The sequence below is a fragment of the Triturus cristatus genome, chromosome 1_2 (assembly GCF_964204655.1).
Source record: "Triturus cristatus chromosome 1_2, aTriCri1.1, whole genome shotgun sequence".
NCBI classification, from domain to species: Eukaryota; Metazoa; Chordata; class Amphibia; order Caudata; family Salamandridae; genus Triturus; species Triturus cristatus.
Genome location: NC_140580.1, coordinates 45,293,533 through 45,437,711, shown reverse-complemented (window position 1 = coordinate 45,437,711; position 144,179 = coordinate 45,293,533).

Below are 144,179 nucleotides of genomic sequence, written 5' to 3'. Positions count from 1 at the left end.
AACCAGACAGGCATATACACATCATAGCAGAGGCGGGCTGAAATGGTTAGGCAAGCAAATACCAACTTTCTAAAAGTGGTATTTGCAAACACAGAATATTAAAATAAACTTTACTAAAAGATGTATTTTATTATTCTGAGTTCAGGCATACTAAACTCGAATTTCTACCATGTTCCCTGGGTCTGTTAGGATCATAGGATGTAACAATTCTAACAGCCCATTCTGGCCTATGGGAACAGGTAGCCTTGCAATAGTGAAAAATGAAAATGGCTGTAATTCACTATTAGGACATGCCACACACATCAGGGCTTGTCCTACCTTATGCTTACAATGCACCCTGCCCTTGGGCCTACCATAGGGGTGACTAATATGAAGTTAAGGGAAGGTTTAGGGACTGGGAAGTGGGTGCACTTGCCCAGTCAGCATGACAGTACCAGACTGCACGCAGGTTCTGCAATGGCAGACCTTAGACACATTTTACTAGGCCGCGTCTGTGGTTGGCACAACCAGTGCTGCAAGCCCACCAGCAGCATTTGTATTTACAAGCCCTGGGCACTCCTGGTGCACTTTACTGGGGTCTGACAGTAAACCAAATAAGCCAATCATGGTTTCCAACCAACATACACATTTTAAATAGGGAGCGCATATGCACTTTAGCACTGATCAGCAGTGGTAAAGTGCCCAGAGTCATAGAACAGCCAACAACAGGTCAGAAAAAATACAGGAGGAAGGTAAAAATTTCAGGGATGACCCTGCAAAAATGGCCAAGTCCAACACGACCCCCTTCCAGCCAAAACGCAGGGTAGCCCAATCACCACCGTGATGGGCTTCCCTGCTTCGGGCGATAGAACAAGGACCTGGCCCGCAACTGCAGGGGCAGACTCCAGTTCTACGCCAATCTGAACCTATTGGAATCCCTCCATCCATACTCTCAGGGCCCACCAAGCCAATCCATGGGGAACCCTTCTCCTCACCCGTGGACACCATCTGGGCAGCACCTAACCGTAACTGGCTCACAGGTGTGTCCCAACAGACAGACAGCAAAATGCTACAGTGGCCACTGACAGTAGCCAGGGATGAGACCCAGGCCGTATGCCTCTCAGGGCTCTCAAACCTCTATGGCGCCAGGGAGCGGCGGGCAGTAGCCCCAGGTGCTTGGCAACCTTTGTCCACTCTCCCTCCTGTCAGGTCAGGTATGACATCCTGGCACTGACTCACCAGCCTCAGGCCTGTACCCGGCAGCTGGACTGAAGACTGGGGTTGCCTCTCCCACACCCGGTCCTCCTCCTTGGGGCTCTGGACCCTCCCACTTGGAGTGGTACCCCCTTCCAGAATTGCCAAGGCACCTGTGGCAGGTGTCCTGCGCAATTCGCCCACCAGTTCAGGGGTTCTATCCTGCAACTGGGCGTCCAGGTCAGGGGGGACACCGTGAACCTGGCCCTCCAATCTAGGGTCTACACCCTTCAGTTGAGCCGGGGTCAGAGGCGAGGACTCCCTCCCTCTGCACCCCCTTCCAGAGTACTGCACACTCCCAACTGGCGTGGTACCCCTAGAAGCAACATGGGTCAGGACACTGATTACGGTTGACCCACCCTCCAGGTCAGACAACACCTGAACCTGGCTTCCCAACCCTGGGAGCAACCCATGTGGTAGAGCGCTCGCCTGGCGCACCAGGACTTCCCAGGGAGCACGCATGCCCCCCCTGAGGGTGACACATAACTCCTATGACGTGTGACAGTCTGCCTGGCGCAGATCTCCCAACCCCTGTCCACCTGACAGAGCGCGAAGATCCCCCAGGACAGAAGTGGTGTAACCATGGTCATTCACTGGGGACGCAGCCCTTCTGGCTGGCCCCTGACCCCCTGGTTCTTCCACTGGGGACTCCTTCCCCCTCTCACCCCTCACTCTGGACTTCTGCACCCTCCCAACTGGAGCGGTACTGCCAGACACCAGAACTGATGGAGGCCTGCTTACAGACACTCCCCGTTCACCAGACACTAGGGGGTCCCGCACAATGGGCCGCCCCTCAGGACAGACTAGGCTCCCCACCTGGTGTTCCCTTAAAGAACCATCCAGGCTCTGAGACTGAGGTTGGGCACTACCGAGACATAACCCATTCTCACTCCTTCCCCTTAAAGACAGGACGTGAGGCCCTACACCCCTCTCACTATTACAGGACCTAGTTGGGCTGCTCTGAGCCACTTCCACCACAATGGGTTTGAAGTTCCCTATACCACTCATCTTGGGATCACTCCCCAATGCCTTTCCAGACCCTTTGGACTCCACCAAAAGGTCTGCCTCCAATGTGAGCTCCCTGCGGTCAGAGAACTCACTCTCCCACAGGTGTTGGCATAGCTCTGGAAAACAGGGACTTACAATATGCTCTCCCATAATTGGATCACACAGCCCCCTAGCAGGGTTAACCAAACTATCCTTCACCTCCCCATCCAGTGCCTCGCACACGTACTCCACACCACTCTCCTGAGATTGGCGAGACAGTATCTGACTGTCTCTGTCACTCAACCCACACTCTTCTGGGCGGTCTTCACACTCACACACCAGGATCTCAACTATGGGGAAATCCCTCCCACCACTAGGACTATGAACCCCTGTGCCAGTTTCCCAATTCACCTCAAGAACACTGCGCACCACTGGAGCTACCTCATATCCTTGAACCTCCTGGTGTAAATTAACCCCCTCCTTCAAGTCAGGCGCCACATCTCTGGGTGTGTGTACTACTCTCTCAGCACTAGAAAATTAAATATTGCTGCCACCATCTGAGCTGGATTCCTCTGCCCACTCAGCAAAGCTCAATCTCTGAGCTACACACATTTCTTGTTGCTGGGCTGAGACACTCATGGTCTCAAGCCTCTCGAGCTCTAAGTCAAGCTTCCTCATAATCAACTCATGCTCCATTTCTATTTTCTTTTCCTCGAGGGCTAACTTTCTAATTTGCCATTCCAATTCTAACTGCCCTTTTAACTTGAGCTTGGTCAGCTCCATTTCGCGCATCCTACACTCTCTTCTATCTGCCAGCTCCTCTGGAGATAGACTTTTACCAGAAACACTGCTACCGGCAGGGGAAGGGGTCCTCCTTCCTCTTGGACCCACTGGCCCATCCAGCTGCTCCTATGCATTATCATTATCAGTGGCATTCCTTGCTTCTACCCAGGCCCTCAGCGCCTTGTAGAACTCTGCCTTGTTTTTACATCCAGTAGTAGAAACATAAAATTTCTTGCAGAAGAATTTCAGCTGCTTGGCAGTGTAGCTATCCAATTTCTTTTCTTCCCATTCAAATTCAGTATTCACAGAGACTATGGATGCTGCTTTCTCCACCATGGTTAAGCTTGGCAGTGCTCAAAAATAGAAAGTCCCAAAAAGAAATCTACCAACAAGTATTGGTTGTGTTAAGGTCTGCACTCACTAAGTAGTGTTCACCAATTACTGTACATGAGTCACAAATGCAAGTCCAGAATCCTCACCGCTGACCACCAATGTTAGAATCCGGGTTCTCTGGTTGGCACAGGTAGGTACTTGTGACAAGCAGGGACCCTTAACTCTAGTCAGGGTAAGGGGTTACACTCCTAAAATAACCCCTGCTCACCCTCTAGGTAGCTTGGCACGAGCAGACAAGGCTTATCTCAGAGCGTTATAGGTTAAGCATTTGTGAACACATACAGTAACCAAGTGACAACACTACAAATGGACACCACACAGGTTTTTATATTAAAAATAAGGATTCTTTATATAGAGTTACCACAAGACCATTAAACGACAAAAATACACAATACTGTTACTTTAGATGGCAGAAATTTTGCTTAGTTCTCTTAAGTTCTTAAATGCGACACATTAAGTCAATGTACCTTAGATGCGACACGCAGGACAACGAAAGTGTTGCAACGATGCTGATGCGATGAAGTTTTTGGTGCAAAGAAATAAAGACGTGAAGATCTTCCAGATGCGTTACGCTTCTCCGATGTTGCGAGAAGACTCGACTCGATGCGTCAGCTGCAGCGGCGTCACCCTTTACGCGATGCGACGACAGCGGCCTTGGCAGCGGCACTCTTCTCTGACGTTTGCGAGACGCTTCCTTTCGATGCGATGTTGCAGCGGCGTCACCCCTTTACGCGATGCGACGACAGCAGCTCCAAAGGTGGCACGCTTCTCCGTGGATGCGAGGCGCTTTTCTTGATGCGGTGCAATGTGACCGCTACGATGGCTGCGATGGCGACACGCTTCTTCCTCGATACGAGACTCTTCTCTTGATGCGGTGCGATGCGTCAGCTACGATGGCTGCGATGGCGACACGCTTCTTCGGCGTTGCGAGACAATTCTTGGATGATGCGAGACGCTTCCGCTCTTTACATGATGCGACGACAGCAGTTCCGACGGTGGGACGCTTCTCCTTCTTGAGTCACGCTTCCAGCTCCTTGCGACACGCAGTCCCTCAGAAGGCCCAACAACAGCAGCAGGCACTTCAAAAGAACTTTGGGGAGCTGGGGGGTGAAGTCCACTGGTCCTGGGACTTCGTTCAGGGGGCAAGCTCAGCACAAGCCCTTGGAGATCTTTTAAAGCACAAGTTGAAATAAAGTCTTTGTAGTCTTTCTCCTCTCCTTTCAGCAGCAAGGCAACCACTGCAGGCCAATCCCCCAGGTCAGGGACAGTACTCCTCCTTACAGCTTTCCCGGTTCCTTCTCCTCAGGCAGAGGTTCTTCTTGTCAAGCAGGATCTAATTTCTTGGGAGCAGGGTCCCAATACTTATACCCCTAATTCCTTTGTTCCTCTGGGGTAGAGGGGCCTTTGCCCAGTCCAAACCAGTTCCTGAGCACTTTGTTGACATGACTCTGACTTTCTATTCAGGGTGCAGGGCAGAGACATCAGCCGCTCCACAGGAGGTGGAGCCAGCATTGTGGTGGCAGAGCACAGCCCTATTCAGAGTCCAGGTGCACTTCTCCCACCCATCTGGATGTCAATCTCTCTATTCACCACCAGGCTACCTAGCCCTGCCCCTCTGGGTTTCCCCAGCCCTGTCACTCACACAAACCAAACAGGCAGATACACATCATAGCAGAGGCGGGCTGAAATGGTTAGGTAAGCAAATACCAACTTTCTAAAAGTGGTATTTGCAAACACAGAATATTAAAATAAACTTTACTAAAAGATGTATTTTATTATTCTGAGTTCAGGCATACTAAACTCGAATTTCTACCATGCTCCCTGGGTCTGTTAGGATCATAGGATGTAACAATTCTAACAGCCCATTCTGGCCTATGGGAACAGGTAGCCTTGCAATAGTGAAAAACGAAAATGGCTGTAATTCACTATTAGGGACTAGGGAGACCAAAGGGAATGAAAAAATAATTTGTAATTAAATACACAATTGGTATATACAGTTTGAAGTAACAATAACAATCATATGTGCACTGATAGTGAAGTGAACAAGTGAACGGCGCAGTGACAGCGGGAGGGAGAGAAGAAGAAAGACACCCAATGTGAAAAGGCTTGCATAAACATAATGGTAAAAAATTTGGTGATGAATCAATAAGTTCTAAACATCTTTGTTTAGATTTATTTGTAATTTATTTTATATAGGACAGACCACTCAGATGATTAAACAGCGCATCTCGCAACATAAAAGTCGCATTAGATGTAACGTCATTACTGCCCCATTGGTGTTGCATTACAAGGAGCACAACCACTCGGAAACCGATATGACCTGGCAGGTCATAGACCGCCCACATTTGTCCATCCGAGGTGGTAATCTCCATACTCTATTGAACAAATGTGAATGCCGCTGGATTGCACGCTGTAATTCAGTGACACATGGATTAAACTCTTTAGATGAATGGAATACAGTTATCACTAGTGGCTAGTATCCTTGGTACACTGTTTTTTCCATAATTGCTGTAATCCAATTTGTCAATTGGCACATCTAGTCAATACGTCTCAATCTGATTGTAGACTGTTTTCCGTCGCTAACCGCAAGTACGTATTGTCTATATGCTGTTTTTGATTGTTCTACTGTTGGCGGTTACATATTCTCACATATTGTTATTGACACACTGTGTTTTCTTTTAAAGTACTTAATTTGTGAGTATGTATGTATTAATTCTGTTCAATTATTGTACATCCAAATTCACAATTATGTGATACGCTCATTGCATTGGTATCCCGGATTATTATAATATCGAACATTTTCGATAAGCTTAATATCATTGTTGCTTTGTAAAATATTTTCCTTATTTTCTAGTATGAATCCTTATTGTTGTCCAAAGATGTTTAGAATTTATTGATTCATCACCAAATTTTTTACCATTATGTTTATGCAAGCCTTTTCACATTGGGTGTCTTTCTTCTTCTCTCCCTCCCGCTGTCCTTGCTCCCCTGGCCTCCGCTGCTTCCACCGCCCGTAGTCTTTCCTCATTGTCGTCCCGCGGGTCACGTGACCCGACTAACCTATTTCCGGGTTCGGCGAATCTCACTCGCCAGACGCTTTGGTCGTCACGACGAAGTGATTTCTCCCGGACTGATTCCGTTTTTTGAAAATTAGGCTTGACACCTTGAGTAAGTCAATTCTATCTCTATGTGTCCATGGACCCGCATCTTGTGCGGTAATTACGGATTCCTTCGTAATTGCATTATTCAATAATACCCTCTACCCCTTCTTTTTTATGCCTTCACAGATTGCTGATTAACACAGTGCCTTAAACTATTACTGTTGATTGCTCCAACTGCCCTTGATTCCCAGACCTCATTTATATCGCTGGTAAGCGTAATTGCCATAATGGCTTTGTCACGTTACTCATTAGTAGCCTTTCATTACCCTCATTAGGTCTCCCTTTCTTCCTTCCAGAAATTATCACACACGTGCCTCCTTCACTGGCGGACCTCCATTGATGGTTTAATACATCTTTCTCTCAGCCCCCCGTTTGGTAAGGTTTTTGTTTAATTGCTTCCATTTAGCATACACCTTTCACTCCCCTTCCCCTCTGGTATTTATTTTTTCCTTCTTCTTTTCTTTTTAATCACATAGGATCTATATTCCTTTGTATTCAGCCATGACGCTGTGATTTAAACAACTTCCTACACAGGTATTATTCGTCCTTATGCTTTATCTCATTCTCTTCTCCTTTACCGTAGTTGGCATTTCTGGGCTCCACAATTTATTCTTTCTTGTCCTCTCTTTACACATAGGTATTTTTAATATTCTGGTAACCATAGTCCTGATGATGACCTCAACGCAAGGAGGTTGAAACGTCGTCGACTTGACAGCAGTAATCGCGGGTTGTTAAAGGGCCATCTGTGATTTAAAAATATTGTTTCGTAAATTGTCTACTGTATATATCTTTGTCTTGACCCTTAATTAATTTTTGAATATTTCTTTGCCGCACTATGTTGTCCTTTTAACACTTATGTCACTGCGCCGTTCACTTGTTCACTTCACTATCAGTGCACATATGATTGTTATGGTTACTTCAAACTGTATATTCCAATTGTGTATTTAATTACAAATTATTTTTTCATTCCCTTTGGTCTCCCTTGTCCCTCCTTGGCTGTTTTGATTAAATCTTGTGCTTAGAGGTCCCTTTACATAATTTCCCTGTTGAGATATTGTTTTTGTTACTACATATACCCGGTCTCAACTGGGCTAACGGGCTTGCTCCTGTTTTTCTTGTTTATGTAATTCACTATTAGGACATGCCACACACATCATGGCTTGTCCTACCTTATGCTTACAATGCACCCTGCCCTTGGGCCTACCATAGGGGTGACTAATATGAAGTTAAGGGAAGGTTTAGGGACTGGGAAGTGGATGCACTTGCCCAGTCAGCATGACAGTACCAGACTGCACGCAGGTTCTGCAATGGCAGACCTTAGACACATTTTACTAGGCCGCGTCTGTGGTTGGCACAACCAGTGCTGCAAGCCCACCAGCAGCATTTGTATTTACAAGCCCTGGGCACTCCTGGTGCACTTTACTGGGGTCTGACAGTAAACCAAATAAGCCAATCATGGAATCCAACCAACATATACATTTTAAATAGGGAGCGCATATGCACTTTAGCACTGATCAGCAGTGGTAAAGTGCCCAGAGTCATAGAACAGCCAACAACAGGTCAGAAAAAATACAAGAGGAAGGTAAAAATTTCAGGAATGACCCTGCAAAAAGGGCCAAGTCCAACAGCGACCTTGATTTCTATACGCACTCTCTCACACTCATCTTTCCGCAGGAAAACCTGATATGGAGGAAAAAGTCCTTTGCAGAACCTCTTCATGCTTTCCTGCAAGATCACATGTTCAGACTCTTCCTTTTCGCTCCATTGAATTAAATCGATTTAATTGATTTAAGGCCTGTGTTTTTAATTATGTTAGGTTTAATACAGAAACCTATCCAAAGCTGCAACCCAGTAGTCTCACACAGGCCCTCGTGTCCACCTAAACACTGAACTACTTCACAAGCAATGATCCATTATTGCCGATTCCCTTACTCTCGGCCCTGCATCTGAGAAAAAAGGAACAAATGTTAGACACTCATAATGACCTTAAGCGACTAAGCCCCCTTCACTTCTTCACACAACCCATATATCTATAAGACCTCCAACTTCCCACACTCATAACGTCCTGCTCCCTAAAACCAAAGGGTGGTCCTTCGCTAGTCTCATTATTCATGAATGAAGGCATGCTGAAATCCAAAAATGTTGTGGCCTAGCGCCTCTAATGCTTTTCCTAGGCACCTAGGAAACTCGATACCCTTTAATTCAACCCGATCTGCATGCTGGAGAAGTACTGGACCAGCCTGATCCCTTGACATGACACCCTAAGCATATCTCACTCTCTTCCCTCACCCAGTTGACTCTTAGCCCTTCTGTTTGATTACCTGATTTGTATTTGTCTAACCCAATGGTGACTGCTCTGCTCTCAGGTCTTTTCTCTAGAGACTGAGTTCTCAGCCTTAGCCATGAACAGGAGGTTTTCCAACAAGTGCCTTCACCCAGACCTCTATCCACACCTAAACTCCTACCATGTGGCCCAAGGAGCTAAATCATACACACCAGGACTGAAGCTGACAACTTCCTTTATATTTCTGAGTCACCCGTCACTGCTCCATCTAGAGTGGAACTCGACTGGTTCCTCCTCTGGGAGGCACATGCTCTGTGCTCTACCTCTTTCCACTCCACCCATAGCTGGCCCTGTACTGCCATCAGTCTTCAAGGAACACCCACATGGGGTTGGCACCAGCCTCTCAAACACTTATTCCCCCTTCTTTCTTTTTGTTCCCAGTGACTAATACAGCCATTGCGCTGTACCCTGAACCACCACTAACTCCCTGCAGTGAAGACGGCCATCTTGTGTTACGGTACTAGAATACTGTGGCCTTCATATGGGCTGACAAAAATATTGTGTCCTAAATATTGCTTACAAAAATATAGCCCCTTTGAAGTGGTTGTATGTTTCACAAAATCCAGCAAAAACATATTGTATTACAGTAGGATAACCAGAATATCGGCTACCAATATATTGTGAAAGTAAACATGCATTGGTAATTATACATCTACTAGTCTTAACTGCACATCTACATACCTCGAAGATATCGTCAAAGTACATAAACATAGTAAATCTATACGGATCTGTATATACCTACCTTACAATATTTTTGTAGCCAATATTCTGACTATGGGGTAACTAATAGCAAATCTGCACCAATGCAGCAAACTTTTTGTACCCGATTTTTAGATCATGATATTTATATCAGACAATATTTTTGTTAGTGGTACAAAAGAGGGTGGTGATGGACAGAGCGTCAGAACCAATCAAACACTCACACCCAGTCAACACATCTGGGTTTGATCCATCACCGTTCTTTAGCCCACTCTGCCACCCCAGTTCAGACATGGCCATATGCAAATCAGTCTGACCCTGTGCCTCATGGGAACAGCCCAGCCCGAACTGCCAAGCCATGCCTTCCCTGGACCGGAAACAAGCTTCCTAGGACCGGTTTCTGGCATTTCAGCCGTCTTCAGCCAGGCTTGCTTGAATCCAGTGGCAAAGTGAGCAAGAGACTCACGTCTGAGCATACCCTGCCAACTTATGGCGAACAAAGCAGTACAAAAGAGTCTGACCTGGGGTGACAGAGTGGGCTAAAGAACGGTGATGGATCAAACCCAGATCTGTTGACTGGGTGTGAGTGTTTGATTGGTTCTGATGCTCCGTCCATCACCCCCCCCTTTTGTACCGCTTTGTTCGACATAAGTTGGCAGGGTATACTCAGACGTGAGTCCCTTGCTCACTTTGCCACTGGACTCAAGCAAGCCTGGCTGAAGACGGCTGAAATGCCAGAAACCGGTCCTAGGAAGCTTGTTTCCGGTCCAGGGAAGGCATGGCTTGGCAGTTCGGGCTGGACTGTTCCCATGAGGCACAGGGTCAGACTGATTTGCATATGGCCATGTCTGAACTGGGGTGGCAGAGTGGGCTAAAGAACGGTGATGGATCAAACCCAGATCTGTTGACTGGGTGTGAGTGTTTGATTGGTTCTGATGCTCCGTCCATCACCACCCCCTTTTGTACCGCTTTGTTCGCCATAAGTTGGCAGGGTATGCTCAGACGTGATTCCCTTGCTCACTTTGCCACTGGATTCAAGCAAGCTTGGCTGAAGACGGCTGAAATGAAAGAAACCGGTCCTAGGAAGCTTGTTTCCGGTCCAGGGAAGGCATGGCTTGGCAGTTCGGGCTGGACTGTTCCCATGAGGCACAGAGTCAGACTGATTTGCATATGGCCATGTCTGAACTGGGGTGGCAGAGTGGGCTAAAGAACGGTGATGGATCAAACCTAGATCTGTTGACTGGGTGTGAGTGTTTGATTGGTTCTGATGCTCCGTCCATCACCACCCCCTTTTGTACCGCTTTGTTCGCCATAAGTTGACAGGGTATGTTCAGACGTGAGTCCCTTGCTCACTTTGCCACTGGATTCAAGCAAGCCTGGCTGAAGACGGCTGAAATGCCAGAAACCGGTCCAAGGAAGCTTGTTTCCGGTATAGGGAAGGCATGGCTTGGCAGTTCGGGCTGGACTGTTCCCATGAGGCACAGGGTCAGACTGATTTGCATATGGCCATGTCTGAACTGGGGTGGCAGAGTGGGCTAAAGAACGGTGATGGATCAAACCCAGATCTGTTGACTGGGTGTGAGTGTTTGATTGGTTCTAATGCTCCATCCATCACCACCCCCTTTTGTACCGCTTTGTTCGCCATAAGTTGGCGGGGTATGCTCAGACGTGAGTCCCTTGCTCAGTTTGCCACTGGATTCAAGCAAGACTGGCTGAAGACGGCTGAAAAGCCAGAAACCGGTCCTTGGAAGCTTGTTTCCGGTCCAGGGAAGGCATGGCTTGGCAGTTCGGGCTGGACTGTTCCCATGAGGCACAGGTTCAGACTGATTTGCATATGGCCATGTCTGAACTGGGGTGGCAGAGTGGGCTAAAGAACGGTGATGGATCAAACCCAGATCTGTTGACTGGGTGTGAGTGTTTGATTGGTTCTGATGCTCCGTCCATCACCACCCCCTTTTGTACCGCTTTGTTCGCCATAAGTTGGCAGGGTATGCTCAGACGTGATTCCCTTGCTCACTTTGCCACTGGATTCAAGCAAGCTTGGCTGAAGACGGCTGAAATGAAAGAAACCGGTCCTAGGAAGCTTGTTTCCGGTCCAGGGAAGGCATGGCTTGGCAGTTCGGGCTGGACTTTTCCCATGAGGCACAGAGTCAGACTGATTTGCATATGGCCATGTCTGAACTGGGGTGGCAGAGTGGGCTAAAGAACGGTGATGGATCAAACCCAGATCTGTTGACTGGGTGTGAGTGTTTGATTGGTTCTGATGCTCCGTCCATCACCACCCCCTTTTGTACCGCTTTGTTCGCCATAAGTTGACAGGGTATGTTCAGACGTGAGTCCCTTGCTCACTTTGCCACTGGATTCAAGCAAGCCTGGCTGAAGACGGCTGAAATGCCAGAAACCGGTCCAAGGAAGCTTGTTTCCGGTCTAGGGAAGGCATGGCTTGGCAGTTCGGGCTGGACTGTTCCCATGAGGCACAGGGTCAGACTGATTTGCATATGGCCATGTCTGAACTGGGGTGGCAGAGTGGGCTAAAGAACGGTGATGGATCAAACCCAGATCTGTTGACTGGGTGTGAGTGTTTGATTGGTTCTAATGCTCCATCCATCACCACCCCCTTTTGTACCGCTTTGTTCGCCATAAGTTGGCGGGGTATGCTCAGACGTGAGTCCCTTGCTCAGTTTGCCACTGGATTCAAGCAAGACTGGCTGAAGACGGCTGAAATGCCAGAAACCGGTCCTGGGAAGTTTGTTTCCGGTCCAGGGAAGGCATGGCTTGGCAGTTCGGGCTGGACTGTTCCCATGAGGCACAGGTTCAGACTGATTTGCATATGGCCATGTCTGAACTGGGGTGGCAGAGTGGGCTAAAGAACGGTGATGGATCAAACCCAGATCTGTTGACTGGGTGTGAGTGTTTGATTGGTTCTGATGCTCCATCTATCACCACCCGCTTTTGTACCGCTTTCTTCGCCATAAGTTGGCAGGGTATGCTCAGACGTGAGTCCCTTGCTCACTTTGCCACTGGATTCAAACAAGCCTGGCTGAAGACGGCTGAAATGCCAGAAACCGGTCCTAGGAAGCTTGTTTCCGGTCTAGGGAAGGCATGGCTTGGCAGTTCGGGCTGGACTGTTCCCATGAGGCACAGGGTCAGACTGATTTGCATATGGCCATGTCTGAACTGGGGTGGCAGAGTGGGCTAAAGAACGGTGATGGATCAAACCCAGATCTGTTGACTGGGTGTGAGTGTTTGATTGGTTCTGATGCTCCATCCATCACCACCCCCTTTTGTACCGCTTTGTTCGCCATAAGTTGGCGGGGTATGCTCAGACGTGATTCCCTTGCTCACTTTGCCACTGGATTCAAGCAAGCTTGGCTGAAGACGGCTGAAATGAAAGAAACCGGTCCTAGGAAGCTTGTTTCCGGTCCAGGGAAGGCATGGCTTGGCAGTTCGGGCTGGACTGTTCCCATGAGGCACAGAGTCAGACTGATTTGCATATGGCCATGTCTGAACTGGGGTGGCAGAGTGGGCTAAAGAACAGTGATGGATCAAACTCAGATCTGTTGACTGGGTGTGAGTGTTTGATTGGTTCTGATGCTCCGTCCATCACCACCCCCTTTTGTACCGCTTTGTTCGCCATAAGTTGACAGGGTATGTTCAGACGTGAGTCCCTTGCTCACTTTGCCACTGGATTCAAGCAAGCCTGGCTGAAGACGGCTGAAATGCCAGAAACCGGTTCAAGGAAGCTTGTTTCCGGTCTAGGGAAGGCATGGCTTGGCAGTTCGGGCTGGACTGTTCCCATGAGGCACAGGGTCAGACTGATTTGCATATGGCCATGTCTGAACTGGGGTGGCAGAGTGGGCTAAAGAACGGTGATGGATCAAACCCAGATCTGTTGACTGGGTGTGAGTGTTTGATTGGTTCTAATGCTCCATCCATCACCACCCCCTTTTGTACCGCTTTGTTCGCCATAAGTTGGCGGGGTATGCTCAGACGTGAGTCCCTTGCTCAGTTTGCCACTGGATTCAAGCAAGACTGGCTGAAGACGGCTGAAATGCCAGAAACCGGTCCTTGGAAGCTTGTTTCCGGTCCAGGGAAGGCATGGCTTGGCAGTTCGGGCTGGACTGTTCCCATGAGGCACAGGTTCAGACTGATTTGCATATGGCCATGTCTGAACTGGGTTGGCAGAGTGGGCTAAAGAACGGTGATGGATCAAACCCAGATCTGTTGACTGGGTGTGAGTGTTTGATTGGTTCTGATGCTCCATCTATCACCACCCCCTTTTGTACCGCTTTCTTCGCCATAAGTTGGCAGGGTATGCTCAGACGTGAGTCCCTTGCTCACTTTGCCACTGGATTCAAACAAGCCTGGCTGAAGACGGCTGAAATGCCAGAAACCGGTTCTAGGAAGCTTGTTTCCGGTATAGGGAAGGCATGGCTTGGCAGTTCGGGCTGGACTGTTCCCATGAGGCACAGGGTCAGACTGATTTGCATATGGCCATGTCTGAACTGGGGTGGCAGAGTGGGCTAAAGAACGGTGATGGATCAAACCCAGATCTGTTGACTGGGTGTGAGTGTTTGATTGGTTCTGATGCTCCGTCCATCACCACCCCCTTTTGTACCGCTTTGTTCGCCATAAGTTGGCTGGGTATGCTCAGACGTGAGTCCCTTGCTCACTTTGCCACTGGATTCAAGTAAGCCTGGCTGAAGACGGCTGAAATGCCAGAAACCGGTCCTAGGAAGCTTGTTTCCGGTCCAGGGAAGGCATGGCTTGGCAGTTCGGGCTGGACTGTTCCCATAAGGCACAGGGTCAGACTGATTTGCATATGGCCATGTCTGAACTGGGGTGGCAGAGTGGGCTAAAGAACGGTGATGGATCAAACCCAGATCTGTTGACTGGGTGTGAGTGTTTGATTGGTTCTGATGCTCCGTCCATCACCACCCCCTTTTGTACCGCTTTCTTCGCCATAAGTTGGCAGGGTATGTTCAGACGTGAGTCCCTTGCTCACTTTGCCACTGGATTCAAGCAAGCCTGGCTGAAGACGGCTGAAATGCCAGAAACCGGTCCTAGGAAGCTTGTTTCCGGTCTAGGGAAGGCATGGCTTGGCAGTTCGGGCTGGACTGTTCCCATGAGGCACAGGGTCAGACTGATTTGCATATGGCCATGTCTGAACTGGGGTGGCAGAGTGGGCTAAAGAACGGTGATGGATCAAACCCAGATCTGTTGACTGGGTGTGAGTGTTTGATTGGTTCTGATGCTCCGTCCATCACCACCCCCTTTTGTACCGCTTTGTTCGCCATAAGTTGGCAGGGTATGCTCAGACGCGAGTCCCTTGCTCACTTTGCCACTGGATTCAAGCAAGCCTGGCTAAAGACGGCTGAAATGCCAGAAACCGGTCCTAGGAAGCTTGTTTCCGGTCCAGGGAAGGCATGGCTTGGCAGTTCCGGCTGAACTGTTCCCATGAGGCACAGGGTCAGACTGATTTGCATATGGCCATGTCTGAACTGGGGTGGCAGAGTGGGCTAAAGAACGGTGATGGATCAAACCCAGATCTGTTGACTGGGTGTGAGTGTTTGATTGGTTCTGATGCTCCGTCCATCACCACCCCCTTTTGTACCGCTTTCTTCGCCATAAGTTGGCAGGGTATGTTCAGACGTGAGTCCCTTGCTCACTTTGCCACTGGATTCAAACAAGCCTGGCTGAAGACGGCTGAAATGCCAGAAACCGGTTCTAGGAAGCTTGTTTCCGGTATAGGGAAGGCATGGCTTGGCAGTTCGGGCTGGACTGTTCCCATGAGGCACAGGGTCAGACTGATTTGCATATGGCCATGTCTGAACTGGGGTGGCAGAGTGGGCTAAAGAACGGTGATGGATCAAACCCAGATCTGTTGACTGGGTGTGAGTGTTTGATTGGTTCTGATGCTCCGTCCATCACCACCCCCTTTTGTACCGCTTTGTTCGCCATAAGTTGGCTGGGTATGCTCAGACGTGAGTCCCTTGCTCACTTTGCCACTGGATTCAAGTAAGCCTGGCTGAAGACGGCTGAAATGCCAGAAACCGGTCCTAGGAAGCTTGTTTCCGGTCCAGGGAAGGCATGGCTTGGCAGTTCGGGCTGGACTGTTCCCATAAGGCACAGGGTCAGACTGATTTGCATATGGCCATGTCTGAACTGGGGTGGCAGAGTGGGCTAAAGAACGGTGATGGATCAAACCCAGATCTGTTGACTGGGTGTGAGTGTTTGATTGGTTCTGATGCTCCGTCCATCACCACCCCCTTTTGTACCGCTTTCTTCGCCATAAGTTGGCAGGGTATGTTCAGACGTGAGTCCCTTGCTCACTTTGCCACTGGATTCAAGCAAGCCTGGCTGAAGACGGCTGAAATGCCAGAAACCGGTCCTAGGAAGCTTGTTTCCGGTCTAGGAAAGGCATGGCTTGGCAGTTCGGGCTGGACTGTTCCCATGAGGCACAGGGTCAGACTGATTTGCATATGGCCATGTCTGAACTGGGGTGGCAGAGTGGGCTAAAGAACGGTGATGGATCAAACCCAGATCTGTTGACTGGGTGTGAGTGTTTGATTGGTTCTGTTGCTCCGTCCATCACCACCCCCTTTTGTACCGCTTTGTTCGCCATAAGTTGGCAGGGTATGCTCAGACGCGAGTCCCTTGCTCACTTTGCCACTGGATTCAAGCAAGCCTGGCTAAAGACGGCTGAAATGCCAGAAACCGGTCCTAGGAAGCTTGTTTCCGGTCCAGGGAAGGCATGGCTTGGCAGTTCCGGCTGAACTGTTCCCATGAGGCACAGGGTCAGACTGATTTGCATATGGCCATGTCTGAACTGGGGTGGCAGAGTGGGCTAAAGAACGGTGATGGATCAAACCCAGATCTGTTGACTGGGTGTGAGTGTTTGATTGGTTCTGATGCTCCGTCCATCACCACCCCCTTTTTTACCGCTTTGTTCGCCATAAGTTGGCTGGGTATGCTCAGACGTGAGTCCCTTGCTCACTTTGCCACTGCATTCAAGTAAGCCTGGCTGAAGACGGCTGAAATGCCAGAAACCGGTCCTAGGAAGCTTGTTTCCGGTCCAGGGAAGGCATGGCTTGGCAGTTCGGGCTGGATTGTTCCCATAAGGCACAGGGTCAGACTGATTTGCATATGGCCATGTTTGAACTGGGGTGGCAGAGTGGGCTAAAGAACGGTGATGGATCAAACCCAGATCTGTTGACTGGGTGTGAGTGTTTGATTGGTTCTGATGCTCCGTCCATCACCACCCCCTTTTGTACCGCTTTGTTCGCCATAAGTTGGCAGGGTATGCTCAGACGTGAGTCCCTTGCTCACTTTGCCACTGGATTCAAGCAAGCCTGACTGAAGACGGCTGAAATGCCAGAAACCGGTCCTAGGAAGCTTGTTTCCGGTCCAGGGAAGGCATGGCTTGGCAGTTCAGGCTGGACTGTTCCCATGAGGCACAGGGTGAGACTGATTTGCATATGGCCATGTCTGAACTGGGGTGGCAGAGTGGGCTAAAGAACGGTGATGGATCAAACCCAGATCTGTTGACTGGGTGTGAGTGTTTGATTGGTTCTGATGCTCCGTCCATCACCACCCCCTTTTGTACCGCTTTGTTCGCCATAAGTTGGCAGGGTATGCTCAGACGTGAGTCCCTTGCTCACTTTGCCACTGGATTCAAGCAAGCCTGGCTGAAGATGGCTGAAATGCCAGAAACCGGTCCTAGGAAGCTTGTTTCCGGTCCAGGGAAGGCATGGCTTGGCAGTTCGGGCTGGACTGTTCCCATGAGGCACAGAGTCAGACTGATTTGCATATGGCCATGTCTGAACTGGGGTGGCAGAGTGGGCTAAAGAACGGTGATGGATCAAACCCAGATCTGTTGACTGGGTGTGAGTGTTTGATTGGTTCTGATGCTCCGTCCATCACCACCCCCTTTTGTACCGCTTTGTTCGCCATAAATTGGCAGGGTATGCTCAGACGTGAGTCCCTTGCTCACTTTGCCACGGGATTCAAGCAAGCCTGGCTGAAGACGGCTGAAATGCCAGAAACCGGTCCTAGGAAGCTTGTTTCCGGTCCAGGGAAGGCATGGCTTGGCAGTTCGGGCTGGACTGTTCCCATGAGGCACAGGATCAGACTGATTTGCATATGGCCATGTCTGAACTGGGGTGGCAGAGTGGGCTAAAGAACGGTGATGGGTCAAACCCAGATCTGTTGACTGGGTGTGAGTGTTTGATTGGTTCTGATGCTCCGTCCATCACCACCCCCTTTTGTACCGCTTTCTTCGCCATAAGTTGGCAGGGTATGTTCAGACGTGAGTCCCTTGCTCACTTTGCCACTGGATTCAAGCAAGCCTGGCTGAAGACGGCTGAAATGCCAGAAACAGGTCCTAGGAAGCTTGTTTCCGGTCTAGGGAAGGCATGGCTTGGCAGTTCGGGTTGGACTGTTCCCATGAGGCACAGGGTCAGACTGATTTGCATATGGCCATGTCTGAACTGGGGTGGCAGAGTGGGCTAAAGAACAGTGATGGATCAAACCCAGATCTGTTGACTGGGTGTGAGTGTTTGATTGGTTCTGATGCTCCGTCTATCACCACCCCCTTTTGTACCGCTTTCTTCGCCATAAGTTGGCAGGGTATGCTCAGATGTGAGTCACTTGCTCACTTTGCCACTGGATTCAAGCAAGCCTGGCTGAAGATGGCTGAAATGCCAGAAACCGGTCCTAGGAAGCTTGTTTCCGGTCCAGGGAAGGCATGGCTTGGCAGTTCAGGCTGGACTGTTCCCATGAGGCACAGAGTCAGACTGATTTGCATATGGCCATGTCTGAACTGGGGTGGCAGAGTGGGCTAAAGAACGGTGATGGATCAAACCCAGATCTGTTGACTGGGTGTGAGTGTTTGATTGGTTCTGATGCTCCGTCCATCACCACCCCCTTTTGTACCGCTTTGTTCGCCATAAGTTGGCAGGGTATGCTCAGACGTGAGTCCCTTGCTCACTTTGCCACGGGATTCAAGCAAGCCTGGCTGAAGACGGCTGAAATGCCAGAAACCGGTCCTAGGAAGCTTGTTTCCGGTCCAGGGAAGGCATGGCTTGGCAGTTCGGGCTGGACTGTTCCCATGAGGCACAGGATCAGACTGATTTGCATATGGCCATGTCTGAACTGGGGTGGCAGAGTGGGCTAAAGAACGGTGATGGGTCAAACCCAGATCTGTTGACTGGGTGTGAGTGTTTGATTGGTTCTGATGCTCCGTCCATCACCACCCCCTTTTGTACCGCTTTCTTCGCCATAAGTTGGCAGGGTATGTTCAGACGTGAGTCCCTTGCTCACTTTGCCACTGGATTCAAGCAAGCCTGGCTGAAGACGGCTGAAATGCCAGAAACAGGTCCTAGGAAGCTTGTTTCCGGTCTAGGGAAGGCATGGCTTGGCAGTTCGGGCTGGACTGTTCCCATGAGGCACAGGGTCAGACTGATTTGCATATGGCCATGTCTGAACTGGGGTGGCAGAGTGGGCTAAAGAACAGTGATGGATCAAACCCAGATCTGTTGACTGGGTGTGAGTGTTTGATTGGTTCTGATGCTCCGTCTATCACCACCCCCTTTTGTACCGCTTTCTTCGCCATAAGTTGGCAGGGTATGCTCAGATGTGAGTCCCTTGCTCACTTTGCCACTGGATTCAAGCAAGCCTGGCTGAAGACGGCTGAAATGCCAGTAACCGGTCCTAGGAAGCTTGTTTCCGGTCCAGGGAAGGCATGGCTTGGCAGTTCGGGCTGGACTGTTCCCATGAGGCACAGGGTGAGACTGATTTGCATATGGCCATGTCTGAACTGGGGTGGCAGAGTGGGCTAAAGAACGGTGATGGATCAAACCCAGATCTGTTGACTGGGTGTGAGTGTTTGATTGGTTCTGATGCTCCGTCCATCACCACCCCCTTTTGTACCGCTTTGTTCGCCATAAGTTGGCAGGGTATGCTCAGACGTGAGTCCCTTGCTCACTTTGCCACTGGATTCAAGCAAGCCTGGCTGAAGATGGCTGAAATGCCAGAAACCGGTCCTAGGAAGCTTGTTTCCGGTCCAGGGAAGGCATGGCTTGGCAGTTCGGGCTGGACTGTTCCCATGAGGCACAGAGTCAGACTGATTTGCATATGGCCATGTCTGAACTGGGGTGGCAGAGTGGGCTAAAGAACGGTGATGGATCAAACCCAGATCTGTTGACTGGGTGTGAGTGTTTGATTGGTTCTGATGCTCCGTCCATCACCACCCCCTTTTGTACCGCTTTGTTCGCCATAAATTGGCAGGGTATGCTCAGACGTGAGTCCCTTGCTCACTTTGCCACGGGATTCAAGCAAGCCTGGCTGAAGACGGCTGAAATGCCAGAAACCGGTCCTAGGAAGCTTGTTTCCGGTCCAGGGAAGGCATGGCTTGGCAGTTCGGGCTGGACTGTTCCCATGAGGCACAGGATCAGACTGATTTGCATATGGCCATGTCTGAACTGGGGTGGCAGAGTGGGCTAAAGAACGGTGATGGGTCAAACCCAGATCTGTTGACTGGGTGTGAGTGTTTGATTGGTTCTAATGCTCCATCCATCACCACCCCCTTTTGTACCGCTTTGTTCGCCATAAGTTGGCGGGGTATGCTCAGACGTGAGTCCCTTGCTCAGTTTGCCACTGGATTCAAGCAAGACTGGCTGAAGACGGCTGAAATGCCAGAAACCGGTCCTTGGAAGCTTGTTTCCGGTCCAGGGAAGGCATGGCTTGGCAGTTCGGGCTGGACTGTTCCCATGAGGCACAGGTTCAGACTGATTTGCATATGGCCATGTCTGAACTGGGTTGGCAGAGTGGGCTAAAGAACGGTGATGGATCAAACCCAGATCTGTTGACTGGGTGTGAGTGTTTGATTGGTTCTGATGCTCCATCTATCACCACCCCCTTTTGTACCGCTTTCTTCGCCATAAGTTGGCAGGGTATGCTCAGACGTGAGTCCCTTGCTCACTTTGCCACTGGATTCAAACAAGCCTGGCTGAAGACGGCTGAAATGCCAGAAACCGGTTCTAGGAAGCTTGTTTCCGGTATAGGGAAGGCATGGCTTGGCAGTTCGGGCTGGACTGTTCCCATGAGGCACAGGGTCAGACTGATTTGCATATGGCCATGTCTGAACTGGGGTGGCAGAGTGGGCTAAAGAACGGTGATGGATCAAACCCAGATCTGTTGACTGGGTGTGAGTGTTTGATTGGTTCTGATGCTCCGTCCATCACCACCCCCTTTTGTACCGCTTTGTTCGCCATAAGTTGGCTGGGTATGCTCAGACGTGAGTCCCTTGCTCACTTTGCCACTGGATTCAAGTAAGCCTGGCTGAAGACGGCTGAAATGCCAGAAACCGGTCCTAGGAAGCTTGTTTCCGGTCCAGGGAAGGCATGGCTTGGCAGTTCGGGCTGGACTGTTCCCATAAGGCACAGGGTCAGACTGATTTGCATATGGCCATGTCTGAACTGGGGTGGCAGAGTGGGCTAAAGAACGGTGATGGATCAAACCCAGATCTGTTGACTGGGTGTGAGTGTTTGATTGGTTCTGATGCTCCGTCCATCACCACCCCCTTTTGTACCGCTTTCTTCGCCATAAGTTGGCAGGGTATGTTCAGACGTGAGTCCCTTGCTCACTTTGCCACTGGATTCAAGCAAGCCTGGCTGAAGACGGCTGAAATGCCAGAAACCGGTCCTAGGAAGCTTGTTTCCGGTCTAGGGAAGGCATGGCTTGGCAGTTCGGGCTGGACTGTTCCCATGAGGCACAGGGTCAGACTGATTTGCATATGGCCATGTCTGAACTGGGGTGGCAGAGTGGGCTAAAGAACGGTGATGGATCAAACCCAGATCTGTTGACTGGGTGTGAGTGTTTGATTGGTTCTGATGCTCCGTCCATCACCACCCCCTTTTGTACCGCTTTGTTCGCCATAAGTTGGCAGGGTATGCTCAGACGCGAGTCCCTTGCTCACTTTGCCACTGGATTCAAGCAAGCCTGGCTAAAGACGGCTGAAATGCCAGAAACCGGTCCTAGGAAGCTTGTTTCCGGTCCAGGGAAGGCATGGCTTGGCAGTTCCGGCTGAACTGTTCCCATGAGGCACAGGGTCAGACTGATTTGCATATGGCCATGTCTGAACTGGGGTGGCAGAGTGGGCTAAAGAACGGTGATGGATCAAACCCAGATCTGTTGACTGGGTGTGAGTGTTTGATTGGTTCTGATGCTCCGTCCATCACCACCCCCTTTTGTACCGCTTTCTTCGCCATAAGTTGGCAGGGTATGTTCAGACGTGAGTCCCTTGCTCACTTTGCCACTGGATTCAAACAAGCCTGGCTGAAGACGGCTGAAATGCCAGAAACCGGTTCTAGGAAGCTTGTTTCCGGTATAGGGAAGGCATGGCTTGGCAGTTCGGGCTGGACTGTTCCCATGAGGCACAGGGTCAGACTGATTTGCATATGGCCATGTCTGAACTGGGGTGGCAGAGTGGGCTAAAGAACGGTGATGGATCAAACCCAGATCTGTTGACTGGGTGTGAGTGTTTGATTGGTTCTGATGCTCCGTCCATCACCACCCCCTTTTGTACCGCTTTGTTCGCCATAAGTTGGCTGGGTATGCTCAGACGTGAGTCCCTTGCTCACTTTGCCACTGGATTCAAGTAAGCCTGGCTGAAGACGGCTGAAATGCCAGAAACCGGTCCTAGGAAGCTTGTTTCCGGTCCAGGGAAGGCATGGCTTGGCAGTTCGGGCTGGACTGTTCCCATAAGGCACAGGGTCAGACTGATTTGCATATGGCCATGTCTGAACTGGGGTGGCAGAGTGGGCTAAAGAACGGTGATGGATCAAACCCAGATCTGTTGACTGGGTGTGAGTGTTTGATTGGTTCTGATGCTCCGTCCATCACCACCCCCTTTTGTACCGCTTTCTTCGCCATAAGTTGGCAGGGTATGTTCAGACGTGAGTCCCTTGCTCACTTTGCCACTGGATTCAAGCAAGCCTGGCTGAAGACGGCTGAAATGCCAGAAACCGGTCCTAGGAAGCTTGTTTCCGGTCTAGGAAAGGCATGGCTTGGCAGTTCGGGCTGGACTGTTCCCATGAGGCACAGGGTCAGACTGATTTGCATATGGCCATGTCTGAACTGGGGTGGCAGAGTGGGCTAAAGAACGGTGATGGATCAAACCCAGATCTGTTGACTGGGTGTGAGTGTTTGATTGGTTCTGTTGCTCCGTCCATCACCACCCCCTTTTGTACCGCTTTGTTCGCCATAAGTTGGCAGGGTATGCTCAGACGCGAGTCCCTTGCTCACTTTGCCACTGGATTCAAGCAAGCCTGGCTAAAGACGGCTGAAATGCCAGAAACCGGTCCTAGGAAGCTTGTTTCCGGTCCAGGGAAGGCATGGCTTGGCAGTTCCGGCTGAACTGTTCCCATGAGGCACAGGGTCAGACTGATTTGCATATGGCCATGTCTGAACTGGGGTGGCAGAGTGGGCTAAAGAACGGTGATGGATCAAACCCAGATCTGTTGACTGGGTGTGAGTGTTTGATTGGTTCTGATGCTCCGTCCATCACCACCCCCTTTTTTACCGCTTTGTTCGCCATAAGTTGGCTGGGTATGCTCAGACGTGAGTCCCTTGCTCACTTTGCCACTGCATTCAAGTAAGCCTGGCTGAAGACGGCTGAAATGCCAGAAACCGGTCCTAGGAAGCTTGTTTCCGGTCCAGGGAAGGCATGGCTTGGCAGTTCGGGCTGGATTGTTCCCATAAGGCACAGGGTCAGACTGATTTGCATATGGCCATGTTTGAACTGGGGTGGCAGAGTGGGCTAAAGAACGGTGATGGATCAAACCCAGATCTGTTGACTGGGTGTGAGTGTTTGATTGGTTCTGATGCTCCGTCCATCACCACCCCCTTTTGTACCGCTTTGTTCGCCATAAGTTGGCAGGGTATGCTCAGACGTGAGTCCCTTGCTCACTTTGCCACTGGATTCAAGCAAGCCTGACTGAAGACGGCTGAAATGCCAGAAACCGGTCCTAGGAAGCTTGTTTCCGGTCCAGGGAAGGCATGGCTTGGCAGTTCAGGCTGGACTGTTCCCATGAGGCACAGGGTGAGACTGATTTGCATATGGCCATGTCTGAACTGGGGTGGCAGAGTGGGCTAAAGAACGGTGATGGATCAAACCCAGATCTGTTGACTGGGTGTGAGTGTTTGATTGGTTCTGATGCTCCGTCCATCACCACCCCCTTTTGTACCGCTTTGTTCGCCATAAGTTGGCAGGGTATGCTCAGACGTGAGTCCCTTGCTCACTTTGCCACTGGATTCAAGCAAGCCTGGCTGAAGATGGCTGAAATGCCAGAAACCGGTCCTAGGAAGCTTGTTTCCGGTCCAGGGAAGGCATGGCTTGGCAGTTCGGGCTGGACTGTTCCCATGAGGCACAGAGTCAGACTGATTTGCATATGGCCATGTCTGAACTGGGGTGGCAGAGTGGGCTAAAGAACGGTGATGGATCAAACCCAGATCTGTTGACTGGGTGTGAGTGTTTGATTGGTTCTGATGCTCCGTCCATCACCACCCCCTTTTGTACCGCTTTGTTCGCCATAAATTGGCAGGGTATGCTCAGACGTGAGTCCCTTGCTCACTTTGCCACGGGATTCAAGCAAGCCTGGCTGAAGACGGCTGAAATGCCAGAAACCGGTCCTAGGAAGCTTGTTTCCGGTCCAGGGAAGGCATGGCTTGGCAGTTCGGGCTGGACTGTTCCCATGAGGCACAGGATCAGACTGATTTGCATATGGCCATGTCTGAACTGGGGTGGCAGAGTGGGCTAAAGAACGGTGATGGGTCAAACCCAGATCTGTTGACTGGGTGTGAGTGTTTGATTGGTTCTGATGCTCCGTCCATCACCACCCCCTTTTGTACCGCTTTCTTCGCCATAAGTTGGCAGGGTATGTTCAGACGTGAGTCCCTTGCTCACTTTGCCACTGGATTCAAGCAAGCCTGGCTGAAGACGGCTGAAATGCCAGAAACAGGTCCTAGGAAGCTTGTTTCCGGTCTAGGGAAGGCATGGCTTGGCAGTTCGGGTTGGACTGTTCCCATGAGGCACAGGGTCAGACTGATTTGCATATGGCCATGTCTGAACTGGGGTGGCAGAGTGGGCTAAAGAACAGTGATGGATCAAACCCAGATCTGTTGACTGGGTGTGAGTGTTTGATTGGTTCTGATGCTCCGTCTATCACCACCCCCTTTTGTACCGCTTTCTTCGCCATAAGTTGGCAGGGTATGCTCAGATGTGAGTCACTTGCTCACTTTGCCACTGGATTCAAGCAAGCCTGGCTGAAGATGGCTGAAATGCCAGAAACCGGTCCTAGGAAGCTTGTTTCCGGTCCAGGGAAGGCATGGCTTGGCAGTTCAGGCTGGACTGTTCCCATGAGGCACAGAGTCAGACTGATTTGCATATGGCCATGTCTGAACTGGGGTGGCAGAGTGGGCTAAAGAACGGTGATGGATCAAACCCAGATCTGTTGACTGGGTGTGAGTGTTTGATTGGTTCTGATGCTCCGTCCATCACCACCCCCTTTTGTACCGCTTTGTTCGCCATAAGTTGGCAGGGTATGCTCAGACGTGAGTCCCTTGCTCACTTTGCCACGGGATTCAAGCAAGCCTGGCTGAAGACGGCTGAAATGCCAGAAACCGGTCCTAGGAAGCTTGTTTCCGGTCCAGGGAAGGCATGGCTTGGCAGTTCGGGCTGGACTGTTCCCATGAGGCACAGGATCAGACTGATTTGCATATGGCCATGTCTGAACTGGGGTGGCAGAGTGGGCTAAAGAACGGTGATGGGTCAAACCCAGATCTGTTGACTGGGTGTGAGTGTTTGATTGGTTCTGATGCTCCGTCCATCACCACCCCCTTTTGTACCGCTTTCTTCGCCATAAGTTGGCAGGGTATGTTCAGACGTGAGTCCCTTGCTCACTTTGCCACTGGATTCAAGCAAGCCTGGCTGAAGACGGCTGAAATGCCAGAAACAGGTCCTAGGAAGCTTGTTTCCGGTCTAGGGAAGGCATGGCTTGGCAGTTCGGGCTGGACTGTTCCCATGAGGCACAGGGTCAGACTGATTTGCATATGGCCATGTCTGAACTGGGGTGGCAGAGTGGGCTAAAGAACAGTGATGGATCAAACCCAGATCTGTTGACTGGGTGTGAGTGTTTGATTGGTTCTGATGCTCCGTCTATCACCACCCCCTTTTGTACCGCTTTCTTCGCCATAAGTTGGCAGGGTATGCTCAGATGTGAGTCCCTTGCTCACTTTGCCACTGGATTCAAGCAAGCCTGGCTGAAGACGGCTGAAATGCCAGTAACCGGTCCTAGGAAGCTTGTTTCCGGTCCAGGGAAGGCATGGCTTGGCAGTTCGGGCTGGACTGTTCCCATGAGGCACAGGGTGAGACTGATTTGCATATGGCCATGTCTGAACTGGGGTGGCAGAGTGGGCTAAAGAACGGTGATGGATCAAACCCAGATCTGTTGACTGGGTGTGAGTGTTTGATTGGTTCTGATGCTCCGTCCATCACCACCCCCTTTTGTACCGCTTTGTTCGCCATAAGTTGGCAGGGTATGCTCAGACGTGAGTCCCTTGCTCACTTTGCCACTGGATTCAAGCAAGCCTGGCTGAAGATGGCTGAAATGCCAGAAACCGGTCCTAGGAAGCTTGTTTCCGGTCCAGGGAAGGCATGGCTTGGCAGTTCGGGCTGGACTGTTCCCATGAGGCACAGAGTCAGACTGATTTGCATATGGCCATGTCTGAACTGGGGTGGCAGAGTGGGCTAAAGAACGGTGATGGATCAAACCCAGATCTGTTGACTGGGTGTGAGTGTTTGATTGGTTCTGATGCTCCGTCCATCACCACCCCCTTTTGTACCGCTTTGTTCGCCATAAATTGGCAGGGTATGCTCAGACGTGAGTCCCTTGCTCACTTTGCCACGGGATTCAAGCAAGCCTGGCTGAAGACGGCTGAAATGCCAGAAACCGGTCCTAGGAAGCTTGTTTCCGGTCCAGGGAAGGCATGGCTTGGCAGTTCGGGCTGGACTGTTCCCATGAGGCACAGGATCAGACTGATTTGCATATGGCCATGTCTGAACTGGGGTGGCAGAGTGGGCTAAAGAACGGTGATGGGTCAAACCCAGATCTGTTGACTGGGTGTGAGTGTTTGATTGGTTCTGATGCTCCGTCCATCACCACCCCCTTTTGTACCGCTTTCTTCGCCATAAGTTGGCAGGGTATGTTCAGACGTGAGTCCCTTGCTCACTTTGCCACTGGATTCAAGCAAGCCTGGCTGAAGACGGCTGAAATGCCAGAAACAGGTCCTAGGAAGCTTGTTTCCGGTCTAGGGAAGGCATGGCTTGGCAGTTCGGGTTGGACTGTTCCCATGAGGCACAGGGTCAGACTGATTTGCATATGGCCATGTCTGAACTGGGGTGGCAGAGTGGGCTAAAGAACAGTGATGGATCAAACCCAGATCTGTTGACTGGGTGTGAGTGTTTGATTGGTTCTGATGCTCCGTCTATCACCACCCCCTTTTGTACCGCTTTCTTCGCCATAAGTTGGCAGGGTATGCTCAGATGTGAGTCACTTGCTCACTTTGCCACTGGATTCAAGCAAGCCTGGCTGAAGATGGCTGAAATGCCAGAAACCGGTCCTAGGAAGCTTGTTTCCGGTCCAGGGAAGGCATGGCTTGGCAGTTCAGGCTGGACTGTTCCCATGAGGCACAGAGTCAGACTGATTTGCATATGGCCATGTCTGAACTGGGGTGGCAGAGTGGGCTAAAGAACGGTGATGGATCAAACCCAGATCTGTTGACTGGGTGTGAGTGTTTGATTGGTTCTGATGCTCCGTCCATCACCACCCCCTTTTGTACCGCTTTGTTCGCCATAAGTTGGCAGGGTATGCTCAGACGTGAGTCCCTTGCTCACTTTGCCACGGGATTCAAGCAAGCCTGGCTGAAGACGGCTGAAATGCCAGAAACCGGTCCTAGGAAGCTTGTTTCCGGTCCAGGGAAGGCATGGCTTGGCAGTTCGGGCTGGACTGTTCCCATGAGGCACAGGATCAGACTGATTTGCATATGGCCATGTCTGAACTGGGGTGGCAGAGTGGGCTAAAGAACGGTGATGGGTCAAACCCAGATCTGTTGACTGGGTGTGAGTGTTTGATTGGTTCTGATGCTCCGTCCATCACCACCCCCTTTTGTACCGCTTTCTTCGCCATAAGTTGGCAGGGTATGTTCAGACGTGAGTCCCTTGCTCACTTTGCCACTGGATTCAAGCAAGCCTGGCTGAAGACGGCTGAAATGCCAGAAACAGGTCCTAGGAAGCTTGTTTCCGGTCTAGGGAAGGCATGGCTTGGCAGTTCGGGCTGGACTGTTCCCATGAGGCACAGGGTCAGACTGATTTGCATATGGCCATGTCTGAACTGGGGTGGCAGAGTGGGCTAAAGAACAGTGATGGATCAAACCCAGATCTGTTGACTGGGTGTGAGTGTTTGATTGGTTCTGATGCTCCGTCTATCACCACCCCCTTTTGTACCGCTTTCTTCGCCATAAGTTGGCAGGGTATGCTCAGATGTGAGTCCCTTGCTCACTTTGCCACTGGATTCAAGCAAGCCTGGCTGAAGACGGCTGAAATGCCAGTAACCGGTCCTAGGAAGCTTGTTTCCGGTCCAGGGAAGGCATGGCTTGGCAGTTCGGGCTGGACTGTTCCCATGAGGCACAGGGTGAGACTGATTTGCATATGGCCATGTCTGAACTGGGGTGGCAGAGTGGGCTAAAGAACGGTGATGGATCAAACCCAGATCTGTTGACTGTGTGTGAGTGTTTGATTGGTTCTGATGCTCCGTCCATCACCACCCCCTTTTATACCGCTTTTTTCGCCATAAGTTGGCAGGGTATGCTCAGACGTGAGTCCCTTGCTCACTTTGCCACTGGATTCAAGCAAGCCTGGCTGAAGACGGCTGAAATGCCAGAAACCGGTCCTAGGAAGCTTGTTTCCGGTCCAGGGAAGGCATGGCTTGGCAGTTCGGGCTGGACTGTTCCCATAAGGCACAGGGTCAGACTGATTTGCATATGGCCATGTCTGAACTGGGGTGGCAGAGTGGGCTAAAGAACGGTGATGGATCAAACCCAGATCTGTTGACTGGGTGTGAGTGTTTGATTGGTTCTGATGCTCCGTCCATCACCACCCCCTTTTGTACCAATATTTTTGTTAGTGGCATTCTGAGTTAAAACCCGACCTTTTTGTGTCTAAATGATGTCTTATTGTGCAGAGACCCAAGTTAACTTTTGACGCTGTTTAATCTTGGGTGCCACCTGGATAGGCTTGAATGCATTTAAATCGAATGAGGCCTGTTTTCATTATCCACCCGACTAGGTTCTGCAACAGCTCCAGTGCCATTAGAAATCTCGGCTTTTATTTTTGTTCTTGAGCACTCAGATATCGACATTTTCTTCATCTTGCATCTTTTATATGAACATCTTCTAAAAGATCATACCTCCTCTTTATACCTCCTCTAACAGGCTGTGGTCCACACAACTGTCTTTATCACCTGGACTCCTGGAGTTCCCTGTATCTGTGTCTACTTTCAGGTGGGACTTCAGAGGGTTCAAAATGAGGCTCTCCAGTAATTCATGGCTTACCAGCAAGACCTCCCAAAACAGAGAAAATGGTAACTCCACATTGACTCCCAAGGATCTTTAAAAGGCAATGCCTGGCTCATGGCACTTTTAACTGCACAGCTCCTTGGTTCCTTCACACAAATGTAGACATGACGCTGCTTCTAGACACTCTTGTCCACCTCAGCCTGATTTCCCACCGCCCCTTAAATTGACAGCGCCCGTGCTAGTGGTTGCACTTTTTCTTACATGGCTGAAAAACATTGGAATCAACTGCTCATCCAAGTTAAGCTTTTTGACTATCGTTTTCTTTTTAGAAAGAACGTGGACGACATGGATTTTGATACAGGTAGTGTGGTGTGCAGAATACAGGAGTGCTCAGTTGTACTAAAGGTGCCGGGTCTCCCCGCAGTGCACTCAACAGTTTCATCATCATCCTTTTTCCATCATCAAGGCTGCCTGAACTGCTCTTTTCACGCCTCTTACTTCGTGCCTCCCCTATGTAGCTTCTACCCGCAACTTCAAACTCATACTCTCCTGGCTGGGCGAGCGGAGCTATGCTGAAGCTCACTTCTCTCGCAGTTTGGCGGCACCATGCCAAGCCCAAGTGAACTTCCGGGTGAGCGTATAACTCTCTTCCTGTTCGCTTCCATCCCACTTCTCAGTGTGCTCTCCTGTCTTAACCAGTCTCTCTCTCTTCATATGTGTTTATCTATTTATGTGATATTTACATAGCAGAAGACAAGCCAAAAGGCAGCGTTGAGCTGCACAGGATCAATGGCAAAGATGCAAACAATTGGAGGGGTAGCTGGCTTCTGTGAACTGAAGTGGACTCAAGTTGCTACTTCATTTTTAAGAGGTGTGTCTTGAGCTTTGTCAACATTTGGACCATGGTTGGGGCACTCCTGATCAGCATGAGGATTAGTCCCAGATCTTGGGTGTTCCAATGGAGAAGGCCTTGTTTTTTCGTTTATTGGGTTGCTTTGTCTCCAGTCTGATGGTGTCCTGGCTTCGGGTGTGAGAAGAGCCACTGGAGCTACATGGTCCTGTGGAAAGCCATCTTGTGCTCTGCAAAGCCACCGAGGTTCCTCCATCTTACTGCTACTGACATAATTAACCACCTAAAAGCTAAACCCCCTCCTAAACTTTCCTTGTTTCATTCATCTCGTGCCAGCAGCCCAGGTTTAACAAAAACCACCCGGTGCTCTTGGCCCAAACAATTTGCTTAGGTTTTTGTCATTACTTGCTTTCTTCCCTTGCCTTGATTCCTTTCCATCTGAATAGAGACCCACCATTCTGAAGGAGAACAGGAGCAAAAACCATAAAAGGGACCCCCTGTATCCATCCCACTGTCCTCACTGGGTGTGCAGACCCCTCTGCCTCAAAATCTATTGCAGTGCTCTCTTTCATCATCAATAAACGTATCATGCGTGTGGTCTTAACAATGATTTCACCCATGTATGTAATGTCACAGAGCCCAATAACACAGCCACAGTTTGCCTTGTTGTCTTATGTAGCCACCTGCAATGGGCTACCCCACTAGCCCGTCAAAGCTTTGTCTCTTCTTGCCAATAGCAGCTCCGCCAGCCCTTACCTATGCACCCCTATTCTTAGCACTCGCTGCTTCTGCAAAAAAAATAGAAACAATGTAAGCACCACTTTCACTGGTCACCCACATCCTACAAACCCACCAGCCTCCACCTAATGCAAACATGTGCCCAAAGTATGCCCAATTTGGAACTGACGTTGACTCGCAAAATAGGTCCCCAGTTTAGGTGTTACCTACCAAATCCCAGGATGTTGGCTAAGCCTACTGAGTATCGGTCAAGGGAATATACAACAGAGAACACCTTTGGGTTGACCCTGGCTTCGGTCCAATGCTCGCAGAGATAAATAATTACTCTACCCCTCAAGCCAAAAACATCTGCTTCATCTATACTCTGAGGAGGCATTTGGTGCACTGGACCATAGAAACGACATTCCAGCGACAGAGACCTACTTGCTGCTGTGCTATTGTTAGGACTGAGAAATGAGAGGACCACGGTGTTGTGTCAAGATGACAGGAAGCTGCAGTCCTAGTCAGAGGACAGGAGGTGACCTCATGGCCAAGAGGGCTACAGCAAGGACAAGCCTCCTGCAGCCAATATGGAGGATGCCTTGAGAAATTTAACTTCCAAGCATCATCAGGATGTTGTTAGAGAACTTAGCAGAATCATTCAACTATCTAGCTGCTGAGCAACCCGGTATCAACTGATTTCATAGATTGTTCCTGATCGGCCCAGCAGCATCTCTGATCAAGGAGAGCTGTTCTCCCCTTATATACGGCAACAGATGGACAAGAGGTTTTTCCTTTGAGCTCAGGTCATGGGCTGTGCCCTGTTGGCTGCAGCCAGTCAGGTTGGTTCCAGAAGTATTTGAACCGCATCTTTAGCCCTTACTGTTCCAGTGTTGCAGTCTTTAATGTCACGGTTGGCTTCTGACCATAAATTCCAGGTCTCAATCTCTACTTGTCCAGTCTGTGGGCACAGTGAATGCCCTCATTCATGTGGATACTTCTACAATAAAAACATTCCTCATGAACAGCCATTACTAAAATCTTGACCCAAAGGTCTCTATGACAAAATGGAAACAGTCATGGGTTTGACATTTGTAGGGCCGTGGCTCGGGCAAGTCCACGCTACACAAACATTAAACATATTGTCTAACGTGCACATGAAAGCATCCGAAAAATGAATGCTAACAAAAAAGGATTGCTTTGTTTTCTATAGCAAAACATGTTCTGACATTATTGTCAGCTCTCACTCCTCAGTGCCAATGGGCCGCTTGCTGGCTGATTTCAGTTGTTAAATAGTTCCTCATGCATTCCAATGAAGGCGGAGGGGCACATCCAAAAAGGCAACAAAAAAATAGAGAGAAAAACGTGGGACTAGTTCGTGGTTGGTGGTCTGAGCTAAGATGTGATTGACAATACCTTTTGCAAATTGCTAAAGGTTCTGTAGCAAAACAAGCCACCGACTGAAGGAGACTGACCCAAAGTCCCTAAAGTACATAAAGGAATAATATGTTTACCATGAATGACACGTGTTACACACATCAAACCTAAAAAGGTAGTTTCCCATAGATATCTGTGATTTAATATAGGGTGCATGGAATTCGGTGCTTATTTGTTTGTTCCCATTTTCCTTTGTTGAGGGATTGTGCGGTCAGGACATGTGTAGAAATGTGTAAAGATGTTTCCGAACCTAAAGCACAACTTCGTATAATAGAAACGTAGGTCTGTGCTGATGAGGAACATTGATTAATTGTTTGTGTAGGGCTCAATAAAGCTGAAAAGAAAAAAACTGTCCAAACTGATTCAAAGTCTGTTTGGGATCTTCCAAAGAAATTTTGCATATTTGACTAGCATTGTTCATGTGAAGATTTTTCATAATAACTGTTAATTTAATTAATATATATATATATACATATATATATATATATATATATATATATATATATATATATATATATATATATATATAGAGAGAGAGAGAGAGAGAGAGAGAGAGAGAGAGAGAGAGAGAGAGAGAGTATTTTTCAGTCTAACACTGTTGCCCCATTGACTGGATTAAGTAAATAATTATAGTGGTCCATCTCAGACATCCAAAGCCTGCTGAGAAAACCCCACCTGTGCCGCGTTGGTGAGCACTGACAACAGGCTCCATTTTCTTTAAGTCTAGTACGTAAACACTGTATTGGAGCTCGGGAACATATTTTGGGTCAATGAAGGTGCTTAATCGTACTCATAAATAATGCTCCGTCTAGACACTGTGCTTATTGAGTGCTATAGCTTGTGTCAAACAGCATCTGAGTTCCACGCCGTTGGCCATGTTTTTTGGTGTACGCTCTGACTTTTCAAGTTTTGCATCATATTGTATTTGGTATTTGTGTATTGTGTTGCCATCACTGGTGAACTGAAGTTCTGTGCAATCCTCGTCCAGTGTGTTCAAAGCTGGAGCCTTCATGCTTGGTTGGAAGAGTGTATGGTTTATGCCTGAACTGTGTAGGGAGTGTTAGTTGTTGTGTTTGAAGACTCAATGGGGTGCTCCACTGTGGTCATTGTGAGACGGGCACTCTGCGTAAATGTGCTGATATCACAGAGGAGGGTAAAGCTGAAAGAGTTGCTCTTTATTCATTCATTCATTCCTCCACTGGGTTGGTCTTTGGGGACAAGCACGTTCTCATACAAACCTTCATGGACAAGTTGTGATCCTTCTTGGAACCTTCGTTTGTACCGGGCAAGGGATTTGTTGTCAGTAGTGGCTTACTGCGGATCATACAGACGGGGGGAATGGGAAACTCTTCATAGGTCTTCAGAAGTCAAAGGGGATTGGTAGCTTTCTTATTCCAGCTGGGAGGGTGCTCCAGAATTTGTAGTCTCTACTAAAAAGGTCGCACTGTCCATGCTTCTTACAGGACCAGGGAATATTAATTTGTGGTGCAGTCTTCGATCTCAGGTTCCTTTAAGGTTTGAAGCCATATTCGCTCAGGCCTGAACTGGAGATTGTCTGCTATGCGATTCAGAGGGCCTTGGAGGATGTGCTTCTGGCCACAGAGAGCTAGTGACGGAGATAATGCAGTGATGTGTTCCCATGTCTGCAGGGGTACAAGGATTTGCTGCAGTGTTTTGGATTCTCTGCAGCTTGTGCAGAAGGAATGCAGGAGGCCCAAAGTATGCACCATTAGAATAATCTGCCTGGGAAGGTGTGAGTGTGATGGAGTCCTGAAGCTGCTTTGTAAATACCCAAGAAAGGTAAAATACACCCCGATCCAGAGTATATGAAATGAGGATGTAATTACCCGATTTATGCAAGGTACAAGCACTACACGTCCTTTGTGACTGCGAGATATGTCAGCAGCAGCAGACAAGTGCTCCATGTTCTTTTGGTCACACGGTTGAGGTTGCCTGCTTTTGAGGTGTTTATATTTGGTCAATTGCAGGCCGCGCAATTCTAAACTAAATGTATTTTCCAACTTCTGCCTGGGGCCGCTATTAGAAGGCGTAAAGTTGTGAACATTCGCTGTAGAGGGATGAGGTGAGTGTTGAAAATGATGAGTGCGACAGAGGAGCCTAGTGAGATGTCTATTACTGTGTTGTCCAGTGATGACAGAAAGACAGAAAGAATGGGTGTTTTTTTAACCCTCTTAATGAAGACTTAGGGGCAGATTTATGAGCCCCTTGTGCCTCATTTACGCCGCCGTTGTGTCACTTTTGTGACGCAGCGGCGGCGCAAATCCTGCGCCATACTGCGGGGTATTTACAACGTGACGCATCTGGCAGATGCATCACGTTGTAAAGCCCTGCGCCACATGTAGGCGTTCTGGAGCAGGGGGGGGGCGTTCCGGCGCAGGAACGCCTCCTAAAAGTGGCTGAGTGAAATCTACAAGATTTCACTCAGTCACTTTTAAGGCCATGCTGCGTTAAAACCCTGCGCCTGCTTGAAGCAGGCGTAAGGATTGACGCAGCATGTATGTGATAGGGCACCCCCGAGCCTTGCTGGAGCTGCGTCTGCTGATTAGCAGAGATGCGCCAGACGTCATAAATCTGCCCCAGAGTGTTTTCTGGTATCCCAAGGTCCTACGGTCGGTCGCTAGAGTGGAATGCCTGACTGTGTCTCATGCCACTTCGAGGTCAAGTAGTAGAAGTGCCGTCACACACTTCTGATTACCTGCTGGTTTAAGATTGCCCCGGATGGAGATCAGTGATGACTCAGGGCTGCGTCTGGGGCTGAACTGGTGTAGAAAGCAGACAGGATATAATTGTCATTCACGAATGTTGGTGTTGTTTGAAGGGTCCATTTTTCAATCCGTTTGTCCACGAAAAGCTCTTTGACAATGGGTCGGACGTTTGCTGGGTCAGTGGGATCTGCTCCTTGCTTTATTCAGGAAAGGTTTGATGTACGCTTGCTTGAGATCCTCCAGGAAGAAGCCAGATGGAAGGGGCAAGTTGAGGGCAGTCCTGATGAGGTGGCTGCCAACACTGATAGAAGAAATCCTTTGAAGGTGACCAGGGGCAACTGACAAAAGGCAGTCCAGCCATGTCTGCAGGATGTCATGGGCGCCATGAAGGCTTCCGCTGTCGGGGGTTAAAGGTGAAGCAGGGCAATCAACGTTCATTGAGCCAGTCATTTTGTTGGCAGTGTCAGATGGAGGTTCATATTGTGCCTTTGTTCAGGAGTTCAGGACTATGGCTTAGGTAACAAGGTTTGCTGCTAGAGTGTCACATGATGATGCAAGTTTCGAGCATCTTCGGTGCTGTCATCGGCATATCAGAATTTTTGCTGGACCTTGTAGAGCTCCCTAACACACCAGGGGGATTCAGCAATGCATGTTGAATAGTATCTTCTAAACTTTTCTGAGGGTTCTTTTGTATGTCATGAATCATCGCCAGAGGCTCAGCCGTTCGGTTGATATCCTTGCTTCCATCATCTGCCCAGGGTTCTACTCTTTACTTTAGTTGCTATGAGGACCTTGGTAAACCAGCTGAGTTTCCACCAAATTCTTTGGGAATGGCTCTATTGAAGATGGCTTGTAGTCCCCTAGGGATATGTTTATTTCAGCATCTTACATGCATGTTTATGTATGGATTAGACTAGAGAGAAGCTTGGCTGTAGTGGGTGATTCAGGGTGAAGAAGATGGCCTGGTGGTCATGCCAGGCGAGACTCAGTTTTTCTCTGATTGTTAGACTCTTGTGTGAGGTGAAGAGCGGGTAGAAGGTTTGTCGAGCTGTGTGGTAGGGTTCACTTACTAGCTGGAGCACGTTTAGTGCTTCCAGGTTCACGAGGAGTGATTTCACCTTGGAGCATAAAGTGTACAATAGGAATACCTAGGTTATCCAGTTGGAGTACAATAGTACCCGACACCCAGGAACACCTGCGGCAAATGACAGTTTCCACCAATGCTACTTCCCAACAACCATGGATTGCCACAGGGCCTAGACCAACGCTCGAAAGAGCCAACTTCTACAGAAGCGTATTTCAGATGAGACAACCACTGCAACCGTGGCCAGTAATAAGACATCATTTTGGTCAAAGGAAACAACCACTACAGCCAGTAGGAATATGGCACTTATTTCAGAACAGACAACCACTGCATCCATGGCCAGTATGATGATCAACAGCAGTGACCAGTAAACGGACAGAGCTTTGTTCAGAGAAGCCAACTCTGCTATTTTCTGTGGTACAGGTTGTTACATTATCAGGGTCGTCCCTGACCACGACCCCGTAGATTTTAATTTGCCCTCAGGTAAAAGAGGTAGGTCAACGTATCAGCTGGTATGACCCACATATCACTCTCAAACATACCAGGAGAGAATGTGTCCTAGGCATGTAACACATCTGTCAGAGACTCTTTTGGAATTTGACTTGCTGGGTTACTGGCTCCATTTCTCCAAAGTGAGTGCACACAGGAAATGCACACTACTACTTTTAAAGCTTTATTAAAAGCCGATTTTAGAGCTGAGAATGTGTAGGGAAAGTATTACAGATACAAAAATAAAAGTAACAAATAGGTATAAACAGAATGTAAAAATTATTAAAGCAGACATCGTTTTACATCTAATCCTAGCTATTAAGCATATTAGCACCGGGTCTGCCATTTTATGAGAGTTCTGCCTTATGAAGTTTGTTGTTGAAAACCTGAACTTGATGTATAACTGCAGTCCAAAGCCAGTCTAAAGACAAGACAGGTTGTGTCTGTGCGGTCATGTCTTGCTATCTGGTAATGCCCCTCGTGCAGTTAGATTGAGAACTGCTCTACTCTTCATGAGCTATGAGGGCTCATTTTATGTCATTTCTTAACTTGACATTATCAAAATGTGGTGCATTATGTAAGGTGGGAAGAACAGCCTGGGTGAACAAATGTGTTCACTTTAAACTATTATGCAGTCCTCGAAATATCGTCCATAACATGAATATATGAATATGTGAACTACAAGCACACTATCAAAACACGACTCACATAGCATAGGAGAATGAGCATAAAGGTATGCAAGCCAGTGGCATTGGGGCCTGAGGCTATGAGGACCAAAGGCACAACAGGAGAGGTTTCTAGACATACAGAGCAGCGTGGATGCCAGGGAAGCGCGTTTCGAGAGCAGGAGTTGTTTTGTTTTTCTGTCATCACTTCAAGAGGTCAGTCATTTTTTAAGACATGTCTGGTGTTCTTGTGGCATATCTGGAGTTTATGAAACGTTTATAGGACATTTCTGTAATCAAGGAGATTCCAGGAACGTTATAGTAAAGATTTGTCTATGTTTCTGTAGAGCTACTTGTAGTTAAAATCTGTGTATCTTTAGAAGATTGGCATGTAGCTGGAGAAATGTCCTATAGCACAGTGGGTTAATGCACTTGCTGCCAAAATATGTGTTAAAGGGAGGTCACAGGTTCAAACCCCAGGAATGTTGCTCCGAGTTTTAGGATCTGATTACAACCAGAAAGAAAGCCCAGGGGTGGGTGTATCTGCTGCAGAGATCCCTGAGGAGCAACGCCTGTTAATCACACTTGCCCACCTTCTGTGACCATTAAAGAGGACAGATGGCTGCAGTTTCAGAAACTTCTATTGGGATAATAATGACATCACTTGACCTTCGACCCGATGAGGACAGCACAGGAAATCACAGCACATTACATGACACTGGACCCAGATCAGAGAAAACAAGCGTGACTTGTCACCTACCGGATTCATCTGAAATAAATGCCATGATTTAATGAGTGGCTTTTGAGTGCTGAGGCCAGCCTTACCCTCACTCACCTATCAGCAAACATGTGAATGCTGTCAGTTAGTAACTCCAGGTTTGCGTTACAAATCCCATGCGAAGTTCGGATGTTTCTCAGTCATTCCCTTGTTTTTCGTGTAGCTGGCTTTGGCCTTTCAATGAGCTCAATACACCGCTTCTGTAAGGCAGTTAGAGGGATGACTGAGGCACCCGCAGGCTGTGATGTTGCTGAAAAACGCTGCAGCCTACTTCCTGGATTGCTTGGGTTGGCAAGTATGAGAAGTAGCTTAAACTATCACAACATGTAGCTGGATTTAAATGTGTGCACAGTTGGGTGCACCCCTGGATGCAGTTTGGAAGGGCATGGCTTCTTTGCCGCCCTCTGGCTGCATCACCTTTAGTGGAAGTGTGAATGTGGCACTACAGCGTGTCTGCCCTTGCACGCAGAAGGGCCAGTGTGCTGCCTGGCAAGTGGCGGACTTCTGACCAGAGTCCAGAAGACGCCGAAAACACATCTATTAATGCAATGCTTAGATTGAGAGGACCAGGGATTCTAAAGGACTGAATGTCACCGGGGTACCACATTTCCACTTCCGAGCTGTTATTTAGCAGATCAGCCTGGCTCGGCACACTTTAAAACACTGAATGCTAAAGGGAAAGCCAAGACTGGACCCTTGTGACACGAATCTATCTCATAATCCCGGAGGACACACAGCCATCACCCTGCCCTATGTCAAGGGGGTACTTCTGTTTCAATCAACAACACTTGGCATGCGAAGAATTGCAGGCCTCAGCACGCTGAGTTTTTCCTGGGTCCGTGCCAGTGATTCATCCAATGCAACCCACGTCTTTTCATTGCATTCTGGAACTTGCAGTCCCATTTAACTACAAGGACCAGAATGCAAAGAAAAACTGTACTTTCTGAGCCACGCATGCATGGAGTTGGAAAACCTGAGATCTCTTGTGCTGTTGGGTGAAAATATGGCGCTGCGATGTGTCGTATAGCTCCGAGCTACCAGTCAGAGAACCTCTGGTTACACAACTGAATGTCGCTGGCCTTGCTCAGCCGTTGATGCACGCGCTGCAGGGATCTGTGTATTGGTAAGGGAGCAGTATGCTCGGTGGGTGTAGTGTTAGTGTTGTGGAAATCGACATGCACTGCACTGTGTAGGTCGCGGATATTATGAAAAGTAGTCCAGTCGACCAATTCTCCAGTCTCTTTGGCAGGGGGGCGGGAAGATGGAATCCACCAGGCTACCTGGGGTGCCACTCTTCACTCGGGTGGGGTCTTTGCCCCAGGGTGCTTCTGTTTTCCCTGAGCTCCGTGACCTGCCTCTTCCACGGTGTGCTGCTGTCATTCGCCCACAGCTGCCTGGGGCTCTGGTAGAACCAGTTTGCTGCAGCAGGACCCGGGGCACCAGTTGCCTCCAGTTCTCACCAGTTATATGGGTGTGACAGCCATACAGAGCCAGCCTCTTTTTCCTAAACAGTGCTTTGCTTTTCCGTGCCCAGCAGCACTGGAAACTTCTACAGAGACCTGCTTGGACCCAAAACCAGCGAAGAGAGCAGTTTCCTCGCGACTTTGCCTCTGCCTGACGTGGTGGGTGACATTGCGGCTGCCAAGCATTCTAGTGGGCAGGCCTCTGTCCCAGGAGACAGATCATCTAGTAAAACGTGTGTATATTGAATGCAGGGAGGTAGGCCGGAGCAGCGAGTGCGAGTAACAGGGGAATGCCGGGGTTCATGGCATTAGATAGTTGTGCTTACAGAAAACCCATACCGAAGCGATGCGCCCTCCCAGGCTCCTCAGTTTTCATTGGAGTCTTCCATTTTGCGGTAGAAAACCATCATGGCTACTCGGGCAGACAGGTACCAGGGTGATACACAGGGGAGCCGGTGAACGTATGGCCTGGGACTACCGAACTTCCCCCTCCCCCGCCTTGTGCATAAACCACATTTATTAATGATGGACATGAGAGTGGGTTTCTTTGGAGGCGGGGTTCGTACAACCCCCGGCCGTATTTATTAAAACATGAAAACAAATAAAAATTGAATTAAACAATATTTACACAATTTTACGCAGAAAACGTAGCATGACATTTGATTACAATTCATATGTACAGATTTCAGATGGCTACCCTTAACATATTTCTAATACAGAGTATTTTCTATCCGAGTCTAACATCTGGATCATAATCATACGTCTGCGTATCCTATTTGGGCCTACGGAAAGGTCGCTAACCGGTGTCAGATCCTTATCAATTAGCCACGCCCTCCCGTAGGAGTGCGCATGCGCAGAGGGCCCGTTTACCGAGAGGGTACTCCCCCCCCCGGTTACCCCCATACGCTCCCTGAACTCCATTAAAAATGGGGGCTCTTGCACTCTGCGCCATTTAGTGACGTCATCATGCCAGTGCGGGGTGGCCAACCAGCCTAAAGAAAGCGTGACTCCCCCCTTTCCCGCACCCATCCAGCCAACTGGATGTACCGCCCCTGGAGTTATAGGAGAGGCCCCTTGTCCCTCCCCCTGGGTGACCCCATCTGTGGAAATTTAGCGTGCAAACTGAACATTATCTGCGCCATCTTGCCTCTCCCCAGCGCCACGCACAGCGAATGCACGGCCGCCATTTTAGGCACCCCACTCTCTCCCCGCTCACTCTCGACCGCCAGCGCTTTCCCCTGGCGCTGCAAGCATCCCCCGCGCGCCGGCCACCCCCGCTCTCTCATACAGGCCATAAACCCTCTCCTTCTGCGCGACCCTGCTACGGAACCACTTCCAACCGACAACCCATACATGGTCATGCCTCTCCTTTGATAACCCCCTTCCTCTGCGCCCCATTGTCTGAACTGGTCCCAGGCCATCACCTAGCCCTGCGGATGCAGTTTACTGCCCCTACTGTAAGGGAAACACCCCACATCAAAGGGATTACAGTAGATCAAAGCCCCTACCCCCTGAGACCCGGCCGGTTGCACACACCCCCGGGAATCAGCGGAATTCCCTGCTGCGCGATAGCCATCTCCCACTGCGGGTAGGGTGGGAACCTCTACTGTAACCATGTGTGGGAGCGGATCTGAGCCGGGGCTTCAGGGGATATTTCCCCGCACATCAAGGGAATCTCAAGAATGTACTATGTATAATAAAGCAATAAACCAGTGTATAAGAGACCAGGTCTCAGAGATGCAGTTAGAGCACCTCGTGACGATACCTTGCTGTCTGATCTGATGTGTTCTGCTCCGACGGAATAAAACTTTGTTTCCTGCCTTCCAGTCTCCGGCGCCTGCCTCTTTCATTGGTAAATTATCGAGTGGTATAAGAGGCGATTACCGCCGGGCAAATACTTGAAAGGTTATCGACTGAAACTGCCACTACCATTTAACAATTGGCGTCCCAAACGTGGGGCCCATCAGCGACACGTGGATCCAGTGGGAGAGGTCCCGACGACAGAGTGAACGACTGCAACGATCGGGAGAGCTCCTGCCCAATAGACCCTCGTCTGGCAGCCGATCATCCGAACTTCACTGGTTCCGAGCAGACCTCTCTCGAGTGATCTACGGTCCTGACTGGGAACCATCAGGAGTGCCGCGGCAAATACGGAGAATAGAGGACGATCGGGCGCTGGAGGCGGAAGACGAGAAACTGTCCACGCGGTCCGGGTAAGGTCGTGAAATACGACAAAAGTGCGAAATAATTGATTGATTGTTTGAATACTAGTATTGCTCATTGATTGTGCTCATTGATTGTTCTCTTTGAGATATTCGCTGTCTACAAACGGGGAGGAGTAGAAATACTCTCTCTCTCTCCCTTTGCAGATGGTGAAGGGTAGGTAACGCAGACTTTTGTCCCCGTTGAAACCCGTCGTGCCTATCTTTATCTCCCCATTGATTGATTGTCCGAACATTGATTGTTTTGAAGAATAGTGCTTTTGAGATATTCTCTGTTTGCAAATAACGTAGAATAGGAATATTCTGTCTAGTCTTTGCAAATAGTGAAGGGTAGGTAACGCAGACTTTTGTCCCCGTTGAAACCCGTCGTGCCTATCTTTATCTCCCCATTGATTGATTGATTGATTGTCCGAACACTAGTTGTTCGATATTGGTTCTTTGGAGGTATTCTCTGCTTACAAATAACGAAGAATAGAGATATTCTGTCTAGTCTTTGCAAGCAGTGAAAAGATAGGTAGTGCTGACTTTTGTCCCCGTTGAAACCCGTCATGCCTATCTTCTCCCCACTGATTGGTAGTTGGTTCTGCCCGGACCGCTTATTAGAGGTGAACCACCCGGCTCCACTGGAAGGCACCCCTAATAAGGACATGTTCACTAAATATGGACTAGTCGCCGTAGCTTATAGCAAGCTGTGGCATAAATATACCAAGAAGGACCCCGAAAGTCAGTGGCCACTGATGGGATCCTTCGACGACCATAAGATAGAAGCGCTAGAAATAGCTCTGCGTAGCAATAAGACGACGCCTACTATGCTCGACAGTATCGGCATGTGGCGCAAAGAAGCAACGCAACGGAAAAAGAGGGAAGAGGTAAAAGCAGAAAAGGAATTACGAAGGGCAGCTCACCTTGCCGCTAAAAAGTTAGAAGAAGACATAAAAGAGAGAAGGGAAACTAAACTAAGACAGGAGCCCGAAACCTCAGGCCAGTACGCTGTTAGGACCCCTTCTTTGCTCTACCCTGAGTTGTCCTCCAAGCAGCGAACGAATGACGAATTACTGTTAGGTCCCCCGATCATTTACATGCCCCCTCCGTATGCACCCTCCCAATCAATAGTACAACACCCACAACCCCCGAACACGAGCGAAAGCAGTACAAGGGCCTCGGCCCTCACGGCCTCCGCGCCGGCTGAACCTCTTGTGCCGAACCCAACGTCGACTACAACGCTAGACGACCATGAGATAGGAAAGAAAGAGTCCACCAGAATGAATCGATTAACTAAGGATGAAAGATCAGGAATCGATAGAATAGTAGGGACGCTGGTGGAGCGAAAAGAAAGTGAGGAGTATATAACAGACGTGTATAGCTCGTATGCCGACAGCCGCAGACGACACTTCGTCGTACGGCTCTGTTATCACGCCCTGAATGCATATGAGGCCAGATACCACGATAAAGGTCCCGAAGGCTTAGCGGCCCTATATAGGAAGGTAGACATTGGGGAAGAAGGAGAGGGCGATGTAACGAACCTCTTCACTCGTACACTCGAGGTCTACCGACACCTCAAAGAACATGGACAGACCACCAAAACAGAAACCCCCATAGCAACTAAGCCCCAGGGAGGAAGGACCGATGCCATGATGCCCATTAAAGAAGCTGCCCCCTACTGGGTCCCCCCACGGGGTCAGGGAACACACGACGACATCAACCACCAAGATGCGAAGGGAAGGGTTGTATATAACTGGGTCTACCAGCCGTGGGACCGGCAAGATATTTTGACCTTTAGAAAGACTCTACCCGACTTGAGAAAGAACCCGACCGCCTTCTACACTGAATTGGGTACAGCCTTAGGCTCAACGATAATGACGTTGGCAGATATCGACTTGTTCTTTGGGCTATGCCTGCCGGCTGATGTGTGGAAACAAATCCGGAAAGTTGACCACGCCGAGCCGTTCGGATATACCTGGGTACAACTCGATACCATAGACAAGCAGCGAGAACCTGGACAGAAACCCCCGAAAGCCATCTTAGAGCTCCCAGACAAGATTGTACAAAAGCTGAAGACTCTAATCCCAGAAAGAAAGGTAGACTGGTCGATAGTGACGGCTTGCCGCCAGAAACCCCAGGAGGATGTGTCTGAATACTTCTCCCGATTCGAGACTGTGTTTTCCGATTACAGTGGCCAAGACATGACCACCGCAACCGGACACCACCTCTTTGTCCAGAATTATGTAAAGGGTCTGTCTCAAGAAGTCTCCCAGAAGCTACAGACCAGCGAGAGTAGTTGGGCAGCCTCCAAACCCGCAGCAATTCTCCAGATGGCCCAATACTACGAAAACCAGAAGAACGAGAACGATAGGGCGTCAGAGAAGAAGAAAAAGGAATTAAAGGAGAGGGTGATGATAGCACAGTTGCAAGGGGTGACCATAGGAAGGGAACCCCCAAAAGAGAATTACCAACCAACCGCCCCTAGAAAGCTACCCCCTAGAGACCATACACCTACACCCTACAACGGACGGAGAGACTTAGATGGAAATCAATGTGCGTTCTGTAGAGGGTTCGGACACTGGAAATCCCAGTGCCCGGTCCTTCTGGAAATAAACAAGAATAGGGACCCCAGAGACGCAGCATATGACCACAGAAATAGAGGACAGGGACGAGGGCACACGAACAACACCATCAACGACAGGCCAGGCAGACCAAACACCTTTGATCGCCCCCGGCAAAACCAGTGTCAACAGTCCGACTATGAGAGCACTCATGACTTCGCATAGGACCGCCAGGGGCAAGGGAGGAATCCAGTCGAACTCCGTGTTGACCAGCAAGGTCCTTACGTCACCGCTAAGGTCTTGGGCACAAAATCTCCATTCCTGGTAGATACTGGGGCGACACGTAGTGCGTTATCTAAACGACTGATTCCTAGGGCACCCTTGTCTGGCTCACACGTAACCTCAATAGGCTTTGACGGAACGCCCTCCACTAACCCCTTATCAGCACCAATCTCCTTTGACTTAGAAGATAACACCACTGACACGACCTTTCTGCTCTCCTCCAACACCCCCGATGCTATTATGGGACTTGATTTGCTAAAACATTTTCGAGCCACTATCAGATGCTCCCCAGACGGAGTTCGAGTCATCCTACACGATAACCCAGATCTGTCCAGACCCTGTCACACACGGCGTATGCTCTCTATAACCGATGCTGATATGTCCCTACTCGACACATTACCTTCACATCTATGGGCTAAAACCGACTCAGATGTAGGGCGCATGGTGATCGACCCGGTACACATAACCGTCCGACCGGACGCAGTGCTCCCAAAGCTTCCACAGTATCGGATATCACCCGAAGGCGAGAGGGCATTGGTGGAAATCATCGAGTCCCTGGTCGAGGCAGGAGTGGTAGAAGAAGTAGTGAGTAATGTTTGCAACAGCCCTATCCTACCCATTGTAAAGAAGCAAGGCGAGGGGGATGAGAAAGCCTACCGTTTCATTGTTGACTTGCGAGAGGTTAACAAAGTAGTCATACCCCAGTACCCCGTAGTCTCAGACATCACCACCATCCTCACCCTGATTCCATCCACCGCCACCATCTTTACTGTTATTGACCTCAAGAACGCATTCTTTTCCATCCCCATCCACCCAGACAGCCGCTACCTGTTCGGCTTCACTTTAAAAGCCCGTTCGTACAGATTCTGCAGGGCACCCCAAGGCTACACTGAGAGTCCCAGTATTTACAGCCAAGCCCTCAAGAGGCAACTGGATGCAGTCCAACTACCCGATGGAGTGGTATTGATACAGTACGTCGATGACATTCTTTTGGCGGCCGACACCACTCCTCTTGCCGTCACAGCCACCATTCACCTCCTCCGCTTCCTTGCGGAGAACGGTCACAAGGTCTCCAGAAAGAAATTGCAATTCTGCCAGCCCCAGGTAACTTATCTAGGCCACCTACTATCCAAAGACGGGAGGAAACTTACCCCTGACCGAATTCAAACCATCCTAGAAACCCCTGTTCCCAAAACTCAGAAGCAAGTACGATCCCTAGTGGGCCTCACTTCCTTTTGTCGACAGTGGTTGCCAAACTTCAGTCTCACCATAAAGCCTCTGCTTTCCCTGCTGGCTAAGGATGTCCCCTTCCCCCTCCCCTGGACACCCGAATGCCAATCCTCCTTCAAAGAATTACGAGACGCCCTCTGCTCGGCCCCAGTCCTAGGAACCCCAGACTACACTAAACCTTTCTCCCTCTACACCCACGAAAGGGAGGGATGTGCGTTGTCTGTCCTAACCCAGTCCATAGGCCCTAAGCAACGCCCTTGTGCCTACTTCTCTGCCACTCTCGACCCCGTAGCCAGAGCCTTGCCCGCCTGCCTTCGAGCAGTAGCCGCCGCTGCTGTCTCTATCCGACAAAGTGAGGGGATCGTGCTCTCGAACCCCCTCACAGTATTGGTACCCCATGCTGTTGATACCCTCCTGAACCAAACCAAGACTCAACACCTGACTAGCGCACGACTGACTGGGTATGAACTGACTCTGCTTGCACCCCATATCACATTGAAACGATGCACCACTCTGAATCCAGCTACTCTACTACCTCTCCCTGACGCTGACCCCAATGCATCCCCTATACATGACTGCGTGACCCTCACCGACGAACAAACCAAGAGTAGGGTTGACCTCCGGGATACTGCCTTCCCGGACCCTGACGGAGAACTGTGGGTGGATGGCTCATGCATCAAGCTCCCTGATGGCACCACCTCAGCTGCCTATGCAGTCACCACAGCTCGAACAGTTGTTGAGACAGCCCGCATCACACAGCGATCCGCACAGGCGGCTGAACTAATTGCCCTCACACGAGCCTGCATCCTGGCAGCAGGGACAACCGCAAACATTTACACAGACAGTCAGTATGCCTTTGGGGTAGTTCACCACTTCGGGCTCTTATGGAAAGAGAGGGGATTCTTGACTTCTCATGGCACACCCATCCTGCATGGAGACCTAGTCTCTGCCCTGACCGAAGCAGTCCTCCTCCCCACACGGTTAGCTGTGATCAAATGCCAGGCACACAAGAAGGTGACAGACATTATAGGACAGGGAAATGCACTAGCTGACATTACTGCCCGAACCACAGCCGAGAATAGGTCCACGACCCGCATGTACGTGACCAGGTCACAAACTGAGAAATGGAAGGATGCTAGGGAAACGATTAGGGATATCCAACTAGCCAGCACACCACACGAATTAACTGAATGGGCCCGGGTAGGATTGAAGGACGATGACGGTTGTTGGCGAACTAAAGACTCGAACAAATGGCTGCTACCCGACTCATACTTGATCCCCATGCTGACCATGGCACACTCCCCCGCACACATAGGGTCTGCCCCCATGATCGAACTCATCTCCAAAGTCTGGCACAACGACAGAATACCAGACTCAGCCAAACGTCTGGTCCAACAATGCCTAGTATGCCTCCAACACAACCCTGGGAAAGGAACTGCTGTACCCCGGGGAGGGTTTGGGGTCCCCAATCACCCCTTTGAAGTCCTACAAATGGACTACGTCCAGCTAGAAAGGTGCCAAGGTTTAAAGTATGTGCTTGTCGTTGTGTGTGCCTTCAGCAAGTGGGTGGAAGCCTACCCAACCCACGACAACACCGCTATGACTACCGCAAAAGTACTACTGAAGGAGTTCTTCCCCCGATACGGCCTTTGTCGAATTTTGTGGAGCGACAATGGCCCCCACTTCGTAGCCGAAGTTATCCAACTCATCTTAAAAGGGTTGGGTGTAAAACAGAAGTTCCATGCGGTCTTCCATCCCCAATCTGCAGGCCTGGTTGAGCGACACAATGCCACATTGAAGCTTAAGATAGCAAAAATAGTCGCCACCACAGGACTAAGATGGCCAGACGCTCTCCCACTAGCATTGCTATCAATGCGTTCCACCCCCACCAAACACCACTTAACCCCCTACGAGGTCGTCTTCGGGCGGCCCATGAACCTTTGGACTGCACCAAAACCATCATCCATCCACGACGTCCCGGACGTCCTCATGTCTGACTATTTGTATAACCTAACTAAGACGTTGTCTGTTATCCATCAGCAGGTGCTGCACGCCATTCCCGATGTTTCCAGGGGCCCGGGACACGACATCCAACCCGGTGACTTCGTCTTAGTGCGTAACTTCCAGCGCACCAAGAGTCTGGAGCCCCGGTGGACGGGCCCCCTGCAAGTCCTGATCACCACCCGAACAGCTCTTCGAGTGGAGGGGAAACGCAATTGGCTGCATGCACACCACTGCAAGAAGGTATCACCGACCCTGACAACCACGGACAACATCACCGCCCAAGAGGAACTACTGGACAAGGACCGACCATCCCTGAGCCGCTGCCCGGATACAGAGACCCTTGAGTTGATTGAATATCCCGATCCCACTGTGCCATCCAAAGAAGGGTATAACTTGCGACGAAAGGAGAGAACTTCGGCTAAGCAGACCACAGGCTAAGTGGAAATCTCAGAACGGTAGCCTAGTCACCTAAAAGGCCACCAGGAGAGAAACTAAAACAAAGTCTGTGGTTCTGCCCGCTACCGAGTCTCTTGAAGGTGATGGAAGCGCCCGACATGAAGATGATGGAAGCAACCGGACGTCCGAAGATCCACTTCAACAACCCAAAGACTGGCCGAATGCACAGCTTTAAGACAATTGCACTTTTCATTACCCTTCTCTTTTGCCTTCTCCTCATGGTCACCTTCTGGATCATGGAGGAGAGCACACCCGCTCATAAGACATTACTGACCACCGTTCAACCTACCACCACGAAAGAACATCATCTGATCTCGCTTTCACCCCAACTCCGAGAAAGGCGTAAGGAGTTCTGGAATAACTCTTTTGTGCAGTTGCTCCACCAACACAATCTTGCTACCAACGCCACTAATTGCTGGATCTGTGGACTGCTACCACATGCCACTGGACACTCTATCCCTTTCATCCCTTCACCTTTTTCTGTCCATGGTTCCTGCCTCGCCTGGCTAATCCTCCTGCAAGAAAGCTACAAGGACAATGCCACTTCCGGCAGAACCATGTCACACTTTTACCATGGGTTCTGGCTGAACAAAACTGGAAGAACTTCTGCCCTCTTCTGCCCTCTGAGATCGAACACTTCCTTTCACATGGACATCCCTGCCAAAGAACGAGTTGAAATGCAAGTGTTCAACAATCCAGCCAGACCCACCTTCTCCTACCTCCGGAAACGGACGGCCGCCACCCTAACAGTGGCCCTGTCCGTCATCAACATCACTGGGTCTGTATGCCTCGAAGGCCTGGGGGCACAGCTGGTGGGCCACAGCTCCTGCCTCATCACCCGAACATTGGACTCAGTTGACCCACCCTCCTTTGTTGCCTCCCCGAATATGTACTTCGTCTGTGGTACTAAGGCCTACACCTGGCTTCCGAAAGGTTGGGGAGGCACCTGCTACATCGCCTTTGTCCTTCCTCCGACGTATGTGGCTCCAGCAAACCATCACCGACAGAAACGGGCCAAAGACATTGTGCAGGCCGACTCCACCGGAGCACAGTTCATGGACGCAGTCAAAGGCCTTGTTCCACTCTGGGGTCCAATGGCAAACAGCCGTGCCATCCGCCACTTAACCCAGGCAGTCGAAACGGCAATGAACATTACAGCTGGCGCCCTCGCCAACAACACCGCTGAGCTTCAGGCCGTCCGCCTGGTGGCTCTCCAGAACCGCCTTGTTCTAGACGTGGTTCTGGCAGATCGTGGAGGAGCATGCCGCATCATTGGGTCCAGCTGTTGTACCTACGTACCGGATAACTCACCCTCAGTCTACAAAGCAATTGAACATCTCCACAGACTGTCCGCAGAGGTTCATCAAGAACAAGAAGAATGGTCACTGGGGAGTTGGTTTTGGGACACTATTAAAGGTTGGGGATGGAGGCTGTTTTCATTTATCCTGATACCGATTGTGATACTATGTGGATGTTGCTTGGGGATTCAGTGTCTGCCACCTTTATGTTCGCTTTTTATGAACTGCATCTGCCCTAAGACTTTGGACTTTGAAACTGAGCGGATGAAAGCTCTGAACGAGGTGGAGGTACGGGGTATTATGGGGATAGATCCAAACTAGGCAAGCTGGCGAGACATGTTAAAAGGGAGGACTGTGGAAATTTAGCGTGCAAACTGAACATTATCTGCGCCATCTTGCCTCTCCCCAGCGCCACGCACAGCGAATGCACGGCCGCCATTTTAGGCACCCCACTCTCTCCCCGCTCACTCTCGACCGCCAGCGCTTTCCCCTGGCGCTGCAAGCATCCCCCGCGCGCCGGCCACCCCGCTCTCTCATACAGGCCATAAACCCTCTCCTTCTGCGCGACCCTGCTACGGAACCACTTCCAACCGACAACCCAGACATGGTCATGCCTCTCCTTTGATAACCCCCTTCCTCTGCGCCCCATTGTCTGAACTGGTCCCAGGCCATCACCTAGCCCTGCGGATGCAGTTTACTGCCCCTACTGTAAGGGAAACACCCCACATCAAAGGGATTACAGTAGATCAAAGCCCCTACCCCCTGAGACCCGGCCGGTTGCACACACCCCCGGGAATCAGCGGAATTCCCTGCTGCGCGATAGCCATCTCCCACTGCGGGTAGGGTGGGAACCTCTACTGTAACCATGTGTGGGAGCGGATCTGAGCCGGGGCTTCAGGGGATATTTCCCCGCACATCAAGGGAATCTCAAGAATGTACTATGTATAATAAAGCAATAAACCAGTGTATAAGAGACCAGGTCTCAGAGATGCAGTTAGAGCACCTCGTGACGATACCTTGCTGTCTGATCTGATGTGTTCTGCTCCGACGGAATAAAACTTTGTTTCCTGCCTTCCAGTCTCCGGCGCCTGCCTCTTTCATTGGTAAATTATCGAGTGGTATAAGAGGCGATTACCGCCGGGCAAATACTTGAAAGGTTATCGACTGAAACTGCCACTACCATTTAACACATCCAAGAATGGCGCCGCCCCCTAAGGACCTTAAATTTACTGCTCACCAGTCATGACCTTACCGCCACAGGCCAGCGTAGTTGCCCGACTATCAGGCCCCCCCCTCTTGCCCTGAAAGGTCATGCCCAGCCCTTACACTCCCTAGCCAAGCTATGATATTTTCTAACATCATTCCATTACCTAACCTAGTCAGGTGGACCCCGTCTTTTAAGAAGTACGATTTCCCCCTGACACACCGTGTGCAATGTTTTGTAAATGCGGGGACCTGAACAATTTCCCTATTTTATTGTTGATCCTCCTTACCGAGTGATTCAACGCTTTCACAGAATTTCCCCCCCTCCATTTGAATCTGGGTATCATCTGCGACCAAACTATGGTGCAGCCCTGGCACACCTTAGCTAACCAGCCTACTTCGGAGATTATGTCCTCCATCAAGACCCTTCTCCCCAGTTTTACCACGTCATTCCCACCTAAATGCAAGATAACTATTGTGGGCGGAGGGCTGTGTCTATTCAAAAGATCTGTCACATAACCCCTAAACTGATTGAGGCAGAGACCCCCTTTTCCATGGAAAGAAACTTTGAAACAATCCTGCTCTGCTCTTTGTCCTCTTTTGTCTGTAATTACCTGAAAGGAAAACAGATTTCATACGCCGTATATAAGAATGACCAATGACCCACACATCCTGTGCTCCCTTGTCCCGTGGTTGTGGCCGCTGTTGTGAAGAATCTTGCTGCTGTGCCGACGGCAGTTTCCCCCCTGCGTGACAGGTTCGAGAAACTGAAAGCAAACAAACAAAACAGGACAGGCAACAGTCCACAATTGTACGGTACCCTCACAACATGTGCAGCCGCACATAGCGCTTGTAACTATTAGAAGACCATCGTCCAATCCTCTTTACACTGTTGCTATGCAACCCCCTAGCTGTTGCCTCTGTGGCAGCCCCAATTCTGAATGAATGAGTCCCAAAGTCCTTTGGATTCAAACCTGTTCTGCCGATCGCCATGGCCAATACCCTTTTAAATTGGAACATGGTAAGTGGGGTACTGTCCGCATGCATTAACAATGTCCCTCCTATCGCACTATTCCTCTGTCGGAGGTAAGCTTCTAGGTCCATCACTGGGCAGCATGGATTGCTTTGTGCCCGGTGAAGTACCATCACTTCGCCACGGGATTCCTGATCGGGTTTAGATTTTTTAATGGTTATTAGCAAAGCGTCTCCCTGTATCTTCACATGCTCCAGCAGGAGCCCACCTTGTACATCCTGCTTGTTGCGGGCCACCAGTTCCCCTACCCTAAATGCCCCATAAAAGGCTAGTGCAAAGGCAGCTCTGAATAGTAATGCCTCCCTTATTGAACTGCAAATGGCACCCAAGGCTGTTAGCAATGCAGTCAGCCGCTCCAAACCAATCGGCTGCCTGGTGTCAGGAGCAGCCCCCTGGAGGCGCCGCCACCCCTTCAATGCCTTTCTTATAATGAAACTATTCGTGGGGTCTTTTGTGTCCCTGATCTGTGCAAAGAAAGAAACCGCTGCTACATGTCGTCTGGCTGTCGCCGCGGAGCGCCCCTCCTTATTCAAAGTGTCTAAATACAAGAGGAAGGCCCCTGACTTATGCCAGCTATCCGCCCATTCCTGCCCCAAAAATGTGCAGTAAGACCAAAACACCCCTTCGTAAGCTTTCCTGGTCCTGGGTGCTAGGCTAGCTGCCACGAGGTTCTGTAGCTGGGGGCACCAATCTGCCAGAGTACTTCCGGGAAGTGTGTTGGTGTTGCCTCTGCAGATGGTAAGTGTTCCCTGAAAACCTGCATCTTGAAGCGAGAGAGTGCATCAGCAGCATTATTCAGCACCCCCGAGACATGCTTAGCCTTAAACTGTATGTTCAGTTTCATACACAACAGCACTATCTCTTTCAACAGGCGAAGAATCATTTTGTACCGTGCAGCCTGTCGGTTGATGCATTCCACCACTGTCATGTTGTCTGACCAACGAATCAACGAATCTATCTCATAATCCCGGAGGACACACAGCCATCACCCTGCCCTATGTCAAGGGGGTATTTCTGTTTCAATCAACAACACTTGGCATGCGCGGAATTGCAGGCCTCAGCACGCTGACTTTTTCCTGGGTCCGTGCCAGTGACTCATCCGATGCAACCCACGTCTTTTCATTGCATTCTGGAACTTGCAGTCCCATTTAACTATAATGACCAGAATGCAAAGAAAAACTGTACTTTCTGAGCCACGCATGCGTGGAGTTGGAAAACCTGAGATCTCTTGTGCTGTTGGGTGAAAATATGGCGCTGCGATGAGGCGTATAGCTCCGAGCTACCAGTCAGAGAACCTCTGGTTACACAACTGAATGTCGCTGGCCTTGCTCAGCCGTTGATGCACGCGATGCAGGGATCTGTGTATTGGTAAGGGAGCAGTATGCTCGGTGGGTGTAGTGTTAGTGTTGTGGAAATCCACATGCACTGCACTGTGTAGGTCGCGGATATTATGAAAAGTAGTCCAGTCGACCAATTCTCCAGTCCCTTTGGCAGGGGGGCGGGAAGATGGAATCCACCAGGCTACCTGGGGTGCCACTCTTCACTCGGGTGGGGTCTTTGCCCCAGGGTGCTTCTGTTTTCCCTGAGCTCCGTGACCTGCCTCTTCCACGGCGTGCTGCTGTCATTCGCCCACAGCTGCCTGGGGCTCTGGTAGAACCAGTTTGCTGCAGCAGGACCCGGGGCACCAGTTGCCTCCAGTTCTCACCAGTTATATGGGTGTGACAGCCATACAGAGCCAGCCTCTTTTTCCTAAACAGTGCTTTGCTTTTCCGTGCCCAGCAGCACTGGAAACTTCTACAGAGACCTGCTTGGACCCAAAACCAGCGAAGAGAGCAGTTTCCTCGCGACTTTGCCTCTGCCTGACGTGGTGGGTGACATTGCGGCTGCCAAGCATTCCAGTGGGCAGGCCTCTGTCCCAGGAGACAGATCATCTAGTAAAACGTGTGTATATTGAATGCAGGGAGGTAGGCCGGAGCAGCGAGTGCGAGTAACAGGGGAATGCCGGGGTTCATGGCATTAGATAGTTGTGCTTACAGAAAACCCATACCGAAGCGATGCGCCCTCCCAGGCTCCTCAGTTTTCATTGGAGTCTTCCATTTTGCAGCAGAAAACCATCATGGCTACTCGGGCAGACAGGTACCAGGGTGATACACAGGGGAGCCGGTGAACGTTCTAGTGACTCACATGAAATATTACTGGAGGGTCATTTCCGGGATACTAAAGACATCCTGTACACTTGGACAGGTGAAAACTTCATTTTGCCAGTTTTTGCAGCTCATTCAACCTGTTATTGCCAGTCTGCTCATTGTGCCACTGTGGCATTTTCCCAAAGCGGCTGCTTTCAGAGCTGGGTGGGTGTTCAACGTGACCCAGTCACGGTCCCGTTCTAGTCGCTGTTTCCAGCAGCAGTGGACAGGTTTACGCATTTTTCCCAGGGATTGTTTTGTTTTACGCCACAGTTCTGACTTCTGAAGGCAGATTTTCTATTTATTGCTGTATTTATTTATTAAGGGCAGGCGTTCTGCCACACGAGGGATCTTCAATCTTGGTGCTAGGAAAAAGGCATAGCTACCCCAGTGGAGCAAGATACAGGGAGAGGAGGAGAGTGGGATCCGAAACAGATGGAAGAAACCAGCCATGTTTGAGAAGGTTTACGAAATGTGCGTAGATTAGAGATGCGTGTAAACAGGGAAGAAGGTGAATAAGAGTCATGAATATTACAGATCGGGACCCCTCGCGGTACTAACTGCCTCTGCCCGTGGCCCACACTTGAGGGGCTCTTCTGTGCCCATAACCTGGCAGGCTGAGTCCTGATTTCTCGCAAGACAGACACTGGTGCCGGAAGTAACAGTGTGGCAGGTGCAGCAGCACCCTCAATTAATTCGCAGAGAGTTTGCCAGGAGAATGAGCAACAAACACGCATTTACTGTGGGTTTTTTGTTGTTGCAGCAAGTGACATACTTTTAAAGGCAGTCAGAGGCTGGAACGGCTTGCAACAAACCACTGTTGAGTCCTATTTCAGACGTATGCTTCCATCGCATCCTGAAATGCCCACATTCTTTCACAGTGCGTATCCGGTTATGCTTTATTCATTTTGGGCATTTGATATTGCACTCGCCAAATTGGAAGGAGAAGCCGGGCGCTTACAGTGAACACTTTTATTGCAGCAAGGGCATCTCGCACATGAGATGCTGTACTTAGAATAGTGGAGTTTGCACAAATGACCAGGCACAACTGTGCGACATACCCAAGTGCAATATCTTTAGGGAAATATGCCTCAAAATGCACCATGGACGCCCATGTTTTCATCAATGTCTTCTGGAAACAGTCTTCAACAGGGCAGTAGTGTGGCTCATCTAGGAACTCACTCGCTCAGGAGATATTTCTCAAAACCCCTGTTGTTAGTGAGCTGACCAGTGGTGAGCACCCCCACTCTCAGAAGTGCTCCAGCACCACTGAAGCCAGGGGCATCGTGTCATACCTAAAACCACAGCACTGAGACAGGTCATTTTCTTCCCGGGAGAACAGCGCCGTAGTTTCCGCGTCGTGGCGCTGCCGAGAAACCGGACACAGGGAAAGGGGCGCGCTTCAGCCGCAGCGGAGCCAGCTCTTCGTCTGCGAGGGTGTTTTTCACCATCAGATTTTGTCCCAATGCAGGCGAGAGAGTAAGAAAAGGAGACAGATAGAGTTGAGAAGAACTGTGACAAAAGGGCAAAGCAGAGACGAAAAGGAAACTGCGAGAGAGGGATAAACACGCAGAATTGGACGGCATGGAAGGGAGAGGCACGCGAGGGACACCCTGAGCTGCATTGGTACCAGATTCAGCAGTGACAGCTCGCGCCCGCCATGGGATATAAAGATACACTTATCTCCCACTCCGGCTGAAATGAAGGGGGGGGGGGGGGGGGAGTAGGGTAGAGGCAGCCGCCGTCTCTGCCCGGGGGTATTGCGGACGGTGCGGACAGACAGCCAGGCAGATGCACGGAAATCTGTTGCCGCTCGCGCGCTCGCCCCCGTTTCCAGCGATGTCACGTCCGCGGCTGCGGAGGGGAGAGCTCTGTCTGCGGCTCGGCGTCTGATCGCTGTGCTGTTTGGAATCATGCGAGGACTCGATAGCAGATGCAAGGTCGCCTCGCTGACCTTCATGTTGTGCCCCTGGGACCAAAACATTGCTGATGCGCGCCCAGTGCGCTGGGCGTCGTGGGCTGGGGTGCCAGCTGCCGCGGTGCCCTGCTTTTACTCCCAAAGGAGTGGGAGGGGAAGGGCAGTAACATGAAGTGTGGGAGGGAGAGCCTGGGGAGGAAGCAGAGGAGATAAAATGGAAGGGAGGGAGCACAGGTAGAGGGAGAAGAGTGAGGCAAATTTTTGCCTTTGCCAATGTATTTTAGCCATGTTGTACGCCAGCATGCTCTGCATGGCTAAACATTTGTGTCCTAGAGAGGAGTGTCGTAGAATGGAGTGTTGTAGAGTCGATTTAAGAACAGCCTTTGATTCTGTCGATAGGTTGGTTCAGGCGCGCAACACCCATTGGACTCACAGGGCTTCAGCCCCCCCCCCCCCTTTCGTGGGTGGCAGCCCGGGATGAGACAGCTTCCCGGTGCGCACACAGCCGCACCCGAGCACTTCACAGGTCTTTAAAAGACCATTTGCATGTTAATGAGGCCTCGCTGTTGTTTCACACCTTCTAAGAGCCCCTGCAGCTCCACTCTGCCTATGGCTTAAAAGATTCAGCCCCCCCCCCCGAAATTTTTTCTTAGCCCCCCCCCCCCCCCCCCCCCCGAAATGTGGCTCTAGTTGCGCCTCTGGGTTGGTTCCTGGACTGGCTCTTCGGAAGGCTGCTCCATCAGAATGATACAGACGTAGCGTGATTTGGCTCAAGGGGGCGTGCACTCCAAGCTTTAGCATCAAAATGGGTGTGAGGCAAGGGCGTGTGCTCGCCCCTCTTCTATTTAATTTATCCATTAATAATGTCGGCAACAATTTATAAGCTTTAAATCTGGATGTCCCCTTGATTGGGGATTAAAAACACTTATTTTGCTTTTTTTCAGAGAAAGCCATTTTATTGGTCCAAACAGGACCCTCTACACACAAACTCATCGATGGGTTTGAAGCATACACGGCGCGGCCTGAAAAAATCATTCAGAGTAAATAATCAGCTGCGGGAGCAGGTCTTCTTTCATGATGATCTAGGGATAAGGTTTGATGCTAACGTATCTTGAGGCAAGCAAATGAGGAAGAGCAAAATGAGTATGCTTGAGCAATCAAATGCCTTTTTTCGCTTTAGCAGTAGTGTTGGCCGAAGATCGCTCAGCCAGCTTCACGGTCCTACCAGGCCAAAACACTCGTTGCTGGCTTGTATGGGGCTGAGATTTGGGGAAGCAGCAAGTCATCAGGCCTTCAGCGGATCAAGAATCAATTCCTGTGGTGCTTGTCACAACTTGGCGCAGCGACCCTGATGGCAGCACTGAGACATGAGTTGGGCTTACACAGCACTGAAGCTATTGCAGCACTCTTGCCACTCTTGTTTTGGCGTAGAAAATGGTCCAAACCGAACTTGCTACCTTACCTCATGCTAATTTGTGAACTTTGGGAAAGTAGCAATTCTCAAAAGCTACCATGGTTCAAACACATTGTAAATACCCTTGCCACCATCGGTTGTCAGGAATATAGGGGTAAATCGGTCAATGGGCCCGTCCACCTCAGACATAATAAAAGACAAGCATCTCAGTAGGTCTCGCATTTACAAGAGTTTGAGCTATTGGCATTGTAAATGACAATGCCTTTTATCTATGTGTTGTTTTTAAAACAGATATATAAAATGCATTGCCATTTACAATGCCAATAAGCTTAAACTCTTGCAAATGTGAAACATATTGCATTGCAAATGCGTGCTATTAAAATAAAAAATAAAAGCATTAGGGGAGAGCGTGTCCTGTCTGCAACAGCAGGCAGGACAAATCTATTTGATAAAATAGTGCTCGGAGGCTGTAATTAAAGCCTACTGAGTAACAACACACGTAGCAGGGGGTGTCGCCATGGGAGGGTACAAAATGAGACAAGGCGGTACTAAAGAGGGACTACCTCGCCTTTTGACCAATGAACAACCACAGGTTACAGTGGACAGTGACACACGCCAATGAAAAATATGAGTGGAGAATGGGCAGAGCTTCAAGTCCCTACCTCAATAGAGCATGCCTCACAAAGCAGCGCAGGCGCGGCCCAGGCTCGACCTAAAAATAAGCATGAGAAGAAAAGGCACGGTAGCAGAAAAGATAAATGGGAAAACATTAGGAGACACAAGCACTGAGTTCTGGTTGAAAGAGGGTATATAGGAGGTCATAGGAGAGGACAGAGTGGAAATACGAGCAGTCACAGGTAAAAGCAGAAAAAAATAGCTGTGTTTAAAATGAGTAACAATGAAGAATGAACTGAAAAGAATACTGAAGATGGGGGCAGACATGAAAAGACACAGTGATAGGTGGATTCATTCTCAAATGTCATTGAACATGCGCACCATGAAAAAAGATGGAACTACTAGCATATTGAAGAGAGTAGCTGGGCTTCTGAATACAGCAGTACACATATGACACTTGTTTACCTACAGGTATCATCCATAATCTTCACCTGCTGAACAGCTGTCTACAGGGGTTTGCACAGTAAATGCCAGACAATCCTTTGAATCTTAGTGATACAAAAGCTGAATTTCAATTAAGCTTGAGCAAAAAATGCAGAGTGCCTTACATACATGGATGCAGGATTTGATCATGCTACTCCCTCGTCCCGTCAAATGGCTCAGTGAGTTAAACTCATGCTACTCACATCTGTGCACAAGTCGTCTATTGGCCCCTCATGCTTTCTGAGTACCGTTAAACTAATCAATTGCAAAACCTTTTATTTACATTTCGAAGAAATCGCCATAACAAATGATATATATTATCTACTGGCGGTCGCCAGTAGATAGTTATAGTTAGGACCGAGTTCCCATAGGAAATCTGAAAATTCTATTTTGAATAACTTTGGCGCCGGTTGACTTATCTTCGTGAAATTTTCAAAACTAATGGGGCGCTCCGCTCAGCTCCTACCCTGAAAGTCTTGGGGTGATTCGTCAAGCGGGGGCTGGGGCTGAGAAAAAAGGGGGGTCCAAAAACACGTTTTCCCCATGCATTTTCCCATAGGACCTTTAGTCGAAGGTACAGCCCGAACGGCTGAACAGAATTACTTGAAATTTGGCAAAGAGGTAGTCCTCAGGTCAGGCATGTGCCTTTTGCTTAAATGGTGTAAATCCGTTCAGTAGTTCCTAAGAAAATCAAAAGTAAAATCACATATATATCTGGGCGGAGCCTAACCACACATCTCATCGTGAGATCTGATTGGCTGTCAGCACTTCATCCAAGAAGTGTTGGCAGCCATCTTGGGACCAATATACATGATAGCACCTCATTAAAAAGCATCGCAGTTAATAGAAGGTTTTAAGACTTTAGTTACATTATAAATCATTTGTTAATGGTACCATACTCATTTTAGGAATTGTGGTGTGTTCTAAGGTGATTTTACCATGTGAAAAAGCAATTTGCTGTGATATCATGAATCATGTTTGACAGAAAACTATTTTCTCATGCTTTTCCCACAGAGGTTTGGAAGGTGATCTATAAGCTAACTGAGAGCATATTTTCTGTAAATTCACATTATCTTTCTCAGTCATGTGAGAATGAAGTCTGACATTCTCAGTAAAACATGTACATCCAACAAGGGCAGAGACTGTCAGTTGATTCCTTTGTGTTCTACTGCAGCTTCCCAGAGTGTTCTAAAGAACAGCTAGAGCGCTAACAGTCCTACTTATGACAAACGTATGGCACACCTGAAGCCATCTTGGTTGGAATAAAGTGGTAATTCTTAAAACATTTAATTTAACAAGGAACAAAATGAGGGGGTTCATTTTGCCATAGAAAGTATGATTAGTGCTGCAGAAAGAAAAATTAGGGCACATTTTGAGTGACTTCTCAAATCCTCTTCTATTTCATTAAAAAATTCTGACATTCAGACTGAAACATGCACTTTCAATACCAGCAGCAGACTTCCCTGGTGAGCAGTAGCTTTACTACAGTGATCTAATAAGCAACTAGAGTGCTAACATTCTGAATTTATGGCAATTTTGTGACACATCTGAATGCCTTCTTGATGGAATCAAAGTAAAAAACTGAAAGTATTTCCTACTGAGGAGACTGTAGTAAATGAGGAAATTAGGAAACATCATAACAAATAAGTCTCCCAAAATGGCCACCAGAGACAAAAGAGCCCAAATGTAGCCCAAATATCACCCAGATGTAGCCCAAGTATAGCCTAATGGCAGAATGTCCCAGAGTGTTCTTAAGAACAACTAGAGCGCTTACTGTCTTACTTATGACAAAAGTATGGCACACCTGAAGCCATCTTGATTGGAATAAACTGGTAACACTTAAAACATTTAATTTAAAAAGGAACACAATGAGGGGGTTCATTTTGCCTTAGGAATTATGATTAGTGCTGAAGAAAGAAAGATTAGGGCACATTTTGAGTGACTTCTCAAATCCTCTTCTATTTCATTAAAAAATTCTGATATGCAGACTGAAACATGCACTTTTAATACTAGCAGCAGACTTCCGTGGTGAGCAGTAGCTTTACTACAGTGATCTAATGAGCAACTAGAGTGCTAACATTCAGAATTTATGGCAAATGTGTGACATATCTGAATACCTTCTTGATGGAATCAAAGTAAAAAACTGAAAGCATTTCCTACTGAGGAGACTGCAGTAAATGAGGAAATTAGGAAACTTCATAACAAATAAATCTCCCAAGATGGCCACCAGACACAAAAGAGCCTAAATTCAGCACAAATATCACCCAGATGTAGCCCACATGTAGCCCAATGACAGAAGTGTGCAAAACACTTATTTTTTTGTGTATTTGCAGTTTTATATAGTCCAGACTTGTCAGGTATTGGAATGCTTTACATGAGCATTGGTTACATCACACAAGATCAAATTCATTTTGGTTGTAGACATGGGGAGATTAAGTGATTTGACCACAATCACAGAATGTTGAGCTGAAGCAGAAACTCCAACCTGGTTCCCCAGTTGCAAAGTCTGCAGCTCTGGAAGTAACACCACATCCTCTCGCCAAGGTGCAACATTTAATCAAGTGGTCAACTGGATAAAAATACATAAAGATTACAAATAATTTAAAAGTTCTTTGTCGCTATTTGAAAACTCGGAAAATATGTCCTCATTTTAGTTTTTTAGAGCACTAACCATAATTTTGATGCAAATAAGACCCTCTCATATATGTAACTTCTAAAGGAAATGCTCTAGGCATTACAGTTTTGATTACATCAAGATGACGTCAGGCATTCCACAATTTTGTAATAAATATAGAATGTTAGCAATCTAGTTGTTCATTGGGATACTGTTGAGAGGCAGAGGCCAGGGGCACGGACTCTGAAAATTGAAGGCAGGTAGGAGAGTGCAGAGGCAACAATTTGACCACACTGGGCAGGCAGGAAGGGCAGTGGCAGCACAACAGACTATGGAGGGCAGTGGAAAGGGGGCGGGGCAACAAACCAACAATACAGGACTGGCAAGAGAGGCTGTGGCAATATAATAGACCATTGTGGGCAGAAGGAAGAGGCAGTGGTAGTACAACCATACATGCCAACAGACCCGTTTCAGCCAGGAAACGTCCAATGTTTTTAAGCTCAAATGGGCTTTATTTGATCTGTCTCCTGTCTACAATCTCCTCTTTTTCAATGTAACTCAAAGGGGAAAATCAATACCCCAGTTTTTTTTCAAAATCTCCCTCTTACCAAGTTCAAAATGTTCGCAAGTATGGTACATTGAATCATGGTAGGAAAGAGGAATTGGGGTAGGGACATGGACTCGGATAACAGAGGACAGGAGGGACATGAAGAGGTGCACCAAACTGACCCTACAGGGCAGGTATCAGGGTTTGCAGCAGCACAATACACCACACAGCGCATGCAGGACGGGAGTGCAGCACAACAATCCATAGAAAGCAATAGGGAGGGGACAGGACCATGCACATGGACAACAGAGAACAGATGGGAAAGAGGCAATGGTAGCTAGCTGACCATAATGGACAGACATGAGAGAAATCTGCAGCATGACAGGCCATAAAAGGCAGGAGGGACGGATCAGGGGCATTACAATGGAACAGACAAGCTAGGAGGGAGGGAATAGGGGGTCTGCACATGGAAACAGAGGGCTGGGGGCAAGGTGGCAGGGCAGGAGCAGCAAGATGACCATGGAGGTCAGGCAGGATGGGCACTAGAAACAAGACACACCATGGAGAGCAACAATGAGACTATGGTGGCATACACACAGACCATGGAGGGAAGGTGGGAGGGGGTCAGGGGCAGCTAGCTGACCACACAGGGAAGGTGGGAGGGGCCATGGCAGCACAGAAGACCATGCATGGCAAGCAGGGGGGTTAGTGGCAGCACAATGGCTATGATGGGCAAGAAGGAGGGTGCAGGGGCATGCACAAAGGACCATGGAGGATAGAAGGGAGGGTCAGGACCTGGGCACAGACAAGAGAGTTCAGGGGAAGGGGCCTCACAACAGACCGCGCGGGGCAGGCAGGAGGAGCAGTTGCAGCACAACAGATCAGGGAGGACAGAAGGGTGTGGCAGTAAAATGGACCATGGAGGACAGGAGGAAGGGGATAGGGGCATGGCATGTGGACAGGCAGGGTGGAGGTGGCAGGGACAGGTTACAGTCATCTGACAATGCTAGGCAGATGGGAGGGGAGTGGCAGCTCAACAGAACACTCATAGTAGATAGGAGTGGCAGGTCCATGGAACATAGTGGGCAAAAAGGATGGAGCAGGGGCATGCACAAAGACATCGGAGGGCAGGGGGAAGGAGAATAGGGGCAGCAAGCTAAGCACAGAGGCTAAGCAGGAGGTCAATGATGGGCCATAGAATTGGGCAATGGAGGGCAGGATGAGTGGACTGGTACATCATGCTAAATGGAGGGCAGTGGCAGCACATCAGACCATGCATGGCAGGAGGGAGGAGGCTAGTCCATGGATTCAGACAACAGAGGATAGGGAGGAGGTGGATGGGGCAGCAAGCTAACTGTTCAGAGAAGGTGGGTATTAGGAACTTTATTGTTTTTAAAATGTGTGTCTGTGCGAACTACTTAAAATATGAACAAGTATGCAGCATAATCTCACTTTTATTCAGGAAGAAGAGGACGTTTGTGACTGTGACTCTGGGCTCACTTGGCAGAAACACCCTCTGACCCTCCACCCCCATCGCAAAATGTAATGCCCGTGAAAAGGGTAGGTGGACGCAGTGTTATATAGAACATAGTCCTGAGAGTACGATTGAAAATGAAAACTAGATGTAGTATATGGTATAAACTATGCACCAAAAAGTGTGATATAAGATGAACCGGGGCGTGAAATATAATATGCAATACATTGTGCGCAATGACAGATTCATTGGAGAGCGCGAGATAGCACAGGCACTAGCGCGTGTTATGCGATATGCGCCTTGGAGTGTAATATGCACAGGGCAGTGTTGTGTAACAGAACTAGTCTCTAAAGTTGTAATATAAAATATGTGCTGGGGAGTGTAACGTTGCATATGCACTGTGACAAAGATATGGATCTCAGATTGTAATATGTATGGCATAGCGCTGTGCGTTATAACATACACATCGAGGAAGGCACGTTAGATGGGGCAATATAACCCGTGCGAAGGCAAGTGTGGCATGACATATTCACGGGGTGGTGTTACGGTGCACATGGGCTAGAGAGTGTCAGAGCATACGCACTAGCTGGTGGAATACAACACAGAGGTGTGAGGCAATCGGCGGGCACTGGTGGGTGTAACACAGCATTGGGCTCAGCCAGGAGCACGCTGTGACTCTCAAGTGAGGTTCGTCTTCTTTCCAGAGAGTAAAATAAAAAGTATTACACATCCGGCGGTGGATGTGTTTTTTATTAACCGTGAGGGGGGTTTCTTGCATAGTTTGGTATAATTTTTGTCGAATCCCCTTTGAATGGCTTGGTGTGCGTGTATATTAAATGTGCCCGTCAATAGCTACCCATGTTTGTATAAATAAACGACAAGGGTGTCTACTTGGAGAGTACCCACCGGCGGGGGCGCCGGGATTAGGCACGGTAGGGCGTCAGACACGTCAGAGCTTCACTAGCGGTGTAAATACATTCCATGTGGATTCATTCTATGCATAGTCGCCTTTTAATGAATATCACGCAAATCGTCATGGTGATAGGTACATACGGTTTGTCCAGCATGTCCTAGGTGTTTCTATACATATATATATTTTTAAAATAATAAAAAACAAAGGCCGGCCCCGGGGGATGCGGTCCCTGGAGCCATAAGTGGCCTGAGGAGGGGGGCAACAGAGCCCCCTCCTAAAGAATTTAAATTAAAAAAAGGCCATGACCCGGGGGTTGGGGTCCCCGGGGCCGATTAAGGCCTTGGGAGGGCCAAATTAATTTTTTTCCACAAAAAAAATTAGGGTGCAGGCCCTGGGGGATGGGGTCCCCAGGGCCAGTAAATTAGAAAAAGAAGGGGGACCACACAGCCCTCCTTCTTAAAAAAATAAAATAAATAAAAGACTGAAATCGCGCTGGAGGCCACGCCCCCTCCTTGCAACACTCTGCAAACGCGCCCCCTGGCCAGTTGTAAGTTGGGGAATTAATTCCCCTTCAATATTGAGGGTCCCTGAGGGCCAACTAGCCCAACAGGTATCTCCAGTGTGCACCAGGGAGCTGCGTTGCAGACAGGTGTTCTAAGGCCACGCCCCTTTTTACACCTCTATGCAATGCAGCTCTGTGGCGCTTACTGGAGGTACCTAGTGGGCTAATTTGACCCTAGGGACCCTTAGGATTCAAGGGGACTTAATCTCTCAATTTAGAACGGCCACAGGGCGCGTTTACACAGTGGTGAAGGGAGGGGACGGGGCCTGAGGTGACGTGTGCAAACACGCCCTGTGGCGCGTTTTAAGTTGGGGAAATAATTCCCTTTCAATCCTGAGGGACACTGGGGGCCAACTAGCCCACCAGGTGCTTCCAGTAAGTGCCACTGCTCTGCATTGCAGAGAGGTGGTGCAGGCCGTGCCCCTTTTTACACCTCTCTGTAATGGCGCTTACTGGTCGTACCTAGTGGGCTATTTTGCCCCTAGGGATCCTCAGGATTCAAGGGGACTTAATCTCCCAACTTAAAATACGGCCACAGGGCATGTTTACACAGTCTGGAAGGAAGGAGACGGGGCCTGAGGTGACGTGTGCAAACACGCCCTATGGCGCATTTTAAGTTGGGGAAATAATTCCCCTTCAATCCTGAGGGCCCCTGGGGGCTAACTAGCCCACCAGGTGCTTCCAGTAAGCGCCACTGAGCTGCGTTGCAGAGAGGTGGTCCAGGCCGTGCCACTTTTTACACCTCTCTGCAACGCAGCTCTGTGGCGCATACTGGAGGTACCTAGTGGGCTAGTTGGACCCTAGGGACCCTCAGGATTCAAATGAACTTAATCTCCCAACTAAAAACGGCCACAGGGCGTGTTTACACAGTGGTGAAGGGAGGGGACAGGGCCTGAGTTAACGTGTGCAAACAAGCCCTGTGGCGCGTTTTAAGTTGGGGAAATAATTCCCCTTCAATCCTGAGGGACCCTGGGGGCCAACTAGCCCACCAGGTGCTTCCAGTAAGCACCACTCCGCTGCATTGCAGAGAGGTGGTCTAGGCCGTGCCCCTTTTTACATCTCTCTGCAACGCAGCTCTGTGGCGCTTACTGGAGGTACCTAGTGGTCTAGTTGGACCCTAGGGACCCTCAGGATTCAAGGGGACTTAATCTCCCAACTTAAAACGGCCAAAGGGCGTGTTTACACAGTGGGGAAGTGAGGGGACGAGGCCTGAGGTGACGTGTGCAAACACGCCCTGTGGCGTGTTTTAAGAGGTAGTTTTAATCCCCTGCCCTATTATATACTAGGGGCTTACAGAGGAGGTCATGCTGATCACAGGGGGACTCCAACGCATAGTGTTCCCTAGTGTATGTAGGTGTTTTCACTGTATTCTGAGTGTCTTTTAACATAGCACTGGCTCTAGGACTGGTTAGTCAGACTCAGTTACCACCAGTATCCGTCTGAAAAAGTTGAGGGTACAGGATGATTTTGCAACAAGGCTTCTTTCTGCTCTTCTGTTTGTTCTTTCTGCCCGTTATCCTTCTTCCTGCACTTTTCTTCGTCTTTGAGGACTTCTGTTGCTTCTTTCTGCATTTCTTTTTTTTCTTTCTGTGCGTTTTTTCTTCTTTCTTCACATGTCCTATCTCTGTAGGCATAGTTAGAAATTAGCATTTAAAAAACCTTTAAAATTCACTGAAAAAACCATAGGTTTCAGGCACGTTATAGTTAGGAATTAGCATTTAAAAAACCTTAGAAATTCACTGAAAAAATCATAGGTTTCAGGGGCGTTATAGTTAGCTGGACTTTTCACTCGTACAAAACCATTGAAATTCCCCCGTTATAGTTAGTTCAGCTAACTATAACTCGCGCGCCCGCAATGCACTGCTGATGACGTCACATATTACATCACTCATGACATGGTCAGTGACATCACTCATGACATCACTGATGACATCTCAAATGACATCACTAATGACATCACTGATGACATCATCCTTGTGATAGAGTGGCAGACCTCCTCTTCCCCTAATATAACCTTTGATACATACATTCAAAAATAGAAACTACAATGTTCAAAACAATGGACATACCAATACCAGTTACAACAACCTATTCAGTAATTCTAAGATCCACATACACATCCACTCATTCACCAACAGTCCTATACAGTCACTCATACATATTCTCACTCATCATATGTACTCACACACCTATACATCCTGTTACACAACGCCACTCATCCATAGAGTTACTCACACACATAGTCACTCATGCTAATAAAGAATCAAACATCCATTTACTTGCATATACTGTTATACACACACCACCACACTTACTTCTACAGAAACGTATACATACTTAGTCTTTTAAACAATCACTTATAGAAACACATACTTATTCATACAGGAACTCTTTCAATCTCTCACTCTCACATATACTCACTTATATACAACAATAGTCACATATACTAGTTTAAAACATATGTAGTTACTCATAAAGACACTATTGAGACAGTCTATCACTCACTAACACACCTGTGCACACACTCATCCACCCATACAGTCCTGCACACATGCTGTCTTCAACACATACAAACAGTGAGTCACTCATTCATGCACCTATGCACTAAGTAATACCCCCCACAGAACCATACAGACACTCAGACACTCATAGTGATACTCAAAAAACCAACTAATAACCTATATAGACACTCATGTAGCTATTCACCAACCCATGCAGCCACTTATACACAAAGTGAGAGACTGATACAGATATTTACACATTTAAACATTACTCACTAAGCCATGTATTCACTAAGATACACTTAATAAGTCAGTTATACAATCAATTTTTCAAAAACAAATCATCCATTTAGACACTTGTATACCCATTTATTCTTCCATCGACCTTGAGATATACATATATAAAACATATGTAATTTTCTGAAAAACACATTCACTGGATGATGTCATCAGTGATGTCATTTGAGATGTCATCAGTGATGTCATGAGTGATGTCACTGACCATGTCATGAGTGATGTAATATGTGACGTCATCAGCAGTGCATTGCGGGCACGCGAGTTATAGTTAGCTGAAATAACTATAACGGGGGAATTTCAATGGTTTTGTACGAGTGAAAAGTCCAGCTAACTATAACGCCCCTGAAACCTATGGTTTTTTCAGTGAATTTCTAAGGTTTTTTAAATGCTAATTCCTAACTATAACGTGCCTGAAACCTATGGTTTTTTCAGTGAATATATATATACGTATATATATACACCTACTGGTGGTCACCAGTAGGTAGTTATAGTTAGGACCTAGTTTCCCTAGGAAAAGCATGTTTTGATTTGCGAATTTCTTTGGCATCGTTTGACGAATCTTCTCAAAATTTTTAAAACTAATGAGGCCCTCAGGTCATCTGCTGTATTGAAAGTTTTGGGGTGATTCATCAAGCGGGGGACTAGAAAAGGGGGGTCCCAAAATGCGTTTTCTCCATGTTAATTTCCATAGGAACCTTTAGACACGGCTACAGCCTGAACTGCTGAATGGAATGAAACCAAATTTGGCAAAAAGGTAGATCTTGGTTCAGAAAGCACTCTTCGTCACTGACCATGTCATGAGTGATGTAATATGGGACGTCATCAACAGTGCATTCCGGGGGTGCAAGTTATAGTTAGCTCAGTTAACTATAATGGCTGAATTTCACAGGTTTTGTACAAGTGAAATGTCAACCTAACTATAACGTTCCTGTAACCTGTGTTTTTTTCCGTGAATATATATTTATATATTATCTTCAGACACATCACCCAAGTCTTCGATTTTTGTTTAAATCCTCATATAAGCACATGCATCTTTTAATTAAGTCATAAACTATTACATTGTTCCCAAGAAACTCTTTCATAATAGTTATTTATATCAACCTGCAATTCCACTCTTCTTGTCCAATCCTTAGTCACATAGTTCACGTCAAGCTTGCAGGTCTGCCTGAAGCAACTCTAATTTCTCAATTGGGTCCTTCTCTCTGTAGCCAGCACAGTCTTGACCACATCGCTTAATGGACCTACTCTAGTTGAGTTGTCCTTTTTTTTAAATGTTTGTTTTTCACACAAGAAAATACATCATGGCATCCTCCTCTTGTCTGGCTGCAAAATCTGGATATGCGGTCAAATATGTGGGTTGAAGAGGAGAAATCTATTTTAAATGGATGTCAAAGAATCTCAACCCACATCCGTTCCTTCTCGGTAAAAGGAAACCCCATTTCAAATTCATTTTACCTTACCATACGTTTCCTGCTTGCTTTTGTTTATTTTCTGACTGTGATCGAAAACTTGGCTGGGGAACAGTTTCTTTATTGGGCTTCCTTGTCACTCGCTGCTTCCGCCTTGAGTGATCGCTCCCCTCGCTGCTCCTCACAGCGTGGTATCGTATTGCTGCATTGTAACCAAGTTGTGATATCTGCATAGCTCCATTTTTAGTAAGCTTCGTAATTTCATAGCGCTATTATCCCACAGCGCTTACATTGCTTTGATTGCATTGTTGTGTGTGATTTCCCCCGGCGCCCTGCTCTGACCTCCCCTCCATTTTGATCCTGCTGTTGTTGTGTTCCCCTGAGCCCGCCACGCCTCCCAGCTGAGCCGCCCTCCCACAAGCACCCAAAAGCATTCCCCAAACCTCGCAGCGCTGTGATTCACTCGCTGCTTCCGCCTTGAGTGATCGCTCCCCTCGCTGCTCCTCACAGCGTGGTATCGTATTGCTGCATTGTAACCAAGTTGTGATATCTGCATAGCTCCATTTTTAGTAAGCTTCGTAATTTCATAGCGCTATTATCCCACAGCGCTTACATTGCTTTGATTGCATTGTTGTGTGTGATTTCCCCCGGCGCCCTGCTCTGACCTCCCCTCCATTTTGATCCTGCTGTTTTTGTGTTCCCCTGAGCCCGCCACGCCTCCCAGCTGAGCCGCCCTCCCACAAGCACCCAAAAGCATTCCCCAAACCTCGCAGCGCTGTGATTCACTCGCTGCTTCCGCCTTGAGTGATCGCTCCCCTCGCTGCTCCTCACAGCGTGGTATCGTATTGCTGCATTGTAACCAAGTTGTGATATCTGCATAGCTCCATTTTTAGTAAGCTTCGTAATTTCATAGCGCTATTATCCCACAGCGCTTACATTGCTTTGATTGCATTGTTGTGTGTGATTTCCCCCGGCGCCCTGCTCTGACCTCCCCTCCATTTTGATCCTGCTGTTGTTGTGTTCCCCTGAGCCCGCCACGCCTCCCAGCTGAGCCGCCCTCGCCCCTCCCCCTCCGCTATCCATATATGACAGTAGTTCCCGCGCGCAGCGCCCACGCGCAGCGCCCGCGCCCAACCCGCGCCGAAGGTGCGCCAAAGGTAAGCCCGTCTACGCCCGTCCGCGCCTGGACCGCGCCCAGCGCCAGACCCCCTGCCCCTCGCGCTGCGCTGCCCTCCCGCATCACCTACGATGCCGCCACCCTCCTAGCCCTCAACCCCGGTCGCGCCCCCAACTGCGTCCAAGCCGCTCCTGGACACACTCATGGACCTTTCTCCTGCTACTCCTGCAAATTCAGCGGCACCGACAACATCTCTGCTACGTCCACACCACAGATTCCCGACCCCAACCACCTACAATGCATCCTTCTCAACACCCGATCGGTCCATAGGCATGCCATTGACCTATGGAATCTACTAGACACCATTTCCCCGGACATCGCCTTCCTTACGGAAACATGGATGAATGCTTCCTCCGCACCAGACATCACCATTGCCATCCCAGAAGACTATAAGATCACCCGCAAAGACCGTACCAGCCACACAGGAGGAGGAATCGCCATCGTCCACAAGAAATCTATCCGCATCTCAACCAGCTCTGACGTCAATCTCGCCAACTCCGAACATCTTCACTTCCAGATCCACATCGACCCGAAAACAACACTCAGAGGCACTCTCCTCTACAGACCACCAGGACCCCGCGCAAAATTCAGTGAAGACATCACGGACTTCATCACCCCACACGCGCTCCCCTCCAAAGATTACATCCTTCTGGGAGACCTCAACTTTCACCTTGAAAAGACCAACGACCACAACACCTCCACCCTCGTGGACAACCTCGCCAACCTCGGACTTAAACAACTAGTCACTTCCCCCACCCACATCGCAGGTCACACACTCGACCCCATCTTCACATCCAGCAATCATATCTCCTTCTGCCACACTACGGATCTCCTCTGGACCGACCACAGCTGCGTTCACTTCATCTACAACAAGCCGAAACCCATCATCCACTCCCAACCTACCCTGCAAAGAAACTGGAACAAAATCACCACGGACCAAATCTCCGCATCGCTCCTTCGAAACTCCCCAGCCCTCTCTTCTAACGCCAACGAAGCCGCCGCCAACCTCACCCTATGGTTATCCAACACCGCCGACACCTTAGCTCCACTGAAAAAACGTCAAAGCAAACCTGGCAGCAAGAAAGCCTCATGGTTCAACGATGATCTCAAGAAGTCCAAGAAACTCTGCCGCTCCCTTGAAAAGGCCTGGAAAAAAGACCCAACCACCAGCACCAAGGACGCCTTCAAAAGCGCCACCCGCACCCACCACCAACTGATCCGAAAAGCCAAGAAAACAGCTTTCAAGGATCGACTTGACAACAACGCTCACAACAGCAAGGAACTTTTCAACATCGTCAAGGAATTTTCCAATCCCTCGGCCAACTCCAACGACATCACCCCCTCTCAAACCCTCTGCGACTCCCTAGCCTCTTTTTTCCACAACAAGATTGCAGACATCCACAACAGCTTTGACAACCAACCCGGAAACCAACCCACCCTACCATCTGCTGACCACCTTCCCCCCGTGAACACCCTTAACGCTTGGAACCCAATCTCCACTGAGGACACCATCCGCCTGATGAATTCCATCCACTCAGGATCCCCCACAGACCCATGCCCTCACCACATCTTCAACAAAGCAGACTCCGTCATAGCACCGCACCTCCGAGACGTCATCAACTGCTCCTTCAACTCCGCTACCTTCCCAGAAGACTGGAAACACGCCGAACTCACTGCCCTTCTGAAAAAACCAACAGCGGACCCCACCGAACTCAAAAATTACCGCCCCATCTCGCTTCTTCCATTCCCGGCCAAAGTCATCGAGAAAGCCGTCAACAACCAGCTCGCCGCTTTCCTCGAAGCCAACAAATCCCTCGACTCCTCACAGTCCGGCTTCCGAGCCAAACACAGCACTGAGACCGCCCTCATCGCAGCAACAGACGACATTCGAACTCTACTGGACAACGGAGACACAGTCGCCCTCATCCTCCTCGACCTCTCTGCAGCATTCGATACAGTCTGCCACAGCACCCTTCTACAACGCCTCAATAACATCGGAATCCAAGGAAAAGCACTTGAATGGATCACCTCGTTCCTCACCGGAAGAACCCAGAGAGTCCGCCTTCCTCCATTCAAGTCCGAGGCCTCTGAAGTCATCTGCGGCGTCCCTCAAGGATCCTCACTCAGTCCCACCCTCTTCAACGTATACATGAGCCCCCTCGCGGCCATCGCACGCCGACACAACCTCAACATCATCTCCTACGCGGACGACACTCAACTAATCCTTTCTCTCACCAATGACCCTAGCACCGCCAAAACTAACCTACACGAAGGAATGAAAGAAGTTGCCGAATGGATGAAACAAAGCCGTCTGAAACTGAACTCAGACAAAACTGAAGTCCTCATCTTAGGTACATCCCCCTCTGCATGGGACGATTCCTGGTGGCCTGAAGCCCTCGGAAAAGCACCCATCCCGACAGACCACGCACGGAACCTAGGCGTCATCCTGGATTCTTCACTCTCAATGAACAGACAAGTCAGCGCCGTATCCTCTTCCTGCTTCAACATTCTTCGCATGCTCAGAAAAACATTTCGCTGGATCCCCCTCGAAACAAGGAAAACAGTTACCCACGCTCTAGTCACGAGCCGACTGGACTACGGAAACACCCTCTACGCGGGTACTACCGCAAAGCTCCAGAAGAAACTCCAACGAATCCAAAACGCATCAGCCAGGCTCATATTAGACATCCCTCGCAACGAACACATCTCTGATCACCTTAAAGACCTCCACTGGCTACCCGTCAATAAGAGGATCACCTTCCGACTGCTTACCCACGCACACAAATCACTCTACGACATCGGACCAGATTGCCTCAACTCTCGACTGTCCTTCTACACCCCCTCCCGCCAACTACGATCTTCCAGCCAAGCCCTCGCCACTATACCTCGCATCAACAAGACCACCATGGGAGGCAGATCCTTTGCATACCTGGCTGCTAAAACATGGAACTCACTCCCCGCCTACCTTCGCCTCACCCAGAACCACCTAGCGTTCAGAAAGCAGCTTAAAACGTGGATATTTGACAAATAATCCTCCTCCCCTTCCTAAGCGCCTTGAAACCCTCTGGGTACGTAGTGCGCTATACAAATTTTATGACTTGACTTGACTTGACTTGTCAATCTGATGAATTCAAGTTTTTTGCACTGTTTATAGCTTTGTATAAAACATATGAGTATTATTTTACAGAGGAGTGAGCAAATGAAACCTGACTCAACAGGGCCTGCGCAGGCAGGGCCCTGGTGAAAGATGTTGTAGCAGCAAGCCCATTGGCACCTAGAGAGCCCGGACAAACATGCCTATGAGCATATGACTAAAACAAATATTTGCAAAGCATTAGGTCTCGCATTTGCGAGAGTTTAAGCAATTGGCATTTACAATGCCAATAACCCAAACTCTCCTAAATGTGAGACCTATGACATTGCAAAGAAGCGGCTGTCATTGTCTCGGCTGCTTGGAAAGTGAAAGCGTGCATGGCGTACTGAATGTAAGGAAAGCACGTCATGCCTGCAGTAGGGCAAATCCAATTAAAGACAATAGTGCTTACAGACAAAATAAAACATACTGTGTCGCAACAGAAGTTAAAGGGCCAGTCGCCATTGAAGGTTTCAAATGAAGACAAGGCGTCACTAAAGAGGGACTAACAAGGCGATTAAGGAATCAGAAGCAAGCATTTACAAAGGACAATGACACAAGCCAATGAAAAATATGGGCGGAGAGTGGATGGGGCTTTAAATCCCTAACTCAAAACAGCATGGCTCACAGAGCAGCGCATGCGCTGCCCAGGCTCAACCTAAAACATGTTTCATATGGTCAACTTTATAGTAAACTGCTGCCTGCATTGTGGGAAATGAAAACAGTTTTTGGTTTTGTGGCCAACATGGACAAATTTCTTCCACAAATAAGTAAGCACTTTTAATAAAATGTAGGTTGGGGTGTCTCCCTGTAAAGACCTTCACAAAGAGCTGGTCAAAGTTTAGCAGTGACCGCTCTTGCCTCTGCTCACAGAGATGAGACCCTCATTTATTTTATGTTGACCCGTTCCTTTTCTTTGCCAGCAAGAAGGAGGTTTCTTACTCCCTTTTTAAAAAGTATGAATAAAGAAACTGTGTTTGTGGCTCAGAATTTTTGTCTAAGGACTGATATTATTCTGTTCTTAACTCAGTTGGCTCTTACATTTATGAAGCATGGAAAGTGACACAGCCCTTATATAGAAACCAGAATACCAATCCCAGAGAAAAGATGTTGTATTTAGCACTGTTTTAATGTTGCTTTGCTATATTTTTATCTGTGTCGATCTATAAGTAGAAGATTAATTTAAATCAGTCAATATTTGTTAGCACAAAGCACTTTAGTAAAATCCATTGCTGTCCTGTTGATTGTGTTTGACTGTAGAGATGTTCTATTTTGAAACTAGTAGTTTTACTAATTGCCCTTTTATAATTCATTACTGAGTGAGGAAAGTAAACAAGGTCCTTTCAGATGAGCTGGTTTTAGATTTGAAAACTTTTGCTGTCTTTAGTTTTTTGATTTTTGGGTGGAATTTATTTATTGCTCATATTCACTTGTATTGTATTATTTAATTAGAATGAGGATTTTATTATTTGTATATTGTATGGCTTATGTCTATAAGCTGACACAATAGATATGACTAGATTGAAGTGCTGCAGAGTGGAATAGTGGAGTAGAGTGGTGTAGTAGAGTTGCATAGTGGAGTGTCCTAGTGTGGAGTAGAGTGGAGTAGCATAGAGTTAATTGGTGTAGAGTGGCATAGGGTAGAGCGTCGTGGAGTGGAGTTATTTAGAGTGGAGTGGTGTAAAGTGAAGTAAAGTGGTGTGGAGTGTCATAGAGTAGAGCGGCATTGCATGAAGTGGAGTGGTGTGGAGTAGAGTGTCGTGTAGTGAAGTGGGGTTGAGTGGAGTAGCGAAGAGTAGAGTGTCGTAGAGTGGAGCGGGTAGAGTGTTGTGGAGTGGGACAGAGTGAAGCAGAGTGCAGTGGCATAGAGTGGAGTATGCATGGTGTGGTAGCACATTGACATCACAGACAACACATTTTCAATTGAAATTACCAGTGCATTTGCACAGGAATACACTTTTACTGATAAAGCTATATACCGTGCAAACGATAATGTGTAGAAATCAGCATCACCTAATTTATTAATTTGTTTCGATCCTATTCAAATATTTGTTACCACCACGCTTCAGAATTACAAAAATATGTCTCATATGTGCTGTCCTAACTCTGATATATTTGGAAATAGTTGTACAATTCATTTACAGGCATGTAAAGTTTGTTGTGAAAAATCATCCTTCTGCCTTTCCCAAACCCAGCAACCAGCAAGAATTCTACCACTTTTCAGTCAGAGAAAGTAAGGTAAACACCAACCTCCCTCTGAATACAGAGCCTAATATTTGACCTCTGTATTTGAATGCCCAACAAATGGGACAAGATAAAAACATTTAAATGCCTGTCTGTTTCTCATTCACCTTTAAACTATAGCTTAAACTATAGGTCATTTTGGGGGGCTTCGGCACCCTGCTCCCCCAATTCCAGTGTCTATTGCATGGGCATGAAATTGAGGAAGAGGATTTTTTAAGTTATGTTATTAGTAAATTTAGCAAAGAGCACAGACCCAAAAAATAAGCTTGTCGGGCACATATTGTTCCTGACAGGCATGCAAGATTGATGAAGTGGTAGTGCCAGAGATGAGTGGAATCAGTCATGCAGAAAGATGGGACACATGAACCCTTTTTAAAGAAATTTTGCACATTTACTGATTCCTTAACTAGCATACAGGGGAGACAATGGAAATAATCTCACAGATTGCCTCACGAAAGAAAAAAAAAGTTCCCCGAAAGCAAACACTTGCAGAAGAATATAAGGAGCCAGTCAGATAGGAGGTAAACAGGCTATGTTCCACATGAGGGACAAAGACATGCTGGACAGCTTAAAACAAATAACGCCAGCAAATTGAAAGCAAGCAAATATGCGTTACAAAACAAAAAGCCATTAGTAAGCAATGGGCGGAAGGCAGTCCTAGGTCAGCTTTCAGCATGCACCCAATATGTCTTTGCAACCATAGACTTCAACCTAAAAAGCCGGATCTAGTTGTCAAGTGGACTAATGCACCCACTGCAGGATTGTGAGTTTGCTCTCATGGTCACAGGTTCAAATCCACAGCCCATATGGTAAAAGTCTGCAGCACCGCTCAAGCATCTAAAGCAGGCAGGGATGAAGAGTAAGTGCTCTCTGTGTACGTTAGTCGGGGTTAGATAGGTGTTGTGCAAGTAGTATGTCTCTACCAGCTGCAATTTAGAAGAAATTGCAATGGTGCTGGGGGTCATAAGAGCATCTCACCAGTCTTCATTGACCAGTTGTCCCACCCACTCCTCCAACTAAGCCCTTAAGTATTTCAGTACATCAGGGGTGTGTATCAGTGTCTGATAGATTCGAGAAATACCACCTTTTGGGAGGGCACCCATTGGTAGTTTAGCCTCCAAGCGACTAAATTCAGGTTGTGTTGAATCAAGTGAGATGTGTGATTTCAATGCGTGTCTTACTTGGAGGGTATTTATGAAACTGAGTGCACGACAGTGTATATGTGGTCTGAAGTTCTTGAAAAGAGCGCATTCAAGTGCCTGACCTGAAATTTCCCAACAGGGAGATACCTATTGCATGCCAGCATCAAAATCCCTATAGGCCAGCTGTCTCTGCTAACCATCTCCCCGTCCACAGTGGTGTTTGTTGGGTGAGTCCCAACCGATGTGGCGAAGCATAGTCAGCTAGTTCACAAAAACCACGCAGGTCACTTCGGGGAAAGTTTGAGGAAGTTGGTCCCCATACAGCATTCCCAAAACCACTGCAAATCCCATAGAAGACAGCTCTACTCTATATGCTGGGTCTGACCATCCACCAGTAAACCAATTATTTATGACCAAGGTCTGGGATACTAAGTAATAAAGGTACAAATACTTGGTCCACCCTCGTATGGCATTCATTGACATTTAGAAAGGGCCAATCGCGATCTGGTATTATGCAAGAGTGTCCATCTCTCTAGACCAGTGTCAAGGTATAGATTATGGGTAATTCTGGAAGAGGTAGTGAAATGTGGGTAATATTATCATTTTATAGAGAGCAATGCGCCCCAGCACATTAAGTGGCGGAGGCTGTGATCTTTTCAAGTCTGCCTTTACCTTACGGAAAAGCGGTGTGAAATTGAGGGTCCAAGGCAGATCAGGTAGTAGTGCCACTTGGATATCCAGTTAGCGAAAGCTCAGCCTTCCTATTATAATAGTATCTTGCAAGGCAACACAGTCCCGAGTAGGATGGAGAGGAACCAAGATCGACTTCGAATGGTTCATATGGAGATCGGAAGCCTCTGCAAATAGTTGAAGGAGATGAAGGCAACTCAGGCCCGTCTCTTCAGGTCCGGAGAGGAACAGAAGGACATCGTCTCCATAGAATGTAATATGATCTCCATGCCTCGTGTACCACTCCCAGCCCCGTACCTGTGCATCGCTACGTATAAGGCCTGCTCGGGGTTAGATGACAAGAGCAAAAGGAAGAGGAGGCAACCCTGCCAGGTACTACGTAAAAAGGGCAGTGGGTCCGAGATCACGCCATTAATCTGCACTTGAGCAGTTGGATTGGAATAGAACCGTTTGACGTAATCGCAGAAGCGAGGTCCCAGCCCAGCCTTTTGAAGAACCTGTGCTAGGTAAGTCCAATCAACCATATCAAAGGCCTTTTCAAAGTCCATCAATAATAGGGCCAGATGAGGGGACAGAAGGTGTTGGCTCTCCAATGCAACATGAAGGCATCTAAGCGAAATAGGTTGACTTTGGGATGACCACTATGGTGGCCATATCTAGTTGCTGTGCAAAGTGCACGGCATTGGCTGCCTCGGTGTATAGGGCTAGTAGATGTGGGGAGACAATGCCCCTATATTTGCAGTAGAATTTAAAAGGAAATCCATCTTGGCCAGAGGTTTTGCCAGCAGCTAAGGTGGAGATGGTGTTAGAGATTTCTTCAATTGTGAGGGTCTATTCCAAGGCCTGTCTCTCACCGCTAGATACACTAGGCAGCAAAATGTAGTCTAGAGGGTGAATTCCTGCTCTGCCTGTAGCCTTGGCGCTGCCACATAGAGGCATCGGTAATACCCCGCAAACATCTCTACTATATTTTGAATAGAGTATCGAGGGCAGCCAGCCACATCGAGTATCTGTGGGATCACTCGAATAGTCATGGTTCGAGAGGCAAGAGAGTGCAGTCACTTGCAATTTTTTTCTCCCCATTCATACACTCGTGCCGTAGAAGCCCGCCATAGTTGATGCGCTTGTCCCAGCGATAGGTGACGAATCTTGGCATGGGTCAGCTCAAGCTGAAGGGGTATTTCCCCTTGAGGGTTGCCAGGGAGACATAGCTTAAAAAGGTCGGCATGAGCCTCCAGCTGGGTTATCTGATGGAGCTTATCTTTTTCCTTTTTATGAAGGATGTCTCTGGCATGCCCCCTAATAGTAGCCTTACAAGCCACCCATAGCACTCAAGTTGACTCTACCATCCCCACATTGGTCTGGAAATATGAGCGGAGTTCGTCCATCAACACCTTGGTATATGTCTCATCCTGAAGACGCCATGTATTTAAGCGCCACATTGGTCATGGGTGGCGGTTTGGGGACCTAAGGGGAGAAGTATCGGGGAATGATCAGAAATGTCTTGAGGGAGAATCTGCACTTCAGATAGTCAGAGACAATCCACATCCGGTAGGAGCAGCAGGTCAATTTGAGCATGGGAAGTTGTTTAGGTGTGTGTGTTTTTTCGTCTACGAGGATTTCACAATCGCCATGCGTCACATAACCCAAGAGCGCCCACCCAGCTGGAGCGTTGACAGGCCCCTGCACACAAATGAGTAGGTGTGCCACCAGTTGTGAGGAAAAATATATATCTATATGTTTGCATCAGCCAAATAAGTGAATCAATCCCAAATTCTCCTCCACACTATCTCAGACCCACTGAGCTAACTATGTCTGTCTCTGACCAAACTGTTTGCTCTGTGCTCCTAAAATCACCCCTCTTTTATAAATCTATTCCAGCCTGACCCAAGGACCTTTATTGCCCTCTCTGACACGTCCTGGGTTAACAGCTGTCAAAAGCCTCTGATTCTTGCAGGTTTCGCTTAAACTTGCTTTCTGTTCCCTTGTGTCCTTATTTTGCTCTAGGTCTTGTGCTTGCATGACAATTCTCTTTGTATATATATATAACCGTATTTGGCCTTGTCCACATCTAAGGATTTTACTGATGACAACACTTTCTGCCCTATATATGCTCCCCTGAATATCTATGTGGGGCAGAAGAAGCTTGTTCCAAGACGTGAAACTGAGATGTGCGTCTGCCTTCTGCCTTGGCATGCCAATAAACGAAGAAAGGTGCAAATAAATTTCCTGTGTTTTGTGCCTGCTGGAGTCTGTGTTTGCTTTGTGTTGCTCTGAGGAGGGTTGGAATATTTATCACCCCACAGATGGCATCAGAAGTGGGATGCATTGAAGGACTTTAATGTCACCAGTTGGTAAGTAGGCTGTAAAATGCTAAATACCTTGCTGGAGTGACCTTTTAGTGTTTCAAATGCTCAGTTAGAACATAGTATTATTATTTTTTTTAAATGTAGTAACTGGCATTTAATCTAAATTGGGGACTGTAGAGAAAGATTCCTTGAACAGTGAGAATTTTTCTCTGTATCAATACCTTTGAATTGATATGGAGAGCCTAGCTAGAGAATCATTTATGACCCCAAAGATAGGATAATGAAGAAATAAAAACAACTCTTCCGGAGTGTAGCGTGGGAAGCATTGACTATTGGCTGGCAGCAAGACACAAGGAAATGATTTTCCAATTTGTACTGTTCTGTCATTGGTCATTGACTGTATTTAATTATGTTTATGTGTTGATCTTTAAAAGTATTGTCCCGCAATGTTTTTTTGAATTGCTTCTTTTGAGTGATATAAAAAATAGTGCATTAATGCATCAGAGAAGTCACATTTTTTGTGTAGTGTCTGAGTGGTCCACAACTGTTGATTTTTTTTCTCTCAAATCTCTCTATCCAAGTCTTAACACATTTTTCCTTCCAGGAGACAAGTCTGTTTATCTTTCAGGTTTTAAAATTGTGAATAAAGGGCACAATGGGCACCGGCAATTCTAAAGGAACCATGGAGGTGGTAAGGCCTCGCATGATGAGACAAAACAATTGTTTAAACAACTGTCATTAGAGAAGGATTTTAAATTACCAGCAGATAGCCCTGCAGCTCAGGTTGTAAAATATACAAATTGTTTAGAATATGTAGCACCTTTTTGCGCGCTAGTATGGACTTTGAAAGGGAATGCAGGGCTGTGGCCTAGATTTGGTTCTCTTGAGATAGATGATAATGAACGCCTGACAGAAACTATACACTTAAAGGGTGACCCATCATGGGATTCACACTATGTAAAAGATTGTTTACAGCAGTGGCTTTCAATTGCAAAAAATAAAGCTCTCCTTTCAAAAAACGAAAGGCCAGGGGAATGCCACCACTAAATACAGAGACTGCTCTGCAATAGCAGTGGTGAACAGTGAGTGCAAGAAGCCTACTAAAAAGGAGCAAGAACTAGCAAAAGATTGGCCCACATCTTATAGCCAGTGTTTATTGGAATTAAGTAACTATGTGCAAACAGAACAGCATTTGTTGTCACTATGGCAAAAGTGTGGGTTTTCAATAATTGAAGCAGACCGGGTTAAAGCAATTCCAAATGCCACTACTTCTAGAAGGGCTGCTGCTCTGCTATGTTTTTGGACGCACCGACAAGTAAATATTGACATAAATAAGTTAAAGAAACTGTTTATCGCCTCCAAGCCTCAAGGCCTTTTTTATCAAACTGGGGGAAGGAACAGACACTGAGCAAATAACTAGTAGCACATTGACAGAGGAGGATATTTTGTTTTTTACTGAGGAAGAAAGGAAAGACAGAGAGTAGATGCAAATAGTGAATTTAATTCCTGGGTCTCAGATAGAGCCAGCAATGAGAACAGCCACCCAACATTGGGACAAAACATCCAGTCTGTAGGGCCTGTTCTTCCTGCCCCTCAATTCTCAGCCCCTCCTCCAGCAACTTCAATTTACCCATCACTTTCAGGCCCCTACATACAGTGTGAAAGCCATAACACACCTGAAAAAGCACTGGCTTAACAACCAAGCTTATCATGTGTCCCCCTTTTCCACAAATCCCTGGAAGGTGATTTAACTAGGGTATCTGACATGCCAACTAGTCCCAGAGAGGGCAGTTTTAGAATACCAGTTCTGAATGGGCACTTATCCTTCGGAGGGGACATGCTACATGCTTTTGAATCCCCAGTCCAAACTTCCACTTTTTGTCTGAGGGAAGATTTAGGGCTAAGTGCAAAAGAGAGAAACGATGAGGAGGAACACGAGCAGTTGACACACCTGAGGAAAGAGGCAGATGAGTTCCAAGAAGAAGTGAACACTGATAGGGAGGAAATACAACGTTCCATTAATAAACTACAAGATAAGCTAGAGAGGAGGGAATGGCTGATACATACACGTTCATGCACTTGGACCCTAAAGGGAAAGGGTGAGAACTCATATACTGATTCCATACTATTGAACACTAAAATAACTGCACCAAAAATAGTGTTGGGGGGACAGCCATGCTACAGCCATGGACCCCCTTGGAGGCACCTCAAATGACTAAGGACGCGCCTGACCCACTCACTGCCAGTGTAAAATATTATGAGTGGCTTCATAAAATATGTATTGCCTACACTCCCCTCCCTCGAGATGTAGAAATGTTATTAGAAATAGGATATGGGGAGCAGATAGTCTTTAGTAAAAAGTACGTTCAAAATTACACAGGAAAGAGATTGGACCATACTGACTAATAATATGGATGTCACAGAAAATAGATTGCTTAATTGGTTAGAGTCTATCAGGGACACAATTAATGGCCTAGCAGTTAAACATGGTGATTTTTCTCAAGTCATTGCCACGTTGCAGAAGCCAGGTGTGTCAGTGGCTGATTACATCTTAAGGTACAATGAAGCATGGGATAACAGTGCAGGGGTTCCGCGCACAACAGATGCCTATACGGTTTTAGCTACTCAAACACTTATGAATGGATTGCTAGCTTCTGTGGCCCACAGTTGTAAACTGCACCACCCTGATTGGTCCACTAAAGGATATCATGAGTTGTGCTCGCTTCTCATAACCATGGAAAGAGATGGTATTTTTAGGGTAATGAAGGATATCACTAAAAATGACAAAGGGATGATGTTGCAGCAAGTACAAAGAGAGGAGGAGCCAGACAGAATTTACTATCAGGGGTCACAGCAAAGACAGGATAAAGGACAAGGATACCAGAGAAGAGACAAGAGAAGGGATCAGTGTTATATTTGCCGGAGGTATGGGCACTGGGGACGTAATTGTAGAGGTAGAAGAGACTGGAATGAGAGAAGGGACCAGTATAATAGAAATGATAGAAATAACAGGAATGAAAGGTTTGACAGAAATGAGATCCAGCCATCGGCACCACCCATGCCCAGAGACCCGAAGCAGACCCAGCACTCTCTGAGGAATCCTTTCCAGGAGCAACATGGATCAGCATAGGACCACACGGAGAGAGAGATGGGACAAACTGCAGCAACCAGAGCCCAGTGCTTTATGATGAAGGTATCAGACACACTTGAGGAGAATCCCATGCTTCAAATTAAGGTAGGAGGTAAAGAGATCGATTTCCTAATAGACAGTGGTGCAACCCTATCGGCAGTAAGAAACAAGTTGGGCCCTAGTACTGGTGAAACAGTCACTACTATAGCAGTAAATGGAATGTTGATGCATGAAGAATTGTCAGAACCCCTACCAGTTTCTGTTGATGACTTCACACTGACCCATCAGTTTCTCCTGTTGCCAAATGCACCCATCAATTTGCAGGGGAGAGACCTCCTCTGTAAACTGCATGCAACATTATATTTTTCACAAAATGGGATTTACTTACAAGTACCTGAGAACAGGTTAGAATTGGCTAATAGAGCACTTACTGCTTGCAAATTAAGTGAGGACTCTGTGTTATGTGCACCCCCTGTCTTGTCTCTCTCTCCAACACGTTCCCAATGGACTCCATTACATGGAGATTTTTATGAAAACATGTTTCAAGAACTGTTTAAATACAGCCCTGACATTGAGAGTGAGTTGGTCACTCATTTAGTGCAGTTGACATCAGTACCTGAGCCCATACACTCTACCGCAGCATTTTTCACAGGAGCAGTGCCTGAATGGTACGCCTGCAGGGCAGACAAACATTTGTACCGGACAATGGAGTTGCTCACGCACACATTATATGTAGGAAAAGAAGGGTGTGCAGTGAGCATTGAACTAGGACCACAGGAAATGAGGTTATTTCAAGTGCCAGATTCTGAACCACATGTATCCATAGTTGTAGCACCAGGTTACTATCCTAAGGATTTGGGCCCCATGGTCAAACGCCTTCAGGACTTACCTAGAACTAAGGATTTTACATCTCCTTTAGGAATTGTGTCTTTGTTGGGAGATGGAGAAGGGTGGCGTTGGACGTTGTGTATGAACAGAAAGGACAGGACTGCAGTTTTTGACAAGCTTGAAGGGAAATATGGCTTTACAGCTGACTTAAAAACAAGGTCTTAGAGCAAGTGAACTCAGAGGTTTGGGCAAAACACAAAAATGAGGCAGGATTATTGAAAACATGCCCTCCCCATAAAGTGACACTTAAAGAAAATGTTGAATTACCTTATGTCCGTCAGTACAGACTATCACCTCAGGCAGAGGAGGGAATAAAACCTGTGATTGAATCTCTCTTGCAAAAAGGTATCATTAAAAAGACCTCCAGCCCCTGTAATAGTCCTATCAATCCATTGCCCAAGGGCAATACTGGGCAGTATAGGTTCATACAGGACTTACGACAGATAAACAACATTGTGGTTCCCTTAGCACCTTTTGTGCCTGACACCAATACTATATTATATTCTATATCTGTCAGGCAGAGTACTTTTCAGTCATTGATCTGTCCTCTGCGTTTTTTAGTTTTAGAGTCCATCGAGAGAGCGAGTACCTTTTTGCTTTCACAGTGAAAGATACAAACTATACTTTCAGAAGACGAGCTCAAGGCTACACTGAGAGTCCCACGGTCTATGCGCAGGCAGTGAAGAGAGACCTGGACAGCCTACACCTGGAAGGTGGTAGCATCATCTTGCAGTATGCTGATGATCTACTCGTGGCATCTCCATCACTAGAGGCCTGTGAAACAGACACTGTAGCACTGGTGAATTACCTCCAGGAGAGAGGACACAAAGCTTAATTGTCAAAATTCCAGTGCTGCCAAAAAGAGGTGACTTACCTGGGTTATGTGGTATCCATAAGTACACGCCGCTTATCACCTGACAGGATAAAAGTGATTCAGGGCATGCAGCCTCCGTCCACTAAAAAAGGAATGCTGTCATTCCTGGGGATGATGAACTACTGCCGCCAGTGGATCCCTGAGTACAGATCCTATGATGCCATCCTGCGACAATGTACACTACAAGATGCTCCCAACAACATTGTATGGACTAATGAACTTGCAGACTGTTTTAAGAAACTGAAAGAGACTGTGTACTGCGCCAGCCCTGGAGCTGCCTGATTACAAACTGCCCTTCCAGCTCTGTGTTGGAGCAAAATGGCATTGCAAATGGTGTGCTGACACAGCAGCATGGCTCAGGAAAAAGACCTGTGGCATACTACTCGGTGACTTTGCCTGCAGCAGTAACTGGGCATCCAGCTTGTTTGAGAGCAGTGGCATCAGCAGCTGTGATGGTGGAGAGGAAGGCTCCCATTGTGTTGGACTACCCTTGTATTGTTTATGTGCCACATTCGGTACAGTTGTTGTTGTCATCTGCAGCAACACAACATATTTTGGCGGCCAGGCAAACAGGGTATGAGGTCACTCTGTTGTCTAACACCAATATCACCATTAAAAGATGCCCGTCTGTTAATTTGGCAACATTATTACCTCCACTAGGAGATTCAGATGAGACCCCTGACCATGACTGTGTTGAAGTTGTAGAGACATGCACCACACCTTGACCAGATTTGCAGCAAACACCATTAGAAAAAACTGACTATGAGTGGTACACTGGTGGTTCCTCCAGCATACTAACAGACACTTATTACAGAGCAGGGTATGCTATAACAACAGTAGACACCATAGCTGAAAGTGCAGCCCTCCCCCTGGCACATCTGCCCAGCAACCCGAGCTGTAAGCTGTAACAAGAGCATGCATCCTAGCTGAGGGGAAAAATGTTAATATTTACACTGATTCACGTTATGCCTCTGGAGTTGTCCATGATTTTGGCCAGCTGTGGCAGTATTGTGGTTTCATAACAGCAGCAGGACGCCCCATTCAAAATGGCCCCTTAGTGAAAAATTTGCTACAGGCAATACTATCACCCTACAGAATAGCAGTAATAAAATGTGAGGCACATGCAGGAGCTGATACGGAGATAGCCAGAGGTAACGCCATGGCTGACACAGCAGCAAAAGAGAGCATGTTACAGCCAGTACAGATGGTGCCTTTAATGGCAAAAAGTATTCCAAAAATACAGCTGATTCAGAGACAATTGTTGCTAGCAGATGTGAAAGAAGCACAATGGTCTGCACCACTAGAGGAAGAAAGAGCATGGATTGATGCTGGATGTGAGCCGAATGATGAGGGATTGTGGGTCCACCAGGATGAGAGGCCTGTGGCCACACTCAGTATGTTCCTGCCCCTTACAAGGCTTGCTCATAGACCCACTCACATGGCTCAAGGAGGGATGAATGCTTTGATTAGACAAGAATGGTTTGCACCAGGCATAACAGCTTTCACTGCACAGTTCTGCTCCCAATGTCTTGTCTGTGCCCAACATGCTGAAGGTTGGTCCCCCGCTACCCATGATCACTTGCCAGTACCAGAGGGTCCTTTTACCAACATTCACATAGACTTCGCTTATCTGCCCCCAGTGAATAGATTCAAATATTTGCTGGTATGAGTGGATCAATTTTCAAAATGGGTGGAGGCATTTGCCACAAGGAAGAATGATGCAGCAACTGTTGTGCGATGCTTGATGAAAGATTTAATACCCCGGATTGGGGTTCCCCAGAGCATAAACAGTGACAGAGGGAGTGAATTTGTGGCTGCATTTGTGGACAAGATGTGTGACTGTTTAGGAATGGAGTGGAAACTGCATGCCCCTTACCACCCACAAAGTTCGGGCCAGGTGGAGAGAATGAACTCCTCAATAAGACATACATTAGCCAAAACAACTGATGCAACAGGCCTGAAGTGGCCAGATGTGCTGCCTTTAGTACTGCCTGCCATAAGAGCAACACCATCTAGAACAACTCTCTTGTCCCCCCATGAGGTATTGATGGGGTGGCCCATGTCAGTGGGGTTGAAGTTGCCTCTCACAGCATCCCAAGCAACACTGCTGTGGATGGATGAGCAGATTTCTGACTATGCTATTCAATTGTCAGTAGTCTTGCGGCATCACCATCTCTAGGTGAAGGAGGCTTTGCCCCATCCTTACTCAGAACAATCACACCCTTTTAAACCTGGAGACGTGGTCATGGTGAGAAAAATAAAATATGTTTCTCTTACTTCTAGGTGGACTGGACCCCATGTTGTGCTCCTGGTTACCAGAACATCACTAAAGGTGCAGGGATGTCCCAAGTGGCTGCACCGAACACGATGCAGGGCTGCACCAACAACGCCTGAGGCAGAGGCACCTTTAACAAATGAGCACCGGCCACCCGTGGAGCAGCGCAAAACACAGGACAAGGTGGAGACAGACCAGACCTTTCCTAACAAAAACGCTGAGGATCCATCATCAAGTGTCCCAGGAATGGTGACACCAACTGATGCTGTTGAGTCTAGAAAAAGGTGATGGTCTGCACCTGCCAAAAATACGCTGAAGAGGACAACGCAGGGCAGGTCTGGGAAGCCGCCCCTGAACGAGACGACTACGGACCAGGAGGAGAAGCAGATGACAGTGCACCACAGGAACTTTTATTATTGACACTTACAGAAAGTACCCTGGAACTGAGACAGAAAGACACTGCCTACCAATATTTTAAATCCTGAAAGTGGTATTTACCACTGTCAAGAAAATGCATTACATTGAGCTAACACTATTTTTTAGTACCTTTAATTATGTGTGTGCTATCTGTATTGCAACAACCTGTTGACCACACCCTCATTGCAGTATATGAGAAAGTTGCCCAGGCTTTAAATCTTCAAAATTGCTGGATTTGTAGAGAATTATCCAGACACCCCAGCGACCCAATTGGCCTATATGAAACACCTGTGCCTATACAAAATTATGCGCAAGGAATAGGATGCCTCATATCCAACGTAACCTGGGATTGTGGAGAAGGAAGGATTGGATGGTACCCACGTTGTACCATACTGCCAAATATTCAAGCCCAATACCAAGTGTCACCTACAGTAGAATACAAAGACGAGGAAAAAGCATTTCCTGTATGTTTAAAGCATCATGTTTCAGGATGTAACCCAGCTTACCGATACTTAGGACATTTAAAAAGTAGCCAGTGTCCTAACATATTAGAATTTGATAATACCACAGGAACATAAAAGACAGACAGTTAGTAAGTAGGAACTGGACAGCTAAGGTACGAAGAAAACAAGTAAACTACACTTTGCATTACTGGAACATCACTGTAGATGGAGAGACACTTTTAGTAACACCTGATGGTCTTCTATACGATCCATTTATTGAACAGAAGAATAAGCATGCTAGGCAACAAATGTGATTTCTAAAATATTAGAATACCCCTCATGGTCAGCTCACTGCTCATACATGGCACTATGGGCAAATGTTACGCTTATGAATTCTTCATGGATTGATTACAAATGGTGTGATAAATTCCAAAACTTGTTTCCTGAAGGGCTAGGCCTTCCTCTCAGTAAATATCACACATTGGACACACAGTTACGGGGCAGAATATATTTTATTTGTGGCACTAAAGCATACAAAGTGCTTCCCCGGCACAGGTAGGCATGTGTGCTATTTCTTATCTTACACCAAACATTTCAGTCGTGCCACACACTGCAGCCCATGAGCCACTACATTTTGGGAGTTTTGCTCATAGATATAAAAGAGATATACATGCACCTATTCTGGAAGCTAGATAAGGTCTAATATTTGAACTACTGCGTATATTTATTCCTGGATATAGGGTATATGATTTAGAATTGGCCCTTGTTAATATATCTGCTGAGCTAGCCGTTGCATTCAATGCAACAAGAGATGCACTTCAACAGTTGCAGATGGAAATAAATTCAGATGTCATAAGTGATGTCATCAGTGATGTCACTGACTATGTCATGAATGATGCAATATGTGACATCATCAGCAGTGCATTGCGGGCGCGCGAGTTATAGTTAGCAGAACTAACTGTAACGGAGGAATTTCGATGGTTTTGTACGAGTGAAATGGCCAGCTAACTATAACACCCCTGAAACCTATGGTTTTTTCTGTGAATTTCTAAGGTTTTTTAAATGCTAATTTCTAACTATAACGTCTCTGAAACCTATGTTTTTTTCAGTGAATATATATATATATATATTATCTACTGGCAGTCGCCAGTAGGTAGTTATAGTTAGGACCTATTTTCCATAGGAAATCCGCAACATTCTATTCCCAATAAGTCTGGCGCCGGTTGATGAATCCTCGCGAAATGTTCCAAACTTTTGGCCAGCTTCGCTCCGCTCCTACCCTGAAAGTTTCGTGGTGATTCGTCAAACGGGGGCCGAGAAAAAAGGGGGGTTTCCAAAACGCGTTTTCCCCATGCAATTTTCCATAGGATCTGTTGTCGCAGCTACAGCCCGAACCGCTGAACGGAATTACACCAAATTTGGCAAAGAGGTAGTCCTCAGTTCAGACTTGTGCCTTTTGCATAAATTGTGTGAATCTGTTCAGTAGTTCCTGAGAAAATTAGGGTAAAATAGTTTGTGATATCTATGGCCAGGGAGGATCCGCGCACCCTACCCGCACCGTAAGTGAACCCTCCCCGAACCGAGCGCGCACCCCGCCGATCACGTGCTGAATGCTAATTGGCTGTCGAGTGTCTGTCTACATTGAAACCAGGGACTGTTGGTGGCCATTTTCTGCCTCGGTAGAAGCGAGGCTGAAGAAGCAAGGGGAATAAGTGTGTAAAACATATAAAGGGGGCAGTGTGGAAATACTCTGACTCTCTAGATCTGCTTAGGGGGTCCCAGAAGGACCCCCTGGGGCCCCCTTTTTAAAAAATGTAAAAAAACGTCGAAATGCGCGCACGGTGCGCGCATCCTATCGCGTTGGGTGCACGGATTCTCTTGCGTTGGGTGAGCGGTTCCTAACGCATTGGGTGCGCGGATCCAAAAAACATGGAAAAAATATATAAAATAAAGGTTTGAACATATAGTTAAAAAATATTTTAAAAAATATAAAAAAATATGTTTGAAAAACCCAATAAAATCAAATGATATTTTTTAATTTTGAAAATATTTAAATGAAAAAATAGGTTACAAAAATAGTGTTAAAAAAGAATTTCAAAAAAACATAATTAATGAAATTGACACACTGAATTTGAAAAATATAGAAATCCAATGAAAATCATTAAACATGATATCTTCAGAGATAAGTTATAGATAGGAATTAGCATTTAAAAAACCTTTGAAATTTACTGAAAAAACCATAGGTTTCATGCACGTTATAGTTAGGAATTGGCATTTTAAAAACCTTTGAAATTCACTGAAAAAACCATAGGTTTCAGGGGCGTTATAGTTAGGAATTAGCATTTAAAAAACCTTAGAAATTCACTGAGAAAACCATAGGTTTCAGGGGCGTTATAGTTAGCTGGACATTTCCCTTGTACAAAACCCTAGAAATTCCCCCATTACAGTTAGTTCAGCTAACTATAACTCGCGCCCACGCAATGCACTGCTGATGATGTCACATATTACATCACTCATGACATGGTCAGTGACATCACTGATGACATCACTGATGACATCTCAAATGACATCTCAAATGACATCACTGATGACGTCATCCTTGTGATAAATTAGTGCATCTTCTCACACCCTTTAATATACTCAATCAAAATTTCAGATGTCCATTCTCAAAACCATAGATACTCCAATACCAATAACTACATACCCACTCATCCACTCACTCACCTGTACAGTCACTCATACTTACAGTCACTCAGTACAGGACTGTCATATGCATTTATACATCTACATAGACACTCACACACCACCAATCATCCATAGAGGTACTCTCACACCTAGTCAGTCATGCAAATAATTAATCACACTCCCATTTACTCACCTATGCAGTTATACACACACAAGTTCACTTACTCATAAAAATAGTACCTCATTCTTACGCTCTTATACAATCACTGATACAAGCACACACTCATCCATACAGCCACTCTCATAATCGCACACTCTCACATATACCCACTTATATACTCTTACACACATATATACTGCCTTTAACATATGTAGTTACTCACACATGTACCACTGAGATATAGATTCAATCACTAACACACCCATACATACACTCACCCAACCTTACAGTCCATCACAGATGCACTCTTAAAACCATGCACCCATAGAATCACCCACTCACACATGTATGCACAGAATCACACACACCCCACCCACACAAACACTCAGGCACCCATACAGATACTCAGACAACCAATCAATAACCCATAGAGACACTCATATAGCTATTCACAAAACCATGCAGCCGCTTATACACCAACAGACAGACAGATACAGACATTCACACAGTTTAGTCACTAGTCTGCAGTAAGATACGTTTAATGACTCACTTATAGAGTCAGTCACGCACCTACTAAATCATCCATTCACACACTTATACACCCACTCATTCTTCCATAGGTTTTTCCCTATATATATATTAAACATATTTCAAATTTACAGAAACACACATTCACTGGATGAGGTCATCACAGCAGTTCCTGTCAATGCATTTTCCTGATTGGCGCAGGGCTCCGTCAGCAAGACAGAGCTCTGTACCGAACAATTTTCTTTTTTTATTTTCAAAAAAGAAAATCCCGAAACAGCAAAATACAATTTGGTTTCACTGCCCCTTACCACCAGGGTTTCCTGCAGATAAGGGGTAGTGAAAACTGACCTGTAATTCCGCCCAATCAAATTAGGTCGGCGGAATGACAGTCAAGTCTCCGACGGCACTTACTTTTGCAAGGCCATCGGAGGGGATTCATCATGTAGGAGACAGAGTAGTCTCCGCCATTATTAATCCTAGGGTCCATCCGCATATAAATTTGCCGGGCAGACCGTATTCTTGGCGTGAAGATACTGTCTTGCTGTTGCAAGGGAGTATCCTTACCACGAATAATTAAATCTGGCCCTAAGTTAATTCTAAATTTTGTTTGACTATGACCAGGGTATGTCTATCATTTTATTGTATATTTGTAATCGCTTTAGGCAATATAAATAACTAAATGATTCTATTCAGGTCTCCCCGCTTAATAGACAGGACCAGAGTACATTAAGACCAATCTAGACCATTGCCTGGAGGGCCACATGTTGGAGAGTGGCCAGTTCCCTCCTAGCGGGCTGCCGTCGTGCAGGTAGACTGCAGCCTTTGCTGGCTGCTTTCAGGGTAAGGTTGCCCCTAGAAAGCTGTCATGTTGAGCACTGTACGCACATGAGCTCAGCAATCAGCTGCCCTGCAGTTCAGCAATAAATATACACACAGAAGGACCTAATCTATCCATACAGGTGCTTGGACCACACTGATCAACCACCGTGCAACTTTATGTAAGGCGCACGGTAACTGAACAGGCTACTCCCGAGAACGCTTCCTGTCAGTTTCACGGTGCGAGGACGCTGCGAGGGATTCCCTCTTCGTTTGGACTTTTGGATTGCCTTTGTGATCTCGAAGACGCTGGGAGGTCTTCCTTCTTCGTGGAACGTTTGTTGTGGTGAGCTGACGCTGTGAGGTGTTTCTTCTTTTGGGACATTCTTCGTGGTAAGCGCGAGGTCGCGCTGATTGCTCCTAATCATTCCTCCCTGTGCAACGCCGTAGCGCGAGGGAAGCACTACGGACAATTACGTGTTGAAACTGATCAACCCGCTGGCTATTTCTTTCCTTTGAACGTTGTAGCGCGAGGTAGCGCTGAAACGCTGTTGCGCGAGGTAGCGCTCCTCGGAAACACTCTTAACAAGTTGCAAGCAATACGCACGTACGCGTTTCAAAACGAACGCGGTGCTATTGATTTTTTTATTTTTTGTTGTTCTTTCACGAACGCTAGGAGGTGGTCATTGCTATCTTTGGAATCCGCATGCATGGTGATATATGCAGGGCTTTCATGGGACAGAAACGTTCTTCGCCTTATTGGACAAGCTATGTAAATATGAGTCTCTAATTACGAAGAGCACTAGGAAGTGCTACACCCTTTATTTAGTTGCTGGGATTCACCATGGAGAAAACGAACTGTGGTGTTTTTTAAACTCAGCTCCTTTCATTTATTTGGCGTTGAGAAGAAGAGACGCTTTAAAACATGTTCCGAGATTCTTATCTGTGGACGCGCTGACCAAAGAGAGGAACGCTGATACCGCAGGAGGGGGACTACCTGTCCCAGAGACCTTTGCTGACATCCTGCCTAGTGAGGGCGGTGCGACACCTGCACGAGCGCTTTAAAGTGCCAGCGAGACACCGCAGCGCAGGACGCGCGCGGACGGCGCCCGGGCGAAGGGCGGGCCCGTTTGTGCCCGTTCGAGACCGGTGGAGGCCGGGCTGGGCCCCCCCCCCTTTACATCTTCATTGTTCCAGAGCCACCAACTGGAAGCCAAGGGAGCAAGAACTATATTGCGGTAAGAAATTCTAAGCTCACTGTACCCCCCACAGCCCTCTATCCGTTACAACGGTCAGGACCTGACTGCCAGGCATTGACTTAAACATGGCGATGAGTAAAGGCGCTAGCGTGGCTGAGTCTCTGGGGAATTTCATCACTCGCGCGAGCAATGTCTTGGCATATGAAATAGCCGCCACTGAACGCCGATTATCGCTAGAGCCATTGACAGGGAAACGCTCTTCCTTAGGCCACATTACCACTGTTCGCTCCCCTGCTAACAGGCTGCCTGAATCTCTTGCAGCCCTTCACACTGTGACATCTCCCGCTGCAGCAGCACCGCATCGGCCCCCAGACTCACCAAAGCTAACCATATCAGGGCTAAACGAGTCAGCCGCACATAGGAATGAGACTCTGCCGCCAGCTCCAATTTTCACGAACATTGTTACCACCAGATCCAAATCGGAGCAGTCCGTGAGGAGCAAAAACCTAAGATCTAATGCTCCGAAGGGGAAGAAGCGCGAGGGAGGGCCGATGAAATCTAATAACAATAAGAAACCTAAAAACCTCCCCAGTCTGAACGCTGGCCACAGTGACGCATCTACGGAGGGAAGGTCACTTACTACACCAGGATTGGACATCATAGCACCTCCAGCACCTATTTCTCCTGAATTTACTTTTGAAAAGACTCCTTATTGCTCTAAATGTGTAATTGATGACGCATATTGGGTAAAGATGGAACTTTTAATCAAGGGGAACCTATCACCTTTAGCCAACAGATTAGCTGTTGTTGAAGAAAAATTAAGGGAGCTTCTTATTGCTGTTGACTCTAATCCCAGCGACACGGCGCCCCTGCCCCAGAAGGCCCTCTGCCAATCTATACCCTCACAACACGCCCCTTTTTCGGCCCCCCCCGAGAGAGAGCTATTACAACCTAGCTCCACAATAGTATCTGATGGGGCCCAATTGAGAATCAATGGGAGTACTGCCGTCCCCACCCATCCTTCCCAAATCACTCAGGTCCCCTCTGATATTGGGACGGCTGGGAACTCGCCTCGTACACATAAACCAGTTCATATCACTAATAGTAATAACCCCCAACATCCAGGTGCTAAAACAAAACTTCCAAGACCTGATCTCCCCCCCGAGTGTAGTTCGTATGTAGTGGTTCTTTCTGGGGTCCCTGAACTACATGACGAAAAAACTGAACAATACTCGGCCTTGAAGAATAAAGTCATGCACTGGTTACGTGTCAATAGACCCCTGCCAGCTTTCCTTGATGGGGAAATTATGATGGTCCGTAGAGTGGAGTGGGTGGGCAGGAGCATGAAAACCATAAGGGGCGATTGCATCCTTGTAACCTTTAGGGACAAAAGGGTGGCCAAGTTTCTGGGGGACGGTGGTTGGGTGAGCCCTTTGGATGGAATTCAATCTCTCCCCCTCTCCTACTTTTACCCTATTAAAACATCCAATTCTGAAATAGGATTTGTCGACCAAACTGGGGCCTTTAGGGAAAGAGGCAGGGATTACTTCGGGAGCAGAGCAGCCCTCCACTACAACCCACGCTCCCCCATTCAATGCCACAATAGGTTTAGCATTCTTGACCTCGTTGATTGACTGCAACTAGCAGATAAGGCCACTGATAATTGCCAATCCCATGGGCAGACCTCCAACCAGGTAGGAAGTGAGCAAATTTTCCCTGAAAACAGTGAGGCTCTTAACATCTACGAATCCCCAAGGACAGCACCCCCCGTGTTACAGGAGCCTCTGCAGCATACAGTCTCGCTCATGGAACACACCCAAGCCCTTAATACTAACGTGCCCACTACAAACGCTGCTCCAAATCAATTAATGACTGACAGCTCTCCCTTAATAACTGGTCCACTAGAAAAAGGGGTGGTCCCCACCGGACAACTTTCATGGCCTCATATGAGCCCACCTACAAGGGATGATATCACCCAAAATCCAAAACATGGAACGTCCCTAAAAATCTTATCTTGGAACTTGGCAGGTATTGGCAATTTGTTGAATTGCCCGGATTGGGGGGAGTTCATAGATAGCCATGATATATGCCTCCTCCAAGAAACTTGGGCTATGCAAGCATACCATCGTCTTGGGTTCGCGACGTTCTGGATCCCGGCTGTAAGGGCCACAAGAGGGAGGCCATCAGGTGGACTGTGTGTGTGGGTGAAAACACATTTGGACTGTGGCATTAGAGTAATTGACACCGGTTCACTGGATTTTATGTGTCTAGCTCTATCTTTTCGGGATCATCGCGAGCTTAAACTGATAAACATTTATTCCCGCCCTGTAAAGAACGGTCAAAAATCCAGCACCCTGTCTAAACTAGAAGATTTCCTGTGCTCTTTACATAAGCAGGAACACTTGCTCATAGGTGGCGACTTTAATTGCCACTTCGAGCCTTTGAATGATGTCCCTACCTCTGTGACCCAAGAAGAGGACGAAGTATGGGCAATTCCACCTAGTAATACATATCCCACGAAAGGATGGTCACCCCTGGTCCTGCAGCTCACTACAATAACCCTTACTCACTCTCTGAGGGCATGTAATGGAAGGCTCCCAGCGGACAATCCTGGCAGACCCACATTCCAGCGGAACAGCTATACATCGCTCATAGACTATATATTGATTAAACTGGACATGTGGCCTAGGGCGGTGGATTTTCAGGTGATAAAGCGCAGTGAAAGCGACCACAATCCACTTGTACTCACTTTCGATGGCTACGTTAATTTCCCCAATCATCCAAGGGGCATTACCCCTCTCCACCCGCTGGTTACATCCTGTGGAGGACGGAGAGTGAGATGGGAAAAGATAGCCAAATCCCAAACGGAGCTTGGTGACATGTATAGAGAGATCTTTCCGCTTTTAAAGCAAGTATTAGATCCTGTTGCCGCGGGAACAGACTCCATCGACATGGATTTTATAGGCTCCACCCACGCAGAGCTATGTGCAACCTTAGAGGGACATTTCCACCAGGAAACAAGGAGGCAACTACAAAAGCCCAGAGAGAGATACATTTGGTTCACCAAACCCTGTAGAGTGGCAAAGTTGTCACTCTTAGAAAAACTAAAAGGGGGGAATAAGACCTTGATCAAGGAGGCAAGGGGCCACTATAAGAAAACGATCACAGATGCCAAAAAAGAATGGGAGTATAATAGATGGGAGGAAATTTCTACTTCATTAAAGAAAAGGGACTCCAAGGCTCTCTGGAATCTGGTTAAATCTGGCTCCTCTGCTTCCCAAGTAGCCGTCCAACCTAACCTAGCGGAAGATGTATGGCGCCGGAATTTTCAAGCCCTTTACGCCAGTAATTCCATAGGCCACGAAAACCATGAACACCCACCCAGGCAAGCCCTTTCCTTGATCATGGGTGATTACGATTTATGTTCACTAGGAGAGGTAGAACTGGCGCTGAATAAAGTCCTTCCAAATAAGGCCCCCGGTTTAGATAGAATACCGGGTGACCTGTACAAGAGCGAACAGGCTGTATGGGTTCCCTATCTACAGAATCTTTTTAATGCTATTCTTTTAGGAATGCCACCGCCCCATACCTGGGCTGGGGCTGAGATCATCCCGATACACAAAAAGGGCTCGCCCCTAGACCCGGCAAATTACAGGCCGATCAGCCTAATAGACGTGGCTCAGAAGATTTTTGCACGTGTTCTATTGGGGAGGCTCCAAGCTTGGATGGAAGAGTCTAATATTTTGACTCCTCTACAAGTGGGCTTTAGAGCTAAAATGTCAACTATAGATCAACTATTCAGATTCCAGATGATATATTGGAAAACGATCAAACTGGAAGGAGGTAGCCTTTACCTATCTTTTGTTGACCTAAAGTCCGCTTTTGACATGGTAGATCGATCACAGCTATGGGACCTTCTGAAGGGGATGGGCGTTCCTCCACACCTATGCCACATCATGGAAATCCTACACAAAAACACTTATGCTAGGGTAAGGTTTGGCAAAAATGGTGAACTAACATCTCCCTTCCCTGTTGAAAGAGGTGTGAGGCAGGGCTGTGTGCTGGCACCGACCCTCTTCTCCCTCTTTCTAAACGGCCTTGTGGAGGAACTGCTTGCCCTAACAGACATTGATGCACCTAGGCTATCAGGTAGGAAAACACCAGCATTAATGTTTGCGGACGATACTCTGCTCTTGTCTAAGACAGCAATGGGAATGGAAAGAGTTTTGGAGGGTTTCGCAACATTTTGCAGGAATAGGAACCTGGTTATTAATGTCAACAAAACCAAATACATGGTTCTGCATGCTAACACCACAAACTGTCCCATCCCAAAGCTGGACGATTTACAGTTGGAGCGTGTATCGGTCTTTGACTACCTGGGGCTTACACTAAGTAATAATATGGACTGGGGACCCCAGATTTTGAAGGCCAATTTGAAATTGGCCCAAATCTCTGGGGGAATTTTGAAGATGTATCGGGACAGCCCAATAAAATTAATTGGCCCGCTCGTAGAGGTTTACAGGGTGCAGGCTAGAGGAGCGGCGACCTATGGCGCTGAGCTTTGGGGCCATAGTGCTGCCCAATCCTTAGCTAAGTCAGAAAACCATTTTATGAGACAACTTTTAGCTTTACCTAAAAGCACCCCCCTACAACCTCTGAGGATGGACCTGGGAATCCGGCCAATAGTTGATCTGGTCGCTTCCAGACCGGTTATGTATTGGCGCCGTTTGTGGAGCACACCAGAACTCAATATCTTCAGAGAGGAACTAAAATCAATCATGATACTCCCAGGGGCTGGTTCCATTTCATGGCTCGCTTATATTAAAAAGCTTTTAGGAGAAATTGGTAGGGAGGACCTATGGTACAACCCAGAGGCTTGTGTCTCCCTTCCAAAAAAACAGTTGGCAATAATGATTGAGGATCATAAATTGACCCAAATTTTACGTTCTGATTCGGGTGCTAACTCGACCTCTGTATTCCTAGAAATGAAACTAAGCTACAGCTTCGAGCCTGCACTTGATATGATCCAACCTTTGCTTGCCAAGAAACTCTACATACAATTCAGGCATGGGTCCCTTCCCCTATTTTGTAGGACGAATAAATGGGTAGGCTCAATAAATCGTGCTTGCCCAGGGTGTAGCTCGAATGAGGAATCAGAGGTCCACGTGTTATTCTTTTGTAAGGCCTACACAAACCCACGTAAAAAATGGATCATTCAACTAGCGAAAAACATTGGGGTAAGCAATTACAGAGACCTATATAGGGTAATGAAATCTGATACCTCCCCCCTATTTGTCACAGTCACTGCGAAATACCTCTTTTCCATGTGGGTAACAAGAAAACATTTAATACTGTAATGCCTTCTTCTTTTTATATTTTAAGTTGTGTTTACTTCTTTTTTGTGCTAAACATTTTACATTCTTTTAAAGAACACTTAACGAACTAAATTATTGTTTTATGAGAGGTTTTAAAGATTATTGAGTGTATATGTAGAATCTTTTTAAATGTGATGTATGCACTTTTATGGTATTTTTACCGAAATAAAGTTTTCTGACTGACTGACTGACTGACTGAACAGTCCCAGGGCGCCGTCTGTCGCAGTGCTTGGCGGGGGATATCTCACTACATTGAAACCAGTTACCTGCAGGTTCAGACATATATCTCTGCAGTAGGCGCAATCAGCCATCGAGCTTTCACACGAGGGATGAAAAATCTGACCTCAGAGTTACACAAAAATATCAATAACTATATGTGCTATAACCCACTGAACTTTCTGAGTAGGACTGGAACCTCTTATCTATATTTGCAGTGAGTGCATTAACCTGCAGATCTAACTCTGTAGGATTGGAATCTGTCACATTCTAGTTACATTCAGATGTTTGCAGTAAATCCCAGAACTTTCTCTGCAGCAAGGACATTTACCTCTGGAGCTTCCTTGCTTAGATAAGAACCCTTGGCAGGTTACACATGGTACTCGACGGTAGGTATAGGCAGTCACCAAGCAAGTCATCCCACTGACTCGGCCTGAAACAAGTGAGCTGCAGGTACCACACAGACCTCTAACAATGGAACTCGGCGAACTGCACTTTCTTTATCTGAGATGTCCGCAGTGGATAAATGAACCTCATAAAGTATCTCTATTTAAACCCGAACATGCAAATTATATTCATTTTTCTGTCGTTTCTTCAGGTCATGATTTTTCCTTTTTTCTGCCTTGTTGCACTTGATTGCCGCTCTCTTACAGTCATATTGACAAACGTCACCTCTGTTCCCTTCTGTATGTTGCTGCTTATGTCTTTTTTCGTTCTTTTTCTTCTGTGTCGTTTTTTTGCTCTTATACACACCCACCTCCTTTTATTTCTATGCCTGTGGGTATTTATTTAGAACTACCTACAAAGTAATGGAGCTGTGTAGAAAAGTGGGGGTGAAGGTCGGAGAACAGAGGACCGGTGGGGTGGTTGATGATGGCAGGACAAGGGGGCGTCTCAGCTGGGATTCACCATCTGGTGGGCCACCAGGGGAGGGGGAGTTACCTAAAGAGGAAGGTCTTTAGTTTTATTTCTACAGAGCTATAACCCCCAGATTTGTGCCACTATCACTCACCCCCTACTGGTACCCCACTGAGGACCCACTGAGGCCAACCTGGCAATTATAGGGACCAGACTTAGTGGAACAGAAATCGGCCGTAGTCTTTATTGTGCATCCAATACCTGTCAGATCACCCTAAAAATTCCAACTAGGTCACATCTCCTCAGTGCCTACGATCAGTGGACAATTTAACTTACAAAATGTCATTTTGTATGATAAGCCGGGATCTAGAGGGATCGCCAAGTGGGGCAGGCCCTCCCAAGGTAGCCCTTGGCCCTCCCAAGGTCTATTCTCAAGCAAAGAAGGACCATTTGTGTTTTTAATATATTTCCAGAGTGTATTTGTGCCCCTTAACTCTCCTAAATCACCTCACATGCATGATAATGGTTGAAGCTCCTAAAAATGTCTTCATGGACAGGTGTGAAAGTCAGCAGGCATGGGTGCTGCTGTTCTTCCCACACAAAAGAACACCCGTGGATCTATGGCACTCCTGCAACAACAGACGACAGGGAATGCAACTCCCATCACAGGGTACTTTGAAATGCTAAACTCAAATGTGGCATAACGGACAGAGCTCCCAACTGGAACTGGGGAACCAACTTCGAGTCTTGGCTTTGGCTCAAAATCCTGTGATTCTGGGCAAATTACTTAATCTCCCCGAGCCTAAAACAAGCAAGCAACAAGCATTTGCAATGCAATAGATCTCGCATTATTAAAGTTTGAGCTATTGGCATTGCTAAATAATGCAACACCAATAGCTCAAACTTTAATAATGCGAGACCTATTGCATTGCAAATGCTTGTTTGAGAATGAGTGTTATATAACTTGGATTCTCAAAGTATGGTCCGAGGGTCACTTTTAGCCCTTCTGATGTTAATATGCGAGCCCACTTTGAACAGCAGCACTGGGCTGCTGTTTACTTGACAGAGCGCCAAAATTAACTAGCAGCACTAAGATGTTCATCCTTCCGAGGTCGATGAGCACAATTCTTCATCTATAAAAAAAAAACAGCTACTTTACGTGAAGGTGCGCTTTAAAACTACATGCAATTTATGTGACTTACATGTGTGTAGACAAACACACGTATTCAGAGTCGCCCACGCGGTATCTGCAGTAGTTTCTTAAAAGTAGGACAGTTTTCAGTTGCAATAACTTCACGAGTGCGCACTTATGCTTGCGTTTTAGCCCTGGTCCGCGCTGTAATAAGTATAAAGACACACACACTTGAGCGCACACACATGGATACACACTGACACACGCACACACACATGCATACACACTGACAAAGGCACGCAGACAGGCACACACAGACACGTGCACACACGCACCAGTACCTGTTGGGGATCAGCTGCTGGTGTCCACACGCGGGTCCTGCACGTTCCTCACTGGTGCACACGAGGGTTTGCCCATACATACCGTGCATCGTGTGTTGACACAGCCTTTTCTCTGCACAGTGTAGTACACAAATGGCCTTGGCTGGGAGTGTGCTTTCTTCCTTTCAACAATGCATCGGCCCCGTTCTCTCCAAGTAAACACGCGTGAGCGCTCCTTTTGTTAGGCCTCGAGGCGTCGGGCCTGCTCTCCAGGGGTCTGTGTGCTGCAGACAAATGACACCCCTGCTGCTTGTGCGCTCCCTGACAAAGGGGGAGGCTCACCTTACTGTTCACTGAAGCCTCGAGGCCCTGCGCAAGCTAGCAGCACTAGGATGTTCATCCTTCCGAGGTCGAAAAAATGAGCGCAATCCTTTATCTATTAAAACAAGACTTCAGAGAGACACACCCCATCTCTAAACATTACCCCGAGGAGCAATGTAGCACACCGAATCTTCGCAAGGCTGGTGGGTGGACTTTGGTGAATGGGTTTCATTGCAACATTTAAACAAGCGCTTGTATTCGTCCCTCCTGCAGGGCCTTGTGCTTGTGATACAAACAGATCACCAGCCACCGCCGGCTACACGCACAAGCAATTAGTCAAGTCTGCACCGATAACAAATGAAGAGTGCAATAATGAACGTGACGCCTCTCCCGCGGCTTACCTCTGACTCATTGCCTTACCTCTGCCTGTTTCTTTTTTTGCTTGTACCTCTCACTCATTGCCTTACCTCTGCTTGTTTTTTTTTTGCTTGTACCTCTCACTCATTGCCTTACCTCAGCTTGTTTCGCATTCTTCTGTTAGTCTACACTGTGACTCCTATCCTGACTCCACGTGTCTGATCTTTGTGCCTCACTCCTCCTCTCTCCTGATAGACAGTGATGGTTCCTCTCCTCCTGCGCCCACACGTTGCCTCTCTACAGGTATAAGACTGAGTTTCCACCTCGTGGACAAGCGCTTGTATTCGTCCCTCCTGCAGGGCCGAGTGCCTGTGATACAAACAGATCACCAGCCGCCGCCGGCTGCAGGCACAAGCAATTAGTCAAGTCTGCACTGATAACACACGAAGAGTGCAATAATGAACGTGACGCCTCTCCCGCGGCTGTCCCTATTGCTCACTGGTGTAGAATATTATGTTTCTTTGCAAATATTTTAAAAGCACGGAGAAAGGAAACAGATGCAATTTTTTTCTGAGACAGTTATGCAGATTCTCGGCGTTTTTTCTTGCCTCTGCAGTTTTCCTGACCCTTCGCCTCCGGTCTTCGATAAGCTCCCGCTACAAGGTGTTTTTCCCATCGCCCACGCCAGCTCCGTTGCGGTTCTCGTTGCCCTGACAGGCCAGTAAAATACTTCGGGTTCACACAGTTGACGGCTGAATATATTCTGCCACTGAGCAATAAGCTTTTTAAATTAACAAGGTCAGGATAGGGTTGCCAGAAGACTGTAAAATCAACAAGCAGCACTGAAAGCGATCGCTTTCGCCATCGCTATTGTAAAAAAAAAAAAACGCCCGCGAGTTGTGCGTGCGCGCGCGCCACTGCGCGCCATATGTCTTCAATTATCGCGCCCGTGTCTGGGCACGATAATTGAAGACATATGGGCTTTGGTGCGCGTAACATACACCAATAGGCCATGGGCGGAGCAACGCGACCGCCTATGGCCTATTGCGTGTTCTGTTACAAAACAACACGCACTCCAAGCCCAATCAGAGAAGACCATAGGAAATGAACACGCACAAGCGTGTTCATTTCCAGGGTCCATTTCTAAAACCCCGTCAAAGGGACTCTCGCTGCGCGAACACTGCTGCGCAGTGAGCGCTAGGAGCGAGACCTAAAAAATTAATGCTTCCTTGTGCAATGTGGCTGGTGCTCATATTATGTGCTCCAATACCATTAGGTCTAGTTTGAGCTATATAAAACTGCAATATATATATATATAGTACCTGAAAAAACCATAGGATTCACACACATTATAGTTAGGAATTAGCATTTGAAAAACCTTGCAAATTCACTTAAAAACCATAGGTTTCACACATGTTATAGTTAGGTGGATATTTCACTCGTAAAAAACTCATGAAATTCCCCCGTTATAGTTAATTCAGATAACTATAACTCACGCGCCCGCAATCTTCTGCTCATGACGTCACATATTACATCACTCATGACATGGTCAGTTGCATCACTCTTGACATCACTGATGACATCATCCTTGTGATAGAGTGGCGGTCGCGCGAGTTATAGTTATCTGAATTAACTATAAAGGGGAATTTCATTGGTTTTTTACGAGTGAAATATCCACCTAACTATAACATGTGTGAAACCTCTGGTTTTTTAAGTGAATTTGCAAGGTTTTTTAAATGCTAATTCCTAACTATAACGTGTGTGAAACCTATGTTTTTTTCAGTGAATTTGTACGTTTTTTTAAATGCTAAGTTATGTATGTATTATAATTTTTTTATATTCTTATTTTACAATAAACTACGTATTACATTTTATTTATTTTTTTTATGGTTTTTCACCGTGCGTGCACCCCCGCAATTTAAAAAAAAAATTTTTTAATGTTTTTTTCTGCCTTCGGGCTCCTTCAGTCAGGGGGTCAGGAACTCTCGACCCTGCCCCCTTTTCACGTTCGCCACCTTCCTTTTCCACTCTCGCACGGAAAACAAACAAAATGGCGGCCGACACTTCCTGATTTCGACCGATTCGAACGTTGACTGACATGTAACAACCAATCAGAATTACGCTCGCGCATGTAAGGGTGCGGGCACGGTGCGCGCACGGTGCGCGGCTATAGATATGTATGTGCTTTTAACTGCAATTTTCTCAGGAACTACTGAACAGATTGACTCCATATATGCAAAAGGCACATCCTTGACCTGAAGACTACCTCTCTGCCAAATTTCAAGTAATTCTGTTCAGCCGTTCAGGCTGTACCTTCGACTAAAGGTCCTATGGGAAAATGCATGGGGAAAACGCGTTTTGGGACCCCCCTTTTTTCTCGGCCCCCGCTTGACGAATCCCCTGGAGACTTTCAGGGCAGGAGCTGAGCGGAGCGCCCCATTAGTTTTGAAAATTTTGTGACGATTCGTCAACCGGCGCCAAAGTTATTCAAAATAGAATTTTGAGATTTCCTATGGAAACACGGTCCTAACTATAACTATCTACTGGCGACCGCCAGTAGTTAATATAGATATATATATATACAGCCAACATCCCAAACATCTGGTTCATAGCATTCCCTATGGCGAAATGATTCGTTTAAAGAGAATCTGTAGCACAAAAGAGGAACTACTAAAAGCACAACACTTTAGCCGCCTAAGGTTCCTCGAACGTGGCTACTCCAAAAAATGCATAGATGCAGCTATTACCAAATGTACAAAGATTGACAGGACAACTCTTCTCAAAATTAATGGTGATGAACCAACTATCCCCACACCCAACCTGACATCTGGCTCCAAAAATGATGAATTTCGGATGATCCTAAGATATAGTAGACAAAACTCTGAAATCAACAAAATTGTACAAAGTAGTTGGCCTTTGATCAGAAATGACCCCATTTTAGGTCCCACTGTTCCTGCAAAACTGTCCATTACGAACAGAAGGGCACCTAATATGCGCGACCAATTGGTACAGAACAACCCTACGCTCAAATCCAAAGTCAGTTGGCTCAACCAGCGAAAGGGCTTTTTTAAATGCAGTAGTTGTAAAGCCTGCCAATGCGGGGTCAACACACTAACATACAAAACTGCATTTAGTGATTATGAACACACCATTAACAAAGCCCTTTTCTGTAAAACTGAATGTGTTGTTTATGTCCTTGAGTGCCCCTGCAAGCTGAGGTACGTGGGAAGCACTAAGCTGCAGGGACACAAAAGGATATTACAACACATCCGAGCAATAACCAACAAAGATCCCACATACCCGGTGGCTCGCCATTTTGCTGAACATCATCACTCCAACCCCAAACTTCTCAAATATTTTATAATTGACAGTGTGCCATTAAACAAACGGGGCGGCAACAGAGAAAAGAAACTCAGACAATTGGAGACCCGTTACATTTTAGAACTAGACTCCAAGAGCCCCAATGGCCTGAATGCAAATGAAGACATGTATACATATCTATAACATAGATCAACATACATGCTAAACAAACTGCAGTACCTTCAAACCATTTGACTCTACCTCCTTTGATATATCTCTGTAACACAACTTACCAGTGGTTGATATCAGACACTTCCTGATGTAACTCAACCCGGTCGCTCTTAGTCCTGACACAGATGATTTACCCGATTCAGGACATGAGTACACTTACGGCCTCACAATCGTAAGAAGTCCCAATAAAATGCAGGATATCCAAAATACTTATCCAGCTTTTAAACATATTTATTTTTCGGTTATATTTGGGTATACTTCATTGACCTTTATGGTAGAAATGCCTTTCTGCTGTAAATAAGATGAACTACACCCACCCTTGCACTTATTTTTTTACACTATATTCTTTTCCTTATTTTTTTTCACAATTTTCACGCATTCACTAAAACGTGTTTTTAACCTAGGGGCCAATTACTGATCTCATTGAATTAGAACACATAAACACCATCCAATATTGACAAACCCACATGCATAGAGATAATAGGTACACAGATATGGTATTTAAACCTTAAATGGTGCTGCAAGAATAGAAGGATTTTTAAAAGAAGTTGAGATTAACATATACATAGTTTTATCCAATTTTTATCCTCTTTTCTAATATCTCTAATATTTTTAAACCTATATTTGGTCTTTTAAAATTGTTATGTGTGATTGATGCTATTTATACATATTTATTTATTCATGTAATTATGTACTATATGCATTTAGGAGTATGTGTTTATAATTCATGTTATTTATTGCTATTTTTTGCACACATATACGGCTGTATATGTACGGTTTCTTTGAGATCATGGTATTTTACCGAGATGTGTTCCAACAAGCCCAGAACGTAAATGGTTAAATTTGCACTACCAGCACTGTCACTTTAACTCTAAACGGAAGTTGCAAGAAAAAAAGAAAAAAGTGGTGTAATACTTGTATTTAAATGATCAGGTGACTTCCCGGCGTGTCATGTGATCAAGGCTCCACGGAGTCGAAACGCGTCATGGCTGGCTTACCTCGAATGGAATAAACTACTATTACGAGCATCAAACTGTGGTCCGTGCTCCTTTCTGTGAACAGGCGGGCGCTTTCCAAAGCGGAGGCGTAGGAGTGCTCTGGATATATATATATATATATATATATATATTACCTACTGGCGGTCGCCAGTAGGTAGTTATAGTTAGGACCGTGTTTCCATAGGAAATCTCAAAATTCTATTTTGAATAACTTTGGCGCCGGTTGACGAATCCTCGCGAAATTTTCAAAACTAATGGGGCGCTCCGCTCAGCTCCTACCCTGAAAGTTTCGGGGTGATTCGTCAAGCGGGGGCCGAGAAAAAAGGGGGGTCCCAAAACGCGTTTTCCCCATGCATTTTTCCATAGGGACTTTAGTCGCAGCTACAGCCCGAACGGCTGAACAGAATTATGTGAAATTTGGCATAGAGGTAGTCATAAGGTCCATGAAGTGCCTTTTGCAGGTTTGGTGTAAATCTGTTCAGTATTTCCTGAGAAATTAGCATTTAAATCAATATATATATCTGTAAGCGCGCAGCGTGCGCGCACTGAGCAAGTCCTGTGCGCACACCTTGCCGTGCGCGAGCGCACTTCTGATTGGTTGTTAGATGTCAGTAAACATTCGAATCGGTGGAAATCAGGAAGCGGCGGCCGCCATTTTGTCTCTCGCATAAAGAGGGGGTGAGAACCAAAGGGGGAGAACTTGAAAAGGGGGCAGAGTGGGGAGATATTGACCCACTAGGCATTGTAAGGGGGTCACAGTAGGACCTTGTAGGGCAAAAAAAAAGATTTATATTTTGAAAAAAAATATCGCCGAGTGCGCGCACCCAGCGCGCACCCGAAAAAATTTTCAAATACAAAAAAATTTAAAAAAATTCGCAAATAAGTAAAAAGATATAAGGTGGCTCTAAAAAGAGCCCTTGTGTTTATTGTGTGTTTTTTGGTACCTACAAGTAAGTACCGATGCAGAGTCTAAAGTTCAAGAGGAAGACTCTGTTCCCTTCATCATTGAAGTGTACACCATCTCCTCTATAAATGTCTTGCATGTTGTAACGCAAGTTGTTGTGGTATATAGAACCCATACCATAGTCTCTGAGGAAAGCAGAAATAGATTTGTTGATGTGCTTCCTTGCTTTGTCAATCTGCGGACAAAATTGGTTGGACCAGTTCCACTTTTGCCTTTGGCATATGTTAGAATATACGAAGGCAGTTTGTGGAAAAAGCGACATCAATTGCACAAAGGTGTCCTTAATAAGCATTTCCAGACCTACCCCAGTTAAAGTGCCTAGGTCATTTCCACCACAGTGCACAATAATAAGGTTAGGCTGTGGGAGATGTAGAAAGGTTTTCACCAAAGGCATTAATTGGTGCCACTTTAACCCTCTCTGACCAATCCATTTAATGTCTACATTTGGCAAAGCAAGGTCTCTCACCATACCTCTTTTTTCTGCAAAATTTTCACTCCAGAAGACATAGCTGTGACCTACAATCCACACTGTGAACATTTTCAAAGGAGATCTGGATGCACTCAGGAGGTGTCTTTCAGTACAAAGGCAAAAAGAAATGAAAGACAGTTGAAAAATGGGGGCACACATACTTTTTTTAATAAAAAGAACTCATTGGCTGTTTCAAACCATTCTACACTAAAAACTAGGCTGTATGTTTAAATTTTAAAAAGCATGTTTTGTATTGGTTCAGAAAAATGTGTGAACAAAGAACATTAGTTTGGATTTGCTGTTAGGTTTGAAAAGTCAAGCACACTTGCTCTTTGGAAATGAAACATTGTCTGCTGAACTTCTGACCTCTCTGCTCACACCTGTGTTGCATGACCTGTTGCTATGGTAGCAGGCAGAAGTCAAGTTGGGGGAAGGGTACATTTGGAAAGGGGTTGAAGTTTTCAACCAATAGAAATGTGTGATTTCATTTGAAAAAATGTGGGAAGCACTGAGATTTGAAATTAACATGTATATGTGTGAAAAAAGAGAGGGAAACTGTGCCATTAACTGGTTCTGCTGAGAGGAGAGAGGTGTTCAGCTCAGAGATTCTGGTCTGATAAACTGCTGTGTGACTGCCACATTTCTTTCACAACTAACTAATTTTAAAGGTGAGTTATGAGTTTGAGAGGGGGTGTTTGTGGTTAATTTAGATATAAAAAAAGAATTGTGATTATTTGTTTAAAGTTGTGATTTACATTTTCTGTTTTGGGAGATATTTAACTGTTTTGAATATGTAAAATATTATGGAGTATGTTTTCACCATAAGTTAATGTGTACTGGTAACAATGAGGAATACTGTTTTGTGCCTACCATCAAACCATGAGTCTGTGTGCAGAGAAGAATTGTTGACAGAGATTTAATTTGTGTTGCTGTTGAAAAGTAAGACTTGCAGTTGAAAGAAAAGGACAGCTTCTTTTTAATTGTGATGGTTAGCATTTAGCAGAAATCACTTTGAAAGAAAAGAGAGGAAAATGGCAGCACATTTGAAAAAAGCATTAGTTCTGTAAGAATTGATAACCCAGGAAAGGGGCAGCCTGTGTTTTGTGCCTACCAACACAGCATGAGTCTGTGTGTATATAGGAATTGTTGTCTGAGATTTAATTTGTGAAGTTGTTGTTCAGTAAGAAATGCAGTCCTAGGAAAGGGGCAGCCTGTGTTATGTGCTTAAAATGATGGCATGAGTCTGTGTGCACACAGGAATTGTGGGCAGAGATTTAATTTATGAAGTTGTTGTTCAGTAAGAAATGCAGTCCCAGGAAAGGGGCAGCCTGTGTTATGTGCGTAAAATGATAGCATGAGTCTGTGTGCGCACAGGAATTGTGGGCAGAGATTTAATTTATGAAGTTGTTGTTCAGTAAGAAATGCAGTCCCAGGAAAGGGGCAGCCTGTGTTATGTGCCTAAAATGATGGCATGACTCTGTGTGCACACAGGAAATGTGGGCAGAGGTTTAATTTATGAAATGTTGTTCAGTAAGAAATGCAGTCCCAGGAAAGGGGCAGCCTGTGTTATGTGCGTAAAATGATAGCATGAGTCTGTGTGCGCACAGGAATTGTGGGCAGAGATTTAATTTGTGAAGTTGTTGTTCAGTAAGAATTGCAGTCCCAGGAAAGGGGCAGCCTGTTGTGTTTACACAAATTATCCCTTAGCACACATGCACTGTTACATACATCCCTGCAGTCTTCATGCAGTTCTGGAAGTCTCTTTGCTCATCTGTCTTGCACCAGACAATACACAGTGTTCAGAAACACACTCTTGGCACACACGCAGCAGCTTCTCCAACACTCTCATGTGTAGTACTCAGCTCTGTGTGTTGTTTCAGATAGCACTGTGTAATGCAAACACATTCAACGTCACCAAGGCCTCATTTAAATTGATCTAGTCTAATCACTCACCCTGTAACACATGGTCATGGTCTTAAGGAGCTGTTAGGACATGTGCTGTTTTTTGCTTCTGTAAATGATAAGGGAAATGTGTCAGGCTGTAACAGTAATTTGGTACTATTCAGGGACACTGTTTTGTTCCAAAAAACATAGCATGAGTCTGTGTGCGCACAGGAATTGTGGGCAGAGATTTAGTTTGTGAAGTTGTTGTTCAGTAAGAATTGCAGTCCCAGGAAAGGGGCAGCCTGTTGTGTTTACACAAATTATCCCTTAGCACACATGCACTGTTACGTACATACCTGTAGTCTTCATGCAGTTCTGGAAATCTCCTTGCTCATGTCTCTTGCAGCTGACAATACATAGTCTGCAGAAACACACTCTTGGGACACACGCAGCAGCTTCTCCAACACTCCCATGCGTACTACTCAGGTCTGTGTGTAATGCAAACACATTCAACGTCACCAAGGCCTCATTTTCTTTGCTCTACTCTAAACACTCACCCAGGTTGCAGATACTTATGGTATGAAGTAGCTGTTAGGAAATGTGCTCTTTTCTGCCTCTGTGATTTTCCAGGTAAAATGTGTAAGGCTGTAACAGCAATTATCACTTGATCTACCAGAGTAGTAAATGTGCTTTGAATTTGCAAATCAAATTCTGTTTTCTGCTTAGAAGCACACCATGAGGCTGTGTGCGCACAGGAATTGTGGCCACAGATATAATTTGTGTTGCAGTTGTTCTGTTAAAAAATGCACTTGCAGGAAAGGGGCAGCTTGTTTTTTTTCAACTGTGGTGGTTAGTACTGTGCACAAATTAGTAAATCACAAATGAGAGACAAATGGAAAAACATTTGAAATAAATGAAAAGTAAAAAAAAATATTTTAATGAATTATAATTACAAAAAGGATTTTTTTTTAGTTCCTTGCAGGTATTGCTGAGCAACAGTGAAAAAAAAAATGCCTTTAAGGACAAGAAAAAGGAAAGAAAAGCAACAACAAGTATATCTGGACAAAACTGGGGAAAAAAAAATAGCAGGAGAAGCTGGTGATGGCAAAAAGAAAAAGTCTACTGGTAAGCAGAGCAGAGATTTCTTAAAAAAGATTTTCAAAAAACAAAAAAATGGCAAAAATAACTGTAAAACAAAGAGAGTTTTATGTACAAAGCAACAACACAGTCAACAGCAAAAAAAAAAGCTAATGTACAATCAGAAGTATGTCAAACTGATTTAACACGAAAATTAGATTTTAAAAACATTCGTCGAAAAATGTTTCATAGAAGAGTGATGTTAAATTTGCTAAAGGATGTGAAAAAATATAAGAAAAAAACAAAATTTATTAAGAAAAAAAAATTTATAGAAAATATTGTAAGTAAGGCTTTGGAAATAAAAAGAAAACTTTTTATTCTAATTTTGAATAGGATGCGTAGATTAGAAAAATTAGTGAATGCAATGAAGTCACAAAGCAAAAGGAAAAGAGAAGTGAAAAAAAGTAACTTTTGTAAAGTGTTCTTGGGAGAATGGAAACACAGTTCAAGTACTGAACCATTTTTTAATGAAGAGAGTTATCTTCAAAGTAATAGTTTGTTGCATGCAGTTGACACCAATGGTAGAGCATATGAAGTTAAGGATGGTTGTGTGATGCAAAAAGAGAAAATGGTCCCAAGAAATGAGGAAGAAGTAATGGCTGCTGAGGCTATGGGGAGACGTCCAAAAGCCCCAGTGTACACTTTGAACTGTAGTAGTATTTGTACTGTGCGTCAGGAATCTATTGATAAATTACGTGACTTTCTAAGAGAATATAGTAAAAAGAGTGTAAAACAGAAGATGAAGGTGCTTCAAACACTAGATCCATGCAGAGTGAGAGAAAATACTGGTTTGCAGGGACATTCTCTGGCTTGTCTATCTAGAAAAGTGTGTAAAAGTGTTTTTCATTATTTTAGGATGCTGGCTGTTCATCATACTGAAATGAGAAAGTTTGTGAGAACATTGTATTTTGCTAAAAGTCCAGCAGTAAAGTTGAATGAGTTGAATAATGCTCTGTTCCGTGGATCTGTATCAGATGTAGTGAAGGTTACTGATGAGATTCAGTTTTGTTACTTTGGTCCAGAACAAGAAAGTGCAGAAAAGGACACAGTAAATGAGGAAAATGAGGAACAGAATGTAGAACTCATTATTACTATAAATTTTGAGGATGAAATGACAAAATTTACTATCACCTCTAATGAAAGACCAAATATTACTTGTATTTGTTGCCGCAGAAGTCATTATAAAATTCAAACAAGGAGTGTTGATCTGTATAAAAAAAGTGAAAATGAAGATAATTATAAGTTGAAGGATTTTGCAACATATATATTTCTTGAAAATTGTTTTGAATTGGGTGAAGATCAGCGTATTTGTAAATACTGTTATAATAAGTTAGAAGAAAATAGAATGCCGACCAGAGCTGTACATAATAATTTAGAATTGGATGCTATTCCTGCCGAACTTTCTGAATTAAATACATATGAGTCTATACTCATTCAATGTGTTCATCCGTTCCAGACCATAGTACGTATGGAGCCCAAAACTGGTAAATTACCTCCTTCTGATTTACTGAGAGGTTTAAAAGGAAGAGTGGTGTATTTGCCCTTGGATTTGAAAAAAAAATATGGAAACTATTGATGCAGATACTTTGGAAACTGAACCATTAGTAATTCTGGTTAATGGTGTACCTACAAAGAATAAGAAGATTTGGCAAGAGCTGGTGGATGTACGAAAAGTACAAAGAGCAAATTTGTATTTGAAAAAAAATAATAAATGGTATGAATCAATTTATATAGAAGAAGAAGAAGAAGATTTACAAGAAGACACAGAAACACCAACTGGTCAAATTGAAAAAGTGGACAAGTCAAAGGAAGAAGAAATTTATGAACATTTTAGCATACATCCTCTTCATTCAAAAGAAGTAATGGGAGACACTATTGATCTGTTTCAGATGAAGAAAGCAAAAGGAACTCCCGTGAGTGTATGGGAGGAGAGCTTGGAAGCTCGATGTTTTCCCCAGCTGTTTCCTACAGGAAAAGGAGGACGATACGATGAACGTCCAGAACAGATTCCAGCTTCTGAGTATCGGACTACAAGACTATATGCAGAAGATCCAAGATTTCGTCAAAGTATTCCTTATTTGTTCCATCTTTTATTTGAAAGCGACTTGTCTGCATTATCTTATGCAGTAAATCACATTTTAAAAAGTGGAGTACATTTACAAAATGTGTCTGCTAAGGATTTTATGGAGAAAGTGCAGCACCGAGATGATCATTTGGAAACACAACTGATCAATCTGATGGCTTGTCAGCGTGGGACAAATGAATATTGGTACCGACGCCATGGTGAATTAAAATGCATGTTACGGAATTTAGGAACTCCTACATGGTTTCTAACCCTAAGCTGTGCCGAGTACGCTTAGGATGATTTACTGGATTTTCTAAGAGAGGCAAATTCAAACATTAAAAACATTGAATACAAGACAGCTGGAGAACTGTGCTCATTGGATCCAGTTAATGTTTGCAGATATTTCAATCATAGATTTGAGGCTATGATGTCCTTCATCTGCAATAAAAAAAATCCACCTCTTGGAGAAGTAGTGGATTTCTTTTGGAGAAAAGAGTACCAGGCAAGAGGTGCTCCTCATATTCATATGCTGTTGTGGATCAAGGATGCCCCAAAGTTTGGAACAGATACTGATGAAGCAGTGTTATCTTTCATTGAAGAATATGCAACATGTGCTATACCTAAAAGCACAGAAGAGAAAAAGTTAAAAGAGCAAGTTTTACGTTTCCAAAGTCATCGGTGTGGAAAATACTGTCGACGGAAGTACAAGACGAAAGATAAATTCTACACAAAGTGTCGATTTGGATTTCCTAGACCTGTTCTTTCAAAAGGAAGAGTCAACAGTTTTATGTCAGCTGTGCGACATACTATAACCAGAAAATCTCCCAAAAATACCTACAACCTAAAAAGAAATGAAGAGTCAAAATTTATAAATGACTTCAACCCAGTCATTTTATCCATGTGGAATGCTAACATGGATATTCAGTATGTGGCAGACAATTCTATTGCTGTTGCTCGGTATGTGACATCTTACATCACTAAATCTGAGAAAACAGAATTGAAGGAAATGTGGGAAGAGATTTCTCACGAGAAGACTGTCAGTAAGAAGCTGTACAGTTTCAGTTTAAAGATGTTATCGCATCGAGAAATTGGATCCTACAAATGCTCAGATAGGTTATCATCTGCAAGTCTTTACTCGAAATCCAGAAGAATAATTTGGGTAAGCTTAGGCCTTGCAGGAATGAGAAATCGGGTACTGAAATCTGTTGGAGAAATTGAATATTTGGCAGAGAATGACCCAGAAAGTACAGATATTTTGAAATCAAACATGTTGGACACATATTACCCAAAGAGAAGTCATCATCTTGAGAACATGTGTCTCTATGAAGTGCTGCAGAACTACATTTATTCACGGAAAGCCACAGAAGACATCAACAATGGAAAATATAAAGTCATTGGTGAGGAAGGATGTTTGGTGAAGCAAACAAAAGGAAGTTTGATAAATCACAGGAAGCTCAGTTGCGAAACTACTGACAAAAAGGAATTTTACTACTTGGCTCTTTTACAGCTGTTTAAACCATGGCGTTCAGAGGACGAACTACTGGGAGAATTTCAAAGCTATGAAGATTCTTTTAATGCTAGCAAAGACAGTATAGAATGCAGTACTTTCACAACTTATGTCCAAATGTTAAATGAAGAAAATGAACAGGAAGCAAAAATTGCAGCTGAAGTAGCTAGAGACAGTTCTCAAGACAGCCAAAGTTCAGTAACTCTTAGTCAAGATGCCCTAGGACAACCAATCATAGAAAATGAAGCTGCAGTAGCCATGACTGAAGTAGAAACGGCTATGAATCAAGCACAGGAAGATTCAATCGACTTACTAAATCTGGAACAACAACTGAATGAAGAACAAAAAGAAATTTATGAAGAAGTCATCAAAAAAATTGATCATGGATTACTACATGAAAAGAAAGAGTGCTCGTGCACATCATTTGAACCAATCAGGATATATGTGAGTGGACAAGCTGGAACTGGTAAAAGTTTCTTAATAAAAGTCATCAGAAGCTACCTACAGCAAAAAACAGCTTCAAATTTGTCTTGTGTGGTAACTGCTCCAACTGGGTTAGCAGCCTATAACATAAAAGGAATTACCTTACATCGCTTGCTAATGTTACCAGTGGAGCATGAGAACAAAATAGAATACCACAAGCTAACTGGAGAAGCATGCCTCGAAGTTTCAAGAGTGTTGAAGAAGATGCAAGTTCTCATTATTGATGAGGTGAGCATGGTTTCAAATTTAATGCTTGCCTTTGTGCATTTAAGAATGCAACAAATTCTTAAGAGAGACTATGACGTGTTATTTGGAGGAAAACATGTCATAGTTTTTGGGGATCTTCTGCAGCTCACTCCAGTTAAAGGACAACCAGTGTTTAATACTGTGACACATGAAGACACGAAGAAGTCATTAGGAAGCATTGGTAATGCGAATATTTGGTCGTTCTTTGAGTACAAAGAACTCACTACCAATATGAGACAAGCAAACGACGAAGATTATGCAAGTATTCTGAAAGATATCAGAATTGGACTACTCACAGAAGTTGGCAAAAAAGCATTACAGAGTCGGTTGCTACATAACTTATTTCCAAATGAAGAAATAGTTGCAGAGAAAATATACCAGAACATTGCAGAAAAAAATACTGTAATCTGCTTAATGCCAACACTACGTGAGTGCTCAATATTCAATGAGGAACTTTTGAAATTGGAAAAGGAAGAGATTAAGAAAATGGAAGCAGAGGACAAAATTCAGCATGAAAGAATTACTTTTACATTAACAGGCAAACTGAAAAATAAATTGGATTCACTAGAGAAGAATATTTCCAAAACAGCTGGATTAGAATAAAATCTATATGTTTGCATGAATTGTCGAGTGATTTTAAGGAGAAATGTGGATGTAGAAAAAGGTTTAGTGAATGGAGCTATGGGAAGAGTTGTGGGTTTTATTAATTACCAGAAAAAAGATGGAATTGAATGTTTAAAAATAAAATTTGATCAGATAGAAGAAGTTAAAGACATTTGTCGTTGTTCAGTTCGTTTCATGCTTGTGAAAGACTTATATGTACGTAGGAAGCAGTTTCCGTTTTCTCTAGCATATGCTGTAACTATTCACAAGTCTCATGGATTAACTGTAGATAGTGCTTTTGTAAACATTGGTTCTACTGTGTTCAAAGAAGGTATGGCATATGTTGCTTTGTCACGAGTGAAAACATTATCTGGTTTATTTATGATAGACTTTGATGACTCAAAAGTTAGTGCTGATACAAACTGTGTAAAGGAGTATAACAGATTAAGAAGAACCTATACTCCTCATTTAGGTCAGTATCCTGTGATTGAAAAACATGTTGTTTGTCGGAAAAGGAGATTTGAGAATATCTGTAATGTGGATGAACAGAAAAAAAAAAAAGGACAGTGATGTGATAGCAAGGAAAAAGAAAAAGGACAGTGTTGAAGAGGTTGTTGGTTGCCATTTTGAAAATAGCTCTGGTGTCAACTGCTATGCAAATGTAGTGCTGAATGTTGTATTTTATCTTGAAAAGTTGCTAGAACAGATAATAGTAAATCATGGAAAAAGATTGTGTTCTCTGCTGAGTCTCCTTTATGAGAAGCTGAGTAATGATAAAACTGAAATAGAAAGTGCTACTGATGTTAGAAATCTTTCAGATGTATGTTGTGGTTCTACACAGTTTAAAGAAAATGTCCAGCAAGATGCTCAGGAATTCTTAATATATATTTTGAGTGTACTAGAAGATGAAGGAGTAGAAGTAGAAAACTTATTTGGTGTCTCTTACAAATGGGAACATTGCTGTGAAAACTGTATGAACACATGTAGTAGTAATGTTGATTCAGAAAGGTTCATAATTTTACCATTACCACAAAGTAAATCAGTGACTTTTAGTAAATTAGTTAAAGATGCCAATCACAACATGGAATGTTCTGAATGTAAATCAGACATGTTTTCTACATTATTTTTACAGAAATATGGTCAGTATGTAATTTTAATGATGCAACGTTGTAGAACTGATGGTTCAAAATTGGACACTTTAATAAAGAAGTTTACAGGACAGCAATTATCAATTTCTGGAAAAACTTTTGTTACAGTTGCAATAATTTTTCATGAAGGACCTACTGTAACTTCTGGACATTACACAGTTTATCTTAAATGTGAAAAAGGCTGGACACTGTGTAATGATTCCCAATTGATTTTCAAGCAACGTTTGCCTTATGATTTACCCAATTCTTACTTAATTTTTCTGAAACCTAAATTTTGAAAACTAAAAACTGCATCTGAAGAAAGCATTTTTTGTATTTTTAAAGGATTATAATTGAAGATATCACTTAAAAAGGATTTTGAAATTACTATTTGGCCTAAAGGAAAAGTAATAAAAACAATTGTGGACTCGTTTGACAGAAATTATTTTGGCATGTGTGCTTTTGCGACAAGGTTTAAAGACGGTTTGTCTAGAAAATTTTTATTCATCTAGAGAAGTACTTGTAATATATATGTAATATTTCTAACAAGGTATATTTTAGGGAGGAAAGTTTTAGGGCTTTTTTTAAGCAATCTTTCAGATTGTTTTTTTTTTGCCCGCTGTTAAATGATGAATACAATTGTTTTCACTATTTTAAGTGAAAAATAAAAAATTCTGAAAACAGCAAAAAAATGGCAAAAAATTGCTTAGTAAAATATGTAAAAACATGTAATGCTTTTTGTAATGTATGATTGAATATTAATACTTTTTTTCTTTTTTTGCAGAACTGGAAAGAAAAAAAAAAATAAAAAATTCTGTTCCCTTGCAAAATACTTGTAAAAAATTTTTTTTAGAAAAAATTTATTTTTTTAAAAAAATAAGTGAAAAATATTAGTATTACTCAATCCTCCCTTTTCATGCTTCCATTTCTTCACCTCTTTATAAACATTAAATTAAAAAAAAAAAAATTTTAAAAACCCTTGGGTGCGCACAGGGTGCGCGCACCTCAAAAAAAAATAAAAAAAAATCCCTCCCAAAAAAATTTTGGGGTTTAGTTTATAAGTGGCACTTAAAAGAGTCCTTGAGTTAATGGAGGGAAACAGGAAGAGAAAAACGAAAAAAAAGAAAAAACATCTATGGCCTACTTGCACTCATGGGCATCAAATTTTCTCTGAATGAGATCAAGACTGGTCTCACCCACAGAAATAAGTTTACCGCAATCAGTGCAGCGTGTGGACAACCTAGTCAAACAAGGTGGTCCAAAAAGAGGTGTGGAAGAAGGCAAAGGCACCACTGCAGAAGAAGTGCTCGGCTGAGCTGCCGAAGATGTGCTCGGCTGAGCTGCTGCAGATGTCGTCGGTAGAGCAGGTGGAGGGTTTGCTCCAGAAGCTCGACGAAAAGTCACTGGATGCATTTTGTCAACATGCCTCAACATAGTGTGAATGCTAAAAGAATATTTCTTGTTAGGATTCCCACGTGACAAGACTTTTTGACAAAGTACACATGTAACTTTAGGTGCATTTACCTTTTTTTGTCCCTCTGGAAAAGTGAAAAACTGCCATATAAAGCTGTCTTTCTGCTTCCTGTTCCTCTGCCTCTCAAGAGTGTCCTAGTCACTGTCTGAAGATGGTTGCTGTTCAGCCATTGTCTCTCAACAACAGAATAGCTCCTTCTCCAAAGGAATCAGAACTAATAATGAGGGGAGTAGGTGTGGTTTGGGAAGAATCTGGAACTGAAAGTACTTCAAACCAATCAAAAGTGATGATTCTTGATCACATGACTTGCCATGAGGGGATTGGGTGTGGTGTTGAAACAATCAGAAACTGAAAGTAATGATAACCAATAAGAAGTGCTGTTTTATTATGCATATACCCGAGGTGCGCGCACTGAGCAAGCTCAGAGTGCGCACCTTGTGATTACGCATGCGCGAACGCGTATGAGCGCATGTACATACGTCATATGCGCGCACGTAATGCGCATACGTTGAACACGCGTATACGCGACCGTTATTGCGCGTAATTTTAGCGTATGCGGAAGTAAACCGCGTGGAGCGCGTAGGACGCACGCACACATGCGTACGTACGTACGCATACGTACTGGGTGCGCGCTCCCAGCGCGCACTATAACGTATATTTGCGTACGTAAATAACGTACGGCGGTATTCATAAAAAACTTACGAAATTGTACTAGGAGCGCGCTCAGAGCGCGCACTCCAAGAATTTATATATAAAAAAAAAAGTGGAGAAAAATTAATTGCAAAAAATAAAAAAACTGTTCAACTTTATTCTAATTGAAATTTTTAAAAAAATGCAAAAAAAAAACAAAAAAGATACAGATAATATATAAATGAATACATAGGAATTTTATTTTTAATATAAATTTTTTTTTTTTAATTAGATAATACAAAAATTAGCATTTAAAAAACCGTACAAATGCACTGAAAAAACCAAAGGTTTCACACACGTTATAGTTAGGAATTAGCATTTTAAAAACCTTGCAAATTCACTGAAAAAACCATAGGTTTCACACATGTTATAGTTAGCTGGACATTTCACTCGTGAAAAACCAATGAAATTCCCCCGTTATAGTTAGTTCAGCTAACTATAACTCGCGCCCCCGCAATGCACTGCTGATGACGTCACATATTACATCACTCATGACATGGTCAGTGACATCACTCATGACATCACTCATGACATCTCAAATGACATCACTGATGACATCATCCTTGTGACAGAGTGGCAGACCTCCTCTCACCCTAATATAACCTTTGATACACACATTCAAAAATAGAGACTAAAATTTTCAAAACAATGGACATACCAATACCAGTTACAACAACCTCTTGAGTAATTCTAAGATCCACATACACATCCACTCATTCACCAACAGTCCTGTACAGTCACTCATACATGTACTCACTCATCATATGTACTCATACACCTATACATCCTGTTACACAATGCCACTCATCCACAGAGTTACTGACACACAGTCACTCATGAAAATAAAGAAAGAAACATACATTTACTTCCATATACATTTATACACACACCACCACACTTACTTCTACGGGAACTTACACATACTTAGTCTTTTAAACAATCACTTATAGAAACACATACTTATTCATACAGGAACTCTTTCAATCTCTCACTCTCACATATACTCAGTTATATACACCAATAGTCACATATACTAGTTTAAAACATATGTAGTTACTCATAGAGACACTATTGAGACAGTCATTCACTCACTAACACACCCATGCACACACTCATCCACCCATACAGTCCTGCAGACATGCTGTCTTCAACACATTCAAACAGTGAGTCACTCATTCATGTACCTATGCAGTACGTAATACCCCCCACCGAACCATACACACACTCACACTAATACTAAAAAAACCAACTAATAACATATATAAACACCCATGTAGCTACTCACCAACCCATGCAACCACTTATACACAAAGTGAGAGACTGATAAAGATATTTACATATTTAAACATTACTCAGTAAGCCATGTATTCACTAAGATACGCTTAATCAGTCAGTTATACAATCAATTTTTCAAAAAGAAATCATCCATTTAGAAACTTATATACCCATTTATTCTTCCATCGTCCGTGAGATATACATATATAAAACATATTTAATTTTCAGAAAAACACACATTCACTGGATGATGTCATGAGTGATGTCATTTGAGATGTCATCAGTGATGTCATGAGTGATGTCACTGACCATGTCATGAGTGATGTAATATGTGACGTCATCAGCAGTGCATTGCGGGGGCGCGTGTTATAGTTAGCTGAACTAACTATAACGGGGGAATTTCATTGGTTTTTCACGAGTGAAATGTCCAGCTAACTATAACATGTGTGAAACCTATGGTTTTTTCAGTGAATATATATATATATACATATATATATATATATTCACTGAAAAAACCATAGGTTTCACACATGTTATAGTTAGCTGGACATTTTACTCATAAAAAACCAATGAAATTCCCCCGTTATAGTTAGTGCAGGCAACTATAACTCACGCGACCGCAATCCTCTGCTGATGACATATGTGTCTTTATGAAAAAAAAATATTTGTAATATATGTATAGCTAAAATTTAATGGAAGAAGACATGGGCAAATAAGTGTCTAAATACAGTATTAGCATCAGCAGAGGATTGCGGTCGCGTGAGTTATAGTTGCCTGCACTAACTATAACGGGGGAATTTCATTGGTTTTTTATGAGTAAAATGTCCAGCTAACTATAACATGTGTGAAACCTATGGTTTTTTCAGTGAATTCGCAAGGTTTTTTAAATGCTAATTCCTAACTATAACGTGTGTGAAACCTATGGTTTTTTCAGTGAATTTGTACGTTTTTTTAAATGCTAAGTTGCTTTACGCCGTTCGTGGCGTGCGCGCCCACTTAACGCAGTTCGTTCCGTGCGCGCACAGTGAGCACGCGGTGCGCTTCGCGCACCGCGCGCCCACTTTACGCAGTTAGTGCCATGCACGCAAGGTGGGCACGCGGTGCGCTACGCGCACCGCGTGCCCACGTTACGCTGGATGGGCCATGTACGCACGATGCGCTTCGCGCACCATCCGCACACGGAGGACATATTATGCGCTTCGTTGTGAAAGGTAAACTATTAAATGTTTCATTTACTGAAATGCAATTCACAAAAGGTGCCCTGCGGTCACCTTTTGCACACGGGGGGGGGGAAAGTGTGGATAATTTTTTTTTTATATTTAATTTTTACCGTACGCGTACGGTAAGCGTAATCGCCGTTTTTTCGAAAAAATTTTAAATTGAATTTTTTGCCTTGGGGGTTCTTTTGGGACTCCTTAATCAAGGTTAGGTGGTTAGGAGCTGTCTAACCTGCCCCTTTACATGTTTTTAACCTTTGTTTTTCCTCCCCCCCTCAGAGTGCGAGAGAGAAAATGGCGGCCGCCGCTTCCTGGTTTCGACCGATTCGAGTGTTTACTAAGATCTAACAGCCAATCAGAATCGCGCTCGCGCACGGCACCGTACGCGTACGGTAAGCTTACCGTAAGCGCACGGTAAGCGCACCGTAAGCTGCCACAGATATATATATTGATTTAAATGCTATTTTCTCAGGAAATACTGAACAGATTTACACCAGACCTACAAAAGGCACTTCCTTGACCTGTAGACTACCTCTCTGCCAAATTTCAAGTAACTCTGTTCAGCCTTCGGGCTGTAGCTGTGTCTAAAGGTCCTATGGAAAAATGCATGGGAAAAACGCGTTTTGGGACCCCCCTTTTTTCTCAGCCCCCGCTTGACGAATCCCCCCGAGACTTTCAGGGTAGGAGCGGAGCGTAGCGCCCCATTAGTTTTGAAAATTTCGCGAGGATTCGTCGACCGGCGCCAAAGTTATTCCAAATAGAATGTTGCGGTTTTCCTATGGAAACAGGGTCCTAACTATAACTACCTACTGGCGACCGCCAGTAGGTAATGTATATATATATATATGTATATATATATATATATATATATATATATATATATATATATATATATATATATATATATATATATATATATATATATATATATATATATATATATATATATATATATATATATATATATATATATATATTCAAGCAAAAGTCCCGTCCCTCCTATTCCGGCAAGAGGGAAACACAGCAGGTACGGACCAACTTAATGTACCAATAATTCAATGAAGCGAAGGTTCAAGAATCCATAATTTATTCATATTCACCAATGTGAAACAGATGAGTGTCCGCCCCAGACGCGTTTCAATCGCCACAGTGATCTTGATCACCTGACGCACTGGTGACGACTCACTCAACAAATACTAAGTGCAGCCAATCACAGGATAGGTTTGGTCAAAGGTCAGTGCAATAGATATAAAAAACATACTTCCGTATGGAGCATGTACAGATGTAACCATCTTTTTTAACACTGCAACACAGCTCATACAGTACTTCAATATATAATCTTAAAACAATACAAAATTTATAACAGCCATGAGTAAAATGCTGGATGAATAAATACCAATAAATATTATGTCAAGAAAAAGAAACACTAGGTACTCCATGTGCAAAATAGCATGACTGGTGAGATCTGGATTGCACTGAAAACAACAATGTAAGCACACATGTGCGCTCAAAATTACAGCAGGTGCCCATAATTGCTTATGTGCAAAAATATATCAGTCTCACAACACATGTAAATATCGAATGATGTATTCTTTCTGATATTGAAATATATCTAAAATTACATCACGAGCGTTAGATGGAACAAATCTAAATCACATCAAACATAAATATGAAGTACAGATGGGCAAATGCTCCATACTACAAACATCTGCAAAGTGCAAACACAATAATTGAACAAATTAAAAACACCCTAGTGAACATTAGTAAATATTGAGTTGTGTGGGCTGTGCAAAAAGGCACTAACAATCCTATAAAGACCTACCCAGAGGTCATTATCAAAGTGCTAATGCTTAATAATAAAGTGACGGTGCCTGAAAGATGCAGTATGAATAATGACAGTTCAATCAATATAAATATGCAATACAAATTCATAAATGCAATTCGAAACGAAAAATGTAAATATTTGAATAGAACCTCTGTAAGTTATATGTAGAACAGCGGAAGAGACAGTGAGTCTAAGGCAATTAGCAGATCAAATGTCCAAATGTGCGTGAAAAGACAATATAGCTAGACATTACTGTAAATAGTTATGTAAGTCCTCACTGGTATTAAGCCCGTTGGGCATCTAAGTGTCAAGAGTCAAAATGAATGTAGACTCTAACTGTCGCAGCTTCCTTTCTCTGTTACCCCCTCGTATTGACAGGGGGACAGCCCCAATCACAGAATAGTTGAGATCACTGACTTTGTTTTGATGGATAGCTTTGAAATGCCGGGCAACCGGATAGTTGGGGTCTGAGTTGATTATCGCTCGCAAGTGCTGCAATATCCTATTGAACACCGGGAGCTTAGTACTGCCGATGTACTTAAGATGGCATGTACATTCAAGCAAGTATACAGCATATTCAGTGCGACATGTATAGTGGTCTTTTATCTGTACTGGGATGTCACTGAAAGCCGTTAAATATTCAGACATATTGACCCCAAACTTACATGCCCGGCAACACGAGCATTTAAAAAAGCCAGGTGAATTTGGATGTCAATTCGGAGCTGGATTTCACCAGGGCATCCCTCTTTCAGTGTGAGATCAGTGAGCACAATAGGCCAATGTTTGTAAACAATTTTTCGAATTCGATGTTCCTGTTTACTATATGTAGTGATTAATCTAACAGGTTGTGTGTCACTATTCTCTTCAACAAGTGAGGACAGAGCCGTCAATTCCGCGTTGCGTTTTCTTTTTGTCTTAAAATAATGCTCATGTGGTAGGGAATTGGCCTTGTCCAAGGCCGATAATAAATCAGAGAGCTTGTACCCTCGAGCCAAGAATAGGTCTAGAGCCTCATTTTGACACTGTGTTAAATCAGACTCTAGGCTGCAAATGTGGCGTAAGCAAAGGAATTCGCCATAAGGTATACTGCGGATGGGATGTGGGGGATGCGAACTGGCAGCATGTAACGTGGAATTGCCCTCAGTACTTTTCCTGTGCAATTTTTTTTGAATGTGATTGTCACAAATGTATACTTCCACATCTCGGAACTCAACCCTCTGTTCGCTTATAGTGGCCGTAAATTGAAGATTCATTAGATTGTTATTAATGGATGCTACAAATTGTGAAGCTGCATGCTCAGTGCCTTCCCATACAAAAAATACATCATCTATGTATCTACAATTATATTTGATATGGGTGTCCCAAATATCCTTGTGAGTTACTTTGAGGACGAGCTCCTCCCACCAACCCACCAGTAAACAGGCATAGGTAGGAGAAAAGCACGCCCCCATTGCAACCTCTCTCAACTGTTTATAAAGTGTTTTAGTAAACAGGCACAGATTGTTATTGAGGCATAGGTCAATCATTTTGAGCACCATGCAATTGTGATCATGTAGACAAATGTCACGATTGTTAAGAAAATACTTGACTGCTTCTAATCCATGGATGTGATGAATGCTAGTATATAGCGAAGCTATATCCATAGCTATTAACAGATGGTTAGGCTGCCACTCAACTTCATCAATTTTTTTCAGGAAATCTCCTGTATCTTTGATGAAGGAGGGCAAGCTAGTCATATGTGGCTGTAGGAAAAAGTCAACGTATTTAGACACTGCTTCTAACAAACAGTTCCTAGCCGATATAATTGGCCTGCCAGGGACATGAGATATACCCTTATGCAATTTTGGAATAAAGTACAAGATCGGAGTCGTGAGAAAAATCATTCTTGGATAGTAGACCCTGTCTCTTCCATTGATGAAGATGTTTAAAAACAGTGTCTTTCACCTAGTTCAGATGCTGACGACTGACTGTAGAATAACAACTCAAGTCAGACAGGTGGCGTTAAGCTTCTGCTAGATATTCAGTCTTCGGCCATAGCACTATATTGCCACCCTTATCAGCACTACTGACAATAACCTCATTGTTTTTGTCACACAATTTTTTCACCAGAGCCCAATAGCTCTTCAAGCGATAATTAGGCCGCTGACGTTGAGAGTTGACAGAAAAATTAAGTTGTTTTAAATCTTCAATTACCATTCTTCAACGCATCTATGGTGGTCAGCAATTCCTGCTTGACAACGGGCCCCGCTTATTATTGTTTCATAATCAAAAATAGATAATTCATCAGAATTAAATTATCCCTGTGAAATAGGGGTTTTGTAACTACATTCTACTTATGTTCCGCAACATAAAAGACATTGCCTTTCACAATGTATGGTCAGTTATGGTGACACAGCACCTCCACCTTCACAGCCCATACACTTTAGGCATGCTTTGTAGCCAAGATACTCTTGCCAGCTGTAGTCTCTGGACATGGTTATGTTTAGTTGGCCCTAAGAACAGAGCATGGCTTTTGCCTTGCCCCCCTACAAGTACCATGTTATCAATACCCAAATGGGCATTTCCTGCAACTGTGCTCAAAGGGCAATAGGCATGGGGCAAGAACTACACTCATGCTCTACGTCCATTACCGTTGCACACAGTACTAATTGGGTACTGACAAGGACAAATGTTCTATTCAATTAGTTCCAACATTAGTTAAAGTATGCAACTTTCACTCCGTAGACTGTTCAAAATTAGATCTATATTGCCAGTGTCTAAAACAGCAGATCTTCCGAAATGATGCTGAATTTTGCCCCAACCACCTCCATCATCTTGGCCCGTATTCACTCATGGCCTTCCAAGATCAAGAATCCTGGAGCCGGGCCTGTTACACCACCAATTGAATTGCCAAAACGGCTAACTAAGCAAAGCACTCCGCCCAGACCACTCCGCTGTCGGTCCCCTTACAGCTGGCCTTCGCTCCCCAGCTGTGCCCTTCATGAAGTACAGGTGTCCCTTTGCTGGCGTTTCTGAGGGAGTGAGTGAGGAGTTCTCTGAAAGTAGCCCATGGTGCATTGCTTCTTTGGCCCCACAAAGCCCCTCCATTTAGCGTTCCCAGGACTCAGAGGGGAGGAGGCACCCCTTCCCCTATATTGTGACCAGGTTCAACAGCTGATCTGTGCCACACAAAATGTGTTGATTTATGCTGGATTGACCACCACAGACTGGTGCTCAGGGCTCTTGCTTCCTTTGGACTGCCCAAACCCAATGGGCACATTTTCACAAGCTCATCTGGCTTCCTTTTGGCCCTCTTATGGTGCTACGTCCAGCATTTCTTTTCATATAAATGGGGGGGACCTCCATCCCCCTTTGCACTATAGGCTCTTAGCGGGGTTATTCTCATGGCCCTTCTTACTCTGTGTCACTTTTTCCCTCTCCTGTTACTGGTGCCCTCTGAGACCAACTCAGAAATGAAAGCGACCACACTCAGTGGAAGAAAAATCGTCGGTAGCCTTTATTGTACGTCCAATATTTCTCAGCTCATATTAAAAATTGGAGCTTCCAACTAGCGGAAATCTGCTCAATGCTAATAATCAGTGGGAAATTTAACTTACAAAATGTCATATTGTACAACCAGTTGACAGTAATGTTAACCAGGCAAGGCAAGCCCCCCGGACCACTCAGCTATCAGTGACCTTTCAACTAGCCTTCAATCCCCACCTATGCCTTTCAGGAAGAACGTGTCAAGCGGTTCAGGCCTCCCAGAACACAAATCAGGGGTGCATGTGGGTGGACGTTATCCACCCACTATTTTCACAGGATGGACGCCGTCTACCCTGCCAAAAAGTTGGGCCCCACTGAAATATGCTGAACTCGTCCGGGTGTAATTTTCAGACACCGAGCGTGGTGAGGGGGCTTTGTTATTTTAAATTCCAGCTGGGCCCAAAACAAAGGCCACCATTAAGCAGCTACCATGCCTCTTTTTGTTTGAGTAGCCTGGCTGGGAGCTATCTGGAGTGTCACACCTAGATGCAAATGCAATTGGGGGGAAACAAAGGCACACATCTTGTTATTACTTCACAAGTACTTTAGTGAGGCATGGTTTTGCCTTTGCTCAGTCCCTGTATATAAGGTATATGCATGCAGTGTAAGAATGTCAGCTGTGTTGGTATGTTACATGGTGTGCCTAGCAGCAGACATATTAACCCTCTGTGCTACTTTGATTCAAAACTAGGACTAGACAAAACACAGATCTCTCCAGCACGTATTAACCTCCAGAGTTATCTTGACATTATTATTATTCCCTGAGATTGCCTTGCCACTCAAAAATCTCTTTAGAAGGTGGCTTAGCCCCTTAAGATTTTTAAAATGCAGCCTTTGCAACCAATTGAGCAGAACAGATTTACTGCCATGTTTCTCCTTGTTGCCAATTTGTTTGTGGCACAGTATTTAAAAAATAAATGTATAAGTTGAGGCACAGATATTACGTCGGGGTTGCGTTATTTTTTTGGCACAACCTAGACACAGAGGGCCTCATGTAGGTAGCCTAATACCGGTCGGTAACGGCCGATTTTCGGTAATTATACCGTTACCGACCGGTATTTAGGCTTTTGCTATGTAGGGGGATCATTTCTGTATTCGGTAATTTACCGAATCGGTAAAATTACCGAATCGGTAATTTTACCGATTCGGTAAATTCCGAATACAGAAATGAGATGTAGGGGGAGTGTGTGGGTGTTGTCTGGAGTCGGTATTTACCACCAACTAATAGTTGGTGGTAAATTAAGAATGGATGTGTAAATGCACTTTAAGGCGCTTAGAAGTGTGCAATGTGGCAGACATACAGGCCCTTAGGGCATGTATGTGTGCCACATGTGCACACATGCAGGAATCAGGGGTGCAACAGGATGTCAATGTGACACCCTGCCACCCTTGATTGTGCTCCCCCCAGTACCGAATCGGTAATTACCGATTCGGTAATGGTAACTGGCTCCCCATTGATTCCTATGGGCCTCCTGGCCCATAGGAATCAATGGGAAGCCAGTTACCATTACCGAATCGGTAATTACCGATTCTAAAATACCGACCCATTCCGATTCGGTAATTATTACCGACGGATTACCTACATAGCATTTACCACTTCATAAATACCGAATCGGTAAAATTCGGTATTTATGAAGTGGTAAATGTTAGGCTACCTACATGAGGCCCAGAATCACATTTGTTAAGTCTAGTAATGCGCTTAAATGTACTCATGGTAGGCCTGCTAAACATATTGTGAGGTTTTAAGATCTGAAGTCACATCTTGTGATGTCATTTTGGTGAGGTCATGGGGTGTAATGCCACTTTGTGTGATGTTACTTCCTGTGATGGTGCGTGCGCTGTCACACACAATGATGTCACTTGCATAACTTGGTTAGTCACCCAACTTTTTTTTGGGACTACTTCTTCAAGGCCTCCCACTGATTGCCATTATCTCAGAAGGAGTGAGTGGGGAGTGCTGTGAAGGTAGCTCTTGGTGCATTGATTGTGGGCCTCAGTGCTTAATTTGAGCGGTGGTTGCCGGTGGGGGCCACCGACACTCTTTCTTTGGGACCAGTTCTTATTTTTCAACATCAGGCATTTCCTGAGAGTGAGAAAATGAAAATCATGTAAAGAAGATAGAAGGAGTAAGTAAAAGACGAAAAAGGGCACAAATGAGTAAAGCAGGAACCTGTAAGTGCAGTGGTCGAAGTGGGAGGGATCTGAGGGACAAGACATACCCATGCTTTTTTATTGTTGGATATACAGCTCCCATACTTCTTGTTAATAGGCAACCGTTCCAGGGCAGTTAGTTGCGACACTTGAAATGCTTCAACTGAAGTGTAAGGCAGGGAGTCTCCTGTGCTGTGAAAACGATGGGGGCGCAGACAGCTAAACAAGTCTCCTTGCTAGGGTGCCTGCTTACCTGAAACAAGCATTAAAATGCAATAGGTCTCGCCTTTCATTAAGCTAAAGCCATTTGCTTTACTATTCAATACCATTAGCAAACCAAATGGCTTTAACTTAATCAAAGGCGCGACCTATTGTATTTTCAATGCTTGTTTTAAAAGGGCTTTTGTGTAAAAAATTTCAAAACTGCCTTTTCTACTTCTTTTTATTTATTATTCTATCTTAGATTGGTAAATAAAAAGAAAAAACCATGCTTCATGCATGCACCTTCAAAATTAATCCGCAGCTACGTTATATTGCATTTTCTATTTCTTTTTAGCCATGCTCCACAGCAGCCGTGGTGCTTTACATCGTAGCTAAAAATCAGTGAATGAGTGAAATTATATTGTGTCAATTAACTAAAATTGGTACAAAATACATAAAGTACTAAATCATAGACATTGCATTCAATCACAATTCATGCACTACTATGTAAGGTGCCAGACCTTGTGCATCCAAAGAAGCAATAAAAGTCAATTTAATAGGTGTTCCAAGTATGATATGTCCATACAAAAGTTAAAATGAAACAGGCAAGACAGTCACTAAAAGTGATAAAACATTTAAACAAGTAGTTGCGGTTTAAGAGTAGAAAATATCAAATCAATATACTTCCCATAACAAGCCAAGTTCGTAGTGGTTCTGGTTATTAAGCAGAAATCCAAGGCATCCCTGCAGGTTGTAATACCATGCTTTAAACAAAAGACACAGAAATTATGGAAGGAATGCAGAACAAATCAAACATTCACCCCCAGTCAAGAGATCTGGGTTAAATCCATTGTTCTTTTGCTCACCATGCCACCCCAGTTTAGACCTGGCCATATGCAAATCAGTCATGACTCAGCTCATTATGGGAACAGTCGAGCCCGAACTGCCAGGCCAGGTCTTTCCTGGACCTGAAATAAGCATCCTGGGACCGGTTTCAGGGTATCACCCCTTATCAGCCAGGCTAGCTTGAATCCAGTGGCATGGAGAGCACGTGACCTACGTCTGGGCATAACTGGCGCACCTCGGGCGAAAAAGGCTTCCGCAACAAATGATAGATGGAATGCTGAATAAATCAAACATTCACCACTAGTCAAGAGATCTGAGTTAAATCCATTATTCTTCTGCTCACTGTGCCACCCACAGTTTATTTTGTGATGTTGCTATGTGTGCCCTAATTGGCTAAGGCTATGCCCAGACAGAGGCCCCTTGCTTGCTGCACCACTGGATTCAAGCTAGCCTGGCTGATGAGAAGTATTACCCCGAAACCGGTCCCAGGATGCTTTTTTCTGGTTCAGACTGGACTGTTCCCATGAGGAACAGGGTCAAGACTGATTTGCATATGGCTGGGTCCAAACTGGGGTGACGTGCCAAGCAAAATAATGATCGAATAAATCCAGATCTGTGACTGTGGGTAAGTGTTTGAAAAGTTTCAACACTATGTCCATCATTTTATTTTGTGATAATACCATGCTTTGAAAACAACAGCTTCAATAAAATGCGCCGCATAGGTAAGAATTCAGGGCAACAACAAAGCAGATGATTAATGGACACTCTCCTATAATGGCAAAAAATAATTTTCAAAGCCAATTGGTCTCTTATGTGAGACCTATTGGCTTTTCCAATGCTTGCTGTGTTTAGTCCCTCTCAAGTATATACAGAACGGCTCCCTTTCACTTCTGCAATAAGCATATGGGTTGATGGCTGACAGTTACACTAAAATAAATATATAAGTAAAAATTACCTCAGTGCGGACCTGCAAAGTACCTCTTGGCAGCTGACTAATATAAACCCTATGCGCTCTATTTTATACTCCTTTTCCGCCACTACACTTTAAGCGCAGTGACCCAAGGCAGGACGCGAGCGCCATTTTGGTCACTCAAGCATGACACCGCAATGATCCCACATAGGGCATGCTGCAAATACAATATCTTTCCATCTAGGCACTTCCGCACGATGTAGCATGCTGCCCATCTCATCTGGTAATGAACCGTGGTGCCTCGAAAAGAGTACAAAGCGTATCAAGAGTATGACACAAGGAGTAGGTGATGGTGATAGGGGAGAAGAGCAGCCAGGTTCTTCCTGCAGAAGATGGTGCCCAGGTGGAACTTGTAGAAAGTAAATGAAGGTAGGACAGTTGCTCACTGCTGGAGAGAAATATAGGAGAGAAATATAGGGGAGAAAGACCTACATTCAGTTTGGTAGTTGGTCTGATACAGTGGTCTGGGCCTGCGCAGAAGGTCGGTAGTGAAGGAGGGCATGTTTATGCTAGGAGTATACTGCAGGGTGGGACTTAGATCAGTCTGTCGTTAGTGGTTTCATGTGCTGGGGGCGTATTTCTGCCAGCAGAGGACTGGTGGTGGGTACACTGACTGGAAAAGGATTGACAGCAACCGTGGGGGGCAAACAAGCAGGCCTTCTACGCTTCAGAGTTACTCAATGCAATATTACACTCACGGGCCCTCCTATTTTCTTCCTCACATTTCAGGCCACCCGGCGGGTACAAGATTTACGGTGTTTTCTGATGAGTGTGGGGGTGTCAGGATTTGGCTGAATTGGGAGGGGCGCATCCCCATCAGAGGCCTCGAGGATTTCTTACATGCGCCGCTAATGGGTGACTTCTTGCTAATGCATGACCCACGGGGGAGGGGGTCAATAAAGAATACACTGCTGTGGAACCCTGGCACGCTATCCAATTAATCTGATTGTTGGCTGTCAGTGAATTCCATGGGTCCGGGTCTTTTTCGGAATGTAGAAGAAATGCCGCTGCCCGCGTCCCACGCAGTGGGACATCAGCAGGGCAGCTCTCTAGTGGCCGCCCGTCGCAGCCTTCCCCCTCCCCCTCCCCCTTCTTCTGCCTCGCGCGCGAGGCCGCGCCCAGGGAGGAGATCTCCCAATGAGTGTGCAGGTGGAGGTGGGCCGTTAGGGGGGCGAGGCTAGCCCCCCCCTACATAGGCGTCCCTCTCGCCCAGTTCCTCCTCTGCTTCCTGCGCGCCGCTCCTGCCCGGACACGCGTATTTCAGGAGGTCGTCGTCTTCGCGGTCGTCGTCCTCGTATTACACGAGATGTTCTCCCGTTCACCTTGCGATGTGTCGTCTCGTCGGGTCCAGCTATTTGCGGTGAGTACGGGCCATTGCCGAGTGCTGCCTTCCTCCCACTTTGGCCGGTCCCGGCGTGGCGACCCGGAGGTTTCCGTGTTGGGGTTCGAGAGCGGGTCTCGTTGTCGGCTCGCCACGTGGTTCTGGACATGTCCTGCCCTGCTGTTGGAGGGGGGGGGGTGGCAGTGTGTTGCGGCGTGGTTTGTGCCGTATTGCGAGGCGCGGAGCCTCTCCTTTAATTTTGTCGCGCTGTTTTATTATCGTCATGGGGAGCGAGCGGGATTTGTATATTTGAGGTTTTTGACTTTTGTGGAGTTTGTGCAAAGGGTTACTGTGCCTGCCGCAAAGACAGAGCAGATTACAGAGTGCGTGTTATGTGGACGGGTCGGCGGGTTGCTGTTTTTTAAAAAGAGGCATCGTTTTGTTACTTGCGATTTATAACTTGGAGCCCCGGTATTCTACAGCGAGCTACAAACGCCGTCTAGAACTGCATGCAGACCGCGAAGCATACATCATTAGAACTGGGTTTAATGTTGCTAGGAGGGTTACTATGGCTGGATGGTGCAGCTTCACAGTCCATTCCGTGTTCTCATGTGGCGCTGTAGCCTGGGTCCCTCGGGCCCCCTCTCGCTGTGGGTTTGCTTCAGAGAAAGAGACCCTACCCCCGCTCCTTATCTGTGCAAATCTTAAAGAGGCTCGGGGATGTAAATAAATAAAAGTGCCAGTACTCCGTAGCGGGCGGTACCGGCTCATTTAAAGCCGCTTTTGGTTGCCTTTGTCACCCGAGTCCGGTTTAAACCAAGACAAGGCACGGTCCAGCCAGGGAGCGCTGCACCTACACTGTGTATCCTGGCCAGGGCCCGGTGCTATGCTCCCGCGTGCACGGCTAGGCAGTGCGATTGTAATGGCGCTTCAGCCACACTGGAGGTGGCTTCAGGGCGCAGTAAGAATTGTTTCCCAATGTAGGCGTCGGTCCTGGAATTGCCGTTGCAAGGAACGCTGTACCGCTGGCCAACCGTACACCCGAGGGGATGGCTGGCTGCAATGCTGCATCTTTCGCTATGTATTTTGCCAAAAAAAAAAAAAAAAAAAAAAAAAAAAAAACGGGAAGCTTCACAGGCACTGCGAAAGGGTAGTCTTGAAGTGCTAGGGGGGTAACGTATCGAGGGAAGAGAGGATGTGACATAATGGCCAGAGGTGCCGTCTTTGGAGCGGGGTATCCCGGTTCGAGCCTCGGCGACGGCTCAACATCCAGTGAGTGTGGAAGAATCACCCAATCTTTCTTTGCCTTGTAACAGCACCAGGGATTGCATGAGTGCTTAAGTAGTTGACCTACAGTAACCCGCGTATTATCATGAGTGTTACGTTCTAAATGCAGGATAAAAGGTACACTTGGTGACCTATTAAAACTGCTTTATTCTGTGCACATTTATTGGCAACCCCCCCCCCCACAACTTCAATGTGCTTGGCCGGCGGGGTCAGGATTTGCACACCGCAACTCCATGTTCAGTGTAATGCCCAACATCATGGACTAGGAGTAAGTCAGATCGCGCTCTCCTGCCCTGCCTGCGTTTAGTTGCGGGATACTGACAGACAATTCTGAGTTTAAGTTGAACTAGGCATAGCGGTTGTGGGGAGTGTCCGGCCCAGTGTAGGTTCGAATACTGCACGCACGCGAGACGTAATGGGATCGATGCCCGCACTCTCCGTTAAGAGGATATGGGCATACATTTTGAAATCATGTAATCCCCGTGATGAGGGGTGGTCCGGCTGCTGCGTGGCTGCCTCGGGTGCGGTACAGCAGGTTGCGAGCCTCGTGGTCGCGTCTACATCCTGTGATCCAGAGCAAATCATTTAATCCCCCGTGCCTCGAGTAGGGTCCGGGTGGGGCTCCGACTCATGGGTAGTGGTTCCGGATGGACGAGCATTGGATTAGCACGCGAGGGGTAGAGGGACAGAGGCCCGCACTCTACATGGAATTTGCTTAAATTGTCAATTGACGTAATCGCCATGACGAAGTGGGTGCCCTGGCTCTTAGTTGTTTGCTATGTCCCCTACCTCCTAATCTTTGTTTACGGGGGGATTTATCAAGGGTGTCACTTGCTCCTTTCCGGGCCCGCTCTGGGGCGGTTCAGAATCGCGCTTTATGTATGTATGTAGGGGATGTGGCGCTGCGGTTAGCCGGCCGACTTTGGGGCTGAGTGCCGGAGTCCGAGTCTTGGGGTCGCTTCCGCTTCCCGGGATTCTGGGGCGTGTCGCTTGGTCTCTCCGTGCCTGCTGGAGTAATGTAAATATGGTGCTCGTGGAAAGCGCTCCGCTGCCTTCGGGTCGAGTCGCGCTATATGGGTTCGAGTCTCGGGAATGACGCCGAGCATCCTGTGATTCTGCAAATCACCGATCTACCCCTGCCTAACAGGGGCTGGCATTCCCCTCCTCTACATGGTAATAATTGCAATGCAATCGGTCTCCCTTTTCTCCGGAGCCGGCGGCAAATTGGCGCCTGGAGGCCCCGACGCGTGATTGTTCGGGCTTTACAGGTGTGGTTCCTTGTTTGGAAAGCCGGCAGCTAAAACAGCCCCGTGGGTTGATGCAAACATTCCCAATATCTGTGTGTGAAAACCGAAGGTCAACGGTTCGATCCTAGTTGGTGCATTGGGTAAAAGTAGCATGGGTTACATTTTGTGCGTGTCGCCGCCACGCGTGCACGGGTGTCGGGCTTCTGGAACTGGTGATGGGTTCTGCCAGCCGTGGGGCGCTGCTTCGTGCTGGTGCAACCGGCGGAGCTCGGGCCAGCCCCCGCCATTGCGTGAATGCTGCCATGCCCCTCACCCCCCCCCCCCCCGCGTGGGACCGGGCGCGATGTCATGGACGGCACTACCTGTGTGTCTGCATTGTACTACGGAAATGTGGAGGTGCGCTTGCAATGTCCGCCGGAGGACTCCTCTGAGGCTCTTGTTTGCTGAAAGACGGTTTGCACTGGTTTTTGTCGTACATACACATTTTGGTGCTTCTAGATTACACGTACTGGAATGGTTGCCTTTTGCTGCCCAACACGCTGAGGCGGGATATGTTGGTGTCTTCAATGTTGATCTAGATACTGCTTTGAAGCACCTGATGCTGCGTTTCTTTCCGCGGCAATTCCAGGCCCCACATGAATGTCAGGATAACTCGTGTGATTCGTTACCTTCCTGGAGAAAGATCAAGAATTTGTATAGTGGAGGTTTTGACTTCAGTGTAGTAGTGCAGAGGGTTAAATATGCCCGCTGCAAAGAACGTGTGCCAAGTAGATTTTCGGAGTGCGTATGATGTATAGAGGTCAGCAGGTTACTGTGTTCAAAGGAGGCACCCTTTTGTCACTTGCAATGTATATCTTACAGCCCTAATAGTCAACAGTGAGCTACGAACGCTCATCCTAGAGCTGCATACACACCACTAAGCAGACATCATTAGAACATTGATTAGTGTTGCAAAGAGGGTTAATTTGGCTGACTCGACCGAGCTTGTGCTTCTCCACTCCAAGCAGCCTTAAACTATACGGACTGCCAGTGGGGAAGGCCATGAATCGCCTACACTTTGAGTCCTTTGGCTCAGGTCTCCTTTCCTATACACTGATTCATATGCATATGATTAATTGGCTCGGCGGATTTTGTGTGAGATGCAAAGTCGCGGACACCCTACATTGGTAGGAGTGGCGCTATATAACTAATTAAATGCATCTGAGAGTGTGGTCATGGAAACGTCGTCATCAGTAACTTCTGGTATTTCATGCCCTGCGCAATTGATTTCATTTCTCTCCAGTTCCCTGGGAAAGGTTTGGGGGGCCAGGGTGATCTATGACGAGTCTGTACTCATTACGGTTTATGGTAAGCGTTTTGAGAAACAAATGGTGTAGTTTTTACTAGTTTAGCTTTTGGCCAATGGTAGTTTTCGTCAGCCAGATTCGGAATAGCTGGTATTGCAGGACACTAGAGGCGGTTGTGTGTATGTCCAAGTTGGGGAATGGCATGCTTTGCAGATTAATTGATTAAATGAATAAAGTCGCATGTTCTAGCTCGAACAGAGCAACTGTTACTAATCGCAATGACATGGGTTCCCACGCACTCGAGAGCCCCCCCCCCCTTTGCATTTATTCCCTGGTATCTTTGTCCCAAAATGCAGCATTTATTAGGATTATCCGGTACTAGGGGGAAGCTCGTTGGCATTAGTTCCATGCCGGTGGGTACGAAGGGACGAAGTTGTGTCCCAAGTGGTGCAACAGGATAAGGGCAGGTATATAGGTAGATATATGTTCCCTGGCAGCAGGTGTACAAATATGTCAATGTTCAGCCTAAATCCCAGTCTCAACCATGATGCAATGGTCAGCTTGTGGAAAGGTGTAACACAGAAATTGAGCGGCCAATGTTATTATTGTAAGTTCAACGCTGGAGTCAGGAGATGCTGCTGTCTCTCATCTTTGCCTTGCTATTAAAAAACAGCTGGGGTAAGGTTTCTCTCAAATTTGTCATAGTGGCAGCTTAGCGTATATGGAAAAGTCAGCAGCCTGTGCTGTGTTGAGGCAAGTTGTGGGCTTGGGTTTGTGTATCATACATAACATCTTGAAGGTATTGTGTAGTTCCACGCTTAAGTCAAGAGATGCGGCTGCCTTTCATCTTTAGCCTTGCTATTAGGAAACAGCTGGTGTGATATTTTCTGCAACTCAGTCATAGTGGCAGCTTAGTCTATATAGGATAGGCAGCAGCATGAGCTGTTTTGAGACAGGCGGGAGGCCTGGGCTTGTCTATCATACTTAACATCTTTGAGGTTATTCTCCCTGTCCACAGGGAGGCCAGGGAAAGCACAGAGTGACATGGTTCACCGAGACTTAGCCTGGCTTGCCGCTTCTGCGACCTTGTGAGGTTTGTTTATGTATTGTATGAAGGTGACAGAGGCTGTCACTGTGGTTTGATAGGCGCCAGGGCCAGATGACATTTAAGTGCATTGTGTGATGGAAACTAAGGAGCGGGTCCATTTAGTAAGCACAAGGAGCACGGGGGGCGTTCCTAGCTCTAAAAAGAAAGTTGAGACAACCAAGTTAAGTTTCAGTGCAAGGCCACATTTAGGGGGGCAATTCCAGGCGAAAAGCATTAAGCCAGACAGCCCTGGGAATTAGGCAGGCGTAAGATTAGCTAAGATTTTGTTCAAACTGAGGGAGAGCATATCGACCACAAATAATTGTGGAACCAGAAAAAGCTTTACAAAGCAATGCTGTAGAATGCTGTATGGATAGGCATCAGGGATAAGGCCATGACCTTTCTGGAAGGGGCATTCTTCTTTGACCTGGGTCGAACTGGGAAAGGAAGTAAGGAGGGCTGGATAACTCTTTGTGCTACCTGCGTTGGCACATCTTGCCAGGAGTGAGGGTCAAAGGTTTTGCTTTCAGCCAGCCTAGGTTAACGCCCATCCACTCCAAGCTAATTGTTCATGGTGGTATTGGGCCGCATTTACACAGCCCAGTATTTGGCCACTGGGGTTGTCAGTGTCGTGAATTACTAAATTTCACTGAACTGGAGGTGTGGCCGGGTTTTACACGAGCGGAAGTTTGGGAGTGCAAGCCTCCACCTAGGGGGTGGCTGGCCGAATCTGATGAACTACTTCAAACGGTTCACAGCACTGCACGTGGGAGAGTGTCAATGACCTGTGCATACTTCAACCAGACACCCGTGTATGGCATGCCCTCAGCTACATAGTAATAATTGAGAGAGCAGAGAGCGACCATGAGCATGACCAGAGATGTGCTGCTCTCCACAGACATTTGACAGGTTAATGGGCAAGGCTAGCGAAAAGCCAGATGTAATGTCGTCATTTAAGGCGGACGTGACCCAGGTATTGGCAAGATAGAGACACTGTCAACTATGAAGATATGAACGAAATCATAACTGGGGCTCACAACAAATCATTTGATAAAATAAGACGTTTCATTTTCAAGCCACTATGGCGGTGCCACGAATTACCTATAGCACAGCAACACCGGTATAACAAGGACTGTAGGCAAACCTATTGACCCTTTCCAGCAGCAATAAAGTCCGAAAGCTAGCTTCTATTCAACAAGCGAGGCAATTGGATACGCTGTCCCAGTGGAGAGCAGGAAAAGATTGGGATGGACAGCGGGACTAGTATAAGACTCTATCGTCCAATTTAATGTAGCTTAACCCCTTCAGCGCGGCGGGAATTCCCCCGCGGTGCTGAAGGGTTCGAGCGCGGGCGGGGCCATGACGGAACGGTTCCGTCATGAGCACAGCGCAACCGATGCTCATGACGGAACCGTTCCGTCATGGGCATGGAAGGGGTTAATTTGCAAGTAGAAAGGCAAAAACGAGGAGATGTTGCTAAGATATGGGTCAGTTTGCAGTAAACAATAGGATAATACCATGTGAAAGGAAGCAAATTTATATACCCGTGATGTCAGCTTGTGTTTATATACGTAGGTAAAGTGGCTGACTCACACGCTACCTTCACCCTGCTTGTTGTGCTGTAGCTGTTGGGAACACAATTACAAGCCAGGAAGGCACTTAATTTGGCCAATTGAAAAATCTTAATAAGATTGCAGGTCCATAAGTGCCTAATTCACCTATGCCTTGTTACCAATGCCATATTTCCCAGCGTGAGAAACAGATTTAGGTGTTGCTCTTCTCGCTCAGCCTTTCTTGGAGCCAGGGAGTTGGGAAACATTCACAAATTTGGGTCCCCGAGCTGAGAGATGTATTCTTCGGCAGCTCAGTCAGTCATATTGGGAGTCATGATAAAGGCGTCCGATTAGCAGTTGCGTTAAATGGTTTTGCCCAGCCGAGAAATCATGCAATCCTCGCAGTAGCCGCAGCAACTCAGGAACCATGACGCTATCAATACATCACCTTTGTAGATAGAGTGGAAATTAAAACCTTCGTGCTAGGATATGAAGGGAATCGATGGATTGAAGAATTCAGCTATGGTTCATTTCTGGCTCCATATGCAGGTGCTAGATCTTCCCATAATTACGTTAGGATGATCTGCTGTGGCATCGCTTAGAAGGTTAGGAACACCAGTCACGTCTAAGCTTACGGCAGTGGGGCCAACAGACATCCTTTGTTCGTCTGCCCTGGGCTTCTGAGTAATGTTGCAAATTAATGCCGTCTTTTACGGGTTACAGAACAGGACCCCTAATTTAGCCCATTATAAGCTGGCTCGCAGGGGCAGGGCACATATAACAGCAAAGGGAGGAAGGGGGGGCTCTGGCAGCGACGGTAGCCTCCCCAGAGCTGTGGCGGAGTTACAGGGCGATCTGGAGGCAGACGGGTACAGTAAGGGTACCTCTGCGACAGGCGGTACAGTAAGGGTACCCCTGTCCGGCACAGTAAGGGTGCCCGAGCCAAGGTCCACGAGCCGAAGGGGGTTCTGGGAAGACCGCGACGGCGCCCCGTTAGTCCTTCGGGCGGTTGGGGGGCCTGACCAACCGGGGGTGTGCCACAACACGCTCCGCCCCTGTCAGAAGGGGCGGGAGTAGGAAACAGATCACATGACCCAGTGGATGATCTGAAAATAAATATGTGCCGCACTGCCGGGCATCGACCCACCGTGCGTGCCGGCTCACCAGGCGGGCGGAGCAGCGAGGGGCTGCTTGCCCTGGATCGCCCGTAAGATAACCCATTTATCGTCATACTTATGTTGTATGAAATAAACCTGCAGCAGTTCTTCACCCACAATGAAATTGTCAGTGTAATCCTTGGGTGACTTCTGTGCATGCGTGTTGAATGAATCGGATGACGGTGTGGTCACTATGCTCAGTGTGTATTCAGTTTACGTGAATTCACACAGTATTCCAGAAGAAATGCCAGGCTGGTTCCGTTTTCAGGACAGCTGTACACATGTAGTACAAGCAGCTACGAAAACACGGGGCTCCGAGGCCATGCCGCTCCAGTCCTTTTATAAACTCACTGCCGTCCTTCGCCCAAGACCCCAGTTCAACGACCCCGCAAGAAATCTGTGAAACCCGTGCTGATCTACAAGGGGAAACTGTTCCAACGGCTTCTACAAAGACCAAAAAGTGATTACGCACCCTATGTCGAAAGCATCGAGGTGCACTGGAACGGCAGAGGTGTACGGATGGGTCCACTGCCCAAAAAGTGTGCTTTGGTCATTGGGATATTAATGACATGGTCCAAAATGTCATCTGGAAATGACACTACCATGGAGTAGGGGACACAGAGAGCATCATTTATCACATCGGACGCTTGTTTCCCTGTAGGAATACCCTCCAATCGAATAACATCCCCCTAGGCCCTCTCAGACCATGAATACCGTCAAGAGAGAGTGGAATCCCAGAATGTTATATATTATATAACAATGCTATGTGACTGGAGTAGCTTGTGAGGAATGGTGAATGGGTCGAGCAACAAGCTACAGGTGGCGCTGTGCTGTACCAGCTATGAATGGCTACTGCAGTATACTGAAAATGTCATTCACTTTCAGCTAGAAACCCCTTCATTACTGTTTTATTTTTACCAAGCATTTTCCTTTAATTCTGCAGAAGTTTGCAGCTACCACGGAACTCAGTATATTAACACCTAAAACTAGCCAAGCTGGTTAGTCGCCCTCTAAATAGCTGAAGGCACAAAATAATTATTGACACATTACTCTAGTAAGGTAGTGTAGTAAAGTTTGTGTGCGTTAAAACACATGCTGTAATGCATTAACGCCCTAGCTCTAATTTTCAAGCACTTAAATGCAAGGCATCACTTAATCGTAAGTTAATATAATGCAGCAACTGGGTAAACTCCAAAGCAGCAACAAACTTCACACATACAATAATGAACCCTGCTCTCCGCCTCACTCTCTAATCCCTTCACCCTCGTGGTCTCCATTCAACACTGCGGTTCTCTCCCCGACCCACTACCCTCCTGCCATTGATCCTGCGCACCCCACGCTCCGCCTGTCCCCATCCCTCTGCCCCCCACCTCGCTGCCTCTCAGCACGATCCTTCTGCCCTCTGCCACCCTCCTGCTCGCCTCTCACTCCTGACAAGCCAGGGCAGCACCATGAAACGACCACGGATGGCACAAGGCAGAAGATGTCAAGGGTGAAATACGCACGCACATGTATGTGACTACAGCACACGCGGAAGGGCAATTCAACCACGGACGCCAATCTGATAACAAAAATAACACACAGAAGAAGAAAAACAAGCTCCAACAGGAAAAAAATGCCTTGCGCAAAACGCGAAACTGAAACCAGCAAGCAATTGCCGGGTCACGAGCCTGAAAGTGGTGAAGGTAGGTCTTGTGCAGATGAAGGAGCAGGACTGACAAACAAACGAGAAGGGGGGGGTGGGGCGGCGGGCGAGCGAGAAGGCATCGGACTGCAGGGGGGGTTAGAGGAATGGGAAGAAATTGCCTCGCAAAACTGAAACGAGCAAGCAGCTGTGTCTCTGAGACAGAGGGAAGGGTCTGCTCGGGCAGAGAGACAGAGAGAAGGGGAAACAAATAGTGCTTACCCAGTAATTAAAGGCCACAGTATCATGCCGCCAGTAAAAGATCAAATCCCGGTGGGCGGGGCCAAAAGGAGACAAGGCGGCACCAAGGAGGGACTAAGAAGCCTCCTTTACAATCAGAAGCCAGCGTTTTGCATGGAAGATGACGCCAGCGAATGAGGAAGATGGGCGGGGCTTTAACTCCGCCTCCGAGAGCTTTGGAATCTGTATTGATTCCAAGAAGCTCTCGTATGGCGAGTGCGGCGCATGCGCGCTGCTTTCACCAGCCGAAAACCTAAAATGTATATATGCACAATTGGTCAATATGCAAATGTAAAGGTGCTTGGAAGACAGAGTTGGCTTTAATTGGTGGAATCTCTTGAAGCTTCCTGATGACACACACACATTTATTCTTTTGGAGAGGTATTGTAAACGAGCAACTAGCTAAGTTGTGAAGTGGGTGCTTTTAAAAGACAGTTATGAAAAAAATTGCATCCTTATGACACACAGTTATTGTTTTTGAGAGGTACTTTAAGGGACCTACCAGCCAAGCTGTGAAGTGTGTGCTTTTAAAAGTCAGTTATAAAAATAATGTGCACTGGGTACAGTTTGGGTATTACTAAAATCTATATTTTTAAGCCCTTTTTTCACTTAAACCTTTTTGTGTATTTTGTAGCAGCCTATCTTATATTGAGTGTCATACAAGTTCAGAATAATGACTTACATGTTCACAGTGTTTTCTGTCACAGACTGGGACCTTGCAGCACTCAGTGGTCGAAGTGGGCGGGATCGGAAGGCACAACGTGCCCATACTTTTTTAATATAAGGAAAACAGTTCCCCTACCTTCTGTGAAATCATAACCGTCCCGAGAGGGTTAATTCCGGGACTGAAAGGCTTCAGCTGCAGTGTAAGGCGGTGACTCTTCTGTGCAGTGAAATCGAAAGGGGACAGACAGCTAAACAAGCCTTCTTGCCAGGTGCCTGCGTACTTGAAGGAAGTGTAAATGTGTACAACAGGTCAATCTGCAAATGTAAAGGGAGCTCTAAAGCTGACATTGGCTTTAATTAATGGAATCACTTGAGCTTCCTGATGACACAGATTTATTATTTTTGAAAGGTCTTGGATAGCAGCTATAAGCTGAGCTTTCAAATGTGTGCTTTTTAAAGGCACGTAACGCAGGCCCCTGCGCCGAAGGGGCTGCAAGGGCCTGTGATACGCCCATAACTATTCTCCAATGCTCCAACTAGGATACAATTCTGTGGCTCTCTGGTTACAGACACAGACCTCTAATACAGGTTTCAAAAACTACGAAGAGTGCATTTCCCACTGATTAACTTAACTTGAATTTGTTTAACATTTAAGCAGTGTGTTATTTTATATTACAGAATATTTTTTTTTTTAGCCACTCCTTTGACTCCTACCCCACGCTTACTCGCCCGCCCCCATTGTGCACAGCATCACAGTTCCCTTCCTGTATTTTTTAATATACTTCAACCGCTGGTAGCACTAAACACACAGAAGTCACTATTCTCCACTGCACCAACCAGGATTCAAATCTGTGGCTCTCTGGTGCTGTACATCAACTAAAAGATGTTTACTGATTAAGATAACTCACATTCAATTTTCATTTAGGCTCTGCATTATTTTATATGTAGTTGCCTGAAAGTAAAAGACTGTAAAAATTTACTGAATATTTAGTTTTTTAACCACAACTTTGACCACATCCCCACGCTCACTCACCACGCCCCCATTGCATGCAGCATCACAGTTCTCATACTTTTTTAATGCAATTTCACAACTGTACAAGAATGAGATAAAAGGAAGGAGGTGTCTGTAGTGGATTAAAGAGGCATAACGTGGGTTTAAGGATATGCAGCCTTGGTATTTTGTGTGGACATTCAAAAGCACAGGCCATGGGCTTCTGAGCCGAGCTTCGTGCACCGGCACTCACTCTTTTACAAATTAAGCACTGGTTGGCCCCCTGAAGACTTTACTATTTGCCATCCCAAGGACTCAGTGCAAGGGGGCAACCCTTCCTCTCTTCTGCTTGTGGGTCTCCCTTCCTATGCCACTGATCTCTGGCATCTGCCCAGCTGTGACAGGGGTTAAGCTCCTGAGTCGCTCCCCCTAGCCCTGCTGCTGTCTCCCGCTGCTATGCCAGTTAAATTGCCACTGCATTGTTGAGGAAGAACAGGCCTATGCCCACCTCCGATAGTTGCACTCCATCCTTCTCATGGTATCCTGGTCAACTTACCCTGAATACATCATGGCACATTACCCCGAAGCCTATGCCTCTGCAGAATTGTTCCATTTGCTCTGTTCAGCTTCTTCCTTAATCTTTCTACAGCTGCATGTGAAAGTGCTGCCAGCCAAAAAAAGCATTGGTATAAATTCGAACCATATTATCTTAGCTGACCATGCAAGCCAGGAAATAGACTCCAATGCCTGCTTATGTCAGCTAACAGGGTCCATAGCTTACATGTATCGCAACAAAGGGGAGAGAGAAGGGGGACTGGGAGCTAATGAAAGTCCAGTGCCCATGCTCCAAGGATAAATATTCTACAAGTAGGGGGGGTCACTATTCCTGAGAGAGTGGAAAGAAAAGAGAGAGCTCTAGGTTGACAGGAAAGTCAACAAAACTGTTTCTTGTAGCCCTCACAAATCCCAAGGGATATCATGCTTCGTCATAAGGAGGGTGCTCCTCGTTAGGCTGGTGCTGCAATGTCCTACGGGTCCCCTGAAGGGTCACTTTAGTGGAGATCTTTTGTTTTACTCGCCCTATAGTGCGTGTGAGAGAATAATGGAGGGGTGGTGAATGGTGTGTATTAAAAGGTGA